The sequence below is a fragment of the Parasteatoda tepidariorum genome, chromosome 3, assembly GCF_982258835.1.
Source record: "Parasteatoda tepidariorum strain Cologne lab strain chromosome 3, Ptep-v5.0, whole genome shotgun sequence".
In the NCBI taxonomy this organism is placed as follows: Eukaryota; Metazoa; Arthropoda; class Arachnida; order Araneae; family Theridiidae; genus Parasteatoda; species Parasteatoda tepidariorum.
Window position 1 is genome coordinate 97083116 of NC_141757.1, and position 144179 is coordinate 97227294.

Consider the following 144179-nt stretch of genomic DNA (forward strand, 5'->3'; position numbering starts at 1 on the left):
ACATTTTTTTAATTGCTTTGTATGAATAATTACTTAACTATTTGTTTCTGAATAAAAATATTTTTAATAAAAAATTTATACTCTTTAAATGTTTAAAAAAAAGCCAGAGGGGTGCAAGTGCACCCCCTTGGATACAAATTTTTTGTAGATTTAATGTAAGTTATTCATAGAAAATGAAAGAACGTGATTCATTCTTTAGTACTTAAATGTCACTCATTAGAATATACAAAATTTTTTGTAGATTTAACGTAAGTTCTTCATAGAAAATTAAAGAACGTGATTCATTCTTTAGTACTTAAATGTCATTCATTAGTAGATACAAAATTTTTTGTAGATTTAATATGAGTTATTCATAGAAAATGAAAGAACGTGATTCATTCTTTAGTACTTAAACGTCATTCATTAGTAGATGCAAAATTTTTTGTAGATTTAATATAAGTTATTCATAGAAAATGAAAGAACGTGATTCATTCTTTAGTACTTAAATGTCACTCATAGGTAGATACAAAATTTTTTGTAGATTTAACATAAGTTCTTCATAGAAAATTAAAGATCGTGATTCATTCTTTAGTACTTAAATGTCATTCATTAGTAGATACAAAATTTTTTGTAGATTTAATATAAGTCATTCATAGAAAATGAAAGAACGTGATTCATTCTTTAGTACTTAAATGTCACTCATTAGTAGAATTAGTTTTAATTTTCTTCAATTAGCTTTAATTTTTACAAAATTAATGTTTGCTTGAAATAGTAAATAACAATTTAATTCTTATGCAAATAGACTACCATTTTCATCTTGGTACCGTGTTTGTGTTGTGGAATGAATTTAGGTCGGTAAATTACCTTCTTTAATGAGTATTTATTATTAGGACATTTGAAAACATTTGCAATAGGTTCACATCACTATGGTGATAACTTATTAAACTGATTCTTAATCAAGCCGTAAAAAAGGAACACGGATTAAAAACAGCAATATTAAAAATGAAATTTCGAATTTATCATTAACTGCTAACAATGAAAAAAAAAATGAAATTCTGTATTTTTTGATTGGTTTGATTTTTACTTATGTTTAAGAAGGCTTTGGAAAACAATTACTGTGCAAATTTGAGGTCCTAAATTTTTTTCATCCTCTGTAGAAATTGTCTGATTCACGGCTTCATTTCTTGTGAAGACTTCCGACTTTTCCTGTGAAGTTAACTACCAGTATGTTGAAGCAGTTTATCGTTTATCTTTAGAAAGCAACATCACATAATTTTATTTTGTTATATTATTGCCAAAATGCTGCCTAGTTATAAACATACACTGGTTTCTATGGAGTATTGTTGATTTTCAGGGTTATGCTCTATCAAATTTCGAATAAAAAACAGTTTTTTTTGCTTCCTTTGCCTTGAAAATCGTTGTTAAGTAATAATATATCTATAATCTTTTTTGAAATAAGGAGCTCGTAATTGGGAAAAGCTTTGAGATTGAAAACTGTATTGGGTTAGTGACGCTGTCTGCATATATAACTGTGGTATTTTCAAAAAAGGAGAAATCCGCGAGTTTATATTATGGGCAATCTTAAAAAAACTTTTTTGCTTAAAAATATAGCTATTCCGTCTTGTAAGTAATTATATCCATTAATACGCGAAATGGATAAAACAATGGGGCTTTGGGTTAATTTTTTTTGATAAAAAAAAGAGAGATTACCAAAACTGCATGCAAATTCAATGTTAGAAATCGCATTCCTTCCCCCTTTGCAGACAGTAATGACGAAGATCCTCATTGAAAAAAATTAAAATAAATACATTTTTATATTATGAATCGGTAAATAAAATGTTTATTTCTAAAACAAAGCACTGCGTTACGCCATTAAAAAAAAACTTAAAGGAGCAATGAATCTCTGTAAATTATCATTTTATAATGTGAACGGATTACAAGTCACGGTTCCAAGTACATCATTGATGTCAAGCATCAATGTCTGCGGTCAGTGAGCGGGTGAGTGCCTGCTTTGATCTGCTTGCGAAGGTACGATCTTCGTTAAACTGTTTTAACACAAAGTGCAGGTTCGCACGCAGGTAGTCGGGTGCATTGAAGCCGTCTCTTCTCCAGAGAATCAAAATTATGTGAGCATGCTTTTGAACCATCCTTTGGCATATTTCGCAGATCGTCGCTAACAGCCCATTGTATACTGATTGTCAAAAATAAGTACTCCTCCAGACATTGGTCTGGAACTGTGGCGGTGACTATGGTAACGAGGTATGACTATTTCCAGTAGGGGTGTGGGGTCACTGTTTAGGAGTGATTTCGGCTCGGGTCGGTGATATCTTTCTCAGTGGCGGATCCAGCGGGGCATGACCCCTCCCTAAAATTGAAAAAAAATAAATAAAAATAATTTTTTTTAATAGTTTACAAAAGAAATAAAATATTTTAAGAATTATTTAAGGGGGCATATACACCTAGGTAGGAGGGAAAAATCGCTTTTTTTCCCATCTAATTATGTTCTTCACTGTTTCAAGAATCATAATCCAAAAGATCAAAACGAAATTCGTCATAGTTTATTGTAAACATTAATAATGTTGAAGCGCTCCAAGTGCGCTTCAGCAGGTTTAACCAAAGATTGTATAAAGGTGAAGATGGGAAACTTGCGAAACTCGTAACTAAAATCTGGCACCATGCTTGAATTGGGTATAATATGAAAAAAGCACAACTACTTCCACTTACTAGGAATAACATTTACCTCTTAGTTTAATTAATAAACTGAGTTTTAAATATGCTTACTAAATTCATAAACTTCGGTAAAACAACAATATAAATTATTTCCAAAGGAACTAGACTAATACAATTCCAACCTGGCGAGTAGCGACTCCTAACAAGACACTTCGTTTGATGCTTTTACTTGTTGCTAGAAATCAAGTTCGCAGAAAATGCTGTTTACTAGTTAAATTTAGTAGGAATAACACGATCTGTGACGTAGGCTATAGTATACCCAATTATTAATACTTGACTTATTTATGTATTGTTCATTATGAAAAAAATAAAATGAGAAGACTAGCATTAAAAACGAAAAAATAAATTTTTTATTGTGCGTTTCTGGATCCACGCCTGATCTTTCTTTGGTCTATAGTGTTAGCCCTAGAATGAAGAGAAACAACCAACTTAGCAAACAACCAACTTCATTCGCACCTGAAACATCGTTTAAAGCGTTCGATTCCTTTTTTTTTTAATCTTTTCGCTTTTTCACAAGTTTCTGTTTTAGAAATTTTTTTTAACAAATATATTTCTGTAGTAAATTTTTTTTCTGTTTTTCATCTTTTAACTTTTTTGAATTTTGAAAAATGCCTTTTTAAATTTCAAAAAGGGTGAAGTTTTAAAATCACAAACATGTTAAATTGTGCACAATGTATTTGAGTTTTTTGCTAATGTAGCTAAGGAGAAAAGCCCTTTAAATTACCTCTCCATCAACCATCTCAAAGAGCATGTCTGGCAACTGGAGTGTCAGACTTCACACTTAAAAAAATAAAAACAGAAGTTTCCTGATTAGGAGGAGAAGGTGTGTTGCTCACTCCCGGAAAAAGAAATCTGGTCGAATTGCTGATAAGATGATTTCGAAAAAATTGTATAAAGCAGTTCAATGTTTTATTAATAAATAATTCATCTATAAATTTATTATACATTGAAAATTGGTTATTAAGAAAGGAAGAAAAAATAAAAATAAATTTGCTAATAAAAAAATGTTAGAATTATTTTTTTAATAAATGGTGAGAGAAACTATACAGGTTACATTAAAATAAGAATAGGAAAACGTAATTTAAAAAATAACTTCAGATGGTTTGATGAGTGTTGATAAAAATTATCGTTGATAGTTATAGATTTCATCCTACCCAGGTAGCAAAATGATATTATCTAACATTAGAAAGATGCAATATAATACTGCCCTGCTAAAAAACGATAGACTTCTGAATCCTATCTTCTAATATTATAAAACGTTAAATAGTATTCAATCTAACATTCGAACTTTATTGTGAAAGGCTATACCATATTATTAATAAATAAACATTTATTTATGACAGAAAACAATTAATTAAATATTGCTTAAAATATCTATTTTAGTCAATGCAATTTTCTGTAAGAAAACGCAAGATAATATTAGTGGCAAATCGCGAACTATGCAACTCGAAATTTTATCAACTGTTGAGTTGTAACTTCTTCATGATTGTTTACATCGCCATATTGTTTGACATAGAGGAATTTGTTTGACCTGCTACTCAAGGTATTTATAATTTAGTAAACTTGATAAATTTCAATGATAGTTGCATGAACAGGGTATTTGCTACATTTCAGATTTTCAAATCCATGACTAATTCCAAGAATTTTTCATGACTTAACGAAGTAACTATTTTCTCCGACAAAAACAGAACAATTTAAAAAAGCATTATAATAACATTAATTAAAACCAAAACTGTCATATTCTGCATCTTCATATTTATAGATTTTAAAAAACAGAGTAAAGAAAGAGTTGAAACAATAAAATAGCTGAAAAAAATACGAAAGAATAAATCATCTTTTTTTCTGCAGAAATTTTTAAGATTGTCTGCAATTTGTTAACAAACATTGCTGTTAGCTATTGTAAAAAAATGTGATTGGTTGGTTTGCAGAGAAAAAATAATTTACCGATTTCTTTGAATGGGAGTACAAAAGCTTTCAGAAAAGAGAGCGATATAAAATTTATTATTATCAAATTATAACCAACTAATTTTTGGAGAATTTTATTTAAAAATACAAAAACATTTTGTCAAAATAGAAAAAAATTACTACTAAAGCATCAGAACAAATTTGAACTATAAATGGATTCAACACACAGACGGAAATTAAAAACAGAAGCAAATACCTAAATTGCAGTCCCATAGAGGTCAAAGGTTTCTACATACGTTTAGCAACCAAGGGATAATTTTATGTGACATTCTAGTTTAACAGGGTTATATTGGAGCAAATTTTGATGCAAGCAAAGTATCGTTAGGTTGATGATATTTCAGCTGTTTGGTCTAAGAAAAAGTGGTCATAATGGATAAAAACATTTCAGTCTAAAAAAAGTGGATATAATGGATGAAATAACTTAAATTAAGAAAATTAGTAAATAATTTAAATTAGTGAAATTGAAAAAATATCGAAGAAAAAATTCCCTGATTTTTCCAGTATAAAAAAATTCGCTGATAATTCCAGATGGGTGGCCACCCTGTTTTTTTTGCCTAAGTTAGTAACAATGTAATCATTGTTCATGGCTATTAAGTTTTGTCTATTTATAGGAAATATGAGTAGATATACAGTACCGCTCAAAAGTATCAGTACACCAAGAAATTTATAAAAAATGGCAAAATTCAAAGTGTCATAACTTCTTTAAAAATGATCAAAAACGCTTCTGCTTTAGCTCATTTTGAAGCTGAAAATCTCTATTTTTATGTACTCTAATTGTTTTTAATTAATATATTTTGCAACTATGTACAATTACACTCTAAACAATCATAGTACATACATTTTTGTTTTCAAATTTTTTCTGAGAAAAATACGAAAATATAAATTTCAAAATATTAAATTGTAAACGTTGATTCTTATTTCATTATTATATTTTCCACAAAAAAAAGTTAAAATTGTTATAATAAATTATGAAATAATATTATCGAGAAATATTAAATGTTAATTAAAAAATTTTCATATCATATTATAATTACACTAAAATTCATTATAATTGCTGAAAAATCATTAAATTCTGGAGAAAAAAACCTTTTTTTTAATTTGACACTAACTTCGTCAAAAAACATGTTTCTTTGGAATTTTTTTTTTTAAATGAAAGCTAAAAGTCCAAATTTTTCAATGGTATAATAAAAATTAACAGTATCTAACCCCTTTGTGCCCGTACATCGCGTCAAACTTCACAAAAAATTAATACAATTTTCTATGATTGTTTAGAGTGTAATTGTACATGGTTGCAAAATATATTAATTAAAAACAATTAGAGTGCATAAAAGTAGAGATTTTAAGCTTCAAAATGAGCTAAAGCAGAAGCATTTTTGATCATTTTTAAAGAAGTTATGACACTTTGAATTTTGCCTTCTTTTTTTTTTATACGTTTCTAGGTGTACTGATAATTTTGAGCGGTACTGTATTACGAATTTTAAGAGCTAAAATTGGAAGCAAAATAATAAGTCCATCAACACTTTCAAAATAGTTTTTATTTTTTGAGAGTTTGCTACACAATGGTATGTGACCTTAGCACAAAAACCAGTTATAAATACACAATACATTGATATTTGGTCTAAAGACTTATGTTTTTTTTTTTTATTTATAAAAAGTAACATGACATGGCAAAACTAAAGGATGTAGATGTGTTTGTAATTAAAGAAGCATCTTACAATTATATTACAGATAACTTTTAAATGAATTCAATTTAAATGCATTTTTTCCAGCAGCGTTGTAATGTACACTAAGTAACTAACTTGTATCGGCAACAAGTTTATTAAATATTTCAATGAATTTAAAACATAAAATGAAAAAATTTTACAAATGAATAAATTCTTAATATATACATCCTTTAATTTTGCTAGCGAAATAAAAATCACCCACGATTATAAAATCTCGCCACCATTTTAAAAACAAAATCCTTCGGAAAGGAGAGTAAAATTGCCATAAAAACAACAAACACGATGATATCGGTTTGTATTTGTACAAGAGTTATTTAGAACACTATTTGGGGAGAGGACACAATGCCTAATAATGTTTGTTTTTTTTGCTATGCTACAATGTTCCTTTGAAATAACACATTTAAAATGTCACATGAAAACTTGTACCGCACTGGTATTTTATTGGAAGAGCTTTTAATACTTAAATGTTTCACAGTTTGTCATTGATTCAATTAATTCTTTTGTCATGGTTTTAATGGATGTTTACTGGCTTATCGCTGGAGATGGTTTTTTGTCTTCCTGGCTCTGTGCCTGAGGGACTGATCCAGGACCTCCCGTTTGATTGCGTTCAGGTGGCTGATTGGGTGGAGCTCCAGACCAGGAGGGTGGTGGACCTCCACCAGGATTTGGACCCGGACCTACACCAGGATTTCCAGAAAATTCATCTCCATCTTCCAATCCATTGGCAGCTGCTGCTGATGGGTCATATTGAGTATTTTCAAGTCTAGTAATGAGACGCTCGTCTTCATCTCCGAATTCACCTCCCATTAGGGATGGCTCACCAACAACCATAACATCCTACAACAGAAAGTAATTCTAAACATTAAAACTCTGCTACAAAATTTAATTTATTACATTAAGGTAATTAAAACAAATATTTATAAGTAGCACTCTTTCTTTAAAAAATTGTTGTTAAATAATGTAGAATCCATGTAATAAGCACAAATAAATAAGCTTGAGAGACAAGACAATTGTTTCAACACTGTAAGCAAGCACCATCATTAATGCCAAGACAAAATCAAAATAGATGTGATGTTAAAAGTTGAAAAAAATTTACACATGAGCAGAAAGTAAACCAACAAAATAAACTAATTGTTAAGAATCATACCATACTTTTTAAAAAAAATTGCAGATATTTTTTTGACTTTTAAAGCACTCTTCTTTATTCTCTACATACAGAAATCTTTTTTTTTTTTTTTTAATTGTCTGTTAGTAGTTAATCCAAAACATGTGACAGTGGATGAGGCTACTCTAGTGACATGTTAGCTCAAGAGTGACAGCAACGGTAATAAGTTCATATTGCAATTTGATTGATTCTATAATTTTTCTACTTTCTGTGTCTCAGTACTTCTAAAACTATTTTCTGTCTGTCTCAAGCCTGTTTTCCTGCTTATTACGTTGTTTCTGCATTATTTTAATAAAATAGTAGTTTTAAACAACTCAATTGACATAATTAAGAACCTCATTGTTTATAGCAGAAAATATGTTTGTTTTGGAATTGGTATCAACCATTGGGCTACGGCTTGAGTCTGAAAGCAGGTAATCATTTAAGATAAATACCTTCTGGCTTTTATTTTAGGAGTTTCTTAACCTCTTGTCCTGATTTAACATAAATTCAAAACAGATCTAACTTATATGTGGGAGGACAACTAAAACCAAAATATAGCTTATTAAAATTGTTATTTTAAAACTTAAATAATTTTCATTTTTGGTCTAAATAATTTTAAGGAGAATTTTAAATATCTTCAGAGGGGAAAAGGCCATATAATGAATTTATTTACAAAAACATGTAAATCTATATTATTCTAATTATTTATATTTTATTTATTATGCCATACCATGGCATAGTGCATGGGCAAGTTTTTTCTAGGTTGGTTTTATAAATTTTTATCAATCAAATTATCATAACTGGGACTCAAAGGAAAAACAAATTCTGGAAACCTTCCAGCCACATTAAAATTAAGTCTCCGGTAAAAGGAGTAGTAAAATAAGGCAGGTGAAGTTGCCAGAATTTGTTTTAAATTTAAGGTTAAAAAAAAAGGGCTACATGCATGTCTAATTTTTGTACACAGTGTTATTTGATGTAGAGAAAGAATTGTAAAAAAAAGACAAATGAGGCAGAACTAAAAAAAGGTTAGAAGAACGTTGGAAAAGAAGAATAACACATCAAAACAAAGAACAAATACTAACAATATTTTCCCTATTAGTTGTTAAACATAGAGATTGAATGAATCAATAAAGTGGAAAATAGGTTAATAGTGGCAAGGAAATTTAATTCATTCTACTGTATTACAGCATTTCAAAACAAATCTGATCTGGCAATTTCACCTGACATTTAATTCAATTTTTATGATCATGTATTGGAAATAAAAGAACAAGCAGTCAACTATCATTGAATATAAAATAAACTTTACTTAGCTGTTATGGAATAATAAGTTAGAATATAATACTTTACACAAGTATATTTTCAGCTAGCTTTTGGAACATTTTAATATATATATTTTAACATGGCAAAATATTAACAATATATCTGTTTTAAATAATAAAACAATCTAACTTATTTCACTGAGTAGGTTCAAAATGTTAGTGATTTAAAAGAAATGTTAAATTTTGTTATAAACTATTACAGAGCATGAAAAATTCAAACACAATGCATGCTAGATGATTTAAAAACTTTGTTAATTTGTTTAATTCAGAGAAATTCCAGATGTAATTTCAATAAGTATGCAGAAGTATAAGATACATGCAGGATCAAAAAAATGCTGAAAAAATCTGTTCCAAGTCCTCTGACAACACTTACATACTTAATATTAAAAAAAAAAAAGATTAGTCAAATCAGTATTATTTTTGTTTAAAACAAAAGTTTTATAATGAGAGTTGACTGAAATGTTCAGAACACACTCAATGAACAATGAAAACATCCCAAATGCAATAACTGGGATATCGGTCAAAATGCTGAATACAATAGAAAGAAAATAACAATACTTGCCATACTCATAACTCGCTTTATTGTTGAGAGCTTGAGTTCTATGAATAAAACATAAAATAAAAAGTAATTATTAATTCGTACCAGAAAAATGGTTGTTTATAATTATAATAATAACTAATATGTAAGCCTCTCTATTCCATTATAATAAGCAAGTTTATGACATAAAAGAAAGTCAATGCTTCAATTAAAATTTAAAATTCTGTGACACACAAATGTTTTATAGTTGATTTATGTTTTAACAACGAAATTAACTTTTCAACAGATTATAAGAATGATAAATAAGACACATAAATGTCGCTCCAATTCACAGAGCTTGAGAATTATTTTTTTTAAAGTGTCGAAAGAAAAATTAATAGCTTAAGAACTCTACATTTTTCCTTTTGAAGATTTATATTTATTATACAGACCTCTAGAAATGTGTTTGTAGACTACTACCTTCCTTTCTACTTAATAAGTATAACACAGTTTTATTAGAAGGGGGGAAAATATGAATTCTAACTAAAACATTTTGCCACACTACCTTAGATTTAAAGAAGGGGGAAGAAAAACTTATAAGGTCATCCTAAGAGCATAAGCATTTTTTCAATAATACATTCAATAAGAATTAGAAATTAATAAAAAAGGAAGAGACAGCTCAAAAGATTTTGAACAATATTTAAGATTCTGTTTTCCTTCTGAAAAATTTAAAACTAAAAGTTTTAGAGAAGTTGTCCAAACTTAAATGGCTTTTAATCATCATTTTTCATAGAATAAAAATTATAAATACATTAATAAACTATAATTTACTGCACAGTCATCCATCCAAAAATACAGCCTGTATAGTTATTTATTAGTTCTTAAAAAACTCTTTGAACTTTTCATCTCTTAACTATTAAACAATAAACATAGGTGCAAATTTCTTTGACAATGACCTTGTACTGCTCATTCCAAATTGTTAAAACCATTGCAAGATAGATGCAAAGAGTTTAAATAAAATCAGTTGATTTAAACTTTAGTAAATTGAGATAGTTGCATCACTTTTCTTTTTTTCCTAGTTGTTTAACAGCTATTATGTACAGTTTATGTTAAGTTAGTTTTTACAGTTATAAAATGAAATTAAACATTGAAAAACAAAATATTTACTGAATTAAAAAAAAAAAAACCTGTTATAGAGTGAATGTTAATAACTTGAAAGTTATACAACGGTTTTTCTTGTGATCAGGTGATTTAAAGCATGCTCCACTGACTCTGTGTCATAGAAGTTGCCTATTTACATAGAACGTGAAAAGTTAATAGTAAATATGTGATAGAAAACTGCATCGTAAAAGTAACCAGTATTAATAAGAAAATTGCTTTTAATATAATTGAAATAAATTTTTAACAAGATTTTTATCGTAACTTAAATTTGTTATGTTTTGAAGTTCGTTATTTTGGGAATATGTCACAAGAAAAAGCATTTAAAGGTAAATATTATAAAGAACAAAACAAAGAAAACATACATACACTAATTAAGATTAATTCATTTATGTGTGAGGTAAAAATATTGATTGTTGTAATAAAAACAAAACATAGAAAATTGTTTGTTTTTTTTTCCTCCCCACAAATCTCTTCACATAAATCCCATGAGAGAAAAACATTCTTTTTAAGATGAATGATTATAATTCAATTATAAAAACAAACCTGCGATGCCAACGAAAAATTAGGAGGACCAGGAGACATGTTTTTCTTTTTTCCACCACCAGTTCCTGTACTGTTAGCATTATTAGTCGCTGATGATTTCCTCTTGCGTCTTTTACTGGGTGGGCGTTGAGTTTCTAAAGTATTAAAGATCGCAATTTTTATTTTAGAAGTTGTTCTAATTTAATACACAAGAACGCAACCATTTAATAATAAATTATAAAATATTAGATATTAAAAAATCGTAACTGTTAAAATTCTTTTATTATATTGTTTCGATTCTATAGACATGATTATTATAAGCGTACAATTATTTACTTGCAAATTTTATTAATAATAGCGCGTAATTAAATGAGCTTACATTATTAAAAAATTATCCACAAGTGTAGAGAAACATATATGTAAATGATTAATGAGTGAAGAGGTAGTGAGATATTGAGTATATTTTTCAATTTTCTGCACTGTCATAAGCCAATAATTAGCCTATACAAAGGTAGCTTTAAAACATTATTATAAAACCGCATATAGTATGCAAACACAGAAAATAAAAATATATTATACTCCCAATACCAACTAATGAGCCCAAATTTTAGAGTGCTTTCTCCATACCATAAAATTATTAGTAGTCATATATATACTTAGAATTATAATTCTTTACCATTATGTGGAGTAACAATTTTAAAATAACAATTATGTGAATTATCATGTTAAGAGTACAAATACAAAAATACATTGAATAGAAATAATATAATTAAAAAAATGGCAGGATAAAAAGAATCATGCAATGGTATTTAAACATGCAAACCAAATACCATAAACCAAAGCATTAAAAAGCCACATATTAACAGAAATCTCATATTTAAAACATTCTGTAATTTTTCAAACAAGAAATAAAATTATAATTTACACATAAAACAATGGAAAGTTAGAAACTACAGTTAAGACTTTTCTCTTAGAAAAACATTTTTTCAGTTATATATCAAACAAAGTAACAAACACTAGTGTGTTTTGTAGAAAAACATGCATATTAAAATGCAGTTTTTTGTTAAATGTTGGACAGAAACATCATAAGCTTAAAGCAGTTGTTCATAGGTACATGGTAAAATATAGACAGACTACATCTACCTTTTCTATGCAAATAAAATTAACTTGCTAATTTAATATACAAATTATATAACTATTTTGCTCTAAAACTGCTATATTTGGAAATTTTGAAAAAAGATTTTATATTATTTTTAAGACATAGTATTTTCAGAATTTAAAAGCTAATTTAAACATTTTTTTATGTGAAGCGAGATAGTAATTTTATCACGCTCAACAATGCAGGGTAAACAACCATTATACAACTTGTGAAAAACAATTTATAATTAGCAATTACAATTACACTACAAATTAAAAATTTCTACTTGAAAGCTGTTGCCTCTTTATATAATGCAAAATATATTTCACATTATGTACAGAAACAACAACTTTCAAGCAGAAATTTTTAATTTGAAGTGCAATATTATAATTTCGCTCCAACATAATTTTATCCTTACTTATTAAAAGTAATATTAAAAAAGGATAATATAACACACTATTTTTCACAGAGTTTAAATATGAGATTGAATAGAAAGCATACAAATTTATTCATTAAACCACCACCAAGAGGTAAAATAATAAAGTAAGCCCTGTAATTAACATATTAGACCTACCTACTTCCGGTTGCATTTTAAAATCATTCGGACCAGGACGGTGTGTACCTCCTATATTGAAATTAATGAAGGAATAAGCTACCATTGCACCCAGCTCCAAAGTGCTGCCTCAATGTTTTTAAGTAAGACTCAACACAAAAAACATAAATGACAGAGCAACATTGAGGGCACAGCATGCATGCAAAATCAAACTTGTAATAATAATAATAAAAACTAAATAGAAATAGGAAGATACAACATATAAACAAAAACACTAATAAAAAATAAATGAACGAAATAAACTAAAAATATAAAGAAATAAATAAAAACATTTCTTGTATTGGTTTGGTTGTCATGCTAGGTGTAAGTTTTAGTTACTTAATTCTGTGTGTAGATTAATTTCAAAGAGAAAAATTAATAAATCAACACATTTTTTTAAAAAATTATATTAATCAATGAAATTTTAAACTAAGCAAGATATTGCGTGACATAAAACAGTTGACTTTTATTTTATTATTAACTATTACAACAACTGCAATTTAACGAAATATGTAAAGACTTTTAACTCAACCATTGAAAATAATAAAGCATATATTTAAGATAATTTAGCAAAATTACATTTTTAAGACTTTTCTGCCAACTACAAAGAACTGAGTTATAAGTCAAGAGTTTAAAAATACTAAGTGCAAGCATCAAACTAAATTTTCAAGAATTATCCTCAATCTTATTAAAAAGTTTCTTTAACAAAAAAGTTAAAATACATTCTTAAAATTAAATCACAATAAGATTGGGCAATTATGGAAATTAGATAATTTTTAAAAGAAATGCATTTTTTTTTAAAAAAAAAAGAAAGAAAGAAAAGGCTCTTTTCTAGACAAGGATATATGAATCTTGAACAGATTAAATAACATACAACATATGCTAAAAGGCACACTAAATTTTATTGGATGTTTAACTTGGGACAAACAAATTGAACAATACTTCGGTTAACTAAGGTGATGATAGACCTTGTCCAGTAATTGTAAAACAAGCAATTTCAGACCTTAATATCTTCTTAGTACCCATGATTAATGCAAACATAAATAAAATCCTTAATATTACTTTTAAATTCAAACTTTTGGATGTAATATATGCTTCTTGTAGAAGCCAGTTCATATAATTATTTCAAGAGGTTCCCAAGAAAGTGAGTTGGTATCAAAATTACTTGTTTTAACATAAAAACGTGAAAGCTACATAATCAAACCTGACCTTGTTAGATTTAAAGAATTTTTTTTTTTTCTACAGATGCTTTAACTTTGATTGTATGTTATTTCATAGAATTTTTTTTAAAGGTTATTAAGTCTAGAAATAATTCCTGTTACAGAGATTAGTTAAACAATTTTAAGATATTCCTTGGCTTTTCAGAAAACAAACATTAAATTATAAAAGCCATAATCTAAGAACTTCAACAAAAAAAAATTCTTTTTTTCAATTTATAAATTTCAGAAATCAAATCTTTTTATTTTAATAAATAAATTTCTGATTTTTAAAACATTTATTATTTTTATAAATAAATAAGAAACAATAAATTTATGAAAACTGACCAGGAGGTGCAACCATTCGCTGCCACTTTTGAAATAGAGTAGTTTTCAGACAATCTCTTGGACTGAGGGCATAAGCTTTGTGCCTGGACATAAGCTCTTGCATGGGTTCCAAAATCACACATAACTACAATTAAAAAACAGGATTAAGATTTATATTGACAGCCAAGAAATGTAATAAAAACTGTTACTTGAAATATCATTTAAAAAGCTTAGTTGAAAAACATGTTACATAATGACATCAATTTGAATTTACATCTTAACTTTAAAAAGCAATAATAGGAACATAATGACATCTTAATCAATTTGAATTGACATCTTAACTTTAAAAAGCAATAATAGGAACATAATGACATCTTAATCAATTTGAATAGGCATCTTAACTTTAAAAAGCAATAATAGGAACAAAATGACATCTTAATCAATTTGAATTGGCATCTTAACTTTAAAAAGCAATAATAGGAGCAATGTATTGTTAAATAAAAGAGGCCTAAATTTACTGTTTTTGTTTTGCGCATTGCCCATAAACAGTAAGCTGTTTACAAAAATCTTTCTCTATTGAAAATATGCATACAGCCATATCATATACAGCTCCTTATCCACATACAGACAAACATAAGATTCCATGCATACAACGCATTGATGGCCAGGGAGGTCAAGGCTTCAAAATTTAATAACCAATGTCAAGATTGTGGCAATGCGGGGTCAGCATTACACACAGACCACCTTTACTTCTCAGACAAACTGGTATTCATCAAACTAAAGTTTGATGGGCATTATTGGGCAAAATTGAATGTATCAGTGTTAGTTCTTTTGCATTGTGCTTAGACTTAAAATATTGATCATGGAGGTTTAGCTGTAAGAGCATTTCTTAAAATTTATATCACAACAAAAAATTAATAAGAAGAAAGAATTAAATGAACCGAAATAAATATATTTGGAAACTTTTATGTCTGATCTTGAACCAAACCTTATCTAATCTTTATAAGGTTTCTGACAAGCAAGAGGTGTGTAGAGGATTTTGCAGGGTTTCCACTCAATTTTTGAAAGAAAAAAATTTACCTGACTTTCCTAGGCATATCAGGTAAATTTCAATGAAAATCCACAACCATATTTTACCTATACCATGCAATTTTCCATCAAATTTCTGTATGTCAAACATTAGATTTTGTGGTCAAAACATAAAATAGAATGAGAATGGAAACATGGTAAAGTTTTACTAAAAAGTGGAATTGTGAAAAATAATTGTAATAGATTTTAGAAGTATTTAAGTCGAATCTCAATAACTGATTACTGTTACTAAACGAAAACTGGTTATTTTCCAGGTTTTTCGTTAAAAAAAAGTGTAACATTCCTTGACTCATGGGAACCCTGATTTTGCTTTTGCTTGGTGGTGTCCTGGGAAAAAAACACACCAATGGATGATTCTCATAGAATATCATACATAGCTCTTTAAGTATTCAAAGTAAAAATCTAATAACTCACCCTGAGATAATTCAGAGTAGAATTTGTTAAACCTTGTCTGGTAATATTTTTTGATAATTGTTCCAACATAGCTGGATCTTGTTGCTGAGCCTGTAAATAAAAATAACAAATGTCACTTAATGTTATAAAGCATTAATATAATTATTTTATGAAGAGGCAATAAAAGAAAATTATAAGCTAGAATGCTAATGTTAAGTTTATTCAATTTATTTCCTCTCAACATTTTTCTCAATTTCATATAAAATGACTTTTTATGAAACTGCTTTACAATTAGGTTTTTTTTTTTAAATTGAAATTACATAATACTCAATTTTCACGAGTCCAAACAATATCATAATAAAATATCATAAATAAATGGATTATGCACAGACTGAAACTACGTGTTCTTTTTATCAATATTTATGTTTTATCATTTACAACATCAGCAGATCCGGAAAATAATAATCCAAAGAGACATCGTTAGTGAAAGTTCAAAGAGTATAATGCTTATGCGATTAAAAAGAGAGAAAATTTTCTATGCAATGCCTAAATTTGTGAGCAGAGAAAACGAAACGGTAATAATGAAAAATTCAGGGTGTTTTCATTTTAAATTAGAATATATGCTTCAGTTCTGACAGCATATGAGGATTTTAATAAACAAATCATAATTACAATTCACTTTTATAGTATTCACAGTTTCCTTTCATATCTATCCAAAGTACCAATTTATTTCGATACTTGCTTTTGTCTTTTTATCTTCTATAGTAAAATAACTTTCTTTCTTATTCAGGATTGTTAGAACTACTTATTTTTATTTGACGTTTTGTCAAATAATACTTATCTTTAATATTTTTAAAACACATTTGTTACGAAGCTATAAAAACCGACAATTATTTAACTTACTTATTAATTATTAACTTTTTTTTACATTAAATTAATGATGCATTAGAAGAAAAAATTTTTATTTTCCAATTCGGATTTCAGTTTTTAGAATTTCTGCAAAACTTTTTAATATATTAAACAGTGAATTACATAAAAATAATAAGTTAAAGAAAGGTTTCAATAGTTTATCAGTAAGATTTATTATTGGCATAATAACAAAAAATTGTATTGATCATTAAAAAATGTTACACAAGTTTGTAATAAACCTCCTGATTTGCTATAAATTATATGCCTTACAATAGTTTAAGAAATCAAAATCCTCCAAAAAAAAAAATTTATTTCTCATTCTTATCTGAAAAAGTGATAAGCCTTCCTACTCATGCTAAAACATGGACATCAGGTTGGCTTAACAAAAAAAATTAGCTAATTTGCTTATTAAGTTATAATTAATTTTCATAAAATAATTTCTATAAAAATAAGTGTGATCAATATTACATAATGAAACTAGTTCACACATTACAGATATAGCGAGAAGTAAATAATTTCTCAACATTAAAAATAAGATATATATTCTAAAAGCAGAATTTCAGTTTCTGAGTAGTGCCAAAAGTTATAGATGAACATAAATTTTTGCAATTTCCGACAGGCTTAAAAAATTGAGATTTTGACTACCTTTCAAGACGTATTGTATTTTCCAGAGTATTGTAGCAATTGAGCAGTAGAACTATCCAGCTGCATTGTGCATCAAATTTGTACAGCATTTCAGTTGAGACACCAGACTAGAAATTGTTACACGAGTAGAAGAACGTTGTGGCGAAAAGTATGTTTTGTTCGTATATTTATGAGAACATGTTTTGAGATATTTAGGGTCAAATCAGGTCACTGTAATACTATCATTCATTTAATTGGCTTTGCAATGATGTTTGAATTTTTCTTTTACCACTGTGAGGAAAAAGTCACAACCATCTATATGTATGCAAATTCGCCATTTCTAATTTTTCTCACATCCATAACTTGGAGAATTTTCAAATTAAAAATTACTTACTTAATGATACATGTCCATTACATCAAATTTCTTTGAAATCAAAAGAAGGTCGGTTCATAAGTCATTGACTCATTATTAAATGCAGTCGTAATTCATATCCTATATGAAATTCTTCTCCTATTTCATGCTCAGTCCCATCTTATAAGTTGCCAGATGTGTAAAAGTGTTTTTTTTATTTTATTTTTTATTAAACTTTACTATTAACCTTTTCAGGTTAATAGTAAAGTTTAAAGTTTATAGTAAAGTTAGAAAAACTCTTCTCCATCTAGTTTTCTTAGTTATTTTATGTATAGAAAAAAGAAAGTACTTTTACTTTTTAAAATATCTTACCTTCACTTAAACCTTTATTTTCTACTCAAAGTTCAAAAATCAACAATAATTCTAATTCCAATTCCGGCAGTACACATGGTAAAAAAACAAAAATTGTGAAAATTTTTTAAAACAGAAAGATTTGTGGTGATTTTTGATTAAATCGAAAGCTGACAAAATCCAATGAAATTGGCAGAATTTGTAAAAAATAAATCTTTTTTTTGTATAAACCACATTGATAATAATTAAAATAAATCCTTCTTTGTAAAAAGAACTAAGTAATTCACCTAAATTACAAGCTACAGTTTAAATATAAAATCCACACTTTAATTCTGCTTATCAACAAACACATTTCAGAAAAAAAATTCGGCTAATAATTTAATGTAAATCTAACAATGTAACATGAACATGATAAAATAATAAATTTAAGCTTTGTATTCTACCTGTAATGCAATTAAGCTACGAGGGACCAATTCTCGATGCTGCCGCGTTGCAAAATGCCAAGATTTTATCCTCATTAAGTCATCAAAAGTAAATTCTAGAATTAGACGTCCTTCTGTACAAACCTATAAAAATATACATAATGAAGAAAACAAGCATACATTATAAACGCATAAATTGAGAATGATTAAACTTCTTTAAAAAATAACATTACCACAACTGCATTATCTTTCGCAAGTTGTTCTTTCATAAGTTCATTAGGATACTGACCCCCTAACATCTAGAAATAAAGAAGAAAAAAAAGACAAATAAATTATTTGAAAGCTTATTACAGGACACAATTTTAAAAAAACGTTTTCAGTACCAAAAGATACTTTTGTGTAAGTACATATGTGACAAACGAAACAACCTCTGCATGAGAAAACCAACAAAGGCCAATTGATGTTGCTCCCTCCTTAATAAGACTGTTAAAACTATTTTGATGTAAAAGAGAGTTAGTTGGAAATGTAACAGTAAACTTGTTTGGTTTAAAAATGAGTCTGTGTGACTCATTTACATTAGCTTTTTCTTAAAATATCTAAGGATAAGTACCATCCTTATTGGTTTTTCCACTGTCTTCGTTTATGGGCATCCTACATATATATGCGAGTCTAATATTTTTGAAAATTTTTATGCTTTGATAAACAAAGATCAAGGAGGAAGAAAAGTTTCACCATTTTTCACAAAAATGACATTAGGAATGCCATCTTGTGCATTTTGAGAATTACAAAGTTTTGACAAATCAATAACATGGGAAAACAGTTCTCTCCAAGAGTTACTACACAGAGAAGATGGGTTGTTCTGGGAGAAAATGATTCCTGTCTATGTGTGTACAAGAAAAACATGCATGGACTAGTGAATAAGTATTGGTGAGGAATTTTGAGAAAAGAAACTGTTCTGGTCCAACACAATTCTAAAATTTTAATTTATTTTTCCAACATCATAAATTGTAAATTTTGTTTTTAAATTTTTAGGAGACGTAAATAAATACTGGTGGCATTCTCTCATATTTTCACGATTTTAATCAAATGCTTCTGAAAATTATCACACCTAGAAATTTATTTCCTTTGAATCAGTTCTCCCCTTGATCTTTAAACTATTTCCTTTTAATGTAAAAATAAAAAACATAAGAAAACTAAGTGACTAGAAAAAAGTCACAAGAGAATATAAACAGGGGTGATTGTGAGCTTAAGTCCAAATTCCGGAAAATTTCTTGAGTTAAAAAAAAAAAGAAGTTTAAATTGAAAAAAAATTAAACAAGGTATGTTTCCTTTTTCTCAATATTTCTTAGTTTTCTTAAAATATTTTTAAAATTTTACACATACCTATATCATTTACATATACCTATAATGACCCAGAGAAGTAATTAAAATTCACAAATATGCCGTTCTTTCTTGAGTTAATGATTATAACAACTATTTACTGATAAAAAAACGAATATTAATCATGAATATAAGCTTATAAAATATATCTCTGACTCTCCCTTACAAACAAATAAAATAAACTGTGTTTTTAAGTTCCACCTTTGAAAATTTGATTTCCAGAAACTTCTGTGATCAATGATTTTTTGAAACGTCTGGACATTCGATCTCCGGAAACATCCGGATCACTCTTAGAGAAAAGTCCGGAAATCCGGAGCACAATCAGCCCTGTATAAATGAATGATTACAATACAAAAATAAATGTTCACAATTTAGATAGAATATGCTATTTTGAGAGAATAATTCCAACCAAAATATCATTACATCCCTTTACACTTATTGTTGTTCCGTGGAACTAACTATTTTTAACATACGGTGATCCAAATAAAAGTATAGTGGTCTCAAAAAAACTGTCAATTTAGAGCTATCTATTTTATTTTAGCTTATATAGAGCTATCTATTTTATTATTAACATACGGTGATCCAAATAAAATTATAGTGGTCTCGAAAAAACTGTCAATTTAGAGCTATCTATTTTTTTTATTTTTTATTTATTAACTTAATTTTAAATTCTCTCTAATTTAATCTAAACATATTTAACTTTTGAATGTTATATCCATTCATCATAAGAAATAATAGGAAAGAAAATATTGCTTATGATCAAGATAATTTTTATTAACAATACACAACTATGCAAATTAATGTTGGTCTGTTAATTTAGGACCACTAAAAATTTAACTCAAACCACCATACAGTAATCATAGTGTTCTTTCGGACCAGCAATCGATGTGAAGCAATGATATGCGTTGTTTTTTTTTAATTTTTAGTATCATGTTTTAATGTAAGTATGTCATTTAAATTCCCTTTAATAACTTTTTTTATTAAAACAAAATCCTGATTGGCACGGGTAAATAGACCAGTGAATATGTGTTTGACTTGACCAATGAATAAACTTCCTTAATGTCTACCCCTTCAATATTTAGAGACAACATTAAACTTCCACTTTTGAGCTATTAAATGAAATAAATTATTATAATTCATTTAATAGATCAACCATAGGTAGATCATTTATTAATGGGCAGCAACAGGTTTTTTACTACACTTGAGATTGCAAATGCAGCTGCAACCAGGTCTTTATAAAAAAAAAATAGGTTCAAGAGCAGTGCAAAAAACTTTGTAGAAGACAGCAAATTGAAGAATTAAATGATGAATTCAACTTACTTTATTGTACATGGGTTTGCCATGATGAGCAACCATTGTGCATTGATCACAGTCTAAAGTTATTGTTGTGTTGTGAAAAGATTCTTTTGCATGTTTTAGGCTAAAATACAAATCTGTAACTTCACCCTCAAATATGCTTCGGAAATAACGTGGGATTAGTGTCCTTCCAATAGCTGGAATAAAATAAAATTTTAAATGATTGTAATGCTATCTACAACCTAAAAAGAGAAATCCGTAAAATATTTTCAGTTATAAATTGAATGCAGATTAAGAAGCTTTCTAAATATAAATGTATACTTTCGCCAAAGCTTAAACTTATCTAAGAATTTTTCTAACCGCTTTAAATAACAAATAAACTATGTATATGAAGGGCTTAGGTCGATAAAATAAGGTACACTTTTTCCAAAGGTGATAGTTATTTTATAAGTTTGAAGAATTTCTAATGACTGCAACAACAAAATATACAGAAACATTTGAATGCCTACATGGAAATTCTATTTTTCAATTATAACATTATCTAAAACAATTTAAAAAATGTGGCTTATCCAAACTTACATGTAGTGTGTTAAGTATTTAATTTATTATAACATTATCAAAAATACAAAGTATAGTTAAAATTTATTAATGTTAAGCCAAGTTCATTTCTTATTGAGTATTTTAGTTAAATACAATTCAATGTTACAATGATTGTTTTTTAAAAAACATTTATTTGTAAGCTTAAAGTGTTACAGTTTCCCTTTTGAATTAGAATCACTGGGTTAACTGTATAAATAAATCTTCATTATGTAGTATAAGCAAAGAAAGAGCAGTTATAATATATTAAAAGCTACTACAAACTTTCACTATTGGAAATGCATTTAATAATTAAAATTGATATATTTTTTATATTTATAAATAATGCCACATAGAGAAGTTTGAAGTAATCTTAACAAAGGAAATTATAATAATTAGTTATTAACTATAAACATTAAAAGGCAATTAAAGCTTTTAAAAACTGGGCCAGATTTTTCAACAAAAAATAAGCACATTTTAAGTACTTTGAAAGCACTCAAAAATATTTTTTATCACTTTCCAAAAAAATAAAAAAATCATAACTAGGATCTGTGCAGTAACAAAAATTATTTTTTTTTATCCCTTTAAAGTTTTTAATTTATAAACATAAAATCAATAAAATTCAAAAACATTTTCAAAAACTTTACATAATCATGATAAAATAACTAGTTTTTGATTAATATTGCAGAGAAAATTATAAAAATCATGAATTTTTTGTAATTTAGAATGACAATCGATAAAGGAAAGAAAAAATCTCTTCTTAAAAAGATAAAAAATTAAGCACTTTTTACAAACACCAAATAAAGTTTTAATATTTTAATTTTTTTTACTTAACTCATAACCTTGTATAAATATACCAATATCAAAAACTGTTGTTTAACCATAGTTTGCATACAATCAAATTTAATAATCAAATCATATTAATGAGAAAATTTTCGAAATAAAAATTTAATGCAGGGTCATTAAGTAGACGTTTTAAAATAATTTCCAAGCTAATTTATGCAAAAAAATATTGCAGAAAGAAATACTTAAAATTAAGCTTGAAAATTTAAAATCAATGTATCTCAGAATTTTTCTCAAACATAACAGATACTTACTGTATCGTTTCGGGCCATCTTCTAGACAAAATGTTAAGGTTAAAGTGGCATCATCTTCAAAAAATTCAGTGGCAAAAGCATCCCACCATAAATTGTCACTATCCTAAGAAGACAAAATAAATTATTTTAACACAAGCGTACAAAAAATATATATAAAAAGACTTATATACTTGTAAAGAACAATAAAATGAATTTCAATACTTGATGGTTATTGCCTTTAACAGCAAAAATAAATATTGCAGTATCTTATGCTGCTAGCATTATAAAAGAATCCTTATATACTCAGAAAGAATACTGACAAAAAATACAGTTATAAAAAGTAAGTATCACAGTAGAGAGCTGCTTATCTAAAACTGAATCATCAAACAAATCTGATTATTTGGATAATTTTCAAAGTCTACTTATATTTAAAATTTTATTACAAAGTTTATTGCGAGTAGAGGTCAGCTCAGGTTTTTTTTCTTTCTATCCTACATTTATCCAAAAACTTTAAAATTCACAAAATTCTTAGAGCAGAGAACAGTAAAAAAAAAAAATCTATATTTATGCTTTTTTGCCTTTGGAAAAAGCATATTGTAAGAAAAATTATTGCATTTAATGTAAGAACTCAAAAGACAATACATATTTCAAAATTTGAAGAAATGTGAAAATTTAACAGGATAAAGTACATATAATTCTGATTGAAGTGAGTTTAACTAAAATTTTTTAACAAAGAAAATAAATATTAGAATCTGTGAAGGAGAACACTACCAGTCATGAGCTGAAAAAGGTACTTTTGAGTTATGAGAGGGCACTCACTTAATGTGATAAAATATATATCAAAATGCGTAATATTATCATACCTGCCAACATTGGAGGAATAAAATAACGGAGATTTTACTAGCGACATGTTTTTAAGCTACGAGTAAAGTTTTGATACATCACGCATAATCATGTAAGTCAAAAACAGAAATTCAAAATTAAGAAATAATATAAGCACTTACATTTTATTTAGCAAAGTAAAAAATATGTATATAATCTTATTCTAAAAAAAAATTTTTTTAATCGTTATTTATAATTACTGTAACTAATAACACTCAACAAACTTTAGTACTGGCAATAGCACTATCTGTTGAGAAATTATAGAAATATTTGTCATTAGCGGATATTGTATCGCCAATTTTTTTTTTTTTAAATTCACATTAATTATTTAAAAAAATAAACAAATACAGAGAAATTTGAGAATATATAGGTAAACAGGAGACTTGGCAGATATGTATTATGCAATAACTGAATTTTATGCTTACTAATTTTTAAATTATCCTCTCATACTATTTTATAAGTATATTTCAAATGGTAATTCTTCAACATAAGAGAAAAATTTTTAGATTATAAAAACAATTAAAGGCATGCTTAAAGGCAATCTCTGTGTAGATTTTCTTTTTTTAAAAAAAAGTAAACTAGCAAAAAAATGATTAATTGATAAACAACTTGAAAACATTGCTCCATAGTTTAAACAGAAAATTATTAGAAAATTAACATTTAAAAAAAAAAGGAATTATTTGAAAAATTAGTTTTAAGAACACTGTAAAAAAAAAAAACTATTTATATCCCCCTCCCCCAAAAAGATACTTATTAAAAATTTAACCAGTTGAGAATAATCCTAGCAAAGTAAATATTTGTAATAGAGGGTGCAATTATTGAGATAAAAAAGCAAGCTGCCCTTCAGAAAATGCTTAGGAAGAACACTGTCATATCCCCAGCAAACTTTAGGGGAATATTTCCGTAGCGTGATCTGTCGCATGCCAACTACAATCGCCATAGTGCCATTTAAACTTGCAAATTTCTTTTAAAAAAAATTTAATAAAACATATAGATGTTTGTCTGGGGGTGGCTACGAGTTATACTTTTTGAGTTGGTCCTTTTTCTGTGATGTTTTTTTTTTTAGTTTCTTGCAGGCCGCTGCCCGGAAGTTTCCAAGACTTGGCAATTAATCTGCCACAGATCAGGATACGGAAATCTCCCTAACTTCTAAGAGGTTTTTTTTTTCTTTAACACTTCGATAAATCTTTAGGTAACTCGATTACAAATAATTTGAAATATGAAAAAGTTATGAAACCTGAAGTCAGCACATGAAACTGGAGATGTTTAAAAAAAAGAATAGCATTTTAAATTTGGAACTGATTTTGGATTATTTATATGAATTTGAGCACCTCTATAAGATTGTACTCACAAACAGGTCCCCTGTTACCCTCCACCAGCTCTGTCTCATTTTAATTACATACTTAATTGAATAGTGTAGAACATAATTTTATAGCACACATTATAAATAATCAAGAAAACATGAATACGCTAATGCTGGTTATATGAATTCTAAAATAAAGGAATATTAAATATATACAATAAATTAAGACCATTGAAATAAATACCAAAACATTCTAAATGATTTAATATGATTTCGATATGATTTAATATAAAAATGTGTACAAAATGAAGGGTTAACTATTGGAAATAAATATATTATATCTCTATTTAATAAAAAATTATCAACATAAGACAACTTAACACAAATTTTTTTAACACTAAAAAATTTAAAAGAAAAAATTATTAATTTTTTTATTATTTCATAATACATTGAAAATTGAAGGTTAAATATCATTATTTAATTGCACTTCATTGAATTCTGAAGGCTGCTATAAAACATTACTTAATAACAAATTGAAGGCCAAATAACATTATAAAATAACATTAAATTAAAGATAGAAGACCATATAAATCACTACATCAAATATTGAAAACCAAGCAAATAACATAGTTTAACAACACTGTATTGAATATAATAATGAAGAGCCAATAAAATTATTTCACGTATGACAAACAAACAACAAGCATTATAAGAAAGTAAAATACGAACTTCTGTCCTTTGTTGGAGCCTCTTATTCATTTCATAAATTCTAATATCTGGCTGTCCAAAATAAGGAGTATGTCTCCTGAAATAAGATGAAAAGGGAGATGAATAAAATGGATCATTTGGGGGTCCGCCGGGGAACCCAACCCCCGGATTCAACATGGGTTTCATATGGAATGATCAAGTCCTAAGCATCAGATAAATATTTAATTGTAAATACGGCTTGAAAAATTTCAACCGTTTCATATTGTCATCGCATAACCACGTGGCGAAAATCACGAACTTTGAATAATGTCCACACTTGTAGTCCCGCCATTTAACAAAGGCAAACAACAATACTAGTTTACGCGAAGAAACAATACTGGCTTTCAAGTTACTAAACCTTCGGCCATGGAAGAAGCCCGCTTCTCTTTGCGTTTGGTATCAGAGCTCGTGCTGGGAGGGGGGAACGCAAATTTTTCGTCCACCCCGTAGCGCGGTACACATACGTTCATCCACATAGGAGATGGAGTTGGGGAAAGGGGGAGTTATAACCAGAAGACTGCTTGAGGGGTGGCTGGTGTACTGGTATGACCTTGCGTAATGCGTGGGACCTTCCACTGTTCGATAACGCGGGTGGACTCAGATTTCAGATTATTCTTATTATGTCAAAATAAAATACAAATATTGGTTGATGGATTTGTGATGCCATTACGTAAAGTTTAATCAGTTGGAAAGGTTTTATAATTTATTTATTTTTACGAGTTTTTGTTTTATGAAAAAAATTTTAAAACCAATCACATTCTTACGATGTTAATACCTATGTTGTTAAAAAAAATTATTATAACACACACACAATTTTATTAATAACCTAGGTAATTCCATGTTAACTACACGTAAAATTTGGAAATTGATATTAATTATATTAGTCACTAATGAATAACAACTAATATAATTATCATCAATGTTAAGAAAAAGTTAAAAGTTGGGGAATTAGTAAAAAAGTTGCTACAATTAAAAAAATAATAAGTTGATTATGTTAATTTTTCACGAGCGTGCGTAGAAATTTTCACAAGATGCAGCAAAAATAAATAAATAAACAAATAAAGACAAAATAAAATAAGTAAAACAATAATAAAAAGATAGTCATATGACAAAAAAAATCATGGAAGAATATTTATCTTTTATTTCGGAAAAATAGTTTTTCATGTCAGCATTCGAAATTTTTACAATCAATTTCAATAAATTAAATTAAGCTTTAAAATCAATATAATATGATTAAAAATTTAAATTTTAAGAAGAATTAAATTTTATAACACAAAAATAAATAAAAATTGCGCTTTATTTATATTCTTTAGATTAAATATGATATAAGCACTAATGATTTGAGTAAATAATGATTTTTCTGTTATTTTTTAATAAAAAATATTTTTTGTTGTATTTTTAAATTGCAAAAAACCATATCAGTTAATTTTAATAATTTGCTGAAAAATAATACAATTTTAACACTTAGTGTATAAATCGGAGTATAGACACTTATTATTTTAAATTATTTAAAATTAAAAAATAATTAAATTTTAAATTATTGAATATTAAAGGAGGTGCAAGTGCACTCCTCTTGTGGCCGCCCATTCGCATTTTATTAATAATATTTTTTATAAATATTATTTTTATTAGTAATAATTAAGTTAAACTTTCACTATTTTATACACAAAATGCAGGAAAATTGAGATTGCAGAGAAAGGCGTAGCGTTCTTCCATATTTTTGAGGTAATGGGAAATAGTAGAGTTAATATTTAACTCTTGTATTATTATTTAACGCATGTATTATTTTTTAAAACAGTCTCAAATAAAATTAGTAGTATGAAAAAGTTATAAAATTTAACTTTCTGTCAATACCCAGGACTTGTTTCAATGCATAAATTACTTAACGTTTAACATACATTCAAGAGCATGTTTAACATACATTCATCATTATCTTAGTAAAAGACTAAGACATAAACAGACCAAAATTTAAAAACTAATAGCAATAAAAAATATCAGCAAATTTTCGAGGGCAATATATATAAAAACACATAAGGGATACATAAACTAAACGTCGAAAATTTTTTTCCATTTTTTTTTTCTTTTTTTCATTTGTGGCTTATCATTCATTGTTTTATTAAAAACATAAAACCATTATTTTATACGAAATGATAAAAATTTAAAATAGTGTGGTCATATTATGGCCATTTAAACATCATAATTACGAAGTTAAAAGAAAAATTAATATACCCCTTTTATTTATTTTCTATAAATAGTAATCTCAGTGTTTTTTTCCAAGCGCTAAATTTATTACTACAGCCTTGCTACATCCTGTAGTTTTACAAATTTTTCAAGCAGTTTGTTGATCGAACAGAAAGTAGCATTATAACTGCACTTAGTTTAAAAAATAAAAATTTCTCCAAACGATATATGGATTAAAGGGAAAATGAAGGCGGTTGGTGCGTAATGGCGACAACAATCATGTTGTTGGTCTCGAAATTGGGCAGCTTTCATCGACCAGATCATCCTCGCCTACAGCGGGAATATTTTACATTATATCTCACTAAACTGTTTTTTTAAAAAAAAACCTGCTTTCGAAAATTTCAACAGCGCGTGTTCTCGCTCTCGCAGCAAAAACTATTAGATCAAAGAATATATGTTTAGGCATTCTGCTATGAACATATAAATGATGCGGACATTAATTTTTGAGTTATTTCATGTTTTTAAGTCGAACTTTTTTTTTTCTGCATCGTTCGTTCTGCGAAAACTATCAGTTGAATTATGATTTTCCAAAGCTACGTACATTTTACTTTGTTTGAATTTCTAACTCATTTTTCAGTAATTGAATGACTATTTTTTCTTTTTTAAGAACGAATCATACCATTCTATCGTGATTTAAGCAGTTTCATCGATAATCACTGTGAGTGGAAGAGGTGATATGAGCGAGCTCAAGCGACACAAAATTTGTTGGATATTAGGCTTTAAAGAATTTCGCAAGTTTTTATAATTTGTTTCGATCACGACTAAGCTTTCAGTACACTCTTCCTATTCTTAGTATTTTGTCAAGATAAAACGCCCCTCCCCAGTGGGCGTTGAAGACTTCTAGGGGGGTGTTGGGATTTTCTAGAGGCTGCATATAATCTTAGATACGAGAGGGAAAAAAATTAAACATCGAGTAACACTTTAGATGTAATAATTCTATTCCTTTATTGAAAAAAATCCATACATATTTAATTCTGCTTCACGTTACATATTATTAAAGTAGTTATTAATTCAGCAATTTATTCAGAAAAAGATTGCTGGTCAATTTTATAGTGAAATTAACGCTTTGCTTGCTGCAAAGTGTTACACAAAAATTTTTAGACTTTGAAGTTTGATGTGATTTATTTTGAATTCTTTTTAAATTCATCATAACCATATATAACAATAGTTTGGGGTTTGAAAAATGATTTGTTTTTAAAAGTTATTTTACGCTCTATTTAAAAGTTATCTGTAAATAATTCTTTCTTACTAGCGGGCTAGTTCTATAAGAAAAATGCAAATCTAAAATTATTTTTCAGTAGAAATTTTCAATAAATTTAAGATATGATTAAGTATACCATATCGAAAATAACGAATGTAAAAAAGTTCTTTTTTTATTTCTAAAAAGAAAAGATTTAAAAAAAATTGGTCAATTACCGTTTGTTAAAAAAATTGGGGGGGGGGGTGGCGTTGAAGTACATTTGACTTGCAAAATGGGCAGTGAGTCAAAAAAAAAAAAAAAAAAAAATTTCCCCCACCTATGAGTTAAGACGATGTCATTTTGTTACTAACATATAGTAAAACTAATCAGTTAAAAGTCATGGGACATGACAATTTCAAAATAAGCATTTTTACAAAAAATTACCCAATTCGTATTTTTTTAGTGAACTATTCAACCGATTATTTCTATATTTTGCGCTTTAACATATAAAATACATAGTTAACGTGATTTAGTCGGTTTGTGGAGGGTTAAAAAAAAATAATAATAATTCCCCCACCTATGAGTTAAGACGATGTCATTTTGTTACTGACATATAAAACTAATCGGTTAAGAGTCATGGGACATGTCAATTTCAAAATAAGCATTTTTACAAAAAATTACCCAATTCGTATTTTTTTAGTGAACTATTCAACCGATTATTTCTATATTTTGCGCTTTAACATATAAAATACATAGTTAACGTGATTTAGTCGGTTTGTGGAGGGTTAAAAAAAAATAATAATAATTCCCCCACCTATGAGTTAAGACGATGTCATTTTGTTACTAACATATAAAACTAATCGGTTAAGAGTCATGGGACATGTCAATTTCAAAATAAGCATTTTTACAAAAAATTACCCAATTCGTATTTTTTTAGTGAACTATTCAACCGATTATTTCTATATTTTGCGCTTTAACATATAAAATACATAGTTAACGTGATTTAGTCGGTTTGTGGAGGGTTAAAAAAAAATAATAATAATTCCCCCACCTATGAGTTAAGACGATGTCATTTTGTTACTAACATATAAAACTAATCGGTTTAGAGTCATGGGACATGTCAATTTCAAAATAAGCATTTTTACAAAAAATTACCCAATTCGTATTTTTTTAGTGAACTATTCAACCGATTATTTCTATATTTTGCGCTTTAACATATAAAATACATAGTTAACGTGATTTAGTCGGTTTGTGGAGGGTTAAAAAAAAAAAAAAAAAATAGTGTAAGTAAAACTTAAATCGTGATTCAATTTTTTCCCCTCACTCTATACGCACAGCCTCATCTGGGAGGATAAAGAAAGAATATTTTAAAGAATACTATAAAAAAAGAATATTTTTTCATTTAGTATACTCTTTTAACTTCTTAGGAAATTTTAAAATAAAGTGTTACAGTCAATTGTGTTTTCATTTATATTGCATTAAAATAAAACAAATAACAATTTGCAACTAATGAACATTGCTTTTTAAACATGAAGGGGGGGGGGAAATGTTGCTTAAGGATAAGAAGGGGTATAAACACATAATGCCCTTCTTACAGTGCATATATGCCCTCTCATCGAAGTAAATAGCTTTTAAAAGAAATACATAAAAATTACATGACCTTTTTTTTCTGAAAAAAAAAAAAAGCTTAATTTCTTAAAAATTAACCAAATATAAGCTTTAAGTTAATGGGTGACTGGAAGAAGATAAAATTCTTTAATAATATAGAAAATTTTTTATTCTTAATCATTTTTACTATTTGTCGCCTAAACTTGAAAATATATATATATTTACAAGAATATTTAAAATATTTTAGAAAGTTTAGCAGTTTTTCGATTTTTAATTAAACTGTAGTAAAGTTTAAAAAAACATTACGAAAAACTAGCTCTTCTTGCAGGTTTAACTGGAAGAAATGTGTTAAGTTTTAAAGATTCACTAAAAAGCTCTACTTTTGGGTAATTGAAAAGAATATTATCTATAGTCTTTCTTTTTTACTATAATTTTTAAAAAAAAGCTGAAAAATTGTTTATAAAAGATGTTTCCAAGTTGTTATACAGACTTGCCAGAACTGGATGATATATCCATGTATCAAGAAATATATATTAATCATGATATACCGTAGATCGTCAAAATCATGCCCTACGATAACTATCGATTAAGATAATTTCTATAACGATAATTTTAGAATACGATATAATCGCAAGTGTAAAAAAATACTATTGGGTAAAAAAAAAAAAAAAAAATATTGGCTTATGTAAAAATGGTGTCGATCAAAAAATTAGCGCAATATATCGTAAAATATCAATAGTTAATGACGATATATTACGACATTGAAATTTCAATATCGTTCAGCACTAGTTCTGACCAGACATCAACAACTAAATTGGCTTGGCTACCCAAGGATCTATTATGAAATTAGCAATATTTTTTATTGCGTAAAATACAACAAAAGTTAGGTCATTCCCTACCCCAAAAGACTTTTTGGCGTCTAAGCTGGAAATAAATATCAAAATCCATTTTTAAAATTATAAAATATTACACGTGATATAGCACTTTAAAATAGAGGGAGGGGGAATCAAGAGATGTAATAACATTATCCCGTACTATTAAATTACTTTATATTGAAACGTTTCTACATTGTTTTTATTAATTTTACTTTTTTTTCTATTATCTTCTTCATTGTAGTCTGTATGCGAGTGCCCGAATGAATTTAAAGACTGATTTGAGACGTCTTTCTATTTGTTGGCCACCTGTCTTGTCAGAACTGGTCAAAAGTATTGAAAGTCTTGCGAAATTTTGTTTTTAATGCAAATTTTTCTTCTTTTTGTTTTCTACTTACAACTGTAAGCCTCATGCTATACTTTGTGGTGCATGAGGAGTTAAGTCGTTTAAATAAAAAAAATTAAAAAAATAATACAATCTTTAATTTTAAGCTGTTGAAACCTAAATTCAAAACTCATAAAATTCTGCTTTCATATTCTTTTAAGTAATATGGCAAAATCGTCTTAAAGTGTTTTGCACCCTAAATACGTTTTGTGAAACAATTTGGCATCCATTATGTCTTGTTACAATAAAAAACATTAGTATAAAATCAGAAAACGATTCCGAAAACTTTTCCTTACACTAAAAATCGTTTTCAACTTGTAAAAAATTTAATTGTTTAAAATTAATCGTTTTCAGTTGTAAAAAATTTAAAAATTTATTTAAACAGATTTCTAACAGAAACATGGAATAAAGTATTTCCTAATCCTACTTTAACATTGGCTACTAACTATTTAACTACTTTAAGCGAACAATTTCTGTCTTTATTAAAAAATAAGAAAACGATATTGGAAACTTTTTTTCTCTCCATACAATCGTCAGCTCATAACTTTTTTCAAGTTAAGAGAAACTTAATAGAAAGTTAATAGGGATCTAATAACTTTTTTCAAGTAATGAGATCCCTATTAACTTTTTTTAAAACTTTTTTCGGGAAAGCACAATTTAAATAGTAACTGTTCTACGACAATAGTACGTAAGTTGTGTGTAATTTTAAACTTATTTTATCATATTTCTTAAAGGTAATGGAATGTTTTCTTTCACGATTTAAACATTAATACATACGGAAAATAATCTTAAGGTTTCGAAAACTTTTTAACATTCAGACAAAAAGGTATTTATTATTATGTTCACGAAATTATGTTATTTTTTAAATTATTTTATTATTCTTCAGATTAAAGGTGCAATGTTCGGCAAAGTAAAAGGAATAATAACCCCACAAATTCACGTTTAACGAATGACAGAAAACTCAATTTTAGCGCAAAATCGAAACTCCGCAACTAAAGAAGAGCACATCAGGGAGGAACAGGGAGAGCAAAGTGAAAGTCAACTTGCGACTCTTCCAAAATCAATTCCTGTCATTCTATTTCTAGGGGCGAAAGAGATCAAGCTGACATCATCATGGACGAAGAAAGAAGCTAATGGAATACCACTAACCCTGACAAGGAATGAGATCGTCCGGAGAGTTTATCGAGCTGTTTCTATTCAGCGTGCTCCCATCCCTATTTAGTTTCTTCAATATGGACTCAACCTGAATTCCAAGATCGCAAAACATAGAAGGTGGGAGTTAGTGGAGGGGAGAACAAAAGATGTTAGACCGGTGTTTTTACTGTTTTTTTTCTTCTATTTTTTTCGATTCTACTTTTGTTACTATTTTGAGCGTAAATTTCAAAAAAAATCAGTGCTGTCTGGAAATAATGATGGATAATAATTATACGGGAATTTTTTTCCCCCTTAGTTCAAAAGTTATTTTTCAGATTCTCGAGAAATGTCTATTTATTTCCACAGTTATTCTTTTTAATAGAAGAAAATGTTTTGTGAAATATATAAAAACGAAACTGTTATTTTAAGATTGACATAAAAATATTATTTTAATCTTACTAGTTTCGATTTAACTTTGATTAAAAAAAAAAAAAAAAAAACTCTGTGCTAATATGAGAGAAACGTATACACCAAGAACAAATAAGAAATGCATAATTATAATTAATAATAAATGAATAACTATTCGCATTAAAATATATAAGGAATCAACAATAAAATTTACTAAATGTAAGGAATAAACAGTTCATATGAGAGAGAATTCTAAATATATATCGGGAATTTAATCTTATTAACTATTCTATATAAAATTTATTTATTTTATTTAATGAAGTAAAATTATTGGTTAAATTACATTTTTAATTTGTTTGAATATATTACTGAATTTAATGAATACTGAACACCTGCACGTGATGCTGTATAGGGGTTTGTAAATGTAGTAAAATAAATACAATAAAACATCGGATATCTTAAAACGAGTTACATTAAATAGCTCAAATCTAGAAAATATTTAACATTAAAAAATAAAACTTTCAAAATTATTAGAAAATCTAACCTTAATTTAAATTCAGGCAATGTATGTATTTTTTTAATAAAAAAAAAAGCAAGAAATGCATATTAGAAAAGTAAAGTTCATTCGTATGACATTCCTTTTAACCTAAAGATCAAAAGAAAATTTTTTTTCTTCAGTTAATTAAATATAAGTTCAAATAAAAGAAAGAAAAATATAACTAGAATTATGCTAACAAAGCGACTATTTATTGGATAACGAATAATTGCAAGTGATAAAGTAAATTATTATTCAGTTGCATACGTTAACCTTAAAATATATCATTTTTACCTCTTCGGAAAATGACAGTTATTTCATCAAATGAAAAGACGAACGAGATGGGTTTAGTAAAAATCAATATGACGTATCGATTTTTAAGGATTGCATTTACGTAAGTAATACGTAGCAGCTGAGGAATGGAATAAAACTATGCTATCTAGTAGTTAATTTATAATTATTAATATATAACATAAATTCATGATTAATAAAATATTTTTTTCCACAATGTTTTGTTTATATCTTTATACATTGACAGAATTGATTTTATTGACAACAAAAACCATTTTTATTAAACCCCCATAATTTTTATATATCCCCATTATTAGGGTGAAAAAAATGAATTTTATTAAAAACTAAAAACATATTTTTTTTCTTTTCTACCATTAGTATGAATTTTTTCAAACGATCGATACATGAGAACATTTAATAAATAATTTAACTTAGTTTAGTTCATTAAAAATTAGTAAGTAGACGGAACAACTAACTAACACCACATTGGAACTAATACCTAATGGTTTCACTTGTCAATTTACACTTGCTTAAATTTTCACTTGTTGTAGCACTAAAATAGTTTTCGCCGAAACTTAAATCACCGCATAGTGGGAAGACGATGGAATTTAAAATTTTAAAATCATCTGAAGTTATTAAAGTTCTTTATTGATTAAATATTTGCTAAAGTTTACTTATTTGTATATTATTAGAACCACTATAACTTTTCTCTTCTTACACCCTCTCTCGCTTCTTCCCCCCCCCCCCAAAAAAAAAAAATATTCTTATTTACACTTATTTGTAAATTTGTTTTCGTCAAAATCAACGAAAATACATAGAAGTTTTTTGATTTATATAAATTACTTTTTAATAAAACTTAATACATCGAATTGCTTTAAGCAATTTAAAATTTATTTTTATCTAAAATATAATTATTTTACTCTTTATCAGCCACTATTCCGAGAAACATGAATAAAATATCACAAGTATGGTTTAAAAATATGAAACGTAAGGTTATATCGATAATTAATTTGGCAATTGACTATATGTTTTACTCTAACACAATTACTTTTAAATAGGTTTCAATTTGTTAGTACTAGTATTAGGAGCAGATTATAAAAATTTTCGTAAATAAAAAAAATGTAAGATATTGATGCTAAAATTAGTATTTATATGTTTTACTACAATAAAGTTACTACATTAATCACTTTCCGCTTTCCTAAAAAACTGTGGGAAAATATATTCTGCGTTAAAATTGTACAAATAATTTCAAGACTGCTAGAGAGTCATTGTAGTGTCAGCTGAGATAGAACCAGGATAAAAATTTAATTAGTTATTTTGAAAATAAAATATTAATATGAAAAAGTTACAATATTTTTATTCACTACTACTTTTCGGTTAGTTAATAAGCAACTCAAAATTAGACTTATAGCTGATTTAATTTCTGAAGTATTTAAATTCTCATTTAACAAAATGTTTTGTAGATGGCGCCACATTAGTATAGAGTTTCTGGTTTAATAGAGAAATTCCTTTGTTCTATGTCGTTTCAGTTAAAACTTCTATTTGTAGGGAATGGTGCTGCCATCTGTTGAGTTTTAATAGCAACTAAACTTCAGTCACTTACAATATCCTTCCCCATTATTTCAGATAAAATAAAAATCAAAACTTCTAAAAAATGAACAAATTAAAACATATGTAAATACGATTAATTTCAACATTAATAATGATGACAGCAAAAAATTTAAATAGAAGTGTTTTTTCCTCTTTCTATATTAACAAGAACCGGGCACTGTTTTTTTTTTGTACTGTACTTTACATTACATTTAGTTTTTCTGTGCAAAAACGATAAAATTTAGAAAACTTATAATTACAGTGTTAATGAAGTAAGCTTGATAAACAGAATAATTTTTCTTATAAAAAATTGTACTTTAACATTCAGAATGCTATTTTAAAGTATTAAACATTCAATTATAATAATCACTAAGGTGAGTAGAAAAATTTACAGGGAGTACGATGGAATAAAAATTTTTTATACTCTATTAAAATATTGTAATTAGTTCGAGCTTGTAAAAAATACAACGCCGGTCGCTGTGTAGCTCGTAAAAATGTAACTTCTTGGAATTAAGAATTTTTTTTCCCTCAAGCTTTTTAATTTTACACAATTTTGCGTTGCATTTTGTTTTGCTGGGTCAAAACTAAAAATTTGAAATTGCTATAGGGTGTAGATAAATGTACAGGAATCTACGAAGGAAAAAAAATTTAAAATTTAATTATTAAATCGAAAGTTATTTACTGTTAAATATATAGTAAAAAAAAGCATGCAGGTCTTATTTTTATTTATAACTTAACGCCTTAATGCGAGTTTAGCTCAAAGTTGTATTTTGTTCAAAAGACGTTTCACTTCTAAGCGATTTTTCTTTGTTGCATTAAATAATTACTCGTTATTCTTCGTACTCGAGACCCTTATTTTATAAGCACACCCTTGAGTTCGCATTTAAACATTAAAGGTAACAAAAAAAGGATGAGATGCTGCCCGATATAAATTTTTAACATTTATATTGAAACATTTAGAAAGGTAAAAAAAATAAAATAATTCAAAAAAGAGATTAAGAAAAAACATTTTCCTATTTGAACTGTCACTATAATTTATAGTTACATAACTGTTAAAAATTCCGTTCATGACTGAAATTACTTCTCATCAATTACTTTTTATTAAGTCAAACATTCTGTATTCCTGAGTTTAATGTTTTTTTCTTTCATGAACAGTTAAACATTTAATTCCATACAAAATATGTTTGAATTTTTAATTTTTACACCATTTTAAAGACTATAATTTTTCATACGTTCAAAATATAAAATTTGAACAAAAATGGTCTAATAGTTCCAAAGAAATCGAATTTTAAAGAAGTTTATTTCAAATTCGATTTCGCAGGAACTATTAGACCGATTTCGTTCAAATTTTGTGTTAAGGCATAAAAAATTACACTCTGTGAAATGAAGGAAAAATTTATATACCTAACAATTGAAAAATATTTTTGAGTATAATTTAAAAAAATAATAAAAAATTATAAAAAGTTATTGTTTGTATTGTTTTATAATTCTGTACAAATATTTTTCGATTCACTTAAAAAATTCTCGAGTTATGTCGGCAAAAGACACAAAAGTAAAATTACATAAGGAGCCAAAACTTTCAAACGCTCTCCTGACCAAACTATTGGAGACATATATCCCAGATAGTGGCTCTAATTTAAAGGTCAGAAGCACTTTCAATTTATCATATTTTTAGATCATTATTTATTTGTAAATTATTTGGAATCAAAAAGTCCAATAAAATCAGCTTAGCTGATTTTATTTCAGCTTGACTAAGTAACATTTGACAAAAAATAGAAATCACATAGCAGACTGCAATTTGATTTTCTATTTTTGAAATGTGAATGTAAGTGCACTTAAAAGAAGACAATTTCATTAAAATTTTGAAGGGGGGGGGGAATCAAGAAATGTAAGGAGCCCCTTACCCGTGCTCGAGAGGCCTGCCATCTGGCATGGTGTGGGGCGGCATGGGATGAGGTGGTGGTGGTGGCCCCTGCGGGTGATGAGGTGGCATTTGTGCGGGCATGGGGCCGTGATGATGGTGGTGGATGGGGGGCCCTCCCTTCCAGCCGGGCGGCTCCTCCAGGGCGGGAGGTGGCTCTCGGGGGCCCGCCCCTCCTCCGCCGGGGAATGCGGTCCAGGTTCGGTTCACGGCTGCCGGGGCACGGGCCCTCCCCGGGAGGGTTCCCCTCCTTCTGGCGATGAGGGGTCTTCAGCCAGGCACTGTAAGACGCATCACTTGCAGGCGAAAACCTACACTGCTTCACCCTGCAAGAAAAAGAAGAAAAAAAATTGAATTTCAAATTCATTAAAGAGATACATAGGCAATTTAATTATAACTACAGAGATTTTTATTTGGTACACAAAATTACATTTATTTAGATATAAATTAAAAATATATATATTTTCGTCATTATATAATATTAAAAAAAATTTAAAAAATGCATCCAGCATATCTAGCAATGCGACGTTTAGTAGAAGTGTAAAAGATTCTGTAGAAGTGTAGATCACGCAAAAGAGAAAACAAAAATATTGAATGAACTAAAAGCATTATGAAAATTAGGTCGATATCCAGATTGTATTTTAAGTTTCGTCCCCTTCAAAACTTTTTTTTTATTTACATTCACAAGAAGTATTCTTTTATGTTTTTAAGAAGATTTATTTATTTTTAAAATTGTTTGCAAACTTGAAGAATGACATTTTTACGTCCGTTTTCACGAAAAAACGAATCTGAACAGTATGCTACTAAGAAATTCATCAGTACATATTTCTTCTGAAGAGAATATTTCGTTTTCTAAACATTTTTAACACCTGGAATTATTTTAAAAACAGTTTTAGCTCATCTCCGTGATAGGAAACAGATAATTTATGAAAATAATATAGATCTTTCTTAGTATTAATTTTAAATAATACCTAGATCTTATCAAAAATGAATATGGCAATTCTCAAAATTAAAAAATCGTTAGCGCCGCTCTTTGTTTTGGATGTTCAACTTGACGTTACAATTTGTTTTGCTACGCTAAAAAGATAAAAACTATTTGAAATTTTGATGGCATGAAGAAAAAATGTACATAGAGTACGATGGAGTAAAAAAAATTTAACATTCGATATTTAATTCAAGAACTGTTAACTGTTAAACTTAGAGGAAAAAACACCACGCGGATAGTTCTACAGGCTGCAAAAAAAAACAAAAAAACAACTATAGTGAAAGGGCCATGTTTATTTATTAACTTCGGGAGTTTTTATGTTTTTTTTTTTCTTTACGTTAGAGTTTATATCAACACAATGTTACATCAAATCTATAAGATTTAGAAACTTGAAATTAAGAATGTGTGTTGAAAAATGGACAATATATTCAATGGAATTAAAAAATAACTTACATTAAACTTAGAGGGGGAAAAAAACATGTTGGCTGATTTACTGTCCGCTGAAATGCAACTAGCGTGTTGAATGTTGAAGATGTAGTTATTCCAGACTTTTTGAGAAAGAACTGTTTTTGTGAATTTAACAATAAAATGTTTTTTGATTGTGGTACTTGAATTCAGTATCTTTATCGCCTACTTTCGCACTCTTAATATTTTGTAAATAAATGTGATGATGCAGATTGTTGTGATTATGACACATTAAATGATTCAATAGTGATCGGAAATTTTAAAATTAGTGATCGGATTCAATGGTGATTGGGTGATAACAACTTCAAAACACGTGTTTTTATTAAGATTGGGGTCAATAGTGATCCGAAATTTTAAAATAAGTAGATTCAATGGTGATTTGGTGATAACCTTAAAATACGTATTTTTATTAGGATTGGGGGGAATAACAAATATCAGTGGTTTATGTAAACTTCTTGTCAATAGTTTGTCATAATGATGCCAGTAACTCTGATTTTCAAAAAAAAGTTTTGAACTTTTATTTGTAGTTTAAGCAGTAAAATAGTTTATGAAAGATCCATTTTAGCAATTAAAAAAAAAGAACAAAAAAATTATCAAAATTTTTCCTACCAAAAATTGTACTTGTTTGCCATCAATGTTTTTTTTCCTTATCAAAAACATATCTGTTTGATATTTTCAACAATGAACGAGGAATATATTAATTATGGAGTGAAAAAAATAAAACACAATTTCTTTCCTAATTGGATATTATTAATTTGAGCGTAAGCATTACTGCTTAATTCGCTGAATATATGAAGGCAAGAGCAAAGAAGGTAGGATAAAAGACTATGCAGCTATAAGGGGAACTATTTTGAGAAAAATTTTAGAGATAAGATTGATTCACTTTCTTATTTATTTATTTTTTGTTAAAGTTATTATTCTCAAAATTTGAATTTAAAAAAAAATAAAATAAATCATAGTTATGAAAATTTTTTATAAGTCCGAAAAGCATTTATTTTAGACAGGTTGTGCTGATGTCACAGGTGGTGACATAAGCGTGTCACGATTAGGACTAAGGTTGACAGGGGAGGGGAGTGCAAATAAAATATCTTGTGCATAGCTTAGCAAAAAGAAATAGTTTTCCAAGCATAAGTCTTGCATCCCTTACCTTATTCTAATTTTTATAGATAATTTTAGAGCAAACTTAATATTCGTAAAATGTTATTATCATCTAAAATATATTGAAATATAAAATTTAAAAAAAATACTATTTGGTAAATATTATTTTGATATATGGTATGACTAATGGTAAATATTATTTTGCACAATTAGTTTATAAATTGTGCAAAATTTAAGAAAAAAATTAACGCATTAATATTACTGAAAATATGAAATAATTTATTGTCAGTATATTGAATTATTTATTGTAAAGGTTTCTATTTCACCATTAGGATTTTTGTTAATGAGTCACCAAATGGTCGCAAAATCAATGTGTATTATTTTTGTTACTTGTAATTAGCTTAAAAAGTAAGAAATACATTTAAAAAAAAATTATTTAGTAGTTTTTTAATTTTTTTTTCTCCAAAAAAAATAAGTGTGATAAAAAAATAAGTGTGATATGATAGATCAGGGGTAAATGGAGGTTCCGTTTTCTCAGGTACGAGACAAAAAGTTTTAGAGAAAACTTTTCTACTTTTCAGAACTGCATTAATGGTGCTGCCATCTGTTGCTGATATATTTCAATAGAGTTAAAAGTCAACAATGATAATGAAATATTTGCTTTGGAAGAGCTTATTTTAAATTGTAATATATATTAGATTTAAAAGAGTTCTGGTTGAAAAAATTAAATGCCATAAAAAAAGTTTACGATTTTATTTTAAGATTGTAAGTATGGAAAACATTTACTATACTTAATTTAAACAATATCAATTAATATGCTCACAAAAGCATATTTATCTTACGTTTGTAAGAGCAATTTAAGGGTAACGTGAAAATAAAGCATAAGATAGAAAGGTTAAAAAAATATTTAAAAAAATTAGCAGGATTTTATTTTTTTCTTTATTTGATTAACAAGTGATTTCGATAATAAATAAACTTAAAATTCTTTTATTCGGAATTTTGAAAAGGATCAATTTATTCCATATCGTTGATGTTCAAAAAAAATTATCATTACTTGATTTGGTTTAAAAATATTGAAATGATTACTTTTGTAAAGTTGTTTTTAATTGGATACGTCAATAATGCTTTATCTTTATTGTCAAAATTTCTTTATCTTTATGGTAAATTTTAATAACTTTAATCGCTGTAAGTATCAGAGACAATTTCTATGCTTATTTAAATGGTCAGAAAATATTTGGATCTGTTAACTTAAAATTTCGCAACATTTTTTTTTTTTAATCGCTAACAGGAACCCATCTATCACAAAATATTTTTTTAAGCAAACGGACTGTGAATCCGACACAATATTTTTTTTAAAAAAAAACTCTTTGAAAAACTTTTTTTTGTTTTTTTAAATACAAAAATAGGATTTTATTCTCACAAAATAAGATTTTTCACAATTTCTCAAAAACGGACCTCTTTCACAATCAGTTTAGAACAGACCATTTGTGATCTTTCAAAAAATCAGGAACTTTTTTTCACAAATTAATAAAATTATTAATAGAATTTTAACAATTGCATGGATGTAAGTAGCGTCAGCTTAGATAAATCGTGACATTTGTCGATTCAGAAGCCAATCGGGTTCGACACACAAGCGCGGCGTCGCTTACAGGTATCCAATTAAATTTGATTTAAATCACATGGTTTGGTATAATCACTTCACTTCACTTCTTCTCGAGTTGTAAGCACCCAAATTCACAAAGAGTCTAGGATAACACTTGATTTAATATTATCCATTACATTAAATATTATTATTATTTTAGTTCGCTATTTTTCGAGCATAGTTACTGTCCTTACTCTTTTTCTCAGAGTACTTTCTATATTGTTTAGGTAGAAAATTACAGAAAAGAAATTGTTTGAGGCTATATAGTGATAAGCGACACTTTTCCAAATCATGGTGACAAACTATTTGTCAGCATTGTTTCTAGATAGGTACTTAGCAAATTCCCACTAAATGACTGCGCTATACACGTAAAGATGTTTCATGCTTACTTGTGAATCATAGTATTCATCAAAAACGTTCTTAAAAATTACTCTTCGGAACAATATGAAAATGTGGTTTATCATTATATTACCCCTAGCCCTTTATATGAATATATTTCGGGTTCATAGTACTCCTCAGATTTTAATTAAGTGTTTATTTCATGACTATAAATTTTTGGTCAATTATCATAATCATAAATGTTGGAGAAAATAAATTTTCTTAACTTAAAAGAATATTTTTGAATAGGGGTCAAAACAACTTACTAATTTCTACCCAATTATCTTATTTAAATAAAGTAAATAGTTTATTTGAATAGTTAAAAACCGTATGATAACTTGTCTAATTGCGATTTTTAAGAATAAAAGGAAGTAAAATCGAATTTCAATATAGAAAGTTAAAATATAATTATTTTCTTCATTTGCTGGTACTAAATTAGAGATGTAACATACAAATATTTGGTATTTAGCCTATACTGCTGAACGCAGAATATTCATTTCAGTCGAATAATGGAAGAAGTGTCTGCCGAACGCAAAACTTAGTTCGTTTACATCTGTCTTTCTTTCCTCCCCTTCCTTCGATTAACAAAACAATAATGAAGATAAACAAATTTGTGAAGGGTCTGATTAAAAGATAAATTATTTTGTGAAGGGTCCGTTTTTAAGTTAAACGATTTTGTAAGGGGTCCGTTCCTATGAAAAGATGTTTTGTGAAGGGTCCGTTAACGGACCCTAATTTCTTCTAAAAAGACACTGGAGATTGATCGTTCTCTGGTTCAGGTCAAAATTGAGATTTGTGGATGAATGAATGTAAGAATGGGTCAGCTCTATAAACGGGTTGTGACGTGTGCGTGGCTGAAGTCGACCGTATTCTTGGCTATAGATGGCGCCACTGAAAGACAAGTAACGCCCCGATATGAAATTAATCGATTGCCGATAAAACGATTAAAAAAAATTTCCGTTTTTAAGAACTTTCAAAATTAAGTAGTATTTAATTGGTTAATACGTTAAAAAACTGTCTTTACATACTTTATTTATTACGACGAGGTTCCGTAGCAAGAAGATTGATCATTTAGGGTTCCATAGCCGAAAAAAATTGGAACCAGCTGCTCGAATGGGAAAGAAAAATGTGTTTCTTTTTAAGAAACTTAATTTAAAAAATATTTATTTGATTTTTTTTTTTAAGTTTTGTTTCAGAATCTCCGGAACATTCACCTGCAAATCGAGTACTGTAAAATAAGGATAGGACAACAAATTCCTTGCTAACAACTTGCAACGATGCTTTCTCGTAAACGCGGAGTTATCTTTCCTTAGTAATGCACATAATTTTAATTCAGAGATAATTTATCTCTAAAACTGATACTTTGCAAAACTTATGTTTTGACAATGGTGTCAGTGATTTGTTTATTATTTTAAAACTGAAGTTCATTGAAAGACCCCCCCCCCCCACACACACACGCACAAAATCAGCAACTTTGTTTTCACATGTTCACAAAATAATAAGTAGAGTTTTCACAAAATCAGGCCCGACTTTTACGAAATTATGAGAACATATTTTACAATTTCAAAAAACAGACCTTTCACAAAATTCTTGGAAAAACAATTCCGAATCGAAATTATCAAGCTACAAAAAATAAATCAATGAAACGGAAGATTTATTGAGAAAATAATCGACGCATATCTTGAATTTGGCCCTTCTTCGTATTACATATCATTACTCATGGCGATTTCATCTCATTAGTTAGGAATACTTTAATATTAGTTGACTAGATATTAAAATACAGTTGATCGAACTTAATATCATAATTGATGAAAGTAATATCCCGTTTATAGGAATTAAATTAAATCAAACTATTCTATATAAAAGCAATAAATTTTTTCTGTTCATTATTTTGCTATTCTTTAAAATATATGGTATAATACAGAGACTTATAAAGTAAATATATATTCATATATTCAAATACTTAAAATTAAAAACAGTAAAAATTATTACTTAAAAACATTCCATTATCAGAAAAAAATTTAGATAAATTGAAATGAATAAAAACAATGGAAAACTTTTTTTTAATAAAATTACATAATACAAAAGTCTATTTTAACATAAACTCTAATAAAAAACTCCAATGTTCATAGAATTAAATTTTAAAATAAAATTAAATATTCTAGTGACTAAAATGATTGCAAGTTAAATACTTTAATTTAAAGAAAGTTTATAGGTTTTTTTTAAAATTCTAATAAAAACAAAACCCTCAAAGAGCAAAATAAGATTCAACATTTAGTAGGGAATATAATTCATTTTTAAATAAATTGTAGGGTAATAGGGTTTTACAAATCCTAAATAGTTTTTTTTTTTTAAAAAAAATGAACACTTAAGTTTTAAAAAAAATTCAAACAGAATCGAATTCTGCGCGCTATAATAGTGTTTTAAAATACAAGAATATTCAAAATCACATAGAAAAATGTAGTCATAACTGTCGAAAAAGCCTTCGAAAAACCTCTTAAATTTTTGTTAATATTGGCATAACCGGGGCAAAACACGGCAAAAAGATTTTATTTTAATGCGCGATTCGAAATTTAAGTGTCGTAATAGTGTATTAAAAATAATCAGGATTTTTTTAATCATGAGGAAAAGCGAGGTAGTAACTGCCGAAAAAACGATCAAAAATCCTTTGTATTTACGATGAAATCAGCACAAATAAAGCTGGCCAAAAAGAGATGTATTTATATGCGGGATTTGAAATTCAAGAGTCGTAATAGTGTATAAAAAATATTGGGGCTTTCTAAACATCGTAGAAATGCGTAGCAATAATTGTCAAAATAACAATTGAAAAATTCCGTGGAAACTACGTGGAAATGCGTTGCAATAACTACGGAAAAAACGATTGAAATGTAATTGGATTTAAGAGGAAATCGGCACATATGAAAAACGTCCGAAATGGAAACTAAAATTCGAAATTTACGTATACTAATATTATTTAAGATGAAATCAGCACACATAAAAAGTTCAAGAAATGTAAACTAAAATTCGAAATTTACGTATAGTAATAGGATTTAAGATGAAATCGGCACATATGAAAAGTCCAAGAAATGGAAACTAAAATTCGAAATTTACGTATAGTAATAACGTCCTTTTAAAAATTTTGAGATTTTTTATAGGTATGTATAACAATCAAAAAACTATATTAAGATTGGGAGCGACAAAAACTTAAATGGGTTATTTCAAACTCCCGTTCTTTTTAAATTTGAACGATTATTTATTTATTATTTTTTTTTTTTTTTTTTTTTGTAATTCAGATGCTGCAGCAGGTTATACACTTCTACAAGATGCACTTCATTCATAATAATAAAGTCTCTTAAAATAGCTGGAGTAAAGCTGAAATCAAAGTATTTCCGCAGAGCAAAAAGGTTCCATCATTTCGAGACCAAAGCCATGATGGCCCCAATGTAATCAGTATTGCTTTATTGCCGCACCTGCTGCCTTTACTTCCCAGGGGAGTTGGAACCCATTAAATTGAAGCTGAGTGAGCCTTGAAGCAGCCAACTGGGAATATAGCCTATGTCCTTAACAGTACCTTAACCACTCTGTCTTTGCTGCTCCAAAATTGGGGGGGGGGGTCTTAGCCTCGATAATTTAGTAGCAATTCTTATTTTTAATGAAATCATTGCGGTAATTATATTCACTTAATTTAAAAACGTGCCACAAATTTGCAAAAAATATTCTTTCTTTCCCCTTTTTTTCTTTTCTCCCATTGTAAATTTTTGACATCAAAAAGTTAAATTGAAGCAGTTAACATAAATAAATAATATACAATATAAATTAAAGTTGTTGTAAGGTACCCCACCTTTATGTTTCTTTTTTTCTGAAAGATCCTATATTTTACGATATTAAAAAATTAGTTGTTATTAAAAAATTATAAACTCACAAATAAATAAGGGTACAGAATAAATTATTAGATCAATGGGAAATAGTGTCAATAATTGTTTCCGAAAGTTCAGTAAAAAACGGAACCGCAAATATTCATCAATCATAGTTAGGGCATTAATTTTTAATTTTTGTTATTAAAAAAAAAAAAAAAAAAAAAAAAAAAAAAAAAAAAATCAATTACTTAAATACATACAACAACAGAATAAACATTTGGATTAAATAGGTTTTATTTTCGAACCTTTATATTACTGTGCTGAAATGTCCCGAACGGTGGTTTATTTGATTTAATGGCTGGCAGACAGATTTTAAATTATTACTAAAAATCAATGCATAAAAACTTGAACAGTAACAGGAACATCATTACTTAGGAGTGGGCAAAAAATAAATCATGATAGTAAAATAATTAATAAGAGATCTTAAAACTCCCTTTACTTAATCTATAAATTTAAAAAGTTAGTAGTTTTTTAATTGATAAATGTTTAGATAACACCAAGTGCGTCAAATAGCACCTATCTTCTTTAGATGAAAGTACCCAACACAACTTAATCAATAAAGACTAATGAATGGTCAATATATTTTCCTTCAAAACTATAGTGTGAAAAAAATTTCACACAACACAAGCAATGAGCAAGAAAGAAAAAGAAATATTAGAAGAAGAAAATAAAACTGCATCCTTTCTAATGAATTGAATTGTTTTAATAATTAGAATTGTAAGAAAAATTAACTCAATTAAGCAAGCAGTATTTTTTTTTCATTCAACATTTTCTTTCGAACGCAACTAAAAAGAAAAAAAGGAAAAAATTTGATTGGATAATTAGATAACTTCGTATTTGGATTTGTTAATTAATTAAAGCTGGCCCTTATTTGTTCATATTATAATCACTTGTTTACAAAATTAATTGGAGCACTTCCTTTATTTTCTTTAAACTATTGAAATATATATAAGTTTCTGAAATTATAGGATGGCCGTTTTTCTTTCACATAAAAAAAAGACATTAAAATTTTTTTTAAATGCATATATCAAAAGCATAAAAAAGAAATTTACATATAATTTTTTTTCGGTTGTATTATTTTTTTTTCATTTTATTTATTTATTTTACATTTTTAATAATCCATCTTTTAAATATTTCCATTAAAGAGTGCAAAGCACAAAAATTTTAAAATTTTGATTCATTCTTTTGAATAATAATTTAAGAAATTTTAAAATAAAGAACAATTTTAAAACTCACTTTTTCCAAACTGTTTAAAAAAAGGAGAAATAGTTACATTTTTGTATCACACATAAAACGTAAATCGCAGGGCGCCTCATCCATGATAGACGTGACAGGAAATTTCGGTGATGATGGATGTTTATTATGAAAGTAATGCACCCCACGTTTTTCATTTGACAGTTTACTTTCAGTCTTTTTTTCGGTCAAGTAAGAAAATGTAATTTTCAATTTCTTTAATTTTTTTGTGTTTTGTTAGTTTATCTACGTCGAAAATTAATCGACATTTCGTTTACTAAAGTAAAATATAATAATAAAATAAAAAGTGAAAACCCTCGTTCATCAAGCAGACTAAAAAGAAGAAAATAATTCTATTTCTCTTCCCACCTTAAATGAAAAACGTGGGGAGCATCATAATAAACTATTTTCACCACTTACATGAGCCCCCACGTTTTTTCGAAAGTAATGCAACCTATACGTTTTTCGTTTGAGGTGTGACAAAAATAAAACTATTCTCACCTTTTTAATCTATATAATAAAAAAAAATTCTTAAATCCTTATTATAATGTTATTTTCATTTTCGGAACACAGTTAGAGAGAGGGTTATTTTATTTGGGAGAGTTAAGGCATAAAATTAGTCTTTTTATTGTGAATTTTTGAAAAATCGCATACATTTTCGAATACGATAAATATTTTGCGAAGGGTCCGTAAAAATACCAATAAAATGCTTAGTGTAGAAAGCGATTTAATGAAACAATTCTTTGTGAAGAGTGAACAGACCCAATTGTCTCCTAAAATGAAGCCTGTGAATCTTGAACTTTTAAGAACACTTCAACTACATATGAATTATAATTCTTAATCTAAAGATAAACTAAATTTAAAATTAAATAAAAGAGGATAAATAAGACGTGAAAATTCTGTGCAATTAATAGCGCGCCAGTACTTTTATCATTATGAGACTAAAATCTAATACATTTTTTAAATTCATTGGGTTGAGTTTCTTTTTTCTTCTTTTTTTCGTTAAGTGTGAATATGCCTACAGCAACTAAAGTATAGAAATCAATTATTTATCAGAATATATAGCTAATCTGCTGATTAATTAGGCGGGTGATTCCATAAAGCATCAAAAAAAAAATTTCTTTTCTTAAATTACTAGCAAACTACCTACACTGAGGGGGGGAAAAGTATGGTCAGAACTACCAGAATATGGTTAAACTTACCGTGTCTCTGGCTCTATGGAAACACCATAAGGCTCTTTATTTTTTACCGAAGCGCTTTGGTAATGATTTTGGTTAAATTAACCATAAAATGTAGTGTTATGATGTGATAAAATTTTGTAAATATTGCAAAATTGGGTAACTTTATGATGATTTCTTAGACCATGGCATAAAAACCAATTAATTCACATTAATTTACTTTTCAGTTGTATTCTTTACTAAATGTTAGGTAAAAAGAACTGCAATTTTGAAAACCAGAATTTCCGGTAAACCGTTACCATATGAACTGAAAAATTATCAAAGGAATGGTTAATAAATACCATATATTTTGGTTTTATAACCAGAATCATATATTTTTTTTTTTAAATCCAGAAATGTCATTAGCATACATTACGGTAATTTCACCAGAATTGTACCGTGCAGATAACATGCACATTACCTAAGCACTCGTTAAAGTGACAATTAGATCTCAGCTGGAACAACAACGTTTCTGCTTGCTGTAATTAACATAATGTTATTCATTTATTTTTTGAACAATCAACACATTAATTGAAAGAATCGATCACTTTAAAAGCTGTAATAACAAGAAACAAGCGGTTTAAACTATATTATTACAATCAATGAAATTAACATAAATGTCATTTATTTATTTTTCGATATCTAAAGAATCAAGTCCTAACAATCAACAAGTTGAGAGAATGAGAGATACAAGCATTTAAACTTTAACGATACGAAAGCAGTTAATGAGCACATTAACGGAGGAAAACTACACTTTAATGGAGCAAATCAGCAAATTAGTTAAATATTGTACATATTAACGGCTTTTGAGCTGTAACGGTAACACATTCTGTAGCAATAAACAAATTAAAAAAACATTGAAATGTTATGTAACGTATAGAGATTAATCTATAAAAAAATCTGTGTCACTAATTAGTTACTTATTTCTTCGTAAATTTTAAAACAATCTGTAAAAAAATTGAATTAGCAATAACCCCTCTTTATTTCATTCTTCAATTCGCACATATAAAAAAATCATTCAAAATAACTGTTAATAATTAAATTTAAACGCAAAAAATATTAAAAATTACCACAAATAAAAAAAATTAAGGATTAGTATCTTTCAAATTACATTAACCAAAAAGAAACAAAGAAAACAAAACACAAAACAAAAAAACAAAAAAAAAGGGGAAGGAAAAAAAAAAGAAGAATAAATGGTCGTCATAGAATCTTTTCTCAAAATATAAAGATTGAACAAACAAAAGTTTCAAAGCACAAAATTTGATATTTTTTATTTAATAAGTAGAAAAAGAGCGAAAAACTTTTTACTTTTTTCAATAAAAAAATTTTTTTTTTGGAAAAATATTTTTTTTTTTAAATTAAATTACTAAATAAATGATTAATTAGGATAGGAATTTTTTTTACAAATTTTTTAACATGCTTATTTGTGTTTACCAATTGTAATTTTAAAATCAAGTTTGAATTTCTCTTTTTTTATTATTTTATTTGTAGCAAATCGTTTAGATTTACTAGAAATAAAACAATTAAAAAAAAAAGAAATTCAAACATTTTAATTTTAACTAATTTTATAATTCACCTAGTTTATTTTTAAATAGTGTTAATCTAAACCTTCTTCTTTTAAGGAAGATATAAATCGCGTCTTGCAGTGTCGCAAGTAAGGATTGCATATAATTTTTAAATGTAATGTATTTTTAATTTTAATCAGTAAATTTTAAATGAGTTTCATTTCAATCGATACGTTCTCATATATATTTAGTTGCTGGTATAAGTCTTACGCTAAGGGCAATTTTAGCTCCCAATCCTAAAAATGATACAAAAAATTCAATTACTTTGCCCAGGAAGAACGCTCTAAAATGAATTTTTATTATTGGTTTAAAATTAGGCATTGTAACAAATTAAACTACAGAAACTTTTTCTTTTTCATTATTTAAAAGATAATAACTGCGATGTTAAGCTAACTCGTAGCTCTATTCAATCAAAAAAGGAGTAAATTGCACGTACTATAAAATCATATTTTTTATTCGTTATATCAGATAAGCATGACGATCAATTTGAATGGCATGTGAAGACTACGTCACCGTATTAGTATTTCTGAAGCCACCTATTTATTTTATTTATAGTTGTGTCTTTGAAACGTGTTTCAATAATTTCAATAATTTAAGATCAACGGTATTTTAAATACTTAATATAAGTTATGTACTAAAATGCAAGATAAAGAAAATGTAGTTATATGTTTCGGGGGATCGTAAACAATGGCCATACAATTGTTAACGTCAAAGATGCTTTACAAAATTTGGTAATAAGTACTATACCAAATCTGGTATTTTTTAAATAAATGCTGAGCTAATATGCAACAAATATAGTAATATAGCTATTTTAATATAGATTTTCCAAGGTACCTGATATATGTATTATGGAATTTACGGTTTCCTAACATGGACTGGTACACAATCACTTTTCATTTTAGTTTCCCTGAATTTCTTATTTTAACTGAAAAGAATATATTTTACTCGACGCATGTATAAGTATATTAATAAGCATTTTAGAGTTCTTTAATAAAATTTCTTTAAAGAAAACTTATTTTTTAAACACTCATTGGAGGTTTCTTTTTTATAAACATCCCTTTTCAAATGATCCCTTTTAATCACAATCCCTTTTTAAACAACCAAGAACTATTCCAGACTTCTTGTAAAAGGTCCGTCTTTTTGTGAAAATAATCTCATAATTTTGTGAATAGGAGAAAAAACGTTTTTCAGAAAGAAAAAAAAACCACGTCTTTGAAGAAATTTAAGTTTTAAAATTATGAGTTAAGACTCCGTTTTACAAAAGAAATTTTGTTTCAACTTGTGCTTCATCTCAGAGGCCTTTCCGCAATATATTTAAAGGAACTCTTAAATGAATTTTAAAAAAGTAAGATTAATTAAGTGAAAGAATTTTCACGAAATATAATACTATACTTGACATACACAAAAAAATTAAATCAAACCTCGTATTGTAAGCGGAATAGATTTAATTTTGTTTGAAATTTTTACGTGAACTATTTAGGACACAAATTGCAAAACGCATTGGCATTAAGCGCATAATTTCAGTTTAAAATTAAGCCCTTAAGCTACTCAGAAATGATTGAAATTTTTATAAATTTACGTTTGATTTGACTATTAAAAGAAAAGAGCGATATAAATTGTAGCCGAATGAAACAATTAAATTTAGCACTTAAAACAGCAAAATTTTAGCACAGAGTTCCCTTTGATACCTAAGCATTCAAAACTAGTTAGTCGGACAGTGGTCAGAATTTTGATTAATGATAAATTCTCTTTAGCAATAAATTTTTTAACAGTAGTCAGGAAACAATTGAAACTTGTATTAGGACCTTCTTAAAAGATAACGATAAGATGGGAATAATAACATTAAATTTTGAATTCTATTGATATTTATGTTACATTAGGGGTGCACAACCTTTTTGAGTGAAGGGCCACTTGCACAGCAGGTTGGCTAACGAAGGGCCGCACATGTATTTAGACATGTATTTAATGACAAATGTAATAATGTTTATTTAAACATTAGCGTTCCATTTTTTTATCAATAAACTTAGTAATATCAATAACTTAGTAGTGTTGTGTTCCATTATTAGAATTCATTCTAAAATAAAAAAAACTTGCTATTTTTATCATATGAACAATAGATTTATCAAAATAAATAAACATTGAAGAAAAGAAATATTTTTTTTTTATCATATCATGCAATATAAAAACTCATTTTAGAATTAAATTCTAATAAATTAAAAAAAACTGCAATACCCACAGAATGAAAGTAGGAAAACGTTTAGTCGTAGTTAAGTAATATAAATTCAAATTAAATATTTTAATTGAAGAAAATTTATAGGTTTTAAACAAAAGCCTAAAATAAAAACAAAACTGTGATAGTTCAAAATAAAATTCAATGCTTATTTTGTAATGTACTTTATTATTTTATTTTATTAATGATTAGATTTTTTATATCGTAAACATTTTCCTTTTTTTTATCGAATAAGATCACTTAAGCAACAAAAAATTGAAATATAAACCACAAACAGTGAGCAGTTTAAAAATTCACGTTTTCCGCCATTTTATGAATTTCTCAAGTTGCAATAACATTGCATTTAAATTAGGGAGGGATTTAACGAGTATTTGGCCCTTCTGTGAAAAATTCAGTTGGTTGAATGATCAGTCAAATATTTTGCAGAATAATTTTTAGAAATGTATTTTTCTAAGTTTTTTTATTTTTGAATTTTTATAGATATTACTTTTTTTTAAAAAAAAATTATAATCAGACAAGTCAATTTTGTCATTTTTTCGATACTTTGAGAATTGAGAAGGATCCATTTTTTGCAGTTTTTATTATAACCCAGCATTTTAACAGAACGTCTCATACTATTAATTTATTATCACTCTTTCCCTGTACTGTAATATAAATAACCAGTAACATAGAAAAGTGTGATTTTCAGTATTAAAGTTTTATTTCAGGAACAAAGAAAAATGTGTTTTTTCTGTTTTTCTTTTTTTAAGCAATTTTATTATGACTCAGCATTTTTTTTAAAAATAAAGTTACAAATAAAATTTATTTTATAGCAATTTTTTTTCTTTTAAAATTATGGCAATGAGAAGAATTTAAATTGAGATTTTCGGCATAAGATTTTCACAAAAAAAATTAAGAACATTTTTTCTATCTTTTTATTTTCTTCAAATAAAAAAAAAAAACTTTTTTTAGACGTTTTCATTATAACGCAGTAATTTTTAATAGCATTTCTGTTGACTTGATTCTTTTTTCTTGGCTTTTTCTGGTAATTGAAAAACTGAGATGTTCAGCTTTAAAAGAAAATTTCAAAAATTAAGATTGATTTTTATGTTCTCTGTTTCGCTTTTCGACATTTTCAAAAACGTTCTTGATTGGCCTTATTTTTTAGAGTTAATTTATGAATACGTTTTTCCAGGAAATATTATTCTGAGCATTGAAATTTTAGTTTCAGTGTTGCTATATTGCTAAAAGATTTTGCTATTTGGCCCCAAGTGTACGGCGTTCAATAGATTTTTTCTTTTTTTTTGCCGAATATTTGGTTTCTGATCAAATTACAATTCATTACCACATTCGACCAAATCATATTCGTTGCGGAAATAAAAACGAAGGAAAAATAACTAGGATTTACGATAAAACTGTACCGTAATACCGTATCAAAAAGTGATTATTTAATTGCGTGATTAACAATCACGCGTCTTAATAACGTCATAGTTAAATAACGGGATCGTCAAAATCACGAGGAAAAGTGTAGAAATAATTAGGAAAAAATATATTTATGCTGAACTCAGCACGAATAAAGCGCGTCAAATGCATGATTTAAAATTTGCATGTCGTAACAGAATAATTGGAATTTTTTATAATACGTTTACAATAACGCATAGCAATAACTGCCAAGAAAAAATTTTGAAAAAAAAAAAAGAAAGAATTGCAAGAAAAAGATAAAAAATCACTTAGATTTAAGATGAAATCGTCACAAATAAAGTGCACAAAAAGTGATCATTTAAATTTGTGATCTGAAACTCGCGTCGCAAAATAAAAATTCGGAATTTTCAAAATCACGTAGAAAAGCGGAAATAACTGTTTTAAAAAAAATCATTTATATTTACGATAAATTCGGCTTCAAGAAAGCGCGTTAAACGTACATTTACTAAAGAATCTGTTAAAATTGATTGTGTCAAAACTTGATGACTTAAAAGTGCCATTAAAAATTGCCATTTTTAAAAATTTTTTTTATTGTGTTTAGAAGCTCTCGCGGGCCGCACTTCAGTAGTCGAAGGGCCGCATTTGGCCCGTTGGCCCGCGGGCCGCAGGTTGTGCACTCCTATGTTACATACACTATCAGGGGTCTGTCCAGACATTTTGTGAAAGGTCCGTTTTTCGTGAAATTGTGAAAAAATTACTCACATTCTTTCAACCAGGGTCCGTTTTTATGAATTTGTGCAAATAGGGTCCGTTTTGCAAAAAACTTTTTCAAAGAGTTTTTAAATTGTAAAGAGATACAAGATTATGCTCAACACTGTAAAACTATAATTTAAAAAAATTAAAATTTTCAAAAATAAACAGCAATTGCTGCTTCTAAATTAGTTAAATTAGCTGCTTCTAAATTGATATTTCGCCTATACTGCTGAACGCAGAATTTTCACAGGCGAAAATAGGAAGAAGCGTCTGCCGAAGACAAAACTTAATTCGTTTGCATCCATCTTTATTTTTTTCCTCTTGGGAAGGGTTTATTCGATTAACACAATAACGAACGAAGATAAACAAATTTGTGAAGGGTCCGATTAAAAGAAAAATTATTTTGTGAAAGGTCCGTTTTTAAGTTAAAATATTTTGTGAAGGGTCCGTTTTTAGGAAATGATATTTTGTGAAGGGTCCGTTAATGGACCTAAATTTCTTCTAAACAGACCCCTGACTATATATTCACTACTTATGCAACATACTTTACTATTGAAATAAACTAACTACTATTACTAAACTACTTTACTATTTAAATAAACATTTTACTATTTAAATTAACTTTTTTTACTGAATTTAGGACATTAGATTAACTTGAACAATAAATTTATGGAGAAAAAAAAACTATCAGCGTTGCGTACGTCATAAGAGTCTGACAATCTTAAAATTAATGCTTAAGAAGAGCAAGAAAAAATTCCTAAATGCTTGAAAATTATTTTATGAATGGATAAACAAATTTAAGGAACTATTTCAACTGTTTTTGTTAATGTAATAGTAGATTTTTTACGCTACTTTTTTGGACAGGAATCATAACATTAAGATGCCTTTTTTAAAAATCTTTCACAAAGTAATATAACTTATCTATTGTTGACATCTGTTGAGGATATTATCAAATAAACGTCCTATTTACAAGTCGCATACGCTTATTTAAAATAATTTCTAAACATTTAGACATTATTAAAAAAAAAAAAAAAAAAAAATTTCTTTTTCGGCGTTAGATTTTCTCGATTACCCCTTTCTCACTTGGTGAGAAGTTTTTTAAATATAAATGTTAAGTTATTTTCCCTCCTAAGATTTGTGTGACTATCTTCAGAATGCTTCAGAAAATACACACGTACAAAAATTATCAATGAAGGGCATTGTTTATATAAATGTGGGTAGTAGTAAAGGGAAAAAAGCGGCCAATACTGGGGACCTATTTTCACTCATAAGTCATGGGTTTCTTCATTTAATCATTTCTCATCGAGTTTATTTGTAGTTATAAACAATAATTCATAAAATCAGTTATTTATAAGCACATAAGTTAGAGTTTATCATAAATACTTTACAATAGATAACATTTTGGAAATCTGAAAATGAATTCTAAGTAATAAGCTAGATGATTTATAATATATACATATTAACAACAATGTATAATAAAACGACAACGACAATATAATATAAGAGTAACAATATATATAAATCAATGTTAGTTCCAAAAATATAATAAGGGTTCAGAAATCGGCCATTTCGGTCGAACAAAAAATTTTTTTAAAGATATTACTATAAAACTTTTGCAATAATTTATGTCAATTTCTGCCACTATACGGAGTTATAAACTTTTAAAAAATTTTATCGGGAAATAAATTTAAACTTAATTGTTTAGATCTGCGTTGTGCTCCCATCTTTTGAGAACTGTTAGTCAGAAATTGATAAACATTTTGATTGTTAGAACCCATCTTCAAAGACATGAAAAGGAATAAATGGTGACGTAATAAATGTGCTACTCCTATCAATTATTCAGTTATGTTAATTTAAAAAAACAAAACAACTATCAGTAATTAAGAGGCCTACTAAGTGTCCTTATTAATTAAAAGGCTTACAGTCACGCCATCTTAGATTTAAATATTTTTAAATTTCTTTTTCTCGGTCTTATTTCTTTTTTTTAATATAAAATTTTGGACAGTAGATTATATATTATTAGGCAGAAATACCTTTTAAACCAGGATGAAAATAAAAGCGTCACTTTATAAGACAATAGGATAAACAAAACTCGATAATTCTGGGAACACATCAAAATTCTTAAAAAATTTTAAATTTGAATTTTTTTTAAAAAAAAAACGAATAATTAAAAACTGAAAATTCAAACCATCATTATAAAAATTGTTTTTCGATAAGTTTGCGTAATTTCTTTCCTAAAATTAAACACATTTCATGTGTAAGGAATTGCACTTAATATATGAACTCAATGTCGGTTCATGTATAATGTGAAGCATGCTGTTCATTATTTACTTTATATTTTGCGAGACTTTCATGTCTTATAGATATTTTAAATAAAAACAGTGAATGACTTTTAATAAGTCATTTAGGAAAAAACCATGTTTCAATCAAGACATTTTCTTGCGAAGTATCATTACAAATAAAATAAATGGCCTTTTGCCTACAATAATTTAAAATAATATTTTTTTTCTATTGCTCTAAAGAAAAACTAAACTCGAAACAATTTAAAAGCAAACAAATATAAGAATAATAATATTAAAAAATATATATATATATAATAATAAAATAAGACATATTAAAATCGAAAATTGAAAGAGAAATTAATTAATCTACTAAACAAATTTTTAAAAATCTTTTCTTTTTTCTTCAGCTGTAGGATTTATAAAAATGTTTTAAATTATTTTAGCGGTTCTGTGTTTACATAGACCCAGTCTAAGGAATTAAAATATTTTTAAATAGACACGCTTTTACTAATCTTGCATCATATTAATGACGCTTGCAAGCTAAGTTTCCCTCCTAACTTTTCTGTAAATGTGGTTTTGCTGCAAAAGCGAGGAACTTACAATGGAAACAATTTACAGGTAAAATCATATTTGCTTAAAGTATTTGATCAAACTTGAAGATTTATTATAATTTAAAGTTAACTGAAATTTAATGTTTGTCCTTGTTATACTAGAATTAGACAATCTATAGCTAAAACTCTCTATTGCAAAAGCATCTGACTGTAACAAAATATCAATTATACTTTAAAATTACATGAAAGTGTAAAAAGTGTTTCTGTAGTTGGACTCAATGGAAAAAATATGCAGGTAAATCACAATTGCAAAACGCGGTAATCATAACAAAAGATTACAGCTTAAAGTTTAATTAAATGCAAAATGTGTTTTTGTCACAAGGCCTAGGCATTTAAAATGCAAGCAATTTGCATTTAAAGGCTCGATCGCTAAGTATCCAAACATATCAGAAGATAGTTTAAAATTTTCTGAAATGAACTACCGTCAATTGGGGGTTACCTTGCCCACCGGGGTAACTTTGCATATTGCAGTTTGAGGGCTCTATAACAGTGGTTTCCAACTGGCGGCCCGAGGGGAGCATCCGGCCCGCGAAGCCCTTTTTTGTGGCCCGTGAACTAAAATATATTAGTTGTCATTTTTTTGCGGACAATTTTCGTAAAAAATTTCTATGGGTTTAAAATACTTTTCTCGTTAATAAGAACCTAATTTTTTCGTTTCTGTAAAATTTATCATACCAACGGTGCAAAAAAAAATAATTTCTTAGGTTTTGCAACCAAGAAAATATTTATTCAAATACAAAAATAATCGTGCATGTTGCTTTTTTCATTTCCTTTTTTTTGTATTTTGTGAATATAATTTTGCATGTGTGTATCAGAAATTGAATCTCCGATTTAACTTTTTGAAACCACTCATTTTGGACAGAAAAATTTCTCACACACTTGAAAATTTCAAATTTAAAATGCAAATATTTATTCTCTGGTGGTTGCAGTAGACAAACTTCAATTTTTTTCATTGAACATTTTGTGTGCTACTATGTAATTTTTAATACCAACCTTTTTAAAGTTTTATATCTTAACAATTAGATATCTGTTGCACATTAATTGTTTAATACATAGGTGCACATTAAAGTTATTGTAGCCCGAATTTTTTAATATGCAATTAAATATTTTTAAAAATCTACTTATTTTAATTTGTAATTCAATATTTTTGTTTTGTACAACTTGGTAAAAATCTGACAGTAATATTTAATGTTCCTCCAAACCTAAAAGAGTCCTACGTAAAATTTTGATAAAGTTGCGGCCCGCCATTTGATTTGTGTTTTTAATTGTGGCCCCCGGCCTCATGTAAGTTGGAAACCCCTGATCTATAAGAAAACTCTTGTCGGTGTCTTGTGGGTCTCAATGTCAGTAGAGGTGTTTTCATTAACCCTTTGACGCAAACTGGACACCGGTGTTCCTTTTACATATTTATACATGCAAAAATATATTTTGGTACTTTTTTATTATAAAAAAAAACGGTCTAATAGTTACTAAAAAAAACCTGCTAGATTATCGGAATTATATTTGTGCTACAATATAAAAACCAAAAAAAGTAATATGATTTTTTTTTTTCATTCCTGTTCAAAAAATTATCAATAATTGATTTCGCATATTAAAATAATTTAAATGAAGAATAACTGTTTCTTTTAGACTTAAATAATTACAAATAAATGCAAATATGAGAAATTATTCTTTGGAGGACTTTACCTTTAACGTTAAAAAAGACATCGGTGTTTCACGCTGTATTTCATAACCATCAATTATTAAAATGATAAATATAATATTTTCTGCTTATTTTGACCCAAATTCTTACAAAATAAAGAAAAATATATTTATTAAAAACTTTGTGTCAAAGGATTAAGTGTTAATTAATCAGTAAAAGTACAATTTATTTCTAAAGAGATTGTTAAGCAAGCATTATGAATACCTCAATAACTTTGATTTGTTGTCCGCAGCAATATCTAATAAGTTATTCATATCAATCCTAGTTTTGTAATAACTATTCGAGAGAGGATTGTGAAATTTTTATACTTGAATTCTCGCATAATTTTTTTAATTGGGTAATGTAATTCTGTGATCCCAAAGAAAAATGGGGTTACTCTGCCCACTTCTTATTAACTGTCACAGAGTATAAAAGCGACGATATAGACTTTTGTTTTTTATTTTTTAGTTGGGTGATGCTACCCCATGATCCATTGGAAAAATGAGGTTGCATTGTCAATAACTACCAGAGTTTAAAAACGACGATATAGACTTGAGAGGTGAATTACGTTAGCTTGTTATTTTTTTCAGTTATGTGATGCTAAATCATGACCTATTGGAAAATGGAGGTTACTTTGCACACTTATTGTCACAGAGAGTCTAAAAGACGATATAGATTCGAGCAGTGAAGAAGATGTTGACATTTCTATTCAAGGTTTTCGCCATTTTTGATAGAAATTTTTAGCTAGATGGAAATGCTGCAAAATTTTATAATTAATGTAAGATCCCTAAACTTGCAAACAAAAGACTTTGTGGTGGTGAAATTTCTCTAGGAAAATAATCTTTGAAGCAATGCCTGGTAATAAATTTCGAACAATTCAGTTCTATCGGACAATCTATGACAAGACGTCGTTCACTTTTCATAAGAGGGGAAGGGAAAAAATCCAGCATTTCTCTATTCGACTTTGTTTTGCCAGCCTTAGCTTCTGTTTTGCCGACTTGCCAGGCTTTCTCTGCAGACAAAATGGCTTTTTTTTTTAAGAAGAAGAAAAAGATTTTTCCAGATTATTTCAAGCAGCATGAGTCCCTATGTGCCAACATATATGTTTATTTATTATTCTTTTTTTTTAATTTTTTTGTTAATAGTTTTAGACTAAAATTTTAAAACAAAAATCTGGCCAGACTGGGATTAAGAGGGAGGCTACGGAGGCCGTACTTCCAAGCCTCCGAATTCTTTAGGACCTCACAAGTAAGTTTTTGAAGTTAAAATCGATTTTGGTAACTTTCCAAAACTTTATTCTATATTTTCAAGTGTCATGTTTTACCATCTTCTTTTAGAATCATCAAAAAGCATTTTGAGTGTAAAATTCGGAAAATGGAGGGAAAAAATTACATTTATTCCTCACCCAATTCCCTAATTTTATCTGTAATTTTCTTTTGCTTTAAGTGCTTTATTAAGAGTATTGATATTAAGTCTACAAGTGCTTGATTTTTCTAATTAATTTTCTGTAAACCATCCACAAAATAATTTTTAAATTTCCTGGCGGTGCTTGATTGGCAAAAATTTAATAAGTTTACGGAAAGCGAAAAATTCTAATTTGATTCATTAGATTTTTAAAATTTGTAAGTTCGATAAATCTTACTACTGTGTACTAAATATTTACAACTTGTACATGATTTTTTTGTTGACATAAACATTTAATTGTATTCCAATGTTTATTGTAATAAATTCTGAAAAATAATTAAAATTTTCAAAAACCTTTTCTTTTCAGTTTCTTTAAAATAACCTTAACTTAATTCAATTTAATAAAAAGTTTTAATATTATAGGCTAATTTGGTATAGGTAATTAAGTTAGACTTCAGCCACAATCACCACCATACCTTATTCCAACTCTGCACCTAACAATTTAAAAAAGTGCTTAGTGTAAATAATAATGATTAAATTATTTTCATCTATTTACAAGTACATTTTTGTTCACTCTGTAAAGGATATATATTTCAAAAGAGTTGACTTTAAGAGGTAGTTTTAAAAAGAAAACATGTAACGTGTTAAGTTATCCACCGGATTCAGACCTAATTTCTACTTCTACGTCGCGACGACAGCATCACTTAAAGGGGATGCTATACCAAGGGAGATTTTTTTCATCACAAATTTTCTTTCGCCTCTATAAGTAAGTTAAATTATAGAAAAAAGTGGATTCAGGTAAACCCAGAGTTCATTATTAAGTTTCAAATATAGAAAAATTTCAACAAAAAAGTGCAAAGAAATTATGTCAGGTTTATATCCCCACTGTGCCATGATTTGCATTTTTAGCTTTTCAAAAGATCAAAATGTTTTTAAAAAAAATCTAAATGTAAACAAAGTATGCCAGGTTTACTTCCCTGCGTAATCCTGCCATAATTTATTTGCATTTTGTTTTTGTTTTTTTAAATATTTTGACAAAGGATCAAAATATCTTCATAAGATCAAAATGCAAACAAACTGTGTAAGATTTAGTTCCTACTGCGTAGTCCCGATTAATCCTACCTTTCTTTCAGATCTCTTGAAAGTATTTTTTCAGAATTTGAAGCTTCATGGTATACTCCAGGTATACCTTAATTCATTTTTTCTATACTTAATATTACTATACCAGATTTAGACTAACCAGGAAACAATGAAAGGAAAATTCAGGGAGCAATCTAAAATGGCTATTTCACTAATTTTTTCTTCATTTTAAATTTGTTAGCAGCAAATTTAACGCAAATTATCAAGAATAAAATAGTTATTATTACATATTTTGTTGTACTGCATTGTTTAAGAGAAGCGACTAAATCTATTAAAACGAAGTCAGCCAAACTAATGCCAGTAACCTGTAATTATTGGGTAGCCTATCAAGCCTAAGAAATTATATGTATTAGAGTTCAGAATTTTAAAATACAAAACAAAAAGAAAAGAAACATGATGCTTTCTCTAAATACAAACTCAACAACTGAACTTTATTTAGTTGATTTTATTTGTTTCTTTATTTTTATTCAACTGAATCAACCAAAAAAAATTAAATTAAAATTAGCAATAATATCTAGTTTAAAATTTAATTGTCATTTAACAACATATCTGTGGGGAAAAGAATATGCATTATCTCGACATTTTTAAATTTATTTAAATACTTATTTTTAAATTTGCTTAAACAATCAAAATTAAATTAAAATTTCATCAGTTTATACCAAAAAGAACTAAACTAAGTAAGTTATTTACCTAAACTTTAAAGCATCATTATTCATTAGTACAGTTAAACAAAAATGGAAATGCGCAAATCTGTTTTGATGTTTACGATGCTTAACTTTAACTCCTATACCGTATGTAGAAGACCGATTTTTGAATGATCTTAATAATCTCAAATGTCTTTAAAAATAGCAAAAAAAATCTAGTATTTGATTAAGAATCTTAATCATAAACATGACTTATTACTTAAATTTAGATATAAAACGCCATTTCATTCAAAAGCATAATGCAGGCATATTATGAAAAGCTGATATGCCGTTTCCATTGATATTAAAAATAAATGTTAAATGATATAAATACCCTGATAATAAAAACAATATGAATTTATTAAAAGATAAACCCTCTAAGAAACTCGAAGGAAACGTACTCTATTTTGATAAATACATTCATACATTTTACTTCCAAATTAAGAAGCATATCATTGTGTGATTCTTGGACTCTTGTGATTCGTTAACTCGTGAATCTTCAGTAATGAAATAAAATATTATTATATTATTTTATCATTGTGTGATTCTTGGACTCGCGAATCTTCAGTAATGAAATAAAATATTCCTGAACTCGTGAATCTTCAGTAATGAAATAAAATATTATTAAATTTTTTTATCATTGTGTGATTCTTGGACTCGTGAATCTTCAGTAATGAAATAAAATATTATTAAATTTTTTTATCATTGTGTGTTTCTTGGACTCGCGAATCTTCAGTAATGAAATAAAATATTATTAAATTTATTTATCATTGTGTGATTCTTGGACTCGTGAATCTTCAGTAATGAAATAAAATATTATTAAATTCTTTTGTTTATCATTTGAAAATGCAATGTATGTACATAATATCGGAGTAGGTGAATATAAATTAATTATTAAGTAAGGACACTTAATCGTTATCAACGCACGATATTTCGAGAAAAGAAAAACTAAGTAACAAATACATATAAATAACAACATAGCAAAACATTTACTAGTTCACGATGAAATTTTAAAATAAGATAATTTAAAATAAATCTATCAGGTGATAGTGACTCGAGTAGAAAATGCAGTATATTCTCTTAGTTTTATGAACCCAACACTTTTTTATAAAATTTTATTCTCTGTATTAATTATTCAATTTCACGTAAACATTATCAACATATAATTCAGTAAAACTCTTTGAAATTAGAATTTAAAAGAAGATATTTAAAAATAATTACTCGGGTGTTTTATCTCAATAATATGGATAATAAATTTTTTAATAAGCCTGAAGCAATATAAAATTATTATTTGCTTCAATTATTCAATAACAAAATTAATTAATATACAGCGGATTATCTCGTCTAGATTTGTAAATATTAAAAATCAGTTACATGATTCTGTCACAACTATTTGTAGTTTGTTGACGAAATGGAACGGAGGAACGGGAGAAAGGCGCGAATCCCGAAACTTTTTGACCCGAAATCATTGTGGCAACGCTAAAACTTCCGGGGAACCACAGTTGCGTTTCGTAACAAATCCAAACCAATTGAAATAAAAAAAAAAAAGGAAATTTAAAATCAAATCTAACTTACCACAAATGAATCCGAGTTGGGCAATAATCATCCCAGGGCTAGTCACAAATCGGAAGAAGAGGCAGCTGTTGGGACATTTCTTAAAAGAAGAAGCCGCGAGTATTCTAAAGTAGCCTCAGCACACAAAGATCGACTTGATGACAAGCGAGCTGGCAGCTAGATCGCGTAATAAAAAAGTGCAAAAAGCGGCAGCATTGGAATCGACCAGAGGCACTTCTTATCGTCCTTTCCACACACGAACCGTTTACCCCCTGATACCCCCTCTGTGGCGCCCCCACCGGTGGCCCCTCCTCTCCCTTTCCTCGCTCTTCACTTCTAAGCTCATTGCCGAGGATACGTTTCTTTTCCCACTGCGGATGGAACGGCGGTAGCTTTTAAAAGACGATAGCCAAGACCAACGGGGGCTGTGCATATATAACGTTTATCACATCAAATGGAGAAGGGGGTTGGGTACTTGATTTCGTAAGATATCGGGACAGGTTGAGGGGTCCGATATTTGATATCGTTTTTATGTTTTATCGCCCCAAGCTCTTTTCGTATTTTTTTTTTCTTGATTTTTTTTCTTTCGAAACGACGCAGAGTTGGACTAAAAGCAATTTTCGTGGCAAAAAAAAAAGAAAACTAAAATATATTAAAATCATATTTTGAATATTTTTACAGTGAACCGTGTAAGGATTAAGATTGTGAATTTTATTTTTCGATTTAGTGTATGAAAAAAGCGATAAAATTTGAAAGAAGTGAAACTTTAAAAAATAATGCTGCGTTTTTATATTTATTTATTTTTTATAAGTTTATAAAGGTTTTAAAGCAGTTAAAATTATGAAAATTTCAGCAGTAATCCTTGCGAAATCTATAACCATAATGAAGTTTTATAAATCAGTTTACAAAAATTTTATGAAAATATGGCTTTTTGCCCAGTTTTGAATTATGAAATAAGATATCTTTCGGTAAAACAAAAATTAATTAAATGAAATAAATAAATAAAAACTTGCAGATTAAACAAACTCGTACATTTTTCGTGGTTTTTAAAATGCCTCGCATAATGAATCTCAAATTATTAGCCACTTTTATAATAACGGTTTTAAAAATGGTTAAAACATAAAAAACTCATTATATGAGAATGTAGGCAGATAAATTATAGGCTGCGGAACGGTTTCTTTTATTTGAATTTTTAATTTAATTCAAATAGCGAAGTAACTCATGAGTCAAATACCTGGACAAAATTTCGCAAAGAATTTTTTTGAGTAAAATTAACCTTCGTTACAAGGATATGAAAACCTGTAACGGTTAGCTGAATGACAATTATTTTGACCCTTGAACCGTTTACTGTTGGTAACATTTTATATCAGCTTATTGAGTAGCGTAAGTAACCATAAATCACCTTGCAGGAGTCCAAAAACAACTGTTACAATATTTGGGCCATCTCACAAAAAATCCATGTGAAATATCATTACTTTTCTTCCCACATACTATAAAACAAAGTATTTATTTTTATTCATGCCTAGTTCCATTTTCTAACGGTATAGTAATCTGTGTTAGAGATTGTTATCGGAATAAACATTGTTAACTGCGAGATAAATTGTTTGCAACAATGATTATACATTTATTTTTAACTCAATATTATAAACTTATGTCCAGATTTTTTTTATGATTTATGAATCAACTCCGAGAAAATCGAAATAGCTCAATTTTCATTCAAATAGGAGTTAAAGAATAGTCGAAATAGTTAAATTTTCATTCATATAGGAATTTAGGAATACTCAAAAAAGTTTAATTTATATTCATATAGCTCTCGAAATTTGACATTTCAAAGTGAATCCTACATTAATTAGAAGACTCTAAATTGTAATTTTATAATTAGATTTTTTTATTAGATTTAGAACTCTAAGAATAGTCGAAAAAGTTTCATTTATATTCATACTCTTCGAGATTTTATATTTCCACGTAAGTTACGGATTAATTAGAAAACTCAGTAAATTCGTAGGAGGAAGGAAAAGTCAAAACAGAGGGGTGAATGGAATAGAATTGTGGAACAAGTTAGGGCCCACATAGGGCTGTAGAGTTGTAGAAGAAGAAGTATTATTATTTTATGCTTAGATTGTTTTACTATTTATAAATCAAACTCATGAAAGTCGAAACAGTTTAGTTTACATTTATATTGGAGCTTAAGAATAATCGAAAAAGTTTGATTTATATTCATATTCGTCATAAGACGTTTCTTCGTTGTTCATACATTAATTAGAGAACTAGGAACAAAAATTTTATTATTAGACTGTCGTACAATTTATCAATCAACTTCAAGAAAGTCGAAATAGTTTAGTTAACATTCATATTGGAGCTTAAGAATAAACGAAAAAGTTTTGATTTATATTCATATAGTCTTCGTCTTAAGACGTTGGTCATACATTAATTAGAGAGGTATTATAATTTTATGTTTAGATTATTTTATGATTTATTTATCAACTCTAAGAAAGCCATAATGGTTTAGTTTACATTCATATAGGAACTTACTAACAGTCGAAAAAGTTTATCTTTTATTCATATAGTCCTCAATATTTAGACATTTCAACGTTTTTTCTGCATTAGTTAGAACGATCAATATTGTAATTGTATATTTTGTGTTATGATTTCTTTGTCAACTCTAAGAAAGTCGAAATAGTTGAATTTATATTCATGTAGGATATAAGGAATAGTCGAAAAAATAATTTTTTATTCATTTAGTCATCGAGATACCCGTAGGACATACATTAATTAGGAAACTCGATATTACAGTTTTATATTTTGATTGTTTCCTGATTTTTCTATCAACTCTAAGAAAGTCAAAATAGTTTAATTTATATTCATGTAGGAATTTAAGAACGCAATATTACTATATAGGTTAAATATTGACATCCTAATAATATTAAATGTCTATCCATTGTCAATTTACCCCATCTATTTTCCTGGCATATAGATTTTAATCTTCTTAATATTTGCACGAACTACAATATAAACTACCTTTAGTCGTTATATTAAATTACTTACCAATTGATAAATTAACCTTGAAACGACCGAAATCGCCGCTTGTAATAATATTTTTCTTCGTTTCAATAAATCTTATAGTATTAATATGTTTTTTATGAATGGGCTTAAAATTTATCTGCATAATTTATCTTGCAGACATTTCATTTAAAAAAAAAAAAAAAAGATCGCAAACGACAGTCCTTCATTTGATGTAATCAATTTTATCATGGAAAGTCCTGAAAAAATCAACGTTCGAAAAATGGGTTTTGGAAAATTAAAAAAATAAAATTTAATAAGACACAAATAGAAAAATATGAAGTAAAGTACATTTAAATTTTGTTTTGACAACCATACGCAATTTGTTTCGAGGTTTTTGAAAACTTAATATAGAATTATTCAAAATATTTTTGGGAATTTCTAGGATTATAGAAATTATTTAAATTTTTAAATCATTTAACTATTAAAATTAAATATTTTTCAAATCAGCAAATATATTAATATATTTTTATAATTTTCAACAAAGCAATTACATTTAAAACTCCTATTAATTAATCATTCTTAAAAAAATACTATTACAAAACTCATGATAATTGTGGAATGTTAATTTTGTTATAAAGCATTTTAAGTTCAATTACTAAAAATTAAGTTCAATTACTAATAATCGTTACATTGATTGATATAGATTGCTATTTCTTAGATTTTAATAACATTTAGTGCTGTGATGGCGGAGCTAACAGTAAGTTAACACTCCTGTTAAATATTTTGCAGACATTTCGAAATTGAAAAAAAAAAGAGGCTAAAAATGTTAAGAATAAGTCATAATATTACATATAACCCATGGTGTCTCAGGGGATAGTGCGCTTGCCTCCTAATAGGGTATAACGGGTTCGAATCCCAGCGATGGCTGGTCGATTCGAATCTCGCACCCGGCTCGCACCGACCACAGAGCTGATGTAAAATATCTTCAGTGTTAGACGGATAATGGGTTAGAGTCACCTTACCGGCAGGCTAACTACGTAAGATTTTTGTGGTTTTCCTCTCCATGCAAAGCAAATGCGGATTAGTCCCATTAAAATGTCCTCCACGATAGAAAATTTCCCCCAATACTTTATCCAGAAGTTCCCTTGCCTTCTGAATTGGGTTCAAAATTACAAGGCCACTGATTTGAACAATAGCTGTCATGAACACAAAAATTGGGTCATCTGCCCAACGGCGGTTATGAAATAAGATAAAGTAAAATTTATAGCTTGTGATTAACGATATTTTTTAATCATTTATTCATTGTTTAATTATATTTTCCGTCATATTATAAAATCAACTTTTACCATGTAATTTTAAATAAAAAATATAGTATTTTTGAGAAATATGCGAAAGTAACCAATAGCGGAGACTACTGGGAAAAAGTGTAAAAAGCGAGTTCATATTGCGAAAGAATCTAAAAAGAACTGCTAGTATTAAGGAGTATGGGTGTGAAAAATCATAGTTATTTTTTCGTTTTTTTCTAATATTTATCCGAAACTACGAATACTTTGAAAAGGAATACGCTATTTTCGTAGACTCAGCAATTTATACCTCTCTCTTGGTTAATATCAAAGAATTTATTTAATATTAAACCTGAATTAATATGGATAGAAATTATGAGCAACGTTGCATTAATTTTAGTGTAGAATTGTATAAATTTTCACGGAATTTATTTTGAACCATCTTTAAACAAAACGATAAATTTTATCACAAAATTGATTACCACAATTGACATTAAAAATTTATCGTGGCATCACTTAAACACATTTTAAATGTTATCAATTTTCAACAACAAAAAAATTATAAATAGGAAACTGAATAGCGTTAAAAAAAGAATGCGCTATTAACGCTGCAATATCATTTGAATTTCAGCCGGAGAATGATATCACGATCGTGAAAGGGAGGGAGGTGTAGGGGATCAAACATTGCGTAAAAGAAAAGTAATTTATGCGCAGCCCCTAACCAGTTCCAAACATAGAAAGATGGCTGCTGGTGTGCACAGATTGGAATTGGATCAATGAAATTATCGACTGCTCGCTCCTGCTCTTGAGATGATTCGCTTCCACGATTTATTTTTTATTATTTTATTACTCTTTTTCCTTCTTTTTCTCTGTCTCTTCTAAAAGGGGGGTGTTTCGTTTTGATTGTGTTCTTTTTCACCTTTTCCGCCGGCCTCCGAATCGATCTGCCGAAGCCCTTTTCTCTCGGTTCGAGTGGAGGGGGGAGGGGGATAGTCATTACCGGGGTTTAATTGTTTCCGAATAGTTCATTTAGAAGCGAGCTAGTAATTGATATTAGAAAAGCTCCCTGATTACCAGCGTCCGGATTAATTAAGAAGGAACGACACCGGTTATTAAGGGGGCGAGGAAGAATAAGCACTTCGAACGAGGCTCGTGCCTGGGAATGAATTGAAAGGATTGCATTATTTTTTTTTTTTTAAAAAAACCACTGAATAAGTTTAATAAAAAAAATTTTTGTATCGCTATCAAAATTTTAGATTTGGATCAAGTAACTATGGCTTAATGTAAAAATAAAAACATTAAGACACAGATGCTCCTAGTTGTTGGATTATTTAGAATTGTTGTTTACTAAAACCGTATGGTATGTAAAATCCACCCAAATCGTTGTTTTTATTTCTAAGAGCGATTGAAGTTAATAAAAATATTTAATTTATATCTGTACCTATCATATTTTTGCATTTGATGTGGCATATTTTAATAAGGATGATGAGGTATCTGAGGCTTAATTTAAAAACATAAATAAATAAATAAAATATCTAATTAATGAAACATTCAAATCGTATTTTCATTAGCATAATCTAATTTAATAAAAAAATATCATTTTAATAATAATAATTACTTGGATTAGAGGCATCTAATCCGAGGAAGAAATTTTAAATGGCGAATTCTATTTCATCTCTTTCGATATTGTTTTGAAAAAAGGGAGTTCAAATAAACCTAGAATGAAAAATGTAGTTTCAAACTCTGAAAAAAAAAATATTTTCAAAATATCGAAATGCAAACAAATCATTGCATCATTACGCAATCCTGATTAATTTTGCTATAACTCGTTTGCATTTTGATATTGTTTAAACGTTTTTCCAAAATTGACACTTCGTGGGTTACCCTCTAGGTTTATTTGAACTCTTTTTTTTTTTCTCTAATTTTAAAATATCATTGGAGGTGAAACAGAATTCACAGTAAAAATATAGCGTCTATATATTGTTATTATTATAGCCTTAGCGTTCTTTGATATAGCGTCCTCTTAATCCTAGAACATAAAGCCGTGTAGACATTTAATAAAATGGCTAAATACAACAAAATAAGAATTTAAATTAGCATATAAGCATACAAATATGTAAAAAAAAAATATATCTAGTCGATAATATTTAATTTCCGATTTCTTATCGTATCTTTAGATTTGATTGCAACACATTTTTTAAAGGTTGATGAAGCATCTATGGCTTAATTCAAGAACGAAAATAGTGCAGTTGTTTACTAAAACTTAATGTCCACCATTGAAATCACGATTGTACAATGCAAGAGCAATTAAATTTCATTTTTACGTAAGTGGCTTGAAAACTGTTTTATCGAACAATTGATACGTCAAAAACAAAAATACAATAGTAGTAAAATGCAATATTTTTTCCAGAAATTTAAAAAATTATATAGCGCGATTTTTTTGAACTCGCTTCATTTAGGCCTTTTTAACCGCGATATTGTATGAGATATACAGAGTGTTTTGTATATTGTCACCCATTATAGCATAGATTTTTAGTATCCTTGATAAAAAATAAAAAGAATGAAATCGAAATGCTGCACACATAGGGGTTGCAAATTAATATTTAAGTGAGGGAGAAAGATAAAATTTGACTAATCACTAGCGAGAAAGGCGGAACGCATATGAAAAAAAAAGCAGTTTGATTGCGAAAATCCACGAAAGAGACCTGTTCTGTTACGTAACGAGCCCTGTGGTTGTGGTTTCAGTAATGTCTTTGTTCTTATGCTCGTTTTGACTCTCTGTTGGTTCATCAATGAAAGCTACAAACCCGTGTGTGTGTGGGGGGGGGGGGAGATTTCAAGCATTTGCAGAATACGTGACACGTGATGGATGGAGCTTCTTAAATGTATCGTTTTCTTTGTAAGCACTTAGCTCAACTTTTGTTGATATTCAAAGTTAATGTAAGGGTTCAACCTGTTTTGTTACGAAGCGAAGTATGTTTGCGTATGTGCGAGGAACAAGTATGGCCTTAAAACCGGTGTTTGCTTAGATTTAGAACAAAATTGAGGCAAATATTTATGTTTCGGCTGTAAGCGCGGTTAACAGTAAACTTTTTTTTAAGTCACAAAACGAAAAGATCACAGATTTTCCATTCTGGAGCCTAGGAAAATGGAAGTAACAAATTTAATCACATGTTTAGCAATTTTTAGAATCGGAGGAAAACTGATGTGTAATAAACTGGGTTCAACTTAATAAAATAGCTTTGGAATAGTCATCTTTATTTTTCATCTTTATTCTTTAATTATTCTTTAATGTTCATCTTTATTTCAAAGAAAATCAAATTTAAGCTAGTGTAGATTTAGTTTATACAAAAACTAAAATTAAACAAGAAGACTATATTCCGCTCCAGATCTGTAAATTTAATTGTCTCACGCAATAGATTTGATAAAAGATACAATGTGAAAACTAAATTTTTTATTCATTCGTTTTACATTATTTTATTTTATTACCATCGTTGAACAGCCGACCCAATTTAGGGTTTACAACTACCAATTTTCAACTCCGTAGCTTTATAATTTTGAACCCAATCCAGAAGATAAGGGAAATCCTGCATCCAGTATTGGGAGAAATTTGCCTTTGTGGAGGTCTTTTTAACTGAAATAACCCGCATTTGCGTTACATGTAGAGGAGAACGAAAACCTCCCACTGTTAGCCTCACGGCAAGGGGACTCTAACCCATGATCCGTCTACCACTGAGGATATTTAACGTCAGCATTGTGGTCAGAGCGAACCGGGTGCGGAATTCGTATCGACCAGCCATAACTGGAACTTGAACCCTGTTCATCTCATTGTAAGGCAAATCTCTATCCTATGAGCCACCACGGCTCTTTATTCATTCATTAAATATTTTTGAAATAATTAATATAATTTAAATCATTAAATATTTTAATTTATTTATAAATTTATTTATTAAGTTTTGGGGTTCAGCCAAAAGACGATCATTGAAGGATCCATGGCAGATAAAAATTGGGAACCACTGGTTTATTTTAACTGGTTACACTATTTCTAATACCATATGTTTCCCTTATACTATAGTGTTCCTCTTTTTTTTTTTTTTTCAAACGGTATGCCGGCATACATAGGAAAGTTGTATCATGCGTAGGCAAATTTTCTTTATAATCACCCTGAATAAATCGGGCATAGAACATTTTTTTTCTTTTATTGCCTTATCATCAGTTGGAAAAAAAAATTTGGGTTATTAAAGAATACCACGATGAAACAACACTTTGTAAAAAATAAATATACTTGATTACAAATGTAATATAATACTTATCCTTGTTTAACTCAGGTTTTTCCAAGCAATTTGTTTTTCGATAATTAGTTACATCATATATGGAGAATCTTAAACGCAACTCAAAGCAATCATTGGTTTATCAGATACAGGGGAAAATAATTACTTTTGTAAGATTCTTTTAAAACAACGTTAGTCATTATGCAGAAGTTGAACGAGTAGTTGTTTATCGGATTTCGGCAGATAACAGACGTTTTATAAATATAGACGTCTTTTTTAAAGGAAATAGTGACGTATCCTGAAAAATAATCCCTTTGTAGAATATTTAAATTTTCTTCAACCAATATTTCTGAATTTACACGTTGTTTAATTAAATATCTTGTATGCATTTCGCTAATTAATTACATTTTTAATATTTTTCTTCCTAATTCAGCCCTTAAAACGTACTTACAATGTAGTTGAAGGGAACAATTGTTATTTAAAAACATTCAGTCAGACTTTTGCCTTGAATTTTCATTAAACTTGATGAGAATGCTAAAAATTGTTACAAGTTGTAGTATTTTTTTATTACGTTTTTATTGCTTTCGTGTCTGAACGATGAAACTCTTAATCGAAATCTCGTCGATTCAGGAACTAACTAAAAATTTGAAATTTCTCGCTAGAAAGTTATATCGCTTGGTAGTATATCTTATGTAAAATTATCACCATTTTATAGCGAAATAAAAATTATCGTCCATAGTAGTTTTGAATACTTTCCGACTAGCTAAAGAAATCAAATTTTAATTGTAGTTTTGTGTCTGTATATGTACACAATACAAGCTTCAATAGTTTCTCCACGCAAAATCTATTGCTACACTTAAAATCTATCGCTATATTATCGTTAGACAGCATTTGTTATCAATCGAAATTACGACTACTTTTTGAATTGTTAGTTTAAATAGTTTCAACTGGAGCACTGTGTCATATGACAATACAAGTTACCTTTATTTTCTCTTCTTTTTTTTCTGAGCGCTACAAGCAAAATGCATCGTCAAATTTTAGCATCAACTGTATTTTCATCCCCTTTCCGAGTGCAGCTAATTTTAAAAACCACGGTTTTCAAATTGACTAAAAGCAGAAAATGTTCTGTTTTTTGTCAGAACAAAGACGAAAAACGTAGAGTGCACCACTTTCGTAAAAAACTTCCATTGCTATTCCCCCTAGATTCTTTCGATAGTAATACGTTCTACGTTTTCTGTCTGACAAAAACAGAATTATTTTCACCAATTTGAAAACCGACTTGGAAATCGCAAGTTTTAAAACCTTTCATTTGTTTTATCATCTATATAATGTTTTTGTTACGTTGTTGAATTATATCTTTAAGCGATGAATTCAGTTTTGTTTAATTTGATGAAGTAACATTCTACCCTTCTTCTTTTTCATGAGTTCGATAGTCCAGGGTGGGTCTTAGCCTTCTCAAGAAGTTTTTACCAGCCTGAACTTTTAGCTGCAAATGTGGGTATTCTATCCTAGCGAGTGTTAAAATAGACTTTTATTAGAAAATAATAAATCGATATTTATAAACTTTTTTGTTTTGTACTTCTTGTAATGATATAACAAGATTTTAACACTTTTCTACGCTTTAAAAAATAATCTGTTAAATTTACCGAAAGAAACTGTCAGCTAGTGTGCCTGTATAAAACCGCTTCCCCCCCCCCCCAGAAGAATACTGTTATTTAAAAACAGATGCCTCTTTTTCAAACAGATACTGTTTTTTAAGCAAACCAACTACTTTATTTTAGCAAGCAAATTCTGTTACTTTAAGAAAATTTACTTAATTTACTTAACAAAATTTTGTAAAACAACTACATCAGCATTCGAGCACTCAGTCGACGCTGGTTTGTGTCTTATTGTTGGTAGAAAAGAGCTTTTTCTTCTGAGTTACCGCAGCTCTAGCGTCTCGATATGAAGAAAAATCTTAAACTGTTTTTATCTTAAAAATTTTACTTATTAAAATAATATTTAAATTAAACACGGATCAAATTATAGCAGCCCACTCGTATAAAAATGCCTGGCAGTTTAACTTACCAAAGAATTATATCTAAGTAAATATAATAATCAGGTAGAGTATCAATTTGATAATAAAATCGAATCGCAGTTTTATTTATACGATGTTCAAAACCATAATATAATTGCTGAAAAATAAGAACAAGCAAAGAAAAAAAATCGTAAAATGATTTTAAAAAACGTAAAGTGATTTTACGGTAAGCAAAAATGCATGGCAAAAACTAGAATCTGAACTGTCAGTTTTAATCTGTTAAAACCATGAAAACCAGATAAAAATCGTTTTGTCAGTTGCCTACGCTTATTTTGAAAATGGCGCTAGACGACAATATGGAGAAAAGCCACAGTTTTGTAAAAATGAAATGTATCTGTGGTCTAATTTTTTAATATTTAAAAAATTAGTTCAATGCTGCATTACCTGGGCTCATAAAAATCATTTTTATCTAAGTGGGAAAATGTCGCCAAATCGACGATTTTTAATAACTTTTAAAAATTTCAGTTATTTGTCTGTTCTAAAGCCCAGATAATTCTTCACGGCAAGATTACATACATAATTTAAAATCATCGCATTGCTTCAAGTGTAAGGCACTTAAACTATGGCTTTTTTTATTTCCCTTGGCGACAGAATTCGAAAAACGGCGTTTTCGTCAAATAAACAGAAAAAGTTTGTAAGAACGAGCAAGCATTTTTTACACTGATCGAATAATGGATAAAAACAGTAAACAAATCTGTATTTTTCTTCAAACAGTTTTTTTTTTATGTAAATAATATGTTTTTCTTTTGTAGAATTAACAGTTATTTTTTACAGTATATTAATGGTTCAAACGGGCATTCATTGAATTATTACACAATATGACGTCTGAGGAAAAATTCTTAGTCTCTTATTCTTTCTAAAATATTCGTATAATAAAATAATCGGTATTCGTGATTAAAGGGTGTGACGAATTTTGCAAGTAGCAAGTCGGAAATGAAAGCTTTATAAAAAATTAAGTAAGTTTTAATAAAATGATAAACGCAATAAATGCATTTTATAATCTGTATTTTATAATGTATGCCAATAAAACTGAATTAGCAACTTGAAAGAAAAAAAGTTTCACCAGGAATGAAAGAGAAAACCCGTTAAAATTTACAACTACCATTAAAATAAATAAATAAAAACTCGCCAAATTTTTCTATTCTCATTCCTAATCTCTCTTATTTAACGGATATAGAATTTCACGAAATATAAGAATTCCAAACGAAGGTGATTTTTTTATTCCACGTCAGACCCTAATTACCACGCCCATTCTGAATATTTCAAACCTATTAGCGTTTGTTTTTCTAGGCAATCAATCTAAAATTTCCAGGAAAACCTGAGAACCTATTATCAAGTTGAATAAAAAAAATAAGGAGAGAAAGAAATGTTAGGGCTGGTTGAATATCAAATCATAGGTTAGATCAGAGAAAACGATTATTTGGCGTAGTAGTTTCCTTTGAAAATCGCCAATAGAATAAAATTTTTGTACATAAATCAATCCAATTTAGGAATTCTGTCAACACGTTGTTGAATGGTTATTAAATGTTAATTTAGTAGGAAAATTTAAATAAAAATAATTTAAATTTCTTTTTTCCTCGTGGTTATGAATAAAATTATTTTTTAGGATAAGATAGAAATTCGTACATCCATTTTTTTAGCAGTAGTGACATTTTTTAAATGTATTAAATAGTAAAAGTTATACTTCATGATAATGTTTAACCTCAACCCTTGTTTCTATTGTCAAATTTGAAAAAAAAAATGATAAATAATAATTAATATAAATATTATGATTATTAATAATTATAATAACATAAATAATCCTAAGAAACTGGAACTTAAGATGTTTTCCGTTTAAAAGCTTCATTCTCTTTAAAAATATACAAATAGGAACTAACAGTTGACATGCTTCAAGTACTCAAAACAGGCGCCCATTTCCAAGACTTGCCAAACGTGAAAGAGAAGCAACAAAAGTGATTTGAACTATAAAACGAAACGTTGCCAACAAAGTATAGAAAAATAAAGGTCTGAAATAAAACTAGAAAAAGTTTTTTCTAGCTTCTTTACTAGTTTTGTTTCTCGCCTTTATTTTTCCATTTTTCGTTCCCATTCGTTTTTCCAATTACGTTAAATGAAAGCTTAACTCACCTCTGGATATCATTGAAACCATAGCGAGAGGTATTCTTGTTTAGAGATTTCGCCTGAAATAAAGAAAATTTGCATATTATTTAATAGTATTTTAATATGAAAATATAAACTCAGATTAACTATAAAATGCCAATTAAAAAATAAAGAAACTATTATTTATTTACTTCAGTCACCTTTTTAAAAAAAATAAGTAATTAAAAATGAAAAAGTAAACAATAAAATAAATTTTAAAATCGTTTTCCAAGCAGACGATTGGAGACAACTTTTTTATTTGGCGATAATATGACAAAAAATTCAGTTTTTGGCTGTCAGGAAACAAGTGAAACTTGTATTCATATCAGACATAGAACTCCAGATGAAATTTGATCACTCAGTCGGAACAAGTGAAAAACGTGCACATCGATGTGTTCTTATTTATTTATTTTGCGAAAATATGTCAATAATATTCGTCTGTAGTGACCAGAAAATGACTGAAACTTTTAATGTCATCCAGCACAGAACTTCAGTTAAAATTTCAATGCTCTAGCTAGACTTAAAGTTGTCGGAATTTTGATTGACGACTAAGTCTCCTTATAGAACTTAACTTTTAATCAGATAAATCTTCAGCTTATGTAATATGTTTTATGATGAACAAAATACGATTTTAATAATTGAAAAATTTAAAGTAATGTAAAATTCGAGATATTTTTTTAAATTTAAGAAAAATTAGGCATATTTTGTTGTTTTGAAATAATTAAATTTTTCCTTCGTATAATTTTAGCGTAAAGTATCATAAAAATGAATTTAAAATATGATTTTCTAATTTATAAGTATGCATAACTCCATGTTTTTTTCATCTAATTATTATTATCATTATTTTGTATTGATTATCTTTTCAGGATCGAGAAGGTTGCTTATCGCTTAGGGAATTCACTTCCTGCCTCTGGACAGTGTCCATCAATGTCCAATTTTTCTCTTAACCATGGAAATGAATTCGCCCCTCCCAAAAAAATCATCGGAATTAAAATATGTATTTTGTTTTAATGGAGACAACGTATAGTTTAAAATTAAATGTAATTTTTTATAAATTTTTTTTGCAAGGAAAACAATAAAGAAATTGTGATTACGATTATTTATTTTCTTCTACAAGAGATTCGGAACATCAAAGATACAGTTAAAAATAACACCAGTTAAATTAAATGAAATACTTTACACATTCCACAAAAGTCACTGTAAATATTGAGACGATTGTAGAAGGAATTTATAAAAGAGAACCACTTTCGCCAAGGAAAAGAAAAATGCCCATTTTGAATGCCTTAAACCTATAATATTTTCAATTTTCTAACCTGTCTTGATGGGGGGGGGGATTATTTAAACTTTAAATTGGATAAATATTTAAAAACAACTTCAAATTTTTTGTCTTATCAGCATTTTATCGAGGTTATTCCATATAGATGAAAATTATTGAAATCAATCAATAATTCTCAAGCTTTGCTACGAACTCAAATAATACAGTGGGGGAATAACTGCGAAAATAAAAACAGATAACAAACACATTTCACAAAACATTTTTACAAAACTGTGGCTTCGCTTCTTAAGGACATTTTGCGCCATTTTCATAATTAGCATGGTTGGATGCTGGCTAAAGATGGACAAACTTAACAGTCATTAATAAGTGCTAGAAACTCACGAAATGCATAAAAATAGCTGGACATAACTTAACCTGACAGTCATAAATAACTGCTAGAAACTCACAAAAATTATAAAAATAAGGAGTTATTCGCTAAAAAGTATTATTTCGATAACATAAACCAGTTGACAAAGCCTTATTTAAAATCATAACAGAATAAATTAATATTCGACAAGCACTTAGTGTCGATCATAACATGTTCTCATAACACGCAATCAAAGTGTTTTGAAAAGGACATTTACCATGTTTTTCTACTAAGCCATTTGATTAAGACAGCTTGACAGTAATTACATTACACGATACCCAATCACGACATAGCGTCGATCTAGTTGTCACGTTACTGGAAAGCTCTCATCTAATGTTTTGAAGTTAAGAGTTTTATATAAATAATCTTCGAATTTTAATTATGAATTTACGAACCCCTTGAAAGAACATGTTGCATGCTGAAAAAACCTTAACTTCCGAATGAAAGAACATGTAATGGTCGGCTATGAAAATGTCACTGAATATGTATTTATTTTTGCACATCGTCAAATGGGATAATGTTCAGCGGGAAAGGATAGTTCATAGGCAGATTCCTGGTCTTTTTATGCATTCTGTTCTGAAGCACCTGATTTGAAATTCACTTTTATACTTCCTAGTGTATATGAAGGCGAATATTGGTCAAACTTCACCTATTTAACGTGGCTCCTCTTTCATGTTCATGGAAGGAAATCATTTTTAAAACTAAGTACTGCTCTACCTTATCTCTGTTGCAAAACAGGGGGCAACTAAATTCTAAAAAGATAAGAAAAATAACACTATCATTACTTATATTTGTGGCATCATTATTTACTTGTGGTAAAATATCCGAAATCCAATAATACCAGAATTTCTTAAACCCATTTGTTCAAACATGTAAGCAGTATACCGAACGAAAAGTGTTTCAAAAACCAGGATTGATCATTCAGTAAATGAAAGGCATAGCCCTTATAAGAACGAATCATATGAGCAACTGAAATTACATTCATTATTTTCACACTTATGAGTGTTTAAATAAATGAATCAAAAAAGGAAAAATGCTGATTGGTTAAAATTTTAAAGTTGTCGAAACGATGCATTTTTCTTTGTACGTGGTCCGTTTGCTCTCAAACATATCTACTGACGAATTAATTATAAAAAGTATTTTTTAAATAAATTAATGACAAAAATGAGTAATATAATTAATAATTATTATAATCATTCCTAAATTATAATAAAGTTAAAATCAATTTATTTATTTGTATTTTTCAATATAATATCCCCTCTTAATAGAGAGATTTATCAACTCATGCACAAAACATGCGTGTAGGATGGTACGTGAACGTGCTAAATGATTCTAATATCAAAAATTTTTACCACATTTATTAAATGTACAAAACTGTATTACATCAACCAAAATATCATTTACGATATTAGTTTTCTTTTGTAGCAGCAAAAAATACACGTTTAAATAGACGTACAATAATTTTTTTCTATTAAACAACCACCAAACAAATTCAGTGTTTCAGTTAACATATAAAATCCCTGAAGATATTTGCCATAAAAGCTCAAAAGCTCTGCCTCACTCCCGGAATAACGGTTCCGTTTAAATAAATAGAGAAAGAACAAAAACTAAGGCACCCCACCAAAAATGACTCATACCAAAAGCTCTGAAAGAGAGATGCAGTTAATACCATAAACACTCCCCCCAAGTTAAGCGGAAAAAGAGAAAAGGATCTGACATCGATTTTGTATTGAGGTAGCTTTGGTTGCGCTGATTTGGCAGAAGCCGCCATAAAACTTAAAAACTATCCGGCTCTCTCTTCTTAGCGCTTTTTATTCTGGCCCAGCTTTTAAAAGACGCGCAGCCAGATCTGTATCCTAGCCAAGAGTCGGTCGATGACTGGCTGCGAAGATCTGCATCTGTGTTGGATGCAGATCGTTATTACAAAAGGGAAATATTTGCTTCGTTTTAATTTTTTCATTCTTGGCATTCTTGAGAGAAGAAGAAAAAAAAATCGTTTGGCATGGAAGAGAATCATATTGTTGTGTTTGGTAGGCAGAAAGTGCAAACGAGATGGATAGAATTTGTTCTTCGTAATTTACGTTAAAAAAAAAAAAAAAATATGAAAATGCTTGACGTAATTGAAAATAGATAAAGTTGAAAGAGATTTTAATCAAAGCTTCCTAATTTAGGCAGGAAAGAGAGGCGTTTTAATGAAAACTGTGGAAGAACAGAATCAACGGAGATCGGTCAGAAATACTGCCGAAAAAAGTCGGTTATATGTAGGTGTGTGAGATCTTTTAATTATGCCATTGATGTTGGTTATATATAGGGAGATTTTACAAATTTTCTTGACTTTTCCTACTATTTTTCTGAATTTTTAAATATAATTACTTTTTAACAATTATTTAAATTAATTTTATGTGTTAAATGTTCAGTTTTGCATATAAAAACTTACAGAATGATGTTTTTTCCTCTAATCTGAAAATTTTTCAAAATGCTAGGATTTGCTCGAAAATTGTTTGAAATGTGAAATTTATTATTTTTTTATTTATATTTTAATAGCAATTAGTACTTTCCTGAAGCTTCAAAATTGATAATGATAAAATATTTAGGGTTTAGAACAGATTTAGGAAGCAATTGGTTATGATAAAACATTTAAAGGAAAAGATCAATAGCAAAATGGAAAGAAAATAATTCAGAGACATAAAATCCTGTTGTCTTTCGAATAATAAAAATTAATAAGAATATCATGCCTCTGAACTGATCGATAAAGAAGAGACTTACTTCATTATTTGGAAGTACAGAATCACTTTATTTACATATCGAAGCAAGCAATAAACTGAGTAAAAACATCTATACTGATACATGGGTTTCATAGGGATTTAAGGATTTATTTATTAATAGGGCCACGAGCCTTGTATTCCATAATTTTCGACCTATTTCTCACAAGCTTTCACCAAAATCAACCAGGAAGAACTACAACCAAAAAAATAGCTTTAATCGTTCGTAACTATCTGTGATATTAAAATGTTTATTTAAAGCATCTGTTTAAAATCTTAAATAATTAATAATTCAGTTGGCAACGCAGCGTTTTCTCACAATGGATATAGTCTTTCTAAACAACTTTGAACATAGTACTTGTAGTTTTTAGAAATCAACAAGGAAATGGAAGGAACAATATTAATCCTATTTTTCTAATTATGATGAAATTTCCCGTTGGTTTTTAGGTTTATAAATGGAGATATATTTATAGGAAAAGGTTCTAAGGGATATTAAAAAAATGTCATGGATCTTATAATAGTCTAATTTAACTACACAACACTCATTTACTTTACAAACTCTTTAAATTTCGTAGACCTCCTTGATGAAGGTACTAAATAATACTCTTTCATTGTTTACAGAACGGAAGAAGGTTCCAACTGCATTTAGCAATAAACAGTCAACCAGTAACCTTAGACTGCATCTCTATGATGCAAACGGTTTAAATAGGTGTCAAGAATTTATAGACTGCTCCAAAAAAAAGGTCGCCAAGAAAAAATAAAGACAAGGCATAATATTTATTTTCTATTTTCAAGGCATAAAATTTGAAAACTAGTTAACTCGAATTTATTAAGACGTCATTTAGTGCCTTCATCCACCCATCTCATCCGATATTATCCAAAAATTATAAGATACAATCTTTATTTCCTATTGCCAAACTTTAAAATTAGATTACTCGAATTCAATTAACTGTCATCATTTAGAGCCTTCATCCACAAAGCTCTTCATATAATATCCAAGTATTATAAGATACAATTTTTATTCCTTACTGCCAATGCATAAACTTTAAAATAAATTACTCGAATTCAATTAACTGTCATCATTTAGAGCCTTCATCCACAAAGCTCTTCATATAATATTCAAGTATTATAAGATACAATTTTTATTCCTTACTGCCAATGATAAACTTTAAAATTAATGTCATCATTTAGAGCAGGGGTTGCCAACTTACATGAGGCCGCGGGCCACAATTAAAAACACCAGTCAAGTGGCGGGCCACAACTTTAACAACATTTTATAAGGGATTATGTTTTAAGGCCCATTAAATATTACTGTCAGATTTTTATCAAACTGTACAAAACGAAAGTATTGAATTGCAAATTAAAATAAGATGTAGATTTTTAAAAATATTTAAATGCATATTAAAAAATTCTGGCTACAATAACTTTAATGTGCACCTTTGTATTAAACATTAATGTGCAACAGACATCGAATTATCAAGATATAATTATGACTTAAATTTATTTAAAACTCATATAAATTTTTTACAAAACTGTCCACAAAAAATGGCAACTAATATATTTTAGTTCGCCGGTCACCAAAAAAGGGTTCGGATGCGGCACGCTGGTCGCCAGTTGGCAATCCCTGATTTAGAACCTTCATCCACCCAGCTCATCATATCATATCCAAATATTATAAGATACAATTTTTATTCCCTACTGCAATGTATAAACTTTCTAACTAGATTATTCGAATTCACTATTATATCACTTAGAACCTTCATCCACGCAACACTTCTGATATAGTCAAAAAATTATAATTACCTCTGTTTCAAGTCCAAATATTCTAAATAATCATCGAAAAGTTTTAGCTCCTCGCTGATTTCTATAACAAGTTTGTACGGAAAGCAAAAATCAAACTAATAAAATCTAGCGCGTTGCTAAACTATTCGTCAATACAATTTCACCGTTCGTATTCCGAAAACATTTCCCCCAAAAAATAACAATTTACGAACGGCCTTCTTCTTCTAATAGTTGTTATTGCATTCGTTTCGCATCATTGCATGTAGCCGAGCATGCGCAATGCGCTTCAACTGTCACGATGTTGATGTAAAAATACGCAAGGGAGTCACAAAATAATTTATTTTTTTATTCACCGAGAGACCACAGAGTTTGTGACCTGCAACTTGCACATCTGCCTTTATTATGAAATCCGGAGCTCCTCCTTTTTAACAACTCCCTCTGTGTCTCTAAACACACGATTCTATCTTGCGATAACTTCTCTTGAAAAACAGGTTTCCCAGGGGAGTAGCAAATGGGAGGAAAAACTTTCGAAATCACAAACAATTGAGATTTAGTGTAATGGGACTATAATAAGTATTGTTTTTTTAGGCGGATTGCGTGGAGGAGAGGAGAAGGAAGGGTCATTTAATACCACTCACCATTTGTTTTATGCTAAAATAGTTGATTGTCAAATTTTGGCTTTCAATTGTTGCCACAACATGACGTAATTCGTTCGTAGTAGTATTTCTTATTCCTTTTGTGTACTCCAATATAATTTCAAAAAAAATTTTAACAAATATTTTTAGGGTGCTGATTAAAGGTAATTACGAAAACGTTTCAACGTTTTTCATTTCAGGATGACGAAAATAAATAATTACTTGTCCTTATAGTACTATTAGCGAAACGAACTAGAGTTATTCTACTTAACACTAGATTGCCTAAGGAAGTCATTTTGACTGCTTTTAATTTCAATTACAAAAACAATGATGTATATAATGACACAATTTCGTAGAATTTTGTACAACATATAATTTTTTTTATTGTTAACATTAACTGATAACTTGTTATGCAACTGTAAATAATATAAAGAATATTAAAAATTAATTTAAACAAATTTCTTTACACATTATTTATTCTTTTACAATCTGGTCATTTTGACTGCTTTTGGGCAATATAGGTATATACTAAGTTTCTGTCTTTCTAGTGTTAAAAGGGTAGCTTTTAAATTTTTTTTTATTTTACTAAATTTATTATATTTTTATTTTACCTTCTATTTCTTGATTTTGTCTGAAAGGGATTGAAAAAAAAAATGCGATAAATTTTGCTTCTACCATTCAGGAAAATTTTGTTACCTGCATTAGACTACATGAGCACAGCGCCCGTTGAAATTTGAGAACTCTAGCTAGTCGGAATGGGTACGAAATTTTGATTGATGATAAGTTCTCATTAGCGACTTTATGGAGATAAATGATGCATACAATGGAAATTTTTGTCATCAGACACAACAGAGTTGCAGTTAAAATTTTATCTCTCTAAAAATAAAACGGATGAACGACAATCTGAAATCCAAAATGGCAAGAGCTTTGAATATGCTATGCAGCCGCTTACGTAACAAACTACATAATTTTTTAGGTTTAAAAGAAGGCTATAGACCTAAAAAACTAAACATTAGCAATAACCTTTCCAACATGGAAATTATCATCCATAGAATACGACTTTCTGATCTACTAGAAAGATGAAATTTTAACTGCAACTCTATGTATGATGAGAAAGGTTTCAAATATTTCCTGGCCATTACATGCATCATTTATCGCCATATTGTCGCCAGTTAGAATTTATAGTCAATCAAAACAGTACACCCTTTCCGATTAGCTAGGGTGCTCCATTTTCTACTGGAGCTGTGTACCGGTAGTCTAATACAAGTAACAATCATTCCCTAAATAGTGTAAGCAAAATTTATTTCCTTTTATTAAAATTTATTTTATTATTTATCGTCATATAGCGTCAAATGGCGATGAATGATGCATGTTATGGCCAAGAAATAATTGTAACTTTAGTCATCAGACACAGAGTTGCAGTAAGAATTTTATCTTTCTTGCAAGTAGAAAAATAGTTTTCTATGGATGATAATTTCCATGTTGGAAAGGTTGTTGCTTATGTTTAGTTTTTTATTTTGAAAGCCTCCTCTTAAATCTAAAAAATTATGTAGTTTATAACGTAGCCGGTTGTAATAGCATGTTGGAAGGTCTTGTTATTTTGGTTAATTTTTGGTGTTTGCTTAATTAAACTTTTTTTTTTCATAACTATCATCACACTATCATCCTCGTCATTCTACTACAGAAAATGTGAGAAATAAAAATTTTACCTAAATTATTAAATAGAATTTGATAACTTTAGATTAAAGGTTTAACATTTAATGTAATTAAATAATAAGGCCAATACTGATTTTACATTTTTTATAAAATTAATTTTTTATAATTGAAAATCAAGAAGAAAGAACGGTTCTTTACTTTTCTCACAAAAAAAAAAAAAAAAAAAATGACGATTGGATCGTTATCTGTTGCATTTTGAGTATTGAAGTTTTGAGAAATTCAATAACGTGAAAAATAGATTCTCTCTGAGAGTTATTACACAGTGAAGATGAGTTGATTAGAGTATTACACTATGAAAAAACAGTTCCTATCCGTTTGCTTCTGCCGTTCCCCCCCCCCCCCCTCAGAATCAGCTTTTATGGAGATCGAAGGGTCTTCCTTTTTGGTTTTCAATTGTTTAAATTTACTTGGTTACTGGTGAAAAATATGCTTGAAAAAATTCCAGTAAATGGAAAAATTTATCCTGTCCCACTTAATCACCCTTTTAAAATTGCTTATTGTAATTTTTTGACTAAGCTGATTTCAGTTTTCCAAAAATGCGGATATATTTTCGTTCTTTTTTTTGTATTGATGTAATTTTAATTGGAGAAAAAATCCATTAGGCTACTAGAATAACACCTATCCCTATATTGTATATTTTTCAAAAGATTCTGCCTAGTAGAGTAAATTTTCATTCCTGGTTTATTTGTGAAAATCATATAAGTAAGATGAAAAGAATGATTTATATTTTCCCTCTGGCGGCTAAATTTTGTGGTGGAAATGTATACCAGGCAGTAGCCCTTAACTTTAAAAAAACATCTGTGTAGGGAATACCGGACAAGTATATATCGAACTATGGCACTTTAAAAAAACATTAGTGTAAGGAATACCGGACAGTGGCTTTTTAACTTTAAAAAAGAAAAAAAAAAACAATACCGGGCAAAAATTTTTAATCTTAAGAAAACATGAGAGAAGAGAATACCAATAATTATCCACACATTTACACAGTATTCCCAACACTGATAATGTATTCTAATTGAATGATAAAATATCGAATTGATATTTAAAAATCGTCAAATAAATTAATATTAAATCAGATAGACATTTACTAAAGAACCATGCTGACATTCATCGGTGTAGGTCGACAATCACCAATTTCGGTCTTCTTTAGTGACAACGATTTAATTCAAGGCTCATCTTCGAAAGTTCAGTCATTACATGAATGTTTTCATCATGTACAGTCATGTTTTTTAACGGATAATATGCTAGATTTTTAAAAGTGTTATGAGCATGTAACAGTTATATTCATGTCCCTTTCCGGCCAGCGTAATCAATGCTAACAATGAAAAAAGGTGCAAAATATCACAACGCTGTATTTGAGAAAATGAAAAGCATTTTCGACCTCAATTTTTAATAGGTACATACACTCATGTCCATAAATTAAGGATAATGAAGTTCAGGCACAGAAAGAGACAGAAGCCAAACAAATTTGACTTATTTGTAAAGTTTGTGTATTAAACAAAAGGTAAAGAGCAAAAAAGATGCTATATGTTTGACATAATTAATAAAAATTGCGATTTTTACTCCCTGGAGCAAATTTCAAAAAAGAACCTATTTACAAAAAACAGTATAACATGGTTAGTATGATGGTTAATACGGAGTATGTCTCCCGGACGATGCAATACAGGCCGTACAACGCCTAGGCATGCTGAGTATCAAATTATCAATCTGATCCTGGGGAATATTACACCACTCATCAAGCACTCATCCGAAAGTCCGGTAGACAGGTGGTAGGGGGTTGACGGCCAGCAATTCGTCGGCCAAGCATATCCCACACATGCTCTTTTGGATTCAAGTCCGGTGAGTATGCTGGCCAGTCCATACGGGTGATATCCTCCGATTGAAGGCATTCGTGTACAATGTTTGCACGGTGAGGACGGGCGTTGTCGTCCATAAACAGAAATTCAGCACCCATGGCGCCCCGAAACAAACGTACATGTTGTTCCAGAATGACATCCCTATAGATGTGGCCCGTAATCGTTACACTCTGAACATGCAGGTCAGTTCTGGAACCAAGAATAATTCCTCCCCCAACAAGCCATCCTGCACCACCGTAACGGTGTCGTTCAATGGTGTTGTCTTGGTGGTAACGGGTACCCGGCGCTCTCCATATGAAAGTCCGGCGAGAATCAGACTGCAAATTAAACCTGGACTCGTCGGAAAACATCACACATGACCACTGTTGCGGTGTCCACAATGCATGCTCTCTACTTCAGGCTAATCGCAAGCGACAGAGAGTTGCGGTAAGTGGAACACATCTGACAGGCCTACGAGCATATAAACCAATGTGCCCTAAGCGTCTGGACACGGTCTGCCTTGAAACTGTCGTACCGGTACGTGAAGAGAGCTGACGAGACAGGTCTGATGCTGTGCTCCGTCTGTTTCTTTTGGCAGTAACTGCCAAATACCGGTCTTCATTCGGCGTTGTAACTCGGGGGCGACCTGTGCTGTAACGTCTACTCACATTACCATCATCTTGGAATTGTTGCCAAAGCCTGGAGATGACACTCTGGGTGATTCCAAGTTCCTCGGATACTTCCAGCTGGGTACGTCCACATTCCAGTCGTCCGATGATTCTGCCACGTAAAAAATCATCCAAATGCTTCCTTTGTGCCATAACTATGCGGTTATTGCACTGAAAGGCTTTTAAAGCGCTTGTGAACAATTTTATTTTTTTACCACCATTCCTTACTCCTCTCTTACACTCTCGTCATTGTGACGTACTACCAGCGTCATCTAGTGATTTCCTGTAATTTGAATATTCTTCTTAAGGATGTGTGTGATAATTCTACAGGTGAAATTTTAATTTTAGAGTTTGATTTCCGTGTGATTCTGAATTATCCTTAATTTATGGACATGAGTGTATATGAAAAGTTACGCGAACTCAGCATTTTTTGCACTCATTAAAAAATGCAAAAATTGATAATTATTAGTTGTGTATCATGATTTTCACCGAAGTAGAAAAATCCGGTCAAATTGTCGAGTTTTTTAATAGTTTAATAATTTTGATTTTTGAAATATTCAAGCTATTTGTTCGATTTCAAGTCCAAGAAAAAAATTTTCTCGCTATTTATAATAGTTCCTTTAATCATGACAATGCATATAGTTTAAAATTTAAGCTCTACTTCAAATTTGAGGCACCAGTTAGGAGAAATACTTAATTGGGTTTTGGACAAAATACTAATTAAGAATCACCAATATTTTCACTAAGATAAAATTTGTATTACTTTTATTTCAGTAAAAACTACACAAATCTACAGCAGTGCGTATAGTATGGTTTTTACCAAATATATCACGTGTCTTGTTGCTGCACCAATCAGACTCTAAATTTGAATAAGTCCCCAATGGTTGAGACTTAGATTGATGCATTTGCATCTATATACAGATGAACGGAAAAAAGAGCACCATAAAAAAGTACCGAAAAAAAGCTAGAAAAAGAGCACCCCGTCATCATACGAATTTAACAACCGATTCAATTCGGGCCTTTGAGTCAGAATTCATGTAATTAAATATTTATTCGAATGACACTAGGTAATTTTTTAAAAATTAATCAATACACAAGTTAAGGACTTATTTAAATTATTTCCACTTCATGCTATTTAAGAAAATAATTAGAATTCTTAAGCAATTCTAAAATTGATCTAAAGTTCAATAACTACAATGCATTGTGATTTAATATTATGCAAAAAATATTATTCCCCCAAGTAGTTACTTTTTAAAAAAAAAAATTATGAAATTAAAATACTATATCATTTTCGTTATTATTTTTAATTTAGCAAAAAAACTGATTACCAGAGAGATTATTTTAAACAACTCTTTTATCTCTATAAAACATATTACTATACACAGTTTTCTATTGTTGTCTGGGTGTTTTTATTGGCCGGAAATCACATGGCAGGATCCAGTTTTCCCACATTAACATATACATTTCTTTGGTTGTCTTCAGCTTAACATTAAGGTAAGTAAGTAAAGGCGTTGTTTTCCTTTGAAATATTTTTTTTTTATCCTTAATTTAAAGGTTTTTACTTTTCTTATTCTATTCTGCAGTTATTACGTTTTTGATTTTCATTGTTTTCTAAATTAAGAGTTTAAAATTTAAAGAGTTATTTCTTTATTACAGCGTTATTTCTATGACATTACCTTATTACTCTAGATTTAAGGTAAACTTATTTAAAACGGCATCTAAACTTATTAACTGTTTTACAATTATTATTTTTGATGCAAATTACATTAATATACAGGGTGTTTATAAATTCCCGGACCCATTTTGATGTTTAATAACTCATAAAATAATAAAGATAGATTAAAATTAATAACATAAATGGTTAGATAGACTCAAAAAGTTTCATGACCCTTGTCAATGAACTTCCACGTGTGCCCCCTTCGTCGCACGGAGAATATCAAGTCGACCGTCAATTTCACGCCAGGTAGCGGCAAGCATGTCGGCATCCACAGAGGCTATTGCGGTTGTAATTCTGGCTTTTAGGTCATCAATGTTCGACACGATCCACCTGTAAACATTGTCCTTTATAAATCCCCAAAGAAAAAAGTCCCATGAATAACCATGAGACACAAAGGGATTCCCCAAAGGTTAATGTGTGGTGTGGACTAATGTGCTACCGAGTCATTGGGCCTTTCTTTTTTACAGAAAAGACGGTCTCATCAGTCGTATACTTAGACATGTTGGAAAACTTCGTATTTCCACAACTAGAAGAACTTCAGCCACATGCCTTTTTGCAAGAAGATAGTGCACCACCTCATTGGGGTATCATAGTTCGTAGTTCTTTGAGTGACCATTTTCCAGGAAGATGGATTGGGCGAGGAGGTCCAATTCCTTGCCCACCCAGATCACCTGATATAATGCCGCTGTACTTTTTTCTTTGGGGATTTATAAAGGACAATGTTTACAGGAGGATCGTGTCGAACATTAATGACCTAAACGCCAGAATTACAACCGCAATAGCCTCTGTGGATGCCGACATGCTTGCCGCTACCTGGCGTGAAATTGACTATCGACTTGATATTCTCCGTGCGACGAAGGGGGCACACGTGGAAGTTATTTGACAAGGGTCATGAAACTTTTTGAGTCTATCTAACCATTTATGTTATTAATTTTAATCTATCTTTATTATTTTATGAGTTATTAAGCATCAAAATGGGTGCGGGACTTTATAAACACCCTGTATTATTATAAAATTACATAGTTAAAGAGATTCCTTCGTAGTATAAAGAACTTAACGATCAACTTTATGAACACATTTTATTTAATATATCAGCCTGTTTGTAAGCGAAAATATTAAATTACGGTTGTGAAATCAGCAACTTCATTTTAACAATAAAACTTTAATTTTAATTGTTATTATAAAAATTATTATTCAGCAAAATTGTTTATGTTCTCTTATAGATCTTAATGTATTAAGAGAAATGTTTAAACGTGGGGCACAAGCGTAATTATATATAAGTGAATAATTTCAACTTTAGTAGAACAAACTGTCCTTTGCAAAAGAAACAACGATTATTGGGACGCAATCAACGGGGTTGGTGAGCGGTAGCGAACAAGGGGCTTATCCTCTAGTTCATTGTATAATTGGTACCTTTTAGAATTAAAAACGTACAAAGTATTGAAAGTGTCTTTCAGTCAACTTCAACCTAAACTTTTGTATTTTAATTATTTTTTTTAAATATCTAATTATGTTTGAATAATTTTTAATTTTACTACGTTCGGGTTCAATGGTTCAAATCGAATCAGTCGTTAAATTAATATAATATTTTACGAGGTGCTTTTTTGGTGTTTTTCTTCCATGTTTTTTTTTTTCCTGGTGCATTTTTTCCTTGATTTTTCTTCCGGGGCTTTCCCCCCCCCCGTGGCTCTAGAGGACCCTGCGAAAAAGCTTCTGCTAAGGCGATAATCAACCCCTAAAAGGTAGTGTTCCCTAACTTTTTTTTATCGCAGCGGACTGGTCAAGGATTGATAATTTTACAGCGGTCCGTTGTTTGGGGTGTTGCTTACATTTTAGATTGTTTTGATTTAATAATTTTAATTTAATTAAATTTAAACATGCTTTCAAAATAAAGTACAATTATATGCTCCGTATTGGTGCTGATTTAAGATGACGTCTCTCACATCCGGGTTAACCTCTCGCCCAAGTTCAGTCGTACAAACTCGAGAGAAATACACAGCAGTAAATAAAATGGAAGTAATTTTTCTCTCCTTTGGCGGCCCGGGGGTGAGAGACCACTATCAGGCACTCAAACCCAAACTGTGACCTTGTTTTTTTTTAAAAAAATTTTGTGTCAAAAAAGGTTAAAGAAAAAAAGCACCCTTAAAAGTGAATGTTCACACTTTTTTCCACCTATTATAGAGCAAAAAAGTCTGAATTAATTATCTCATGTCGTCCTCAAAATAATCGAAATAATACTATAGGAACAGTCCCCCAAAAGCAGCCATACAATTCGGAGAAACAGCGCTTGATAGCCAGTTTTCTCTTATTATCCAGCTAATCATCCAGACGTAGAAAATAGCACCCTTGAAGGAGGAGGAAAAGAAAAGAGAAATAAAATGTCGGGAGGTGTTTCGGCGGGAGATCAAAAGCCGCAGCCACCTTCGAGCCATCCTGGGTCGCAGAGGGTCGCGACCTTGCAAGGGCTACTGTGCGCTGCTTAGCTGACTTTTGATGAGGTCGCCTGACAACCTCGCTGCCATTCATTTTCAGCCACTCTTACTACTCTTCTGCCATCTATCGGAATCTTTATTGGAACTAAACAGAATAGAAGGAGGCCCGTAATTGTTATTCTAGGTATAATGTGTGAGATATGACAGGAAGAAGCTGACAATTTGTGGTGACGGAAAAGAATATGTCGTAGCATTAATTTATGTTGTGGATACTTATAAAATACGGGATAGGTTATTTTATGAATTTACTTACATCCATACGCGGTTTTGATGTATTGTTAACATTTGCTGCAACCATAATGTAGTGCTGAGTTGATCCACATTATCGTGCTACTTGAATTTGATTGCACGATAAATTAAATTTGATTGCACGCTCGATATTATCTTGATTGAAAAACATGGTATAATTGAATACCTTATTAAGGCTGCACTAAATTTATACCGTATAGTTCAAAGTAGCAATATTATGGTTCACAGTTAAATTAATTTTTCTGAGAATTAAGGCACTGATTACATTAGATTTAATGGGGTTTTTAAATAAAGTGTAAGCAACTAAAGGGGGGCATTATTATTATTATTATTGCAGGCAAGAGGTGTATGAGAAATACTGACGTAAACCCTAAAAACCTCTAATTTTTACTTTTATTTATTTATTTATTTTGAGTGCAAAAAAATGTCACAAAAAATTTTCGAAAAAAAAAAAAAAAAAAAAAAAAAACTGAACTTGGAAGAATTTTTATTTTGAAATAAAAATTACATACTAAATTTTAAAAAAATAGGAGGAAAGGGTGTTGCGATTCTTTAAGTAGTTAAAAGGGAGGTACTTATATAACACTTTGCTTATATCGTGCTCAATATCGTTGCTTATATCAGGGGCTCAAATCGTGAAGAAAAAAGAAAAAAACAGCCAGGAAAAAAAGAATAAAGCAAAACCATGCCTAAATTTCATTGAATTCAAAATGCATTCACATGTTGTTAGATACATATTAAACCCATGGCCTGATTATTGCCTTGGCCCAATAGGCACGGGCCTAAGGCCCACACTTTCTGGGGGGCCACGAAAATTAGTAAAAAGTCCACAATATTACTTTTTTTTAAAATACTGAGAGAAACAGTTTTTCTCAAAAAAGGAATTTTTTTATTTCAAATTTTCTTTATATTGTGACAAACTAAACTCGTGTAAACATTGCACTTCTCAAATTTGAAAGTACAGCTGAATTTTAATTGGTGCAAATTTTACTCCAACGGTTTAAGCTAATGCAAAGAGAATGCACATTCGCAAAGTTTCTTTTAAATGATTAGTGTCAACAAGAACTAAAAGCTTATAGTTAACAAATATGTAAAGCTGTAGATGGAAGGCTACAATCTTCAAAATAATTCAGCTAATTAGTGACTTTTAGTAAAAATCACTGATTTCACTTGTTTGTGGTCACACCAAACTATTTTTATTTTCGCACAGCATTTTATATTTTGCTGTAATATTTAGATGCGTAAACTTTATCTTAGAAAAATAATCTTCAATTGTCTGCTTTCAAAATTTTTTAGAATGTTTCTCTTGAATCATGCAGTTCAACTGATTCTTTTTATTGTTAGGACTACTCTTCAGAAATTCAATTTCAAAATATTTTGTTAGGGACCCGGAAAATTTTGTGGGCCTTGGCCCTGAATTTGTTTTGATCGGTCCCTGATTAAAATTTTGAAGCAGAATTTTTATTAAACATATTTTTCACACGCACTTCATTATTTTGTATTAATTAAGTTCGAAACAATTAAAAAATAGTACATTTAAAATTTCATATTTATGCTTAGGAAATACAGCATGAAACATCGGTCACCGAAACATAGATGAAATCTTCTGAACACGGCTCACTTCCGAACAATAATTTTTCAAATTTGCACTTATTTAGATCAAAGGAAAACAATTACACATCATTGAAATTTCTTAATTATTGATAAATTTTTGAATATGAATGAAAAAACTGTTGTTTTTTTTCTTTCAACTTTTATATTTTAGTACAAATATAAATCCGATAACCTAGCAAATTTCTTAGCAACTATTAAATTATTTTTTTATGATTAAGAATACCAAGATATACTTTTACTTGGAATTAGAGCATCAGAAAAAATATATAAAAGGGTCACCGGTGTCTCATCTGTGTCCAAAGTTTAAAATTATTCAGTAGTAATTTAAAGGAACTTAAAAATTCCATAGTTTTAAAAAAACTATAAGTACAAGAATATACGACAAATGTAACAATTGTAATTGATATAATTAAAATGCATAAAATGATAAATAAAATTTTCTAGTAAACGCAAAAATAATCTTTGTATATTACTTACATTTGAAAGAAATACGCATTAACAAGAGAATAAATATTCAATTAAATTTAATTTGAGCTTAGGGATTGATTCTTAAAATCATATTAACCATTAAAGCGAACTTAGTATCATCACATCCTGTTTCAGTACTCCATTGCTAATCTAAACGAGCTTTACTATTTTTTTTTTCCTCATAGTCATTCCAATATTTTTGAGGAGAATGTTAGTCCCTTCTCCGAAGATATATAGCAAATATATTGCAATTTATTAAATAGCAAATGTATTGTAATTAGTATATTTAGATACATTGCAATTAGTATATTTAGATACATTGCAAATTTAGAAATATTGTAATTTAGAGGCATTATTGAAAATTTAGATATAATGCAATTTTAGACAAATTGCAAATTTAGACATATTTAAAATTTAGACATTTTGCAAATTTAGGTATATTGCAAATGTAGACATATAGCTAATTTAGATACATTGCAAATTTACATAAATAGGGGCAGGAGAGTACGGTTTTTAATAACAGTTTTAATTTAAGCTTACAATTATTTTCGCTTCCGTAAAAAAACGTAGCCTAGAAAATATTGTTATTTAAATCATCATTCTATTTTCCCATCATTGAATGATTTTTTTTCTCTAAGAAAATTTATGGCTAGAATGAAAATAATAATAAAAAAGACGTAAGCATTTTTTAAATAAGCGTGAAATGATTTGATAAAACTTAAATTTACAAAGTGGTAATTATTATAGCGATTTTCACCTATGGTTGAAAGTTCGAATTTAAATTACAAGTATTTTTATATTGTAATATCCAGGAAACTTTTTGGCCACAGAAATTTTATACTTTGAATTTTCTCTATCAACTTACAATTAAAAAGGAAAAGAAAAGAAATTGACAATCAATTTACCTATAAGAAAACAAGTTCGATACAAAACGAACTGTTACTGATACATTACTAATACAATGTTAACTGACATTTTCAAATAAATATAACACATGAACTTGACATCTTCAGGTGTGATCATTAAAATATTTTGTTATACAGAAATGTATAATACTTTATGAATTTATATTTCAACTGGTCTGGCAAAATTATTTTAAGCTTGAAAGTTCTATGAAATGAAATTTCAGTATTTAAAAGTATTGATTTTGTATGTTATATTAAAACTAAGATATCGCCATGTGTATTATGATGATTTTATTAAGTTAGATCTTTTATTTTTTACTTTATTTTATTAATAAATGACTAAAGTTTATTGTATTAAACTTAATTTTGAACTTATAACAATAATTCTGATTTAAATTCAATTTTTAATTTTAGGCACAATAAAAATGCCAGTTTGAAATCGTTCAACCTTTCTTGAGATATGATTGGGTTCTTGCAACTCGGGAAGAAGTGAAGTAATTATGTCTAATCACGTGACTTAAATCAGATTTAATTGGTTACCTGTAAGAGACGCCACGCGCGTGTATCAAACCTGATTTGCATCTGAATCTGCAAATGTCACGAGTTACCTGCAATGACGTCACTTGCAGGCGTCCAATTATAGGGACAATATTTTCGAAGTTTCTATTGTTCATCTCAAAATAATAAGTTATAGGGGACATTCATTTACAGAAATAGTATTAACATAATCTAAACAAAACGATAAATTAATAAATAATTAGAAATGAGAAAATTTTGGCACCAAGCATTATTTTTTATAAAAACTTACAATCACAACTTTTAAAGAACTGCTATCACAACTTTCATTCTATATACATCGCATAAAAGTTGTTATAGAGTTAAAGTACAAATTCTTAAAAATTGGGAATGACGAATCTTAGGCATAAAAACTTGCTTAATTATTATTATTTTGCAAACACTCTTAAAGAAAGTTGCCTTGCCAAAATATTTATTTAGAATGATATACAGTAGCGTTTAAAAGCTTAGAAAGAAGCATTTGAAAATATTTTCCCGACATAATAAGAGTTTATGAAATAAAAACATCTTCACAAAATAATAATAATAATAATAATAATGATCATGGAAAAATTGAGATAATACAATTAAAATGTAAATTATTCCTAAGAAATAGAAATTAATTTTTATTTAATTCAGTTAATTTTTATTCACGAAAATAATATAAGAACTTACTTTAGGAAAACATTTATTCAGAACTATATGCAATAAAAAGTTAGGTAAACCCCATTATAAAAGAATCTTTCCAGCCTGATGAGTATAGTTGGAGGGAAAATATTTTCACATAGTAATACTTAAAAAATGAAAATGACGAAATTTGGACACTAAGAAATACTTCCCCCACAAAAAAAATTAAAGCTTTCGATACAAAAATATTTATATTTATTTTCACTTAATGTTATTTCGGAAGTAGCATAGCTACTAAGTTAGCTAACTTACTTTGGAAGAAAAGTATCTTCCCAGCATGATATGTAGGCTTGAAGAGAAAATATTTTCCCAGTAGTGATTTTTAAAAAATGAAATTGGCGTAATTTAAACTCTGAGAGTTATTTCCCTCACAAAAATAATAAAAGTTTACTATAGAATATCATTTATTTCCAAAATAACATAAAGTTTGGTAAACCATATTGTAAAAGTATCTTCTCACCATGATGAATATACTTACAGTGAAAATATCTTCACAGGAGAAATTAAATATATATAGAACTATCAGTTATATAGTAAATATATATACATTTAGAATTATTCCATCAAAAAACAATTACAACTAATTATAAAAAATACACTTATTTCGGAAGTAGCATAAGGCGAAAAAACTTTTGCAAACCTCATGGTAAAAGTGTCTTCCCAGCATGATGTGTATGCTTGCAGTGAAAATACCTTCACATGGGAAATTATATCGAATAAAAATTGATGTAAGACTGAAAAGTAAATTCTTAAGAAATGGCAAAATTTTGGGGTTCAGAGTTCTTTTGTATTCTAAAAAACAATTAAAGAATTTGGTATGCAAAAATATACATTTAAAAAGTAACATGGTGTGCTAAAATATGAGTTAAACCACACTGTAAAAGTATCTTTACGGCATGATGAAGTATAGTGATGGGAAAGTATGTTCGTGGGGGAATTGAATCAAATAAAAATTAAGATAAAACTGAAATACAATATTAAAATATAGGGAAAATAAAATTTTAAGCTAGTTTAAGTTATTCCATGTTTTTTTTAATTTTAACTTGGTCAATCAAATTATTTATTACATAAAAAGTTAATGTGACGAATGAATGTTTCGACACAACTATTGTTAAAGTACTTTCCCAGAATACTGCGATTTCTTTGTTTTTCCAAATACCATTTGGCTTTATCTTTAATCTTATTAATTCAATATTTAAAGCGACATAAAGCTTATGTGCGTTACTTATTTTCATCGAATATTTTTTATTTTGCAATTTTTTTCAGTAAATTGAATATTCAAATTCATTTCAAACTTATACTCCTCTCAAACTTGAAATATTTGAATTAATTTCAAACTAATAAGGTATATGTATTGCATAGAAAGTAGATATTATGGCTTGGAATCTAATAAAAGATTATTTTATTAGTTTTATTCTTTCTGAATTCCATGATGAAACGAAAATCATAAATAATAAAATCATTTTCATAGCCAACGTAATTTAAGAAATGCTATAAAAACCAATGCATAAAACGTAGAAATCGGCGAAGCCACGAATGAATTCTTATTAGTTATACAAATATAATTCATGAATTTAAATTAAAAAGGGAATAATTTCAAACGAGGAGGGATTTAAAGCAATATTTTAACGTATCTTTTCATAAAATTGCCTAATTTTTGTCGTATCCTCAAACGCCAGCATTATCTGTTTAAAGCTTATTTCAATTGTCGGAATGCAGGGAGGGAGGAGTAAAACGTCACGTGTTGTAACCATGGAAACTGAAAGATCTCTCACAAACTCTTCCGGTGAATGGAGAAGAGAAAATGAATCCCGAAAATCGGAACAAAGCATCCAGGAAAAAAAGGAATGCTTGAATCCCGGATAGAAAACGGAATCACCGCGTCCCACTCTCCATTTCTATTTCGTTCCCTCCCTCCCCCTTCTTTGAGAAATAGAAACCTTCTTCCGCCCGCCATTAAATGCGAATTCCAGTAGAGCCGTGCAAGAAAGCTCCTCCCTTCACTTCAATTTTTTATTCATTCATTTTTCTTTTCTTTATTTTATTCCGTTTTAAATCGATCCAGTTGCTCCTTTTCTCCAACAGAAAAGCGCGCGTCTTCTTTCCTTTTTCTCGGTTACGGTCACGGTTGCCTAGCAGCAATCTCGTCTGCGCATAATATTCAGTTCATTCTGATGACAATCTATTCTTCGACTTTTCTTTTTAAAAGAAAAGAAATAAAGAAAGAACTCAACTTCTTTTCCGTTTTGTTCAGAGAAACGTTCGAAATGGGATGCGATGAGTTGCATTGCAAACGATAAGGGAAGGACGCGGAGGCACAGACAATTTTGCGCAGCTTTGATTTTAGGTAGGCGGTTGCCTTTTCTTCCAAATAAAACGATACTGCATAAATTAGAAATTTTTTTTCTGCAGCCGAAATTCGAGGTTTTTAATATATTTCCCATTCAAGTTGAATAGGAAAGAAATCAGCAGAAGATGTTGAAAGACTCGATAGTTTGAAAACTCTGTATGTGTTATTCTGTTCATGTAAATATTGGAAACGAATTTGAAACGACAAGAGATATAAAAATAAACTCAGAACAGTACGATCACAACATTTTGAGAATTATTCTCAACAGTCAATGTTATTGATAACTAAGTACAAGAAAAATAAGGAAGATTTTAAAATAAAATTGCATTTCAATGCATTTTATTTCAAACTTCGAACGTTTAAAGAATTTTCAAAAAATTTATAAGCAAGCAATTTCGCATATTGAGTAAGGATTTTCCTTCTTACATTAAATCAGAATTCAAAATTAATAAGCAAATTGAAATTAGAATTAATAAGCAAACAATTTTGCATATTGAGTTAAGGATTTTCCTTCTTACATTAAATCAGAATTCAAAATTAATAAGCAAATTGAAATTAGAATTAATAAGCAAACAATTTTGCATATTGAGTTAAGGATTTTCCTTCTTACATTAAATCAGAATTCAAAATTAATAAGCAAATTGAAATTAGAATTAATAAGCAAACAATTTTGCATATTGAGTTAAGGATTTTCCTTCTTACATTAAATCAGAATTCAAAATTAATAAGCAAATTGAAATTAGAATTAATAAGCAAACAATTTTGCATATTGAGTTAAGGATTTTTCTTCTTACTTGCCAAACCTTAGTTATCAAATGTTAAAAATTCGTGCATTTAAAATCTGTTTTCCTGAGAGCTGTTCAAATTATTTAGTTTAAAAATTTTTTGTATTTTCAGAATTAAAATTCCATGTATACCTTAGAATTAAATTTTTCATTAAATATTAAATAAAATTTAACAAAAAAGTAAATTAGAAGAGAACTAGTAAAAATTTATTTTTGTGTAGTTCATTTATCTTTGGATAAACGAATTCTAAAATTGTGTGGCAAAAAGGCTTCGATTCGCTCAAAACATTTTAGAGATATAGCAAAATACGTAGAAAGAAAAATCAGCTTTAAAGGGCTCAAACTGTCGTGACTATTTTTTTTTTTTTTTTTTTTTTTTTTTTTTTTTTTTTTGGCTTTAGCTTCCTCCTCCCATATTTTTAGCGCAAAGAATCAAAATCCGTTGAAAGGAAGGTAAGTTTATTTAGATAAAGTTTTTTTTTCGTGTCTGATTTCGTAACTTAAAATATTATCTGCGCATATTAATTAGCATATTTTAAGTTAGGCCCCTCAAACAATTAAGATTAGCGCGTGAAAATCTGATCATAAAACCGAAAGTTATTCAGGGTGTTCACTTCTTTTTTGCTCACTGCATAGTTACATAAGTTGAAAGAAATTTCACTGTTAATATTAAATAGAAAAACCGTATCTAGAATCTATAGTTTAATTCATCGCACTATGCATCTCGCATTCTCTCTTCATAAGCTGATAGGCGAAATCTTAAATTCGAACTAAGTAAGTACCAAGAACTTACCTTATAAGTAAGTCCAAGAAAATAAATAGTAAAATACTGCACTTAATTCCCTTTAAAATCAGTCATTGTATCTAAACTAATACGTGGAACATTTATAAGTTAAATCATAATGATTCAGCATCAACATATTCACAGCTGAAGAATGCAGCAGCACGGGCAGAAGTATGATGTAGCAATCATTTGTGGCTTGAGATTCACCTGATTCAATATCAACTAGATTGAAGCCACTCTTAGAAAAACCAGTTTCATCAAAATATAAATTGTTTTAATCAAAAAGGAATTTTTTGAAACTTTATTCATGTGTTTAGAGAACCCTGTTTACGTTCTATCTAAATCCTATGATTCAATTATACACCAAATTAAAGATGTATCAAATTCGAACATTATTATGCTTATGGTTAAATTTTAAACCATGTAAAAATATCCGAAAACTACCACGATATTTAGGATCAATTTAATACAATATTAAAATAGCTATTTGAATCTGCCTACTAGAGTTTAGTTTGACTTCCGTTAAGGATGAATATTATGATACAATTTGATACACCATATTAAGTTAGCAGAAAAAATTTGATTACTATTATGAAATGTTCACAATACCCTGATACTACTAAAATAATTTTAAACATTAATAATTTTAGGCCATAAATTTTAGTGCACATTATTTTGGTTCAATTTAAAGACTTTTTCTTTTAGTCTATGGTACAATTTCACGCAAAAATAAAACCACAGCGAATTTGCACGAAATTCTACGTAATATTATGTTAGTAGCAAATGGTAGCTCAGTATTAGAGATAAATTTGCAAAAATGCATTTTTTTTGTTTTGTAATAGTTTCACTGATTTTAATTAGAGTGATTTCTATTAGGAATAATCAATTAAGTTTGTTTTTCATAAAATGCTAATCATCTTCAGAGAATAACTGATCCTACCTTTATAATACGCAACGCGAACGGGGTGGAGATTCGTAACTGTTTTGGTTTGATTGTTTATGTTTGCCTTAAAGGCCTGTTTAGACGATCCAATTTCTTGGACAGAGATTGATTGATATTGATGGAAACTTGTTTTGCTTTGAGCTTTGATCGTGTAAACAAACATCCAAGAACTTGGTCCAACTTCTTGGACGATAGTAGAGCATGTTCTACTTTCCATCCAAGTTTTTTCTCCCTTAACCAATCAGCGTCCTTGGTTTTGTGACGTCAACAATCAGGCAGTAAATTATGTCATCTTCTTGTCTGTTTTCATATATTTTAGTCCAAATAAATTGACCTGTTGCGGTTTATTTGTGTTATTATGATTTTATTTGAATTTATTCAGTAATTTTAAACTTATGTAAGTATTATTTTATAATGTTGAATATGAACAATGCGCATGCGCGAGTTTTTCTTTCAACGAATCAGCGACATTCAAGAACTTGGATAGTGTCAACGAATCATCCAATTTCTTGGACAGAGAAATCCGTCCGATTTCTCGGATTCAAGAAATTGGACCGTGTAAACAGGCCTTAACTCCAAAGCAAGTTAAGAGATTCAACCGGTTCTATTACGCAACATGCTCTGCTTTGTGCATATTTGAGAAAGGGAAAACCTCTTCACGCTCTTTAGAACCGGTTTTTGTTTACATTCAGAGCAAAAAAAACTGCTCAGAGAGGGAAAAAAAGAGGTATTTCTTCTAAATACTATAGGTTATCTTCCACAAACTCGTTCTTTTGTGGCACCCTATTGCCACAGATTAAAAGGTTAAAATAAAAATACGAAATTACCAACTTAATTTGAATATAGAAACAACCAAAAAAAAAAAAAAAAAAAAAAAAAAAAAGCACCAAAACAATGAAAAATGGCGCAAACCTGAAGCGGAGAAAGAATTAAAGTAAGGGGAAAAAACACTGTTGAAACTCGTTTACGGAATAGATAACGAGTTAATTTTTTTATTTTGTGACATAGTCAAGTTAACTCTTAACCTAGCTTACAGATCAAACGCAAATATTTGCCGCAATTTTGTTTCAAATCTAAACAAATACCTGCTCTTTCTCACGAAGAAACAAGCAGAGCTCATTACACAACGAGTTCTGTTACATAACAGAACTGATTGAAAACCTTTCCTATCTTTGAATATCAGCAAAAGTTGAGGCAAATATTTACACAGAAAACGAAGCAGATAGGAGCCCATCTGCCCGTCTCGCGATTTGCATTGTCACTATGCTGATCCAGATATCTACACTGGCAATGAACAACTAGTCATCTTATGACATAGCGAAGTTAACTGCTAACCGTGGTTTGAATCAACATGTAAGCATTTAGCGCAATTGTTTTCCAAATCTAACAAATACCGTTTTGAAGTGTGCGTTGTTCCTCACACATACACAAACAAACATAGCTGGTTACGTAAAAGAACCCCAATAATGACTTCGAGTATCAAGAATAGTTGAGGTAAATATTTACAAATAAAACGAAACAGTTAAGAGGGATCCTCTGGAGAATACTCAATTCTCCCTCCCGGAATTGCTGCTTCTTGATCAACCATAAGAGAGTCAAAACAATCGAGAGAAGAAACACATACTATACCAAAGCTACCAACCACATCAAAAAATATCAATTATAACAAAAGAACCAGGCATACTGGATCCCAATAATTTGCTTAAAAAAGTATAAAATAACTAGGTGCTACATAATGGATGTTACTGTTGTTGCAATGCTATTATACATTGTTCTTACATCATCATCATCCCATCATTTTGCCCCATTTTTAGGGATCTATCTTTAAACGGCCATGATGAGAATGCCACATAATTTTGACTCCGATCTAACGATGTGAGCAGTGCCTGAGCTGGTACCCCTCTCTCCGAACTGCCTCAACACAACAAACGAGAGGTCTTTCAGGAACGACAATTTTAGCGTTCACTTTGCTGCATTTGTCGGCTGTCAAGATCAAACTCACTAAACCCAGCTCCCGACGCCTGAACCGATTGCGTTGCAAGTGAGCTGGATTGTTTTTATGTTGTTCAGTTCTACAGCTCGTAATTTTACAGCAATTAACGGGAACTTATTGAAATTAATCGACAGATAGACTTAGTGGATATTTTAATGGCAAGGTCATTTAAATAAACTAGTATTTTACATACACATGTGTACACTGTACAGATACTCAAACCAATTCAAGTAGATATTTGGAAAGGTAAGTAAAAGGTTTAAAAGCAAAGGTATAAATACTCGCTCTTGACAAGTTAGTAAAATTTGATGACTAGTACCTTTGAGCTAAATTGTCTTTTATATTGCTATAAATTTATTCGAATAGGGTAGGGAACGTCAAACAGTGGACCCAATCGAGGAAACTTAATAGGAGGACGACACTAAATACTGCTGAAAAATGTCTTTCAAGAAAAGCGTCGTCATCAGCAAAATGCAATTTCCGATCCTGCTAAATTTGAGCAAAGAGAGCTCAACAGTGGCTATATCTAGTTTCACGCTGGCTTGGAATTGAAAATCGAATCGTACCCTGATTGGTCGAGAGCTTTAATTGACACCGGAGGCTTTGGGATCGCCATTTGGCGTTCCACAATCGATTGAAAAGCAGCCAAGCTAAGAAGACGTGGAATGAAGAGGGAGGAATTTCGCCCATTGGTTCAATGATTCCTACTGTAATTTAACAGATAAGAAAGATTGGATAAAAATACAGTGAAACTTCTCTAAAATGTAGGCGTTTCCAATAAAGAAAAAGAAGAGTTATCCATCTTATGAAAGGAATTATTTAACTTTGAAGTCACTGTTTTCGAAAATTCGGAGTTTGCTTTGCAAAAGAAAGATAGTGCGAAGAAATTTTCGAAGCTCAGCTATGGAACTCAATTATAAGTGAAATAATAAAATTTGAATTCCTTAGAAGAGAAACTTCTAAGTATCAAAAGAATTATTCAGCCGTAAATGATGCCCTTTGAATAATTTCTTTTTATTAATTTTGAGCGATAATTGGAAATGTAATTAGATAATAAAAAAAATAAACACTTCACTTTTATTTCATCTCAAAGTTTATAAATGAAAAAAGAAATTGTTTTGAAACATCAAATAACAAACTAGGATTTATATTTTACTTCTTAATGAATCCTATTGTGAATGAATGGATTTTAAACATTTATATTTCGGAAACTATTACACACATGATAGTAAGTGACAAACTAAATTATAGAAAAATATAAAAATTTTTATCAATTGAAATTTGAAAAATAAATTGAAATTCCATAGATTTTCAGTGGAAATTGTTTACAGTAGTATTGAACATCAAACAGCATCAAATCGATAGTCTAATGCATTTTGTATTTCCTTATTGTCAATGGTCCTAAAGCTGCACAAACGCTGTGTTTTCGGCATTCGTTGTTCATAAATTCTCGTTGTACGTTGCCTTTGAAACAACCCAAATTTTTAAATTTTAAAAGTTACTCCAACGTTGCATTTTTTTCTTGGATCATAAACATTTTCAAAAATTGAGAATGATTCATTAATTTTTATAATTCTTATGTTGCGGAAAAATATCGCCAAACTGACGATTTCTAAAATTTTAATGATTTTTAAAATATTAAAGTTCTTTGTCCATTCTAAAGCCCAGATAATTCCTTATGGCAAGGTGGTATAATGCATTGTTTAAAACCATACCTTTGTCACAAGTTTTGGCGAGTAAGCTTCGAAAAATTCTCTTAATCCTTAACGGTCCGGAAGAATTTCTAGTTTAGCGTCCTTTAGGTACAGTGGGATATCTGCAAGTGACGTAGTGTGGATATTTCGATCCTGATTGGCTGTTGAAATGCGTAATTTGTTTACGTTAGCAACTGTTCTTTCCATTCTATTTCGAGTAAGCCAAGCCCGTCAAGTATCAATTCTCTTAAGTGACAGATTCTAAATTCTTTCTCAATGTTTTCAATTCAAGTAGACGAGAAAGAATTATATTTCAACTAATTCGATGTGAAATACGGCTATGTATTTCATTAACTTATCGTTAATTAACCTTCTAACTTATGAGGAGAAACTTAGCTCAACTTTAATACGTCCTTTTGCTGATAAAGATTAGCTGGCGCTGATGTCATAGGTCATATGTGTGGGTATGGGAGGTCTTCTTCTTGAAGTGCAAATACCCAATTGATGTATAATATACTGCGTATAATATATATAATAACTGAGGGTTGGCGAGTAGTGCATAATTTAAATAAGAGAATTTAATTTGAAAAATTGTCATTATTAAGAATTTGTTTACTCATAAATTGAATTCGAAATTTAAACTAAATGCGCTGTTTTGCTTTATTTCAGGTATAACAGTACGTAGCTACAAATATTCTTTCTTATCTAATCCCCAAATTTATTTCGCTAAATTAAACTACGATGTCCAAAAATAAGTACATAAATAAAATAAAAATAAAGAAGAAAATCTTGAACTTAGGTATAAAGTAACTTAAAAACTACTGACTTACTAATTAATAATATTTTAGAATCTTAATGTTCCCATTACATTTCAATTAAAGTATGCAGAATTAAGTACTTACTGCTAATTACATGGACGGTTGTGTCTAATCACGTGGTTGTGCATGACGTGTTAACTTTACAGCAGTATGTCTTGGGTTTATTATCACGCTTAATCATATTAAACTGGATACCTGCAAGCGACGTCGTGCATGTGTGTCGAACCTGATTGGCTGAACCACTCGAGACGTCACTTGCAAGTATCCAAATCAAATTTTTTCCTCGAATAGGTTTTTATGTTACAAAAGAGAGAAGCGTGCAATTTAAAATTTAATAATTTCTGAAACATCGGCAGTAGTAAATTTTTCTTCTTTTTTTTAATAAGATTTTTTGTATCACTGTACGTATCAGTATCACCAGGAAAAATTTTGTGTGCAAAAACACAATGGAGAACATGACTAGCACACATTGTTTCTAACTGTTAGAGTATGGGGACATACACCCACCCTCCCCTTCGTTAAAAACGCCTATGATTTTCGCACATGCACATACGAAGAACCCTAAAAGCATCAAAATCTTTCCAAATAAAATTCGCTTATCGACAAAAATTGAAAACGATTTTTAATTTAAAAACGCTCAATATAAAAATATTTTTTAAGTAGGAAGAGTATTTAAAATAAATAAAAATAAAGTAAATTTTCCAGCTTTTACAGGAGAAACAAACTGCTAGTACCGATTTTAGAAGAAAATTCTTCGTTAAATTCGAGTTATGCAAATTATTAAATAGAATTAAGAATTGTTATCGTAATCAAAACAATGGATTTGAAAATTGTTTTACAAATTAACATATATATGTCAAATTGATATTCTAAATTTCCTTGATAAAAAATACTAAAGTATGAAACAACTGTGTGTATAAACTGTATGTGTAACTCAAATTTGATAAAAAAGAAGGAATTAAATAAATAGGTGTTGTATCTAAAAATAAGCAAATGATTAATTTAAGCAAATATTCGATGTAACAAAAATAATAGTGAAAACCGTGGAAAAAAAGAATGAAAATACTTTCAAAAATTAAAACAATATAACATAATCGAAGAATTTCTTGGATAGCTAAAAGCATCAAATATGGCGCACAACAAAATTTTGCATTCGAGAAAAGCTCCAAACGAGAGAGGCGCTCGGGGAACATTTGGTGATTCAATTCGTGAGAAAGAATGATCTGTCGTGCGTGCATAACGAGCGGCCATTTTTACTGCCTTTCGCCACGCGTGAATGAATGCTCGACGCAAGCGCAGTTCTTTTCACAATGGATCGCTGATCTCGAATACGACCGATTTTTCCCAGCGGATATGTTTAGAAAGTTCCATTGACGCCATTTCGTTTTTACAAAGTAAAAAGCCTCAATTTTGGATGGCAAAAAATGTAGAAAATCGTTTGCTTTTAAGATAATTGCTTATCTTAAAAAGAACTTTTTTTTTCTTTTTTTGAAGCGAGGCAATTAACTTCGATTAAAAATAGAAATCGTACTCAAGTTTTACTCTAAATTTTATTAACTGCTAGTATCTGCTTTTTTGCAAACTATTTTTTTACAAGCACTCATTTTATTTTCGAAATTCTCTATTTGTTTTATACGATAAAAGTGTGTAAGAATCATCCCTTTAAAATTGTTCTTCGAATTCCATATCGTCCTAAGTGTATATATGTATATGATACTACAATTCGATGATAATTGAAATATAATATACATAATATAATATGTATAATATAATATTCATAATATAATATATATATAATATAATATGTCTCTTCACATTGTGATCATGAAACAAAATCCTCTTAGATTCAAATAACAAGATATATAAATAAAGTATAAGATTGTCGTCCAAAAAGTTATTTAAGATGAATTTCTCACCGACCTTATAACTTTTATTGGGATTAAAAACTCCAATTGACAAGGGTAAATCAAATTATATTTTTATATAAACAATCACTTTGTAAAGACATACAAACAGGAAAAAAAAAAAAAACACCTTAAAATATCATTTTTAAGTGATAAAACTGTAGAAAATATTGTCTAATATATTAGACGCTGGATGTTAGGAGGATGTACGGATGTTTCTGCTGGTTTTTGGCTCTTAAATTTTAAGACAAATTGGTATTGTTCTTATTACACTAAGAGTTTTTTTTCCTTCCGAAAAGGTTATGTATCCCTGTTTTGCGTGATAAAAAAATCTTTTTTTACGTAACACAGATAAAATATTGAATCAAAATTTATATAAGAAAAGAAAGTTATCAAAACGTGCTGAAAGTGGAATCTAAACATATCAATAAAAAACCTTTCTTTGTGATAAGGAACAAAAAATGAAATGGAGGGATATAACTTTCTCCGCAAGCCGTATGCATATTGCAGAGAAAACACTTTTACGGCTCTCTTTAAAATCAACGCCCTATTGTAATATAAGCTCAGACAATAATTTGAAGAAATATTAATAATAAATAATTTTAAAAAATACTCAAAAATTTGAAGAAATATTAAAAGACGACGGTTAAAAAAGATTGAAAGGGAAAAAAATTTTGCTGAAATATTTCACTATGTTTCGTTTTTATTGAAAATTTCGAGTGTTGTTGTAGGATGATTGAAGTTCAGCAATTCTGTTTCAATGACCCCCCCCCCCGAGAAAATAAACACATTTCGCTTAATATTACAGTTTTTTTGCTTCTTCTTTTTGTAATAATTCTAAGGAGCTATCAACCAAATACTCAGCACATATACTCAGAGGATACTTGAGGAAGAAAAACAATAAAAATATAACCATATTCTAATTATAAATAATAATAGCTAGTTAAAACGCTAAAGCAGATAAAAAAAAATTATGCACATTTTATAGGTTTTGTTTTTTAATATTTTATATGTTTTAATAACATTTTCTTATCATGTTTACATTCGTGTAAAATTGATTAGGCTATGAAAGTGTAAAATTTTTTTTTCTTTTAATTTTGGTAAAATTGTTTACAGAAACTATACGAAAAAAAAGAAACATTTAAATTGATCAACGTTGTTTTTAACAAATAAACAAATACAATTAATTTTATTTACAATTGCTAAAATACTTTAATCTACTTACCTATTTAGTTAAACATGAATTCTTTACCAGAGTAAAAATATGCTGATAAGATTCGGATAAAAGTATTTTTTCATGGACCTAAATGTCTTAAATTTGCCTATTTTTAAAATAATTTGGTGTTCTTTTATCAATATAATCATGTTGGAAAGAGTATACGTTTAATTAATGAAGAAATTTACTAAAGAAGAGAAAATTTATTTTAAAACAGCTTAAAAAACAAAGCTCTAAACTTTTTTTCCTTTTTTTATTGAAACATTTTATCGATCAATTATCAAAACATTTTAAATTCGTGAGAATAAAAGCAAAATTTGAATTATATGTAAAATTTATTACCAAATTGGAGAAGAGTTTGATAAAAAATTTACAAAACATGGTAAAAAATTCTTTTTCAGGACTTTTATGTTTTAAATTGCCAAAATTATAAATAATTTAGAAGTCTTTAATTAAAATTTATCTAATATTATTACGGACTGAATGGTTAAGTGGTAAAATATCAAATTTGTAATTCAAATCAACGGATAAATTATCAAACTGTAAAAAATTGATAAAAAAATTGCTTCACACGCAAAAAAAAAGAGCCTCATAGTTTTATGAAATAATTTAGTAGTCTGCAATCAGAACTTAACTATTACTAATAAATTTAAATGATTTACTTAAATAAAGTAAAGCTACGGAAAATCAAAACTTTAATTAAAATAACTATTAATTAAGAAACGAAGGTCAAACATAACTTTTCGTCTCATTTATCAAAAACACTTGGCTAATTAATAAACTTTCGATTTTTGAACAAAATTAAAGGGTTAATTATCAAACTGAACTTACTTGTAAAACTGATTGATATAAAACTTTTTACTATAAATATTTATAATAAGTTTAGATTTCAAACTTACCTTAAGAGAATGTAATTAAAACTTCACGAATCTGTTCCAAGATACCAAGTTTTAATTTCTGTTCTGTTCGTCTTCTTGGGCATAAACAAACTTAAATGTCCAGACCACAGTATCGAAGCAGTCACCCGCTAAAGGTGAGTTTCAAATAAACCTTCATTGTCAAATGATAAGCATTGTGTCATGATGACGTCATACGTCTAGCTATTGTGTATTCCGACATTTCTCCCTTCTCCCCCTCCCACTTTACGAAACTTCCCTCTTTGTGTATGTGGGAAAAGTAGCTGAGTTTGAAAAGGAATAATTTTATTTATATGTTTAACTTTTTTCTTCTTCCCCTTTTAGAGAGTAATATGGACTTCCTGTTACTGGCTCGTTTTATTATTTACGGTTCGAAATTATGAAAATTGTATAATTAGGCACTCAATTTTGATAAACAACCGTCATAAATTTTCAACTCTTTGTTCTAATATCTGGAGAAAAAAAATCAGCTATGAAGTAATTTAGAAAGGGGAGCGTGAAAATTATATATGTATACAATATTAGAAAGCACTCCTTGGATATAATTGTGTGAGCTGATGAAAAGATTTTATCTTTTATTTTCCGGATTTCTATACATTTCTTCACCTTTTTTTCGGATTTTTTTCCGGTTTCTTGTCATTTTTATTATTGTTTCTCTTTTTCCTCGTTTTCTCATCTGCGATTTTGTCCATGTTTTCTCTACACTTTGAACAGTTGATACAGTTACGATTCTACAGTTGATAAATTTACGATTTTTTTTCCGTTACAAATTTATTTAGTTATCACTGATTGACAAAGATTCACATAATTCCTTATAACATCAGTCAACTCTTTATACTCAATTTTGTTTAAATATCTTTCCAACTTTTTGTTCGATAATCTAGAATTTAAAAAAAAAAAAAATGAAGTAAAAAAAATCAGCCTCATAATAATTCACACAATTAAGCTTTAAAATGAATCGAGTAAAACTGATCTAAGTAAAAATAAATTGTCATAAAACAGTTCAAAACATTTCAGTTGTTGATAAATTTGAGACTTCTTTCTTCACTTTAAACTTATAGAGTTGTCTTTGTTGAGAACAGAGAAAGTTAATCAACTATCTAAAATCAGCCAATTCTTGGTAATCGATGGTGATTTAATTCCTTCATAAATTTTTCAACTCTTTGCCCGATTATCTGTAAAAGTCAAAAATTCCATCCCGTAATAATTCCGATAAATTCTAATTCAAACATTAAAAAAGTTATCTATTAAAATCTTTAACAACAATTTTCGGTTATAAACATTACATTTATGTACATTACATTTACATTTAATTACAATTTACATTTAATTAAAATTAAATTTGGTGTAATTGAAAAATTTGAAATTTTTAATTTGATTTCAAATTTCGAGAATTGTTATTGATACTGTATAAATAAAATTATTTTAACTATAACTTGCCGTCCAGTTCGATAAAATTATTTAAACTTGTTTTTTTGTATTAAATATTATAGTTCCTTGTATTTTATATAGTTTTTTGTATTAAATATTATAGCTTGTTTGAGATTTCATAATTAAAATTTGCATTTAACAGCAAAAAAGTTGAATAATACAATTACGTTACAAAAGTTGTGTAAGATTTTATTCAACGATAACTTAAAAAAAAAACATAATTGACTTCCTGAAATGCTTATACCAGACACCGCTTATTTTGCAAAAGGCAAAACAAGCAATTTCAAAAACCCATCATCGACTGTAAAAACAGCCCTTATTTTTATCAGAAAAAGCAACGATGCTCAGAATATTATCATATTACTAACACAAGAATACTTATTGCAATAAGATTTTTGATGAATTTTAAATATATAATTACAATATTTAGAAAATTTGTCATTGGCTTATTACTCATTAAAATTAAAAACATGGAATAAGTAAGGGCACAAGAGAACGTCTTTTCGCTTAACTAATTTGCCTTTTCGTAGCAAGGAGAAAAATAACGCTAAAAAAGTCGATAGGCTAGTGCCCAAATTTATGACTTTTGTGTACCCTTTCTAAATTTCTCGTAACGCTGTGTACGACTAATAAAAAAAAAATGAATGTATTTTTTAATATAAAAAAAATTGCACAAAAGTTAAAAATCACAACTGGCTGTTGACACCACTTATTATTAAATGTTAACTCTGCAAAAAGTAGCCAATAGAAAAATACGTAATCGTAAATTTACATGGCTAGTTTTGTTTTTTTAAATAAAATTTTTTTTGAAATTTTCGTTTGTTGCATTATATTTCTCATAAGAACGCGTACCCCAGCTGAACTGCTGCCGTACCCATGGGGGTACGCGTTCCACACTTTGGGAAACACTGGGCTAGTCTGACTAGCCACAATCAGGATTTGAATATGGGTCTCAACACGGTTTGACGGTTGACATAAGATAGTTATATTTTTGGTGTCCCTATTTAAACTCTTTAATTCTCCTCCTTTTTATTTCCCCACTAATAAATATTTTGTTTAGCACGTTCGTTTTTTTTATATTCATTTAAAAATAGATGATTTAAATCCTATTTATTAGTTTAACTCACATTCATATAACAAAGATCCCTAATTTTATAAGTGTAGCTAATAAACACATCAAATTAACAATGCGTCAAAGAGAAAATTTTTTTGATTTTGAAACTTCCTAGAAAGGGATAGCTCCATAATAAATGATACACTTTCCCCCCCCCCCCCAATATTTTTGAGCCCTACTCCCCTTTGTCACAAAGAGTCATATTTCACTATACTCCCTACCCCCTCGTCATATGTCACATTACATTGCATAAACATACACTTGCAGTTCAGAAACAGATCAGATGTCAAATTTTATTTCCACTAAGCGTTTTAGTGTCTTTTATGAGTTTAACAATAATTATGATTATTTTTAACGGTACTTTTTTGATGAAAACGGCGAAACAAATATCAAAATGTTTAATCTGCTGATTCCGGATGTTTTTATTTTAACAGAAATGTGTGTTGTCACACTTCTTATTACCTTCTCCCTCCACTCCATGAGTGACATCTTGTGTGAACAGCCATGATGGTATAGTGCGACTTTGAGGAGAACTCCTCCAAACTAAAAGTCTGGGGTTGTCTGCTGGTATGGTAACAAGCGAGAGCACATCTCTAATGGGGAGGAAATGGGGGAAAGAAGGTGTCAATAGGTTTACTCTGACCAACGTATGCCAAGATTAAGACAAAACTATTCACCCCACACCCCTATTCGAAGTGACTTTTCCTCGTAACCATAGTAACCGCCACGACGCGAGACGGCTGGCTGGAGGAGTTCTCCTGAAAGCAGCGCTATACCCGAATTGCCACTCGCGAATCGGGATTATTATTATTATTATTTTATAGTCAGTTCTTTAGTTTTGGAGAAAATATTCTAAATATTTCGTGATAATTATCAAGTTATCATTTATCAGAAATTGCAATTTTTGCCTTCAATACGTTGTCATGTTCTATGCGACCGACAGGCGACAAGCACTGTTGACTGTAAAGGGTTGATGCACGTTTTAAAACGTTAAAGCTGAGAAAATAAATTTCAGAACCAAGAATAAAATTTCTTACTTTTAAGCGATAAATTTAAAAGCTCTAGCATAACATTTGTTAACATTAGTTAACATAATATAGGATAACAATTTATTTGCTGTGTTAAATCTTCAACGAGGACTTTTTCGATTTTTTTTTCCGATTTATATTTTAAATTTATATTTTTAATATCTCCTCAACCAAAACGAAATGGAAAAAAATATACAATGTTTTTTCGTCACTAAAAATGCTTCAAATTTGTTGTTTTGTTGTATAAAAATTTTATTTTACTTTTATGCGATCTTCCCATTTTAGTTGTCAGTGATTTTAATAATAATAATTTATAATACAATAATAATTATATAATGAATTTTATAGTATTTACATCTTATAATATCATAATAATATAGTGACAATAGCAATTTATAGCAATCTTACATAGAAAACTGTTTCTAATTAGTTCCTTCATCATACATAAAATAAAAATTTAGGAAAAACACGGGTAAATATTTTAAATTAAGCTTTGAGAACAGAACTTATGAAATAAATATCTACCAAATCGGAGTATCTACTGTACACACAGTTTCAATTTAGAGTAAGCTTGGAATGTTTGTTTTTATTTTCATATAAAATAATAATTTAAAAAAAAATTTATTATACTTTTTTAGTAAAAGAAAGTTATAATTTTCACAAACCAGAATTTTTTTTCTTTGTCTTTAAAGATTATATTAATATCGCATTATAATAAGTACAAAAAATTACTATTACTAGTTTTCCTTGTAGTGAAAGAAACAAATGAAGTAACAGCCCCTGGTATCTATTGGATGATTAACTAAATTGGGATAGTAAATATAGCTTATTTTATTATCCAATTAAATTTCTTAACAGATAAAATATTTTACGAATAATAATAATTTAATTTTAAAATAATTTAAATAATTGCGGATTTTTAGGACATTAGATAGAATGCTATAAGAGATCATTCAAAAGTTCTTTAAATAGAAAAAAAAAAATATTTTTTTGGAAATAATAAATTTTTTGGCATTTAATGACTTCCATATACATTTACATAAAAATTAACTTAAGACATTTAGTCTTTTCTAGCAATAAATCGAGGACAACCGAATCAAAAAGTCTGTCTCAGGCATACGCCTATACGTCAAAATTTCCGATTAAATCTACAAAAAATTGATTGAATCCTTCAATCTACCTATCATAAAATCATTACAAATTTCTTAGGGTCTTTAAAAATTAACCTCTAAATTCATTCTGAATAGCTACAATTTCATCCCATTCCATATTTTTCTTCGCATTCAATTATTGAAATCCTAAAAGCACTTAATTACCATTAAAAGCTTGTTTGCTTACTAAGTAATAATTTCGTTAATGGGCGAAGAATCGAACAGCTCGTACCATACAAAATTCTGTGAGCTGTTCTGATACTTCTAAACTTTTTTATTGAAATTTTTTCAGATGCCACTTAGATCTTATTTATAAATTCACAGGCTTTATATTCATTACACCAATCAATATACTACTTATAAAATTCAATAGTATTTATTTTATAAACTTTTAGGCACTTCAACAATGAACTACTTTATCATTAAAATTTTTATTATTCTTACCTGTATCGATGTAATATAAAATTAGTTCATCCTATTAAGCACGTAATTATTATTATTTTTGATAAGTTTAAAGCAGTTCTTAACTTAAAATCTTTTTATTTAATTTATGTGAAAACAATAATATAGTTAAAAATAATCTATGAATTTGAAATACGTTAGAAACACTAATAAATAAAACCTGCAGTTAATTATAAAGCAATTAACAAACAAAGAAAGCGCTTCAGTAAAAACAAATTGATACGCTAGAAATAAATTTTATTATTTAATAAATATAATTATTGGAGAGAGATAGTTCTTTAAAAAACATCACTATTTCTTAAATTTTTATTATCTAAGCTCGGCTTTTAGCCTTTCCTAACTTTTTTAGTGCTGCCATCTATATGCATAAATATTTACTTTATTGTGGAGATGTACCTTAATAGTTATAAAAATATTTTTTAAATTTATTTTTGCTTCAAAACAATCACGAGAAAATTTTAATATAACTTCTATATTTTATTACAAACTGAGCAACGGATTTTATTTTTGTATTTTAAGCTACTTAATCTATTTTTCTGCTTGTTTATTTTCTCGAATTTTCTAGACGTAGTTGTCAACTTATTATTCAATTTTGTATAAATTAAAATAAAAAGGTCATAATATTTTTCTCTGTTAGTTAATACACATTAATATATAAAATTTAAATTCTCAACATTTAGGGTAGATCTATATATTATGTTTTTTAATAAACTGGATACTACTCTTCGTATGACTCGGTGGCGCAACGGTAGCGCGTCTGACTCCAGATCAGAAGGTTGCGTGTTCAAATCACGTCCGGGTCAGAGAAAATATATTCTTTTGTATTCGTGTAATTAATAATTTTTTTAAAACTTATTATCACTGTAAACAATAAAAGCAAAATTAATTCACAGCATTAATGAAACAAAATGTTTTACAAACTCATAGAGTTATCGAAAAATACAGCATATTACAGGTTATGAAAAAATATTTAAACTCTTCTAATTGTTGTAACCAATTAATTTCTTGTTAACGGAAGCCATTGCAACTGTATATAAGACTTAATATTTCGATAGTCATAGTCAGCATATTTTATAAAGCTATGACTGCAATCGGAAAATTAATTTTTCGGTAAAAAAAATTAAAAATAAAAACCATCATGAAATTGAATAAGTAAAATGAAATGTCATAAATCGGAATATTAGGGGGAAAAAAACAACTTAATTTTGAATTTTAATTTGGTCATAGCATTGGTGGTAAAAAAAACGTGAAAAACAGTTTTACTAGTCCTTTATTGTCAAGTCTATCGATTCTTATATCAGGCATTGTTTAGATAATTTTATTCCGTTATTTGTTGAAGAGTGGACGTTAAAATTTAAAATTCTCAAATTCTAAAAAATATTTTAAAAATTTAAATTATTACCACCTTATTTTAGTATTAATATTGTAAATTAAATGCAAAAATTCCGAAAACTAAATAAATAAATGAACAAATAAAACAATTTTAGTCTTACTTAATTTTTGATAAATTTGCAACTCAGTTTAAAAAGTTTAAATATTTAGAATGCTTCAAAATGTTAGAAAAATTAATAAGGACATTTTCTACAACAATCTCAAACATGGATCTTTAAATCCAACTCGAAGAACTTAATTTAGTATTTTTTTTTCTCATAATTTTAGCGTTTATTTCGTGAAAGTTTTAATCCGATCCATTTTCTTACCATTCGTCACACAATTTTGAGGCAAAATAAATTCTTGAGAGGATTAAGACACTTATTTTTAAAACATGTATGCATGATTTTAAAAATTTTCAACTAAAATTATGACACGGAGTTCCATTTTAAGTACCCAAACTTTGAAGGGGGGGGGGGGAACACATTTCGAGAAAAAAAACATTAGTTAATACAAAAGTAATCTGCTGGTCTTTGTTTTGATTTCGAAAATGTGGCTATAACTTTGCAAAAAATTGTCGAATTCACATAACTTTTTTAAAATTTAAATTTAAAAATGCTTACATTTCAAAACATCTCAAAATCGAATTTTTTGAAAATTTAGCTCATTTTGTACCTTAATGGCGTCGCTAGAATCTTTATTGCTCCATGATAGTTCCATATAAATAATGGACTAAAATAATAAACAACAAGATTGAAATTTAATCCTATAATAAATAGTAAGCAAATTTTTGAGCATTCGTGCGCCTGAAAAAGAAGAGTGACCATATGTTCTTTTGCATTAACAATAATAATACTAAGGCATCTTGTAAACCTAACTAAGCAAAATACAAACGCTCCCCGCGGTCTCGTTTGCCATAGAGACACGTACAACATCAGCACAGCGTACCAGTGTTTTCTTTATACCGCCAACCAAATAATGGCTGAGTCTTAAGAAAATGTCAGGATACTGTTATAAGCAGGGATGCACCAAAAATAGAAAAATAGTGAGGATAAAATTTCATCATTTATCTCTATTTTTAGTTGGATTTTCACAGTCTTGATAAAAAAAATACTTCAGTATTAGGAGTTAAATGCTTAGTGGAAAAAAATCTCGGTTTAACTATTAAACTATTTAACGGTTAACCTATTTGTGCATAGCGTCCTTTTAAAAGGGCATTTTTCATTTTTTCAAAAAAGGTAAAAGTGGTAGCACAAGTTTTTCATTGTTAAGATTTAGTTTGCAGAAGTAAGATACTTATGTCTACCATTGTATATTAATAATATAGATATTCATACTTGTATATGTAGTGAATGCACGGTGAATTTTTAGAGCTGAAGTGCTAGGTAACAGAAAGAAATATCCACTTACTAAAAGCAAATAGATACTATATGCTATATATATATGTGTGTGTGTGTATATGCTGTAATAAAAAATAATATATGAAATAATATACAAAAAATGCTATATACATATATTATATACATATACTATATATATATATATATATATATATATATATATATATATATATATATATATATATATATATATATATATAGTTTTGGCATTTTTTAATCATGAAATCAGCTTAAAAATCTGTTAGATTATCGGAATTATATTTGTACTAAAATATAAAATCCAAAAAAGTAGTTAGAATTTTTTTTCCATTCAGATTTAAAAATTTATAAACAATTGCTTTTGTATATGAAGAAGAAGTTTTAATGATCCATTACTTGCTTTTCTTAGATCTAAATAACTGCACATTTTCAAAATTTTTTGTTTGGAATTGTGCCGTGTTTGAAAGATTTTTATCATTAACGCAGAAAAAGACGCAGGTGTATCATGCTGTATTTCCTAACCATACATTATTAAAATGCTAAATATAATATTTTTGACTTATTTTTACCTAAATTAATACAAAGGAAATGAAAGAAATAGGAAAAATATGCTGAATAAAAATTATGAGTCAAAGGATTAACTTAGAAAAATCATAAATTCGATAGCCTTACTAAAAAAAGAAAGATCCAATTTTCTTTTTTAAAGTTGCCTGACATGTTTTCTAAAAAATTATTTTTTTAATTAATTATTAATGAATTTAATTAACTATTAATTTATTATTTAAAACATTAACAACTTCCAGTTAACCGATATTCATTTCTAACTATAGTTCATGGTTTTTAAGTACTTGTATTCGATGTAAACACATGACGCAATTGTGCGTAACATGGATCAGAAGAATAGAGATCATCATTAGTTTTCTTTATTTACTTATTTTTCATTGGATGACTGATTCGTTCTTTGTTCCGGAAGTTTTTTTTCTCAACCATGATAATCTCATTGTAAATAAAATGAATGCTGCAGCATTAAGAAACATATCCGACATCAAAATTTGTTTAACTTTTCCTCTAACTCTTTTAAACTATTTGAATTATTTTAATTTCCTGTTTTTGAAAGATGAAGAAAAAATATCAAAGAAATGAATGAGATTAAAATGTCACGATTAAGAATTTTATAAAACGGCGACTAAAATTACTAGGAAAATAAGATTAAATTCCGTGAACTTCCTAAAAAGAAGTAATTTTTTCCAAAAAAAAAAAATAATTTATAAATTATTGAGTAGAATAAATGTTTTCTATAGAATTTTAAAATAAATAACCTGATAAGTTTTACATTTTAATGTGATATTCGCTAACTTCGTCAAACGGGTAGTAGAAGGAATTCGGATAGAAAATTTATTAGAACAAAAATAACCCATTTTTAGAAAAACTCTAAACTATTAAAAATACTCAAAAGTGTAAAAGAAAAGAAGAAAAAAAAGAGAGTGCCCAACAATAAAAATAAAATACTCTAAGACAGTGTTCCCCAACCTTTTTATCACCGCTGACCTGTCAACGTTTGATAATTTTACCACGGCCCGCTGGGGAGGGATGTTGATTGTTTATATTTCAGATTATTTTGTATTATTAATTTAATTTAATTGTATTTAACATGCCTTTAAAATAAAATACAGTTGTACCAAAAAATAAGTATAAAGTGATTTAACATTTTTACTTACTAGAACGTTAAATCAATGAGAACCCTGAGCTTGTTTCTTTGCAATGAGACGGTTCCATCTGGGGGTAATCGGAGACAATGATACATTACAAACATTAAAAAATTTATGTCACTAACTTCGGGGGCTCTTTTTTTAAATAAATAAAATTTTAATGGAACACAGATATTTTTAAATTGGGGTATAAACCTAGGAATTTAAATTCAGTTTCAATGAAATGGGCGGCTCTAAGAAGCAATTTCTCTAAAGTAAATAAATAAATAAAAACAAATGGAAAAAAAAACATTCCTGAAAACAAACAAGAAATAAAAAAAAAAATTAAAACTTCTTTATCTCTCTTTTCTACATCCCAAATTTTCCAAACCCTAAATAAAAACTTCCTTTTTTCAAAGTAATTGTCATCAAAATACGGATTTTATCTTTATGATAATTTTAAAGTAATTTTTAAGCGGAATTATTTTCAGAGCTATTTCAGAAATTACTGCTAAAAGGTATATAAAGTCATTAATTTATTGATGAAAATTTTTTTTGTTGTAGTGAATAAAATTGTTTCTCTTCCCGATTAAAAAAAATCAAAAACATTTGCTTTGATACACACATGATCAAAAATTGTCAATTAGTTTGTTTAATAAGGAAGAAATACCTGTAAAATGCTTTGATTCTATTTTGATGTATTTTTCAACGTACAATCAGCTGATTTTTATATGGATTGTAAATAGATGCTAATAGTGAGGAAAATAAATTTTACTGGTTATCGTTAAGCCATACTTCGTGATACCGTTTTTATCTAGTTTGAACTGTTTTATGAGCAAAATACAAATATAAGCGTTGAGCGTAAATTTTTGTTGTTGATCATTTTCTTTAAAAAAATTGCAAACAAAATAGGATGTAATAAAATTGCAATATTTAGCAACAGAATAATGAAATGTAAAATGGAATTAAGTCATTTTCCGTCTTCCGCAAGCACAAAGTGAAAAAAAAAATTCTTGTATCATGTTGAAGAATCGCTTTCTCTTATTTTGGTTTTGGAAGTTTATTTTGGCAAGTTTGCAGGTCTCTCACTTTAATTTGTAACCGGTATCTGAGCACATACCCTTTTACCCCTAATTGCAGCATAGGGCTTCTACTATCCATCTCATTCTATTTGTGGGTAGATATTTTGCCTCTCTCCATGTCTTTCCTATTGTTTTCAATTCCTTTACATTCGTCCTGCGCCAAATAATTTTAGGTCTTCCCATTTCTCTATTGCCCTGAAGGTTCCAATCAAAAGCTTGTTTTACTTTAAATTTTTTAGGTTTACGTAGAAAATGTAGTGTTTGAACAGCTGACCAGTTTAAGGTTTACGACTATCAATGCTCATCTCCGTTGCCTCATAGTTTTGAAACCAATCCAGAAGACTAGAAATCTCTTAGATCAAGCATTTAGACAAACTATCCTTCCAAACTCCTATCCTTTACATGGGGAGGAAAATCACGAAAACATTCCCTGTTTAACTCTAACGCAAGTGTATTCTAACCTCCAACCCATGATCTTTCTACCACTGAGCATATTTTTAGATCAGCACTGTGGGCGGTGCCATCACTGGTATTCGAACATGGGTCATCTTATCAGGGGGCAAGTGATCATATCTGAGCCACTGCAGCTCCCAATGCATCTTATTGACTTTATGAATAAATAAAAGTTGTAATACTTTATTTACGTAGCCCTAGAGCTGCACAATGGGCTATTGGCAATTGTATCGGAACCATCCCTGAGGATGATTCGAATATATGCCATCACAATTTTGATCGTCTGCTTGAGGGGTCCCCGCTTTGACAGCCTGACGACCTGCGCCCAAAATCGAGCACTTCATGATGAAACAGTTACACGAGGACAAATACTACTTACCCACAGCTCACTGGCTGCTGGTGACGTTTGATTTTGGTGTTCTACTGGGAATCGTGTCTTTACGATCAGCCCACTGCAAGATCTTTGATGAATAAGCATTAATTTGCAGGTTAAAATTGTCCCGCAGTGGACTGATCGTTAAGACACGGTTCCCAGCAGATCACCGAAGTCAAGCATCACTGGCTGCGGTCAGTGTGCGGGTGGGTGACCACTTGGATTAGTTTGCGTAGGGACCGAGGTTGGGCGGTATGGGTCCTCGTTAAACTGTTCTACCGTTAAGTGTTCGACTTCGCGTGCAGGTCATCGGGCTACGGAGGCAGGGGTGCCATCCCCTCTACAGAGAATCAAAATTGTGATAGCACGTCTTTGGATCATCCTCAGGGATGTTTCCCAGACCGTCGGCAATAGTCCATTGAGCAGATCTAGTGTGACGTAAATGAACAACAGCAGGTTAAAATTAGAAAAAATGTAGCAAAATTTTCTGGAACATTTATAGATGACAAGTGAAAAAAAAATTGAAAAAGTAAAAGTAAACTACTTATGTATCTTACTAATGAACAGTATTGTATACACTAGATATTGTTAGTAAAGTTCTTTATGCATTTTTCTTTAGAGAAGAACGAAGCTTTGTCTTCCTGATTTTTTTACTCCATATATTTCGAAGCTTTGGGGTTAAAAGGTCTAGGAGTAATGTTCTCTTTTCTTAACTTAGCACTCCCATCACATCATTCGTTTCGAATCTTGTACTTGAGAAATGACTTCCAATGATTTTATGGACAACTCCAGCATGTTATGTTTTAGGATAAATTAGTATCAAGTTTTTTCTCTAATCTGTAACATGCTGTTAGTTTATAGTTATTAGTATTCCAAATGTTTCAGAAGGGTCAATTGAAAACAAGCACTTGGTTCACTATTTGTGCTATCTATTTGTTTTAAATACATCTTGTGTTTCATTTGTAGCTGTCTCATCAGAGAGGGGGGTAATCGATTTTGTTACGTGAAATAATAATTTATTTTCTTCAGACTTCTTTGAAAGATTAATAGTTTCATGTTTCAGTGATATGCTTCCGGCTGTTTATTTTTGTCTACTTAGATCACAGATACTTTCTCCATTTATTAATGGCCAATACAATAGAAAAAAGTAACTTGGCATTGATCAATTTTACGAAATCATGCACTAGAGAGTAAGACTTACACAGAACACCACTTATTAAGCTAAAAATGTCCAAATTATTGTTATTCGTTTGCCCGTCCATGGAAATTTACATTATTAGATTAGAAAACATCAAAATTAAGATTAACTATATTCAGTATTATTTAGCATAATGTTATTATTCGAGGTCAACCCTATTCGATAGTTGAAAATCGCCATAATTAACGATTTCTGCTTCTATTAATTCTTTTCATTGGGCTGCAAGAAACCTATTTTCCTATAAGTACCTACAGTCGGTATCTTGATAGTAATATTAGTATACTTAATACATATTGAAAAACACCAATTGATGTAACAAAAGTAGTATCTATTACGTAAATTAATTCAGTATCTCTGGCGTCTATAACAGTATGGTAATTTTCTACGGTTTCCATGTTCTATTAAGTACCTTTTCTCCCTTAATAAAGCTTTTTAACACAAAACTTGTTTTTTATTTAAATTTTTATCTATTACCGAAATTAATTCGTTGTTGTTTTCGAAAATAATATTCGATATGTATCTTGATTAATATTCATCGCAATATAATTAACACGTTCGATAAGTATAGTTATCCATAATATGCACGAAATTATCATCTGAGGTATTCATCCTTGTCAATTTTTATCGTATATTCAATATTTATTGTATGTAAATAATATCTGTTAAATATTGAAATATAGATATATAAGAAAACATCGATCTTGTACAATATGGCATTCAAGTCTTATTGAAGTTAATCATGAAGTTAATCATTATAATTATACAAATTTTAGTGCATGTATAAAGGTTATCTAAATGATTCAAATTTTAAAATTGGCTTAAATATTAATTAAATAGCGATCTGAAAAAAAAATAATGATAAGGACTACCAGAATATGGTAAAGTTTACCGAGTTTCTGGCTCAATGAGAATGTCAAAAAGTCAGTAATTTTCGCCGAAGAGCTTTGGTAATGGTTTTAGTAAAATTAACAATAAAATATTGTTTCAATATATGTGATAAATTTTGGTAAATGAGGTAAAATTTGATAATTACATCATCATACCATAGAGCATAGTAAAAAAACTATTTATTCGGTTAAATTTACTTTTTGGTATTGTATTTTCTACTGAATGTGGGGCATGATTTTGAAAATTAGAAATTTCGCTAAACCATTACTATAAAGACGGAAAAATTACGAAATGAATGGTTTAAATACCGGATATTTTGGCTTTATTAACCAGAACTATGTTTTCTTTTTCTTCTTTTAACTAGAATTTGAACATGCTAGTGACGTTGTGTGGGTATCACGATCCCGACTGATTGTTGAAACATGGCATTTGCTTACGTTAGCAACTGTTTTTTTCCATTCTATTTCAAGTAAGCCAAGCCCGCCAAGTATCCATTCTCTTAAGGGACACGTTCTATATTCTTTTACAAAGATTTAAATTATTTTAGTATATTTTTCTAACTTAACACGAAGATAGGCATGGATCCAGGTAGAACATAAAGTAACTACGCACCAAAGTTGCTAGGTACATAAAACAAAAATGTGTCATGGTTGCAATAAAATACAAAAATAATAAACCTAAGTTAAGAAAAAGACGTAGACGAGAAACAATTATATTTCATCAAATTCGATGTGTGATATGGCGCAGTACTTAATTAACTTCACTTTAATTAATTTTCTTACGCATATGAAGAAACTTAGTTCAATTTTAATACGTCATTTTGCTTATAAGCGATCAGTTCGCGCTGCCGTGGATATCCGCTGATGTGGGTATCCGTGATCTTCTTCTCCTAGGAGTGCAAGTACCCAATCGTCATTACTATTCAGTAAGATGATTTTACCAGAAATTTTATCTTTCTGCAATTTTTAATGCTTTTTAATGTAAGAAATTGTTATGTGGATCGTAGTTGGATTATTCATAATTAAAATAAGCTTGAAATTAAGATTTTTTACATGCATATGCATTTGGTCTATTTTATTATTTATTCACAGAACATCTATTTACACACCCTTGAAAAAGAAAACATATATACATATTTATATATTGTACTATAATGCATCATTTTACTTGTTTTCATTTACATGTAAAACGGAAAAAATTTGAATCAAAATGGCTTTTCTCAAGAAATGATGTGGTATAACAAAAACTATTGCACGTTTAACACATTTTAGAAATAAAGACTTTTATTTTACCACTCTTTGATGAGGTGAGAAAATCAATTCGCAAAATCTTTCCAAATAAAAAATATTAGCACTCATTGTATTAATGCATCGGCTGCATTTGAAGTAACTCGCAACTGCATAGGGCAGCGGTTCTCAAAAAGTGTTCCGCTGAAACTTAGGGTTCCGTGTAAGGGTTACAGGGGTTTCGAGAGCTAGGACATTTTTTAAATACGATTTTTGATTTATATCGACTTTTATTAATACGAATTTTAAATTGTGTTGGTTTTTGACCTATATTCAATCACTATTTATTTAATATTTTGGTTAGTTTTACGAAATTGTACTAACAAAATGTTAGTGAAAAATATAGTATTATTAATAAAAAAAAAATCACTAATTTTACCAATATTTTTCATATAATTTTTTCATTCAAAATGAAGTTACCTAATTTATCAACAAATAAATTTGTGTCTCTAATAACCCTTCTCAATGTTTATAACAGTTCTTTTTCATTTTCATTTTCATTTAAACGAAAACAATAACTTTGTTTGTGTCCTTTATTTTCAGGTTACTTAGGCCATCACACGTATGGAAAAATAAAAGTCTTTCTTTCTTCGAAAAAAAAACATTATACAAGGTGTTCTGCAATCACCACTCTTGGTAACTTGGTTTTGATATTTCCAGTCTTTTCTTTGTTCAGTCGTTCTTAATTCCTCGTTTAAATATTGATTTGCACCAACTAATGTGCGCAATTCCTTGCATTCTTTTTTGGCAACGAGTCTAAAAATATATATCAAGGGCGGTTACGACAGAACACCCTCAATTTAATGCAATTTATGCTATCATGGAGATGGTGGAATTTCAAGGGCAACTTCATCTGAGGATATATCTTCATCCAAAATTCCAGTAGTGTCCCATACCCTCAGAGTTCCATCCACTGACACTGTATAAAGTTTATCGTATACAACCTGGAAAAAATAAAATCAGAAAATAGAAGTTGTTTGGACGCATGCAAATAACTTTATTGTTACATAAAAATCAATCGAAACATGGAATTCGGCATCTGCAATATATCTTGTGTCCTTAAATAGACTGATGATTTGAAAAATGAGTTAAAGAAAAAAAAAGGGAAGGAAATATAAATGCAACGGCTTGTTGAGTTCTGCTTAAGAAACTGTAAAATCTTTTCTTAGAAACTTTTAAAACTATTTTTAATGTTCGTTCATGGTCAGTGCTGCCTGATTGAGAAATATAATTTAATATTCAGATCATTCTGACTGAAATATTTGTATTGGTGTCCATAAATTTTGTCCACAGAATGCAATTGTTTTTGCAAGTCATTTTGAAAACATTGCTTCGTAGTTTTTTCTCAGTCAGCAGCGGCATTTGTTGACGAGCTTCATAACAGTTTTAAAATTTCGATGGAAAATAATCTAGTTTCCTAAACAGAATGTAATAAACAGTACAGTTCTATCTTCTTTTGATTTTCTTTAAACGATTTTTTAAACCATTGGTCAGTTTTGGGACTCACTGTAATTTGAAAATTACCAAATTCAGTATTTCATTTTTTTTTATATAAGTAATAATTTACCATTTTAGCAACTAGTATAAATTATGTATAAATTATGTGGTTGTCCCTACATTGATTTTGCCACTGAAGTGATTAAAATGTTTTAAAACGATGACTGGTTTGATAATTTTAAATTATTTTTAAAATAGTTACGACGAGTTAATAATGCGGAATAATTTATTTAAAATTATTTTTTAATAAAGAGTTTAAAAGCAATTCCATATTATTTTCTCAAAGAAATTTTGATCGTTCTTTTTAAATTTTAAATACTTTTAAAATGGAAATTGATGAAATAATGATCAAAGAGGCAATAATACTTCATGAAATGCTTTACCAAAGAAAATGAAATTAATGGACATTTGAGAAGAATATAGACATTTTCATCCTTATATTGCGACCGAATATTTCTTTGATGAATAGCTAAGAAACATCGAGAGAGCAATTGTGTGGAGGTGTCTTACAATAATAAGTTTAATGAAAACAAATCTAAATGCAAAGAGGAAGGAAGGAAACAAGTGATGATAAAGAGGTGAAGTAAGAGTGTAAAAGGAGACTATGACCGGAGGGAACCACGATTATATAAAAGGTTACTCCGTTTCATACACGTGTAACCCACAGTAGATTTAAAAACATCAGGAGAACAACAAATGAAAAGATGCTTTCAGTTTGGAAAGGATATTATATAATTCTCATCACTTGCTTTATAATTTCAGACAAAATGCTTTTCAAATGAGACTTAAAAAATAGTGTGGATGTCGATTATCTGACTAAGTTTTTTTCTTCTTTTAAAGGCAAACACTGAACGTTCTTGCCTCGGAAAACGTTAGACCTCGGAAAACGTCTTGAAACGCCTCTGAAGATGACGGAATTATTGCTCAATTAATGTTACACAGCGGGTAACGTCATGAAGACGATAAACATTATACACTGCCACAGATTCCCGTTAATAGAGTGGGCCACATTCACTCAAAAGAGAGAAAATCCACGCCCTGAGCGGGATTCGAACCCGCTTCGTAGTCATTCACGATGACCGCTCGGCCACGGCCACGTGGCGGCATCTGTCCTAATATACAACACCGACATACAATAAGGCGGTAATGATGCTTACATATGTTGCTCATATGTCACTTACATGTGTCAAACCACGTAAAATTTTATTTTCGTGTACGCAGCACAGTTATATGAACGCGTTGTTTTTGAGGCTAAATTTATTTTCACTTTTTAATGCACTGATATTTAGCTTCCTATTTCATTTTTAGTCAAAAAAAAGTGGCGATCGAGAATAAGCTGACCAAACGTGCCATGCAATATCGCCTAAAATAAACAAGGTAGTTTACTGATGTCGCCTTGTGTATGCAACACGCAAAGTTTTCTTGTACCTAATTCATTTTATATTTTCCAATGTGTAAATTTTAAGCGACAGTGTGGAGGAGAATTATATGATTAAGAAGACGCTCTATACCACGGGAGAAACTCTGTTTCACCTCCATAGCTAATTTAAAACGTAAAGAGTGGAAAAAAGTGAGTTTAGAAAAACCTAGAATAGGCCATGACGTTTCAATTGCTGAAAAAGAAATCATCAAAATATCAAAATGCAAACAATCTGGTGGAGGAGACCTTCCCCGTTGCGTAATCCCGTCTCATTTGTGTTCATTTGGATATTTTGAAAATTTCTTTGCAATGTTTGAAACTTCATCGCTTACTCTAGGTTTGCCAGAGCTCATTTCTCCAATACTTTAAATTTAAAATTCCCAGAATCGCTTGGAACTTTATACGAGGGCACAGATTTATGAATATATTATTTAATTTATTTTTAAATTTAAATTTAAAAAAAATAGGATGGATGAGAAATAGCTTGTCACGCAGTAACGTCTAAAATAAATGAGCTAACTAAATAACGCTTCGTGTATTTGTAACAACATTATGGGAAATTTCATGTGCCTACAATTCCACGAAAATGTTATGCTTCATTTATTTTCCATTATTCATGCGACTCCGCATGATATTTTTATTTATTGCTTAATAATTATCTAGCGTTGCTTCACGGTTTTCAAACAAATGTACATATATGTTATTTATGGTTTTCCTGTTGTTGTACACATATTATTTAACATTTCAAATGTAAAAATAATACTTTTTGTTTCGTTGTAAGACTCAAGAGACAACTTAATTTTATGTTTTGTAAGAGTTTTTTCGTGTTTCAGTTGATCAGATAATGCTTAATTATCATTTAGATTATCATGACGATATCATGAGTCTCTTAAGTTCTATATAACTTGATTAAGTGAGTTTTCAATATCATAAAATGCAGTAGTTTTTTTTAATTGCAGAGATTGTTCGATTTACGAAAGTCTTATTCACTGCTGTTAATTTTAAAATAAAAACGCAAATGACGGATAATGCCTTGTATTAATAATGCATAAGAAAGCATGCAAAGGAATACTTTGCAGTTCTACATTGGGATGTAATCAGTTATAGCTTCATAGATGCTCCCTTACACACACTCATATGTTGTTCGTCATAAATAATGTTTTCATTTGTGTATCGTAAATTTTCAGAAGTGATTAAAGTAATTTATATCGAGTTACTGAATCATTTACAAAAAATGTAAAAATAATTAAACAAAAATTTAAGTTTCCATCTTTTTCAAAAATGTAGAACACAATTATTAGTCTCAAATTAAAATTTCAGTAAATAAAGAACAAAAACAATGTTGAAACCAGACACATCACTTCTAAAGAAGACGGCACTGACAGCATCAAAATTTATTTGACTACCGAAGGAAACAAAGTCGAGTTGAAAGATGATTGTTACAGTTTGTCTCTTGAAAGGACTCCCCTAGACACAGACTCTAAATCCGTGTGTTGCTATGGAAATACGCAATACTGCATTTCAAAGAGGATGGATTCTCTCTCCGCTGATTCCTTTTCGCTCGCGAATCCGAGTTATAACGCGACTTAAATATTGACCTGACATCCCTAGATGAAATAGTTAACCCTCGATACCAAACTCAGCGCCACTGCTCCATTCGAATGGCGAGAGAGGTTCTTTCTATAGACAGATTATAGAAACACCGTTAAGTTGTATAGGGAAACCAAACTGGCTTTAATGTTTTCCTACCGCTTAGCGATTTAAGAGATTTTAATAGCGTTGGTCTTTTTTGCCGCTTAAATATTAATTTAAGATCCCTAATGTGCATATTTTTACAGCGTCATTATTGGGAAAGAATCTAAAAAGATATACAAAGGGCGGTGATTGTGGAGCACCTTATATATAGTAGCATAACGTGTAATTCGAACTTGAATTTTTAATTTGGGTTTCCATCTGGCTATTTAAAACAAATGATATGACTAGACAGTTATGTCAGTGCAACTGAAGTACTAATTGGATTTTACAAAACTGAATAAAAAGGGATAAAAATGTATTCTAATGGATAAAAAGTAAAATGTTTACCTCAACTTGAACGACTGCTTTTGTGTGTCCTTTAAATACCCGTTTACATTCTCCAGTTTTTGCTTTGAACATCCTGCTATAAGTGTCCGCACACCCAGTGTATACTGAAAATTATAAGAACAAACTACAACGATCTTATATCTATAAAATTAATTAAATAAAAATTAATAAAAATTGAAATTTATTACTGTAATTTTATATTGTTACACTACTGGATGAGCTTTGTATAATTAGGTCTGTTTGAAACGTGGTGGCTCAGGGGATAGATCTTTTGCCTCCGATTGAGGTGACCCAGGTTCGAATCCCAGTAATAGCCAGTCGATACGATTTCTGCACCCTGCTCGCACCGATCTGACGTAAAATGCTGACGTAAAATGTGTTCAGTGGTTGACGAATCATGTGTTAGAGTCCCTTTGTCTTTAGGCTAACTGTAGGAGGTTTCCGGTGTTTTTCTCTCCATGTAACGCAAATGCTGGTTAGTTCCATCAAAAAGTCCCCCACGAAGGCAAATTTCTTCCAATACTAGATCCCAGAGTTCCATTGTCTTCTGGATTGGGCTCAAAATTACAGGGTTGCGGAATTGGGTCCGCGACGTTTATAAAATTACAAAATTAAGTCTGTTTTTCAACAATTTATTTGTTTATAATTTTTAGTAAGCTAACATAATTACCGCGAATTTATTAAGTGAAAGTACGCTTACATCCAAGATAACTAAATTTAAAACAGTCTTACTAAGCAGCTAAATGAAGAAGAAAATATAGAAGACGCTTCAATGCACAAGGCAATTGATAGTTCTTATGATAAAAAGGATTCTTTAAAAAAGGATTCTAATTGGCGATTTAGTCTTGGTTAACTAAGCAGCAAAATCTTCACTTGTGCGTTTGATATAATGTGACGCTTTCGTTGTAATGCACTAGGGCAGGGGTGGCGAACCTTCATGCACCAACGTGCCATTTTTTCTAAAATATATTGCAATGAAGTCATAGACGTGCCGACAAATAGTTTTGACTTCGTGATTATTGGGTAAATAATAATACTAAATTTTATCAACTCAAAACTCTTTACTTACAACGAAGAAATGCAATTCTCAACTTTTGCAATGTCTCAGTTATACGCGTAACTCAACTTAAAGTAACATCAGTGTGACTTCTGCTGTTGCAGATTAGATGACAAATAACTTATATTAGGGTTATAAGATGTTAGTTAATTTTTTTTGCTAGTTATTTATTGTTCGCTTGTTTTTTCGTGGTTATTAATTGCTTTCTTGGCATTAATTGTTCTTTTTTTGTGAATTTTAATTGAATTGTTAATATGCTTCATAGTAAACTTTGTGATCAGTGGCGTGCCCAAAATATTGTATCGCGTGCCGTAAGTGGCACGCGTGCCACTGGTTCGCCATCCCTGCACTAGGGTAATAGAATTTATCAAACTCGTGGCTATACTACGCCCTTTTTAACCTTATACTATTAATATTTGTGGAAGCAAGAAACCTTCGAATACGGCTGCGAACGTTGCAGATTATTAAAGCATATGCAGATTGTTTTCCATCTGTTTTTTTATTCTTTTATTTTAAAAATGCGAGTAAACAAATGGGGGAGATCAAACTGTTTTAAAAAAAACTTTTTAATAAATTATAATTGAAAAATTTTGCTGCAAGTAAATTTTTACGTTACTACGCACTATTTACACAATAGCTATACTAAAATTTATGTTAGTAAAACTATGCGTTAGAAAATGTTACAAGACTGAAAATTTTTCTTTTCTTTATCTTTTTTTTTTAAAAAAAAAGACATTTTCAAAAAGGGTCCAAGTCTCTCTCCAATCATTTGATTCAGAAATTAAAGAATTATAAAATTATTCAGTAAATTATTTTTTATTTTATTAAAGTTGGATATAATTAGGGTTCTCTAATTCAGATAACAATTGCGTAAATTTAAAAAAATAATTAAATTATTTCTTATAGAAAATTTAATTATGGAACTCAGAACTTTCATATTTTTTAACATTGTGGGAAAATGATCTAAAATAAATAAATTTAAAAAATTCTACTCACTGTAACCGTCTAAATATTTTATGCAGGTTACGCTATGAGTGTGATCCCTGTATATCTTGATGCACTCCCCAAATTCCATAATCCAAGCACGAGCTGTTTTATCTGTGCTACAAGAATATAGCATTTTGTTATGACCCTGCAAAATATTGAAGTAAAAAATGATTATTCTTGGAATGAAGAAAATCACTCTTGAACCTTTTAGTTTCACTTATGGATTTGGCAAAAAAGAGAAAAACAAACATTAAATAACAAACTACTGAAAATAATTATTGGCATATATTAAGATAAACGACTTCTCAGTAGTTATTGAGATATTTTTTTCTTTTATTTTTATTTTTTAATGGCGGGCTCTTGGGCATTGTCCCATTGGCCACAGAAATGCCAGAACTGCTACTCTCTTCTCGTTACCCAGTGGGCACCTGTGGCAAAGCCACGGCGGTGGAGCAGCGTCGCCCACGTCACACAACCACAAACCCGTTTATAGGGCGGGTCACATTCACACAAAGGAGAAAGGACATAGAATAAAAAGAGGGAGAAATAAACATCCATGCCCTGAGCAGGATTCGAACCCGCGACCATCGGCTCCGCAGTCAGGCACGCTAACCACTCGGCCACCAGATCGGCATTTACCACCTGGCCGAGTGGGTAGCGTGTCTGACTGCGGCTTATTGAGATATAATAACCATTAACTTTATTTTCTTTTAATATTTCAAATCTCTATTTCTAATTTCTTTTAACTTTCGCACTTTTTTGAGGAAATGTTATGCTTTAAATTGCAAATTTTTCACTTATAATACTGCTTTAAAAGTAATTTATTTTTCATTACATTTGCAGATAACAATCTGATTTATATTTTATAATTTCTCTGTGACAAACTTATCAACTCAGTACACATTGAACATCAATATGAATAACTTTAAATAAAGTTTTACTCAAAAAATTAAATTTCATTTAACAATATTAGTTAAAATTGAAAATTTTACCAAACGATTTTGAAAATTTTTCAATAATATTAAAAAGGTGAAGCCAAACGATTTTTAAAAAAATAACATATTTCAACTTTAACTCATAGCTTTTCTACTTATATTACGAACTTGTTGACAAAAATTAAACGCATTTAAATTTACTGTGATTTTAATAATGAAATGCATCTAAAATACGGATCAGATGCATGCAAACAAACTTTATAAGCTCTAAACCACCGTAAGTACTAGACAATAAGGTTTTCCTTTATTTTATTTAAAAAAGGAATTTATTCACAGAATTGTATTTTATATTATTTTGTTTAAAAGTCGCAAGATCGACGATATTTCGATTTTTTGCTTTAAAATAATAATTTAATAAAACCTGCTGTTTTTACTGGGTATATTATAAACTTTAAAAAAAAGAATTTTTTTTTTCATGGAGCAGTAGATAATCTATCATGACACAGTTTCTACGAAATGATTTATCAAACATTTGAAAGGGATATTATGATTTCATTAAAAATGTTATTTTCAATCTAAATGTTTTGTTTCTTTAGAGATTGTTTTAAATAAATCTGTTTCATTAAATTCGAACATTTTGAAGAAACTACTGTCGATTTTAAGAAATAAAGTAATACGCTTATAGCGAATATTAAAAATGAAATTGCTATTGAATTACAAGCATACCTTCTGTAAAATATATTTATTTCGATGCCTGTTTTTATTTTTGAATCAATAAGATATGAGTAACTTGGGATGTATATTGCGTTTTATCTATAAACAGCTTGTAATTAAGTAAACCCGCAACAATGCAAGCAAGATGGCGATCATTTTTTTAGTTACAATTACTACGAATTGTTAAAAGCATGCAACCAATATACCAATATTAAAACTTTTGGTGAAGGGCAGTTAAAATCGATTATTCTGTCGAAATTATTTAAGTTAGTAGAAATGAATATTAAGTGTGCACTAATATACACCGAAGAGCCATTGCATTATGACCACCCTCCATCCATAACAATGGGCTCGCCCAAGTTTTCATGGTTTCTCGCCCAGGAACAATGTTTTCATGGGGCACAAAAGGACCCATAATCCTCATAGAACAATCCCTGACGTCTGTAAGCTACTTGAACATAGTTGAAGACCAGGTTTACCCATTCATGGCAACAGTTTTTCCAGCGGGGGAGGGTGTTTACCAACAGTATAATGCACCATGTCATAAGGGTCGAATCGTCATGGATTGGTTCGAGGAACATTCCAGTGACTTTCAAGTCATGTCTTGGCCACCAAATTCACCTGACCTTAATCCAATAGAGCATTTGTGGTCCTACTTGGAAAACCAAATTCGTGCTGCCACAATACCCCCTCGCAATAGGAGGGAATTGCAGGACCAGTTGGTGAGCGATTGGTACCAGATACCTCAGACTACCTATCAGCACCTTGTGGAATCAATGTTAGCAGTTTTGAGGGCTGAAGGTGGTCCTATATGTTATTAGCAGGGTGGTCATAATGTAATGGCTCTTCGGTGTATGATGGTATAAGGAACGGAATCTTTAAATGTGTATGAAATGTTTTATGTAATAAAAAAAAAGATTTTAGCAAACCGTGAAGTAATATAAATTTTAAAAACATTTACTATCATGCTTAATACTGCACTCTCATGTCCAGTCATTTGCCGTACGCAATCTCCGGTTGAAATATTCCAACAGATGATGGTACCTTCGCCCCCGCCACTGAACAAAAGCTTTCCTTCTGGATCTACAACCAGGGTGTTGACTGTTCCCTTGTGACCTTTCAGAACCTTTAATAATTATAATTTTTACTCTGCAAATACCTGAAATCTAAACGTTTGTTGCATAGTGATTAACAGAAAGGTATACCACTCATGAGCTTCAATAACGGCACAACTCAAAAATGAATTTTTGAGATAAGTGGGTTTAAAGTTTTCATTGCATTGCTAAGCAAAATGCATAAGAAATGCTTTCGTTGCCTAAACGACGATTCCTTCAAGTTGAATTATGAGTTGTGCAAGTATTGCTGCTGAAAAAATATGTATTTTTCTATTTACATCTGTTCTTAGTCCAAAACTCGTGTTTTTTTAGTTGTGCCACTATTGTAGCCCATGAGCTATATAACTGAATTACCTTTTTCTCGTTGCTAAGCTTGTTAAATGATAATTTGTACAATGTGATATTGCATTACACTTTATATACTTTTTAATACAAAATGAAAAGGCAGTTTCTTCTTAAATTTGAACAATAACGGACAGCAACTGCAACCGATTGAAAAAAAAAGTGATTTTTGTTGCCGTTTGCTTATGGATATTAAAATTTCTAACGTGTTTTAATTGTGATAAGAATGAAATTTTTTAAAAAATAATATTGTCAGTCATATCTTTAAACAAATAAATGAGAAAACCTATAGATTATGATTCCATTCAGATTATATGAAGCAGTGTAGTCTTAATAAAAGAATGGTAAATCACATAAAATTGCAAGATATAATGGAATAGTATAATCTAAATAGATCCCATGAAATAGATTTTAGATCATATCAATTAGTATAATCTGAAAGCAAGTATGATAGATCATATGAAGTCCAATTCAGATATGAAATAGTATGGTTTGTGTTCTAGTATTATAAATACCATGGATTATAATTCAAACAATATTAAATAGCATAATCTGAATGCAAATACAATTGAGATATGATATACAATTCAGACATTATGAAGTAGTATAACCTCAATGCGAATGGGATAAATCCCATGAATTAGAATTCATATTACATGATATATAATACCTATCGTATGAAATAGTATCAAAATATGAAACAGTGTTCAGATAATATGCAATAGTAACAAGAACACGTGATTAATATTTAAATTACCAACAATATTCAGATCACAGAAAAAAGCATTTAAAACGAGTTAAGTTTTATTCAAATCATATAAAATTTAGCTAAACCGCAGCTGTGAGCTATAATTTACTTACATGCAATGATTTTCCAATGTGAAACGACCATATCCGAATTGTTTTATCGGAGGAACCCGATATTAAAATATCTCTCTCAAGAATTGTTTTTCCATCTAATGGATTATTGTCATCAGGAATGAAAACTAGAGGATATACGGCTTTAGAATGACCCTGAAATGAATTAATTCTATTATTTCCAATTATCTGTTATGGGAAAACAAATTAAAAAGAATTTAAACTTTAAAGCATTTAAATATTAGAGATAAGAGATATTTTATAAAAAAATATTTGTTACTTTAATTTTAAAAAAATTAAAAAGTTCAATTCTCTGCATGATGAAAAATGTATTTTTCAGATTTTTTCATTATAAGTTTGGTTGAAGTTATAGTTTGGAAAACTTAATAACAAAATCATTAGATTACTTTCTGATTTACAATTTCATCTTATTTAAAACGATCTGATTAGCGTATTAAAAATTAGTTCATTTAAAATAAGTTGCAGTTGAAAATTTATCGTTAAAAAAAATTTGTTTGTTGGTTTTTAAAATTTCTAAAATTAAATTGCCAATATATTTCTTATTTCATTAAAAAAATTGTACTGAATTAAATACATTCAAATAAATAAATGGTTATGAGTAAATAAATACAAATAAGTAAATATAAGCAAATAAATACATAAAAACAGTTATAAATAAATTAATATAAATAAATTAACATAAAAAGTTATTAAGGAATTAAACTGTAATACATATGCTTACTTTTTTGTTACTTATTTTTTTAATCAAGAGAATAATCAACTTATAGTTTAATTAAACATGTGAATTATTATTAAAATTAACTTTAAATTTCAATATAAAACGAAGGTTATCAATAATTGATTCTAATGCTAGCCACAAACTAATTTAGTATGGAAGTATATTTTTGAAATACGAAAACAATGCACATAATCATTCCTGTTTTTTTTTACATTAGTTTTACAATCTATATATACATAATAATAAACGCGGCTGTGTGTGTGTCTGTAATCACAATATATCGGCCCAGAAGCCTCGCCCAGGCACGAAACTCGGCACATAATTGTGTTTTGACATAATGAAGAAGTATTTTTTTTCTTTTTCAAAAATTCGGATTAGTTTTTTTAGTTATCAGTCATTTTGTAAGAAAATCTATGCTTTTTCGTCTTAAAGGAGACATATTCCAAAAACTATTAAAAAATGCATATACTTTTCTATCCACTCTTATAAATGTATGCTAATGCGAACCTTACAATTGAAATAATAATTTTCGACAACTTAAACCAACAATATATGAAGGAATTAATAATTTAATTGTAAGGTTCGCATTAGTTTACATTTATCAAAGTGGAGAAAAGTTTAACTTTTGTGTTAAAAATGTGGCAACATATTCGATACGTAAATAGAACGCTTCGCTTTGATATATTTGTCGCTGTTCATAATTGTTATAATAAGTTTTTCTTCTTCTTTCCACGCTCTATTTTTTTTTCTTAAGCGTTGTAGCTATATAATATATAAAATAGGAATTTAATTGTTTTTGAAGGAACGATCACACTTACCTTGGATCTCTTTGGTTTTTATATTCTTTATTTTAACAGTTTTTATTAAGTGTAATTAGTTATTTTCAGAAAGTTTCAGTTTGCAGGTAAGCACTTAGATTTTAATATTGAAGTTTCATAATTTGCTTTCATAGTAATTGTTGTGCTAAAGTATTCGTTGACTTCTTAAAAACCCGATTACTGACATGGCAGAACCGCCTTCCAAAAAACTTTGTATTTTGTCAAAGAAAAAGATATTAAGAGATTCTCAAAGAAGAAGAAGGGCCCAAGAAACGTCTGTGGAACGTCAAAGAAGGATGGAACATGACCGAATTTCGACAAGCAATTCTAGAGCCCAAGAAGTTTCAGAGAAACGTCAAAGAAGATTAGAAGAGGATCGTGTCTCAACTAGCAGTGCTAGGGCCCGAGAAACGCCTGAGGAACGTCAAAGAAGATTGGAAGAGGTTCGTGTCTCAATTAGCAATGCTAGGGTCCGAGAAACGTCAAAGAAAATTGGAAGAGGATCGTGTCTCTACTAGCAGTGCTAGGGCCCAAGAAACATAGCGTGGCGGACAGCTGGCCGCCTTAAGCGGCTAGTTATAAATAATTAAAACAAATTAATTAGAAAATATTCAACGTTTGTCTTATAATTTTTTTTCTCTATCACTGATTATTAGTCTTTTCACTCTAATGAATAATAGAATCTCTTAATAAATGAATAGTGTCATGAATTATATTTATCTTACAATTATATTATCTCGCAAACATTGCAGAAATGTTTCAAGCATTTCTGCAATGCATGAGAGAATTTTAAATGAGATTAGTGTTTGTATCGTGTTAGCAGCCATTTTTATTGATATTTTAGAAAGTAATTAAATCTTACAGAAATACGTACATTTGAAAGTTTTCTATAACATTTGTAATCGGTAGGTGGGAATAGTGTTCGGTCATCCCTCAAACATGACAATTTAATTTTCACTCAAAGCAAATTATTATTTCACAAACTTCTTTTTGCGATATATATTTATAGATTTTCTTTTTGAAAGAGATTTATCTTCATTTGTTATCTTGTACCTTTAAGAGCGTAAGTAAGCTGTGAAAGACAAAAACTATATGAAACTAGCAAATGTTTGAAGCATTTGTCAACTATCGCTATTTCACACTTAACACTGAACAATGTCAGTATTCAGCATGCACTAGTGAATGTTGAATTATTTTTTTTAAAATATAAATATCAATATTTATTACTCATATAGACAATATGAATATCATATTTTAGCCGTGCTGACATTGGAGATAAAATGAACTCCTCCCAATGGGGAGAACCCGCACCGGACACAGTTTTGACGCAAAATATCTTCAGCAGAACGATGATCAAAGGTTAGAATCTCCTTACCATCTGACAAACCGTGAGAGGATTTCCTCTCCATTTAACGCAAATGCGGGTTAGTTCCATCAAAAAGTCTCATTGAAAACTAATGTGTCCCAATGCTAGATTCAGGAGTTCCCTTTTCTTCTGGATTGGTTTCAAAATTACAAGGCTCAATAACATTTGAGCATTGATAGCCGTAAACTTAAAAATGGGCAGTCTGTTCAACGCTGGTTATAAAATAAAACGGCAATACATGACTGAGTAGTAAATGAGAAGTAATCAATACTCAGCACAAGTGCACGCTGAGTATCAGCATTTTTCAGCGTAAGTACGAAATAATATTATTTTACAAATATTTCGGGCATTAATTAATAAGTGAATCGTTCTTGTTTATTCTCTGTAGCATATATGTTGCTATTATGCTAATATATTCACTATAACATATGCACCAAAGAGCTATTACATTATGACCACCCTCCATCTATAACAATGAGCTCGCCCAAGTTTTCATGGTTTCTCGCTCAGGAACAATGTTTTCATAGGGCACATTAGGACCCATAATCCTCATAGAACAATCCCTGACGTCTGTAAGCTACTTGAACATAGTTGAAGACCAGGTTCACCCATTCATGGAAACAGTTTCTCCTGTGGGGGATGGTGTTTACCAACAGGATAATGCACCATGTCATAAGGGTCGAATCGTCATGGATTGGTTCGAGGAACATTCCAGTGACTTTCAAGTCATGTCTTGGCCCCCAAATTCACCTGACCTTAATCCAATAGAGCATTTGTGATCATACTTGGAAAACCAAATTCGTGCTGCCACGCTACTCCCTCGCAATGTGAGGGAATTGCAGGGCCAGTTGGTGAGCGCTTGGTACCAGATACCTCAAACTACCTACCAGCACCTTGTGGAATCAGTGCCACGGCGGGTGCTAGCAGTTTTGAGGGCTAAAGGTGGTCCTACATGTTATTAGCAGGGTGGTCATAATGTAATGGCTCTTCGGTGTAGATTGCTAAAAGTTATTATGTTAGTTTTAAATAATGCTATTGAATTTAACTTACTTCGAACGTTTTCAAACAAGTGTCGTCCACAGCAGAGTACTGATGAGTGTTCAATGTCCATGCCTTCACAGTATGGTCAATGGAGGATGAGAACATAAAATCTCCAGCAACTACAAGTCTATTCACTCTTTCCTTATGACCTTCGTATACGTAGAGACAGTCGTATGATGACATGCACCACTTTCTGACAGTGTAGTCATTGGAACCAGATAAAATGTACTTATTGTGGAATGCTAAACATGAAATGTAGTCCGTGTGTCCTTTCATGGTAGCTTTACTTTGAGTAGGCGTCGTATTTATGCGCCATAGGACAACACACTTGTCCTCACCCCCTGTCGCCATGAGGTACTTGTCCTTTTGCATTATCATGCAATTGACACCACCTTTGTGTCTGGTGAACTTTTCGAGTATGTAGCCTCTTGCAGCATTGGGATTAATGTCTTTTGAAGTGTCTAAGCCCATTGTTTGAAAGTTTTGGTTATGGGAAGATGGTTATTACCAATTATTTAATTTGTAGTACCTGTTTGAATTCAAGATTCGAAATAACATAATTTTGTTTGTTTTTGTACCTTAATTCGTACTAAAATTAATAACACCTTATTCGTATTTCTGTATTTAAGTTAAAAATACTTCACTGCAAATAATTGTACGAGTAGTAAGAAATGCCAAATTTTTCTGATGCATTTCTTATGAATATCAAGGTGACAACAACTTAAAAAAGATACATATGTGTTCTTATTCAATTCTTTAGGAGAGTTCTTTCTTTGTTCAAGAATTACTTGTTTATCAATTAAGGGTAGAACAGAAAGAGATCATTCACATTCCAGTTTAATTTTTTGGTTTTATATAAACATAGTTTATAGCGAAAACAGAATTCTTTGCTTACCTGAATTTCACTTTTGACTTATAAATCTTCAGTAAAATATAATAAACGCTTTGCTTATTTTAAAGAGGATTATAAAATTCCTTTTTTGAAAAGTCTTCAATGCAGGACAATTTTTTCTTTCCTAAAAGAAAACAATACAGAAAAATTAAAATTTACCTAAAATTTATAATTTAAATCAAAGTAATATTAGATAAATACATGCAATACACTGTAAAAGATTCCGGATCAAATTATGGTGAAAAGTGCTGGCACTCTTGGTGCAGTATCCGCGAATTTCATTTTACCATAAAATCCACTTCACTCTAAAGTTTTATATCATATTTTTTACAGTAATATTTATTCAATTTTACTGACTGTGTAATTTTGCTTAAGGGAAGTCTGTAGGTCATATACCAATAATACTAAAACTGACTTTATTCGATGTACCTTTTCTCAGCATCTAAACAAGATTCAATTTTTTTTTCACAGAATATTTGTATATACATGTTTACACTATGATAACTGTCAGTACATATCTTTGGCAGAAATGTTTTTTAAAGAGTAAGAACTGAGAACTTTCAATTTTTAAAAAAAAGTTTCATTCCTTTTCGAGCAAAAATCTTCCAAAACTCAAAAAGTATTCCTGTTAAAACTAAAACATTATCACAGCATACAACTGATATAATCTCAAATATCCCACGAAATTTCAAAGCGATATCATAAGTAGTTTCTTAGAAAAGGTATATTGAAAAAGGTCAGTTTTAACATTATTGATATATGTCCTACAACTCCCTTTAAATATTTATGTAAAAATTATGGTATATATGATTTTTGCTCCTTAAAGTTTTACTGTGAAATTGAATTTTATACTAAAAAGTACTGTCACTCTGAGTGATGGTACTTTTTTCCGTAATTTTTTAGTGTATTTGTTATGAATGACCAATTTTAACTAAGGAAAACTACTAATAAAAACTGTGTTAGTATTTACTCGCATTAAATATTAGGCTTTTAAAGCTTAATAAAAAAAATTTCAAGATTATTTTACTTTCAATGGTATATTTTTCTGACGTTGAGCTTCGCAAAAAATAAAAACATTAGATATTCAGCAAAAACTAATAAATTATATAATTACACGAATTTACAAAATTTCGCCTTTTTCATTACACTTATTCTTAACATCGTAGAAAAATATAAACTGTTTTCCAAACTAAAAATTCGACATTTATTTTTAATGATAAAAGATCATTATCGAATAAATTTATCAAAATTTCCCCATCAACGATTTTAAAAAGGAAGATTTTGAAACTACTGAATTTGATTTGGTATGATTGATTTTAGCTAATTCAGAAGTACATAAAATAATTCTTACCTTAGACTGCTTCCTTTATACTCAAATGTTTACTATGAAATTGTGAAAGATTCTCTTACCTACATTTATTCATTTGTTTGTGAACGGAGAAGAGTTTATTTGCATATTTCTTAGTAACGTCTCTATAGTAACAGCCATGAAAGGTCAAACATGATTCTTTCCATTGCTATTTGGTAATAAAAAAAAGAGGACAGTTCTGTATCATCTGTATCATAGGAAAAAAAAAGTGTATATTTTTATTTTACAAGGGAAAAAACTGAAAATTTAAGGTCTATTCGTGCAACAATATGTGTTTTGTTTGCTCTTTGGAGAATTTAATAGATTGTGAACGATAACAATTTCACTATAAAAAATACAAATTACTAAGTTGGATTTTTTTGTCCTGTTACTATTTTCAAACGCATGCATAATTTAAACTTGTGTTTTTAAAACGTTTCATTATGTTTTTATTTCAATTAGATTTTGAATTTTGACATTTTCTTTATATTTTTAAGAAATGTCATTCATTTCAATGACTATAAATATATAATCCCTCCTAATTGAAGCGTACGTTTTCGGTAAATGCAAAAATCTTGTTGAATTGTTATTCCAAAGTGAAAATACACAGAAAAAATTATAACGAGTATTAATAATTAGCAGCTTTTAGAATAATAGAACAACTACTTTAATTATTTTTTTAGTTCAGTTATGATTACATATGTAATGTAAACACGTTATTTTCTAAGCATTTATCTGTTTTTTTAAATGAAATATTTAATTTTAAATATTTCTTTTTACTAATATTAAGAAATCGAACAATTTTGATGACATGTAATATGTAATCCCGCTCAATAAAACCGCACATATTTTTGGTAAATGCTAAAATGTTGTTTGGAACATTGTTTTATTAAAAAAATGACAATAATTATGACTAAATGAATAGTCTTCTGGTGAATAAAATAAATACTTTGATTAAATATTTGAATAAAAAATAAAATGATTTATACATTGTTTTTTTATGATAATACATCTTATTTTAAAATATTTCTTATTGATGCTACAATTCCTTGAATCTTGGCGAAATATTTCATATATTCTTAGCATAAGCGTGTTTATTATAGTATAAGCGTGTTATTTTTAGTGTAAGCATGTTATTCTTAGTTTAAGCGTGTTATTCTTAATATAAGTGCGTAGTTTTGTAAATATTTTTAAAATGGTATACAAATTGCAAATTTTTAATATAATACACGAAAAAAGTATGTAGAAATGAGTATCCAATTTATTAGAAGAATGACATGATTACATACATTAATAATTACAAATAATTCCTTTTTTTATTATATGTTTATTTACTTCAAAGGCATTTTGTCACTTGTCCTATTTAAGATTTTAAGATGTAATATCTCAACCAAAACTAATTACAAAATCTTCAGTTTTTCGTTTGACAATCTATTTTTTTCCGCATTCTTTTTGCTTTCAATTTTCAGTCATTTTGTGTTTTCTTTCTTATTTGAACATGAATCCAATTAATTTTAAAATAAAAATTAATTCTTAACTAAAATGTTTTCGACTTTATTTTGAGTTTATAAAGGAAGATTTTGACTTTATCATTTTTGTTTTAGTTCATTCTTTTGTGTTTAAAGGATAATATTCGTCAAATGCTTGATAGCCTTGGTAAAACTGTTTTTTAAAAAACAAAATAAAAGTTGTTAAATTTAAGAAGAAAATTAAAATTATACAAACATGAAAATTAAACAAATTATTTTCGTTGATTACCATACTAATCAAAAACATTTACAAAAATTAAAACTTTAAAAGAAATTTCTGAGACATTTTGAGGACACCAATCCTTATTAGAAATTATTCGAATGTTAAAGACATTTATGTATAAGAAAATGTAAAAGTTAATTTAACAAAAAATTAAAAAAAAGAGAAAAAAAACATTAAATATTTTTCGTATGGCCTTAAATAAAAATTAAATTCTTCCTACACAATTTCAAAAACTGCTCTTTATTTA

General features: G+C 29.0%; 2 protein-coding genes and 1 non-coding gene across 9 annotated transcripts; 1 reads left to right on the forward strand and 2 right to left on the reverse strand.

The window, feature by feature from the left end:
* Positions 1 to 6190: 6190 nt before the first annotated feature.
* LOC107436332 (LIM domain-binding protein 2) lies at positions 6191 to 110304 on the reverse strand. Of its 7 annotated transcripts, none has more exons than XM_087159825.1 (13): positions 110048 to 110253; positions 76883 to 76935; positions 37866 to 38208; positions 25700 to 25775; positions 22807 to 22909; positions 21158 to 21330; positions 18691 to 18756; positions 18479 to 18601; positions 15821 to 15910; positions 14339 to 14462; positions 12777 to 12827; positions 11086 to 11219; positions 6191 to 7235 (listed from the first exon to the last, which is right to left on the reverse strand). In XM_087159825.1, the coding sequence occupies exons 3-13, from the start codon at positions 37964 to 37966 to the stop codon at positions 6921 to 6923; spliced, it is 1356 nt and encodes a 451-aa protein (XP_087015951.1). In that variant the 5' UTR covers positions 37967 to 38208; positions 76883 to 76935; positions 110048 to 110253; the 3' UTR covers positions 6191 to 6920. The 7 variants fall into 7 exon arrangements, with proteins under 7 accessions (XP_087015951.1, XP_087015950.1, XP_087015953.1 ...); XM_087159824.1 differs by lacking the exon at positions 110048 to 110253 and adding an exon at positions 83142 to 83576; XM_087159827.1 differs by lacking the exon at positions 12777 to 12827 and having other exon boundaries at positions 110048 to 110304.
* A 5678-nt stretch (positions 110305 to 115982) lies between these two features.
* TRNAW-CCA (transfer RNA tryptophan (anticodon CCA)) lies at positions 115983 to 116054 on the forward strand. The gene has a single exon. It is a non-coding gene; the product is annotated as a tRNA-Trp (tRNA).
* An 8688-nt stretch (positions 116055 to 124742) lies between these two features.
* Positions 124743 to 140521, reverse strand: LOC107436319 (uncharacterized). The gene is made up of 6 exons (XM_043052664.3): positions 139950 to 140521; positions 135980 to 136132; positions 134623 to 134787; positions 132022 to 132157; positions 129969 to 130072; positions 124743 to 125913 (listed from the first exon to the last, which is right to left on the reverse strand). The coding sequence occupies exons 1-6, from the start codon at positions 140409 to 140411 to the stop codon at positions 125788 to 125790; spliced, it is 1146 nt and encodes a 381-aa protein (XP_042908598.2). The 5' UTR covers positions 140412 to 140521; the 3' UTR covers positions 124743 to 125787.
* Positions 140522 to 144179: the final 3658 nt, after the last annotated feature.

Coding starts and splice junctions, on each gene's coding strand:
- LOC107436319 (XM_043052664.3), bottom strand. CDS start 140,411: ATGGGCTTAGACACTTCAAAAGACATTAATCCCAATGCTGCAAGAGGC. Junction 132,158..134,622: donor GTGCAGTATTAAGCATGATA/GTAAATGTTTTT, acceptor AATATTTTGCAG/GGTCATAACAAAATGCTATA. Junction 125,914..129,968: donor AAGCAGTCGTTCAAGTTGAG/GTAAACATTTTA, acceptor TATTTTTTCCAG/GTTGTATACGATAAACTTTA.
- LOC107436332 (XM_087159825.1), bottom strand. CDS start 37,966: ATGCCCGCACAAATGCCACCTCATCACCCGCAGGGGCCACCACCACCA. Junction 22,910..25,699: donor GGCTCCAACAAAGGACAGAA/GTTCGTATTTTA, acceptor TTGTCTTCTTAG/GATAGTGACAATTTATGGTG. Junction 21,331..22,806: donor AGATGGCCCGAAACGATACA/GTAAGTATCTGT, acceptor ATTTTATTCCAG/CTATTGGAAGGACACTAATC.